The 144,179-nt window shown below is 37.7% G+C and overlaps 7 protein-coding genes across 15 annotated transcripts; 2 read left to right on the top strand and 5 right to left on the bottom strand.

Annotated features, from left to right (window-relative positions):
- Positions 1-10,807: 10,807 nt before the first annotated feature.
- csnk2a1 (casein kinase 2, alpha 1 polypeptide) lies at positions 10,808-19,390 on the bottom strand. Of its 2 annotated transcripts, none has more exons than XM_066683417.1 (15): positions 19,280-19,390; positions 17,506-17,603; positions 17,220-17,298; positions 16,784-16,912; positions 16,420-16,531; positions 16,156-16,257; positions 15,943-15,993; positions 15,667-15,726; positions 14,730-14,813; positions 14,396-14,506; positions 14,190-14,291; positions 13,899-13,999; positions 13,592-13,740; positions 12,609-12,698; positions 10,808-12,446 (listed from the first exon to the last, which is right to left on the bottom strand). In XM_066683417.1, the coding sequence occupies exons 4-15, from the start codon at positions 16,882-16,884 to the stop codon at positions 12,325-12,327; spliced, it is 1,185 nt and encodes a 394-aa protein (XP_066539514.1). In that variant the 5' UTR covers positions 16,885-16,912; positions 17,220-17,298; positions 17,506-17,603; positions 19,280-19,390; the 3' UTR covers positions 10,808-12,324. The 2 variants fall into 2 exon arrangements, with proteins under 2 accessions (XP_066539514.1, XP_066539515.1); XM_066683418.1 differs by lacking the exon at positions 19,280-19,390 and adding an exon at positions 18,889-19,155.
- Positions 19,391-21,803: 2,413 nt separating this feature from the next.
- On the bottom strand, positions 21,804-51,803 carry ptp4a3b (protein tyrosine phosphatase 4A3b). Of its 2 annotated transcripts, none has more exons than XM_066682403.1 (7): positions 51,701-51,803; positions 29,778-30,302; positions 29,129-29,221; positions 25,461-25,591; positions 23,538-23,612; positions 22,912-23,025; positions 21,804-21,994 (listed from the first exon to the last, which is right to left on the bottom strand). In XM_066682403.1, exons 2-7 carry the CDS (start codon positions 29,880-29,882, stop codon positions 21,844-21,846), a joined length of 669 nt encoding a protein of 222 aa, XP_066538500.1. In that variant the 5' UTR covers positions 29,883-30,302; positions 51,701-51,803; the 3' UTR covers positions 21,804-21,843. The 2 variants fall into 2 exon arrangements, with proteins under 2 accessions (XP_066538500.1, XP_066538501.1); XM_066682404.1 differs by having other exon boundaries at positions 21,859-22,796.
- Positions 51,804-55,815: 4,012 nt separating this feature from the next.
- ndrg1b (N-myc downstream regulated 1b) lies at positions 55,816-61,732 on the top strand. The gene is made up of 14 exons (XM_066682405.1): positions 55,816-55,875; positions 56,720-56,825; positions 57,008-57,128; positions 57,663-57,725; positions 57,834-57,894; positions 58,256-58,342; positions 58,730-58,786; positions 59,067-59,170; positions 59,996-60,058; positions 60,152-60,203; positions 60,311-60,358; positions 60,534-60,569; positions 60,683-60,734; positions 61,512-61,732. The coding sequence occupies exons 1-14, from the start codon at positions 55,825-55,827 to the stop codon at positions 61,730-61,732; spliced, it is 1,122 nt and encodes a 373-aa protein (XP_066538502.1). The 5' UTR covers positions 55,816-55,824.
- Positions 61,733-63,961: 2,229 nt separating this feature from the next.
- On the bottom strand, positions 63,962-68,900 carry ccn4b (cellular communication network factor 4b). 4 transcript variants are annotated; one of them, XM_066683281.1, is made up of 5 exons: positions 68,738-68,900; positions 67,897-68,173; positions 66,829-67,083; positions 65,640-65,833; positions 63,962-65,092 (listed from the first exon to the last, which is right to left on the bottom strand). In XM_066683281.1, exons 1-5 carry the CDS (start codon positions 68,786-68,788, stop codon positions 64,793-64,795), a joined length of 1,077 nt encoding a protein of 358 aa, XP_066539378.1. In that variant the 5' UTR covers positions 68,789-68,900; the 3' UTR covers positions 63,962-64,792. The 4 variants fall into 4 exon arrangements, with proteins under 4 accessions (XP_066539378.1, XP_066539379.1, XP_066539382.1 ...); XM_066683282.1 differs by having other exon boundaries at positions 67,897-68,130; XM_066683285.1 differs by having other exon boundaries at positions 67,920-68,130; positions 68,738-68,811.
- Positions 68,901-71,653: 2,753 nt separating this feature from the next.
- Positions 71,654-124,197, bottom strand: tg (thyroglobulin). Its single transcript, XM_066682281.1, has 49 exons — positions 124,182-124,197; positions 123,757-123,876; positions 123,496-123,604; positions 122,414-122,508; positions 121,958-122,146; positions 120,749-120,908; positions 117,071-117,177; positions 116,660-116,803; positions 115,235-115,417; positions 113,655-114,701; positions 112,610-113,197; positions 112,219-112,452; positions 111,602-111,739; positions 111,097-111,174; positions 110,522-110,622; positions 110,292-110,412; positions 108,934-109,137; positions 108,622-108,828; positions 107,674-107,819; positions 107,419-107,572; positions 106,193-106,357; positions 105,164-105,313; positions 104,464-104,628; positions 104,150-104,272; positions 103,632-103,747; positions 102,913-103,021; positions 102,257-102,454; positions 101,038-101,208; positions 100,659-100,745; positions 100,425-100,508; positions 99,420-99,557; positions 99,123-99,296; positions 94,463-94,574; positions 94,101-94,180; positions 93,366-93,503; positions 92,777-92,842; positions 92,412-92,546; positions 91,619-91,783; positions 91,064-91,268; positions 90,874-90,961; positions 89,841-89,979; positions 89,116-89,306; positions 79,495-79,659; positions 79,111-79,278; positions 78,195-78,382; positions 75,037-75,144; positions 74,181-74,321; positions 73,877-74,070; positions 71,654-71,837 (listed from the first exon to the last, which is right to left on the bottom strand). The coding sequence occupies exons 1-49, from the start codon at positions 124,195-124,197 to the stop codon at positions 71,695-71,697; spliced, it is 8,247 nt and encodes a 2,748-aa protein (XP_066538378.1). The 3' UTR covers positions 71,654-71,694.
- On the top strand, positions 80,875-89,091 carry LOC136708206 (src-like-adapter). The gene is made up of 7 exons (XM_066682572.1): positions 80,875-81,105; positions 82,678-82,777; positions 87,184-87,270; positions 87,354-87,451; positions 87,554-87,685; positions 87,974-88,103; positions 88,512-89,091. The coding sequence occupies exons 1-7, from the start codon at positions 81,027-81,029 to the stop codon at positions 88,735-88,737; spliced, it is 852 nt and encodes a 283-aa protein (XP_066538669.1). The 5' UTR covers positions 80,875-81,026; the 3' UTR covers positions 88,738-89,091.
- Positions 124,198-125,699: 1,502 nt separating the features above from the next.
- Positions 125,700-143,613, bottom strand: phf20l1 (PHD finger protein 20 like 1). Of its 4 annotated transcripts, none has more exons than XM_066683609.1 (24): positions 143,515-143,613; positions 142,208-142,341; positions 141,928-142,093; positions 141,564-141,659; positions 140,130-140,214; positions 139,919-140,007; positions 136,725-136,884; positions 136,404-136,526; positions 136,196-136,251; positions 135,869-136,100; positions 134,763-134,894; positions 133,450-133,641; positions 133,020-133,079; positions 132,541-132,831; positions 132,029-132,238; positions 131,746-131,802; positions 131,533-131,634; positions 130,707-130,847; positions 130,427-130,611; positions 129,527-129,626; positions 128,865-129,060; positions 128,445-128,694; positions 127,686-127,851; positions 125,700-127,400 (listed from the first exon to the last, which is right to left on the bottom strand). In XM_066683609.1, exons 2-24 carry the CDS (start codon positions 142,288-142,290, stop codon positions 127,258-127,260), a joined length of 3,315 nt encoding a protein of 1,104 aa, XP_066539706.1. In that variant the 5' UTR covers positions 142,291-142,341; positions 143,515-143,613; the 3' UTR covers positions 125,700-127,257. The 4 variants fall into 4 exon arrangements, with proteins under 4 accessions (XP_066539706.1, XP_066539708.1, XP_066539707.1 ...); XM_066683611.1 differs by having other exon boundaries at positions 136,725-136,881; XM_066683610.1 differs by lacking the exon at positions 143,515-143,613 and adding an exon at positions 143,280-143,360.
- Positions 143,614-144,179: the final 566 nt, after the last annotated feature.

Here is a 144,179-nt window from a genome sequence, read left to right as displayed (position 1 = left end):
GACTTGCAAAAACTAGTAGAGACAGCATTACAAGATAAAAGTGGAGTGGACAACTTTTTGGCACAGGAAGTCTGGGCCTCTGTTTTCTTTTGTGCATCTAATAAAATATAGGAAATCTGACCTATAATCTGTTTTCACTAAAAGGTTAACATGCAGAATATAGGAAATCTTGATGTATAATATATTTTCAGAAGTTTCTGAGGTTCAAATATTTAAATGCACATGTTTGAATGTCCTACACCCATGATTTTATTTTTAAAACCTAATAGACATACAGCATGAATGCATCTCGAAAAAACAAATAATCACAAATCTTGCATCGTCAAATTTTAAAGCTGTTGTGTGGAAGTACGTTCACAATATGAAGTAACTGTATTGAAAATCAATATTTTGGCTTGTACACATTTTATTTTTAAATAACCAAGACCTTCTTGCTCAAACGTCTGGTGTCGGAGTCTGGCTGCCTGTCCAGCTTAGGCTATATGAGCTAGATATCAGGGGTGTTGTGGAACACCTCTGGCCAGCACAACATGTGCCATAACCCAAGTCAGGCACAGCTCATGACAATTGGTCCAAGTCCACACACACAGCACTTGCCTGTGCCATACTTTAGCCAATTGCCTAAAGTGGCAGGTATCTGCTATCTGGGTTGTTACATTAGTGTAACTTTTTTGAAGATCTCAATTAGCTGGAATTAATTAACAGGCTAACTGTGTTTTGTTGAATTTTTTTCTTTTTTTTCCCTTTTTTTAGCATGTGGGCAAACATCTTAGCTGAGACACGGGTGTCATTTCGCAACCACTACAAGCACAAATCCACAATAAATCTCCACCAATACGGTGACATCTCTGTCATGATTACGAGACCGAGTGAGACCCTCTAAGGCCCATTGTAGCGGAAAGAGCAGCAGTGATTTACAGCTGTGGATGAGCAGCTGTAGCTGGAAACACTGCACCAACCAAACACAGCAAGATCTGAGCAGCCAAGACCAGAGTTATCTGACCAAAAGTTTAGCAGTGTGTCTGTTAAGACAGTATATAAAAACTCATTCACTCACACACACATATTTCTACCACATCACATACACAAATACAAAATATAAACATACGTATTGAGACATTTACACATTACACATACAAGAGCTTGTACAAAAGAATGTCCAATTCTAAATCCTAAGGCCTTAATATGGATTTGTCCCCTTTTTGCCGCTATTACAGCTTCCATTCTTCTGGGAAGTCTTTCACTAAGATTTTGGAGTGTCAGTGGGATTTTTTGCCCATTTATCCAAAGAACATTTGTGAATGTTGGATGAAAGGGCTCACAATCACCATTCTTGTTCATCCTAAAAGTGTTTTGGTTGAGGTGAGGGCTTTGTGTGGGTTAGTCAAGTTCTTCAACAGCAAACTCACCCAGCCAAACTCACTTTGCTTTATGCACTGGGGCACAATGGTGCTCAAAAAAGTCAGTCTCAGGAACAACTTCAACAAAAGCAGACAGTGAGATTCTTCAACTGTCAGCCTTGGAGCCAAGTTGACCTGTTCCACAGGACAGGTTTCATTGGACAATGTAACTACAATCAGATTCCTGATTGGAACTACAATATATTCCATATATAAAATATAGACATACATCTGTTGTCTAATGAAGAAACTCTCATGAATTTTCTTTTTTACAGATGACACTAGGCACCACTTGAAATCTGCCAGAACTGGCTCACCTAATGTTGAAGATGAAGCTGTTTAATGCATATTATACTACATCTATTTTCTATTCAAACCATTCAATAGACTTTGGTCACAAGTTTGACTGCCTTAATGTAAAGTGTCCATTAAAAATGCCATCTATGAACCTTGAAAAGGGCTAAGCTGAAGAATATCTGTAGCTTACAGGTCAGTTTTTATTACTGTGAAAATAGTCCAGATATATTCAGATATAGGGATTTTATTGTATTCCAAGAGTACAGTTTTCTCAGAAGTTTCTTAATATCAAAGAACACAGCACATATTTACATTTTGAATTCCACATGGAGGCAAGGACATTTTTCCCCCAGGTAGTGTATTCGACAGTTCCATTGCAATTTGTTAGTGGTCACCTTTGCTACTGTACTCACATAAACTTCACATAATTTTAGAAAATGATCTTATGTTAAAATTCTAATCCATGATACTGGAGTAAAAGAGCTGGGTATTAATTTTTAGGGAATCCACATCAGGTCCACTGAGATTCTAAGCTATGGGTACTGCATAACTCCATTGAATAGAAAAGAGACCATTTAAAAATATATATGCATACAGCAACTCACAGATGAAATGCTGAAATAAAATATTAAAACAGACAGATGTTAAAACAATGAGAAATGTGTAAAAAGCCTTACAGAGCAACAGCAGATATTTCAGAATCTGTCCTCTCATTGCTGTTATCTCTTTCTATAAACTCACTATTAACCCTCTCTTCACTGTCATTTTCCAGTTGTGCTCTGAGAATTCTGGCTGCTCTCACTCTCTTTCTCCCAGAAAACATTATCCTTAGATGGTTCTCATAGTCTGTGATCCCCCCATTGGTCTGTGGATCATATACATATTCACCACTAATTCTGGTGTAATTTCCATTAGCATTTTTCACTGTCTCACTGTACAACACAAGTGAACAGTCCAAGACACTGACTTGATTAACTGCCCCTTTTGCACCTTCTGTTTTGTTTCTCTTTTCTCTCTCATTGGTTTGTGACTGGTCAGGTAAGTAATTATGTGAAGCTGCAATCTCCTTGACTGCAGTAAGTCCATGTTCTTCACTTCCTTTGGCTGTGTTTCCTCTCTTGATAAGTCTCAAAATTCTGAGGTCTGTCCATCTCCTGGCTGCTTCTGTCCTGTGTGACTGGACCTTATATTAAAAAGCAAACAAACAATGCATCAATAACGAAAGCCTATCTATATTACATTTATCTCTGAATAAAATCATGATATGGACAGAAAATGCATTGTGCCTTCAATTTAACATTGTTTTAAAGGATTAATTAGTATGGTGTATAATAACGTTCTCCAAAAATTCTTCATCACATAGTAAATGGCCATTATATTGACATATAGTGGAGTGGATGTTTCAGAGATTCTGTACTAAATCTGCTGTATGAAGTATGATTTTAAACCATTTGTCATTTTCTGTTTATGAAAATGACAAATGATTTAAAATTTGTGGGGGGAAAATGCTATTTAGGAGAACTCTGCAAAATGTCAAATCTCCAGGGGCATGAACGTATCCTAAATCATATTACTCACATCCAAACTTACTTTGTGGTATTCCAGGTCTCTCTTTTGCAGACATGTCTGCATGTGTGTCTGGGTAGATCCTTTCTTCGCTGTTTCTTTCTTCACTGTCTGCACCCAGTAAAATGTTAGAAACATTTTTTACAATAATAAAAATTAGGTTTACCTGTTAACAAATCTGAATCAGAATATAAGTGCTGGCAGAGTTCAATGTGGAGTTGCCCATTACCAGCAGAATTGTTATCTGGTGATGGTCGGAGAGTTTCTGTTAGGAGACATAACGACGTAAATGACACATTGCTTATGCTTTACAAGCCTTAAATAAAAATTGAATAATGTGTTACACATTCCCCATTAAAGAAACAATCAGTCATTTGACCATAAAGTACATCACATGAGATGAAGAATCAAATTTCTTTGTAGCCCCTGAAAGAAGAAGTTTCTATTCTATATAATTTGTCCCCGGTTCATAAAAAAACTTTATACAGGCAACTAGGTGTCAATATAATAGCTGTTTCATAAAGTGAAGAAGATTTAAGAAAGTAAATGGCCAACTGCATATTTAATAGTTCCAAGAAAGTTCAATGTGACATACCAGGCAGTCTGTTCCTCTTCTTTGAGCTTCTGTCTTCAGAATTGTCTGAAACAATATCATGTTATGTAATGCCTAATCATACTCATGCTTAAAGTATATGTAATCGCAGAGGTCCATATGCAACATGCAACTCCCTAAAACCTGTAATGGTTCACTGAATATTCAGAGAGGCAAACCAGAGTTACCTGTGTGATCTGCAGAATTACTGTTCTCTCTAGATTTTACATCAGCAGTATCTGAGGAGGCAGTGAAGAGATGGTGATGCATATAAATCAATGTTTTATACAGCCTTAAATTGTATTTTATTGTGGCAGTACCTCCAAATATACAGTAAAATACAAATAAATAAGCATAATAAAGTATCTGTAGGTATGGAATATATTCTGTACCACATTATTTTAAAAGTATTTTGTAATTGTTTCTAATCAATTAGCTCTTTATACTCTGTCTACTAGACATCATTTTATTTTACTACTTAAACATTAAGGAGGTATAAATGGACCTTGCTGTGCCTCATTATTTATTTATTTATTTTATGTATTTATTTTTTTTGAGATATTTGCTCATTCTGAAACCACTTTCAACAACACAAATATCTTATTTAGTTGTGCAGCTGAAGACTTTTTTAATTGACGAATGGCAAACAACCCTATTTTCAAGACAGGATCAATTGGTTTGAAGTCATACAATAGTAAAAACTTTGCAAACATCTATTTCCAAAACAGTGAATGATATAAAATTAGACATCATCTGTGTATTTGTACACAGTTTCAGTTTAATACAATTTTAAAATAATATATTAATCAATGCTTCCATTTTTTAACTTGAATTTCACAACAATTTTTGAAATGGGTTTGTACAGAATGTAATAATCTACACAAACCTTCAGAGTTATCAACTGGAGCAGGGTCCATACACACTGGTGAAAAGCAAACACTCAGTAAGATGAAGAATGGTGTGTGTAAGCACAATAAGCGCAAATTAATCTTAAATTCAAGTCCATTTTTATTTCTTACCTGCTTGTGGATCTTGATTGAAAGAGTTTGATGTGTCTGCAAACATACAATAGAAACAGATCAAGCAACAGAAATCAGATCAGCACCACACACATTATATGCCAATTGAAAATTAATTTATAATTTAATGTTACAAACCAGGGAGGATTTCTGGAGCTGGGTTTTCAGAAGCAGCATTCACATTCAAGGCATCTATTAACACAAGTGTAGACAAAAAGTGCTAATATAAAGTGTCCAAAATGAGCAATAATTGAGCAATATTTTTTCATTCATATACAGACAGATGTGTGTAGGTATTCTGAGACAATACCCACCTGTAATAAAGTTTAGAAGTGCTTCATTTTTCTCTGGACACACAATGTTACATCAGTAAAAGAGAATACAATGATAGTCTCTTCACTTATAAAGTTGTAAAGGAAGACATAGTGAAAAACAAAATAGCATTCTGAATGTAGAACACAAACTGGATCATTACATATAAACAAGAACCTAAAGGCATGTCTGAAAAAGGGATATATGCGTTTTCAGAGCTGTACAAAAGCACTGATAACACACAGGTCTGTAATTATAATGTAATAATTACCTTTCACTGATGCTGAATTCAACACTGTTACAAGTAACATGAGTGACAGGATAGGCAGACAACTGGATCTAAACCAGGAGAGAAAACATGAAGCAAACACACACACACACAAATAAATAAATAAATATATATATATATATATATATTTTTTATATAAATCTCTAACTGCACAATATGCTAAACCATATAAATCTCCTTACTCACAGCGTCATGTTGAAGAGCGGACTCGAAAGCAGTTCATAATGAGGACCCCTTCAGCTGAAGGAGCTTTATACCTGAACACTGACCACTGATGTGTAAAAAGCCATAATGGAACAATAGAGCAGCTATTGCAGCAGAGCAGTTAAGGTTTAACTGAATGGGGGAGATGTGTGTGGGGCTGGGGGGGGGTGTCGCATTCAATTACTTCCCTAAGGGTTTTGCTCAAGAGAGGAAAAGAGGTTTGATCAGGTTTGAACTAATATCAATGAAAGAAAGAAAAAGAGTTAATGACGAGCCTGCTTCCCATGGACCCTCTTAAGAATGAGGCTCCTAGACAGCTGACTTGTTCACTTTAGCAAGGTTTTCTTTTCACACGTGCATATGTGCATGTATATACTCTCTCTCTCACACACACACTGCATGCATATTTATTAGTTAGTTCAATTGTTTGTTTCATTTTATTTTGCCCAATATTACCAAGTTGTGAGCATGAACGCTAACACAGGCTTCCATCAAGACTTGTGAAGGCAGGTACTTTGTCTTTTCCCAAACACAGGATATTCTTAGAATTGTTTTGTAGAACATTCCAAAATGTTTACACTGTTTAAGGACACTTGTAGCCCTAGAGATGCTGTGTGCCCAGATAAGGGACAAGCCTATATGGTGAAATCAATGACATGAGATTAAACTTAAAGTATTTAAGTTTTAAACCATTTCAGCACCTGGGTGAATAAACACTGCAGGGAAAAGATGAGATCATTTGATCTCTGGCCAGACTCCAGCACCTGAACAGGAACTAATCAATGACAAAGCCTGCATTGATTGCAGTGAGATCCTATGAGCTGAGGGAGCGATGCATAGAGCTTCTTGCCCTGTGGCGTTTCTTCCTGAGAGAGTCTGTGAAGAGCAGATTCATTAGAGAAAAGAAGAACAGAATATTCCCAGCAAAGAAACAAAGACCGATCACAAATACGAGGCAGAGTTTGTGCACCCACTAATGTCAAAACCTGAAGACAAACTGAGATGGAAAAAACGAGATAATGAAATTATATATTTTGAAAATGTATATATGTTTAGGCTTGTACAAGTAAGAGGGATCTACAAAGGGTATATATCTTCAATATGTATTTTTTGATAATCATAATCTACATATCAGGAGTGGCACCATATTTACAAAAATTGTCAAGTGAAATTTATGTTAGTGAAATTCTGGAGGCATGCTTCATTTGGAACAGCCTATACAAAAGCATTTAAAAATGAATTCATATACACAACACAGTTATAACTCAATATGTGTAGGGTCACTGTTTTACACAATATATATATATAATAGTTATATTTCTGTTGTAGACATGGTGACCCCTGGTCCTATAATTTCCACTATCAGAATCAGAAACTGTTTACATACAATGAATCATTTCATACTAAACCACTCTCAATGACTGTTTACTCTGTGACTGATTTTGGTAGAAATCTGAAAAATCTGTGGATTTTTGTGGATGTTATAAGCTTCCCATCCTGATTTCTAGCAGTAAAGTGTAAACTTCTACCTATAAGAAAAAAAAATTACTATCCAGTTACCATACTCATCACAGCTTTAGTTCACAGTTTGTAAACTCAACTAAGACATTGTTATTGTGAACTAGTTATATTTTAAGCCTTTTTTAAACTCAGCCAAGACATTTTAAACAATGTATATATTTTAGACTTATTGACTGCTGTTCAGTATTACTTAAATATTCTTAGAATTGTTTTTATAACACAGAATAATCATTTCCCAAAATGTCTACACTGTTTAAGGACACTTGTCTTGTTTTTATTTCAGTAAGTGAATAATCAGGCTCTAGTGTTTTTGAATGATTTCCTTTTTTTCAAGCCAGAGGCTGCATGACATTCAACACTTACAGTCAATTTCCAGTGAAAATTATCCTGAGGCTAGTCACACAGTCTAGTCTAGTGACAAAACATCAAGTGTTTTGTTTATATATGTATGTCTCTGTGTATCACTTCAGCCCACTGAATGCAGTTTTACTAAACTTTAGGAACATTGGACTTCTGCTAATTTCAGATTGTCCTGATAGTGGGTGGTCGTTATTACCAGTAATTAACGGAATCAGTGGTCCCTTTGTGACACAGACAGGACTTCTAAAAACTGGCTGTCTTTAAACACCCATGACATAGAACACACTGACCAGACAAAACATTAAAAGGACCTCCTTGTTTCTCCACTCATTGTTCATTCATTTTATCAGCTCCACTTACCATACAGGTAATTGTAGGTCTTCAGTTACAGACTGCAATCCCTTTGCAGCCTCTTTTTAAAAGGTCAGGACCACCAAAATGCAGGTATTATTTAAGTGGTGGAACATTCTCTGCCCTCAAATATAAAGCCAGAGTCCGTAGTTCATCTGTGTTAGCCATCTATTAGTTACTTATCAGTGGTCCACATGACACATGAAATGTCTGGTCAATGGCAATAATGAAGTGTTCAAAAACTTCAGCAGTACTGAATAGATTTCAGGGCAACACAAAAACATCCACTGCATCAGTATCATTGCAGTACTGAGAATGAGCCACTAGCCAAATAATACCAGTTCCGTGGTAGTCCTGGTACTAATTAAGTAGCAGCATATGGACAGAAGTGAAAAGAGTACTAAAATATTCTACTCAAATAAAAGTACTGTTAATTTGGTATAAAAATGTACTCAAATAAAAGTAAAAAGTAGTGCATTACATCCTATTCCTATTAAAGGGATATTTCAATTGTTATGATGTGAGTATGAATGAGGTACTTATGCCAAGTCAGTGTGTTACCCACAGTAGACAGCCTTCAGCTTTCTTCCAGTTCACAGTCTTCCTCCAGGATACACCTACCTATATGTTCTTAAACCATACCCACTTTAAAACAACAGAAACGTATAATTAACTACCACTTTATCGCTAGGATAGGTGATTTGTCTTAAAAACATTTTTGTTATATTTCTCTAAATACTCTTTACATCACCACCGTGTGCTGGTAAACTAAAGAAACAAAAGTCAGGGGCAGAAATGGTATTCAACAAAAAGAAGCTGGATTAAGCCTCATAGCAACAAATGTCTTTGACTAGGTACCGATTAAGCAAAGCCACAATGAGCTATGATAACATTAGTTCTATTTAAAGCAGAGGTGTGTTTCAGCTCTGACCTGCTGCGCTCAGCGCCGCCACAAAACAAGCCGCTGTAGGCGGGACTGTGACTCCATTGGCTACACACTGAATAATGGACAAATAACTCTGGCTGCTGATTGGCTAAATAAAGGTGACCAATGAAAAGCGTATTCTCTGTTTAGGAGCTGTGGAGAGTCCACGGAGCTCCTCATTCCTGCTGAGAGAGAGCTACGTGTTTCAGTATCAAAACGCGTCCCGTATCGGTTAAAAACAGAACACATCTTTTAGTGTCCGAATATGGCACCGTTGGCAACACTACGTGTGCGTATTCTGTCAAGAAAGCAATACAGACCGATTACCAACGGCTGTCGTTGAAACGAGAACCGTTGTTGAAAATGAAAGAATTCGGACGGCTAAAGAACATTTAGGGGGGACTATAGCCGTCTCCATATTTAGGGGGGACTTTTCCTTCTCCATATTTCTTGTGATTTTAGCACTAAATTTCTCTCCAGCCCATTATTCACTCCGGTAGTTTACGGTGCGCATTTTATTTCTTGCACTTCTCTTTACATTTTTACCCAGTAACGGATGTGTTTTCAAATGCAGTTAAGTACAATACTTAAAGCAAAATATACTTAAGTAACCTTACAAATAAGGTATACTTTATAAAGTAGAAGTACATAAACTACTCAGTTACAGTAATACGAGTAAATGTAATTCGTTACGTTCCACGTCTTCCTACAGACTGCAGACAGTAACTGTAAATCTACAAATGACACCTACACAGTAAAACGTACCGTGAGTGTAAAATATCAGGTGGTTTTAATGTTGTTCAGCCTATCGGTAAAAACAGTTGAGTTCTGAATGCTATGTATTGTGTATTCTACTTTAATGAGTAGTCCTGGTACTTCAAATACACATTCAAATATCTATTTCAACGCTCTATAAAAAAGGCACAGACAATAGATTATTTTGAATGGGCTGCAGAATGTGAGCTCATAAAAAAGATTAGCTTGGTATTTAGTAATAGAAAATTATACTGATATCCTAAAACAATATTTTGTACGCTATTTTTCTCTGGTGCTTGGTGAAGATTATTTAGTAATTTCTCAGGTAGATCGATTGACTCACATTCTGTTGGCTGGGTATTACATAACTGCACTTTTGTTTGTGTTTGTTAATCAGCCTCTCAAGCAAGGGTTCACGCTTTTAAACATTCCCAGTAATCTATTAAAAAAAGTTGAATCTATGCAGTATTACTGTCTGAAAACAGTACAATGAAGTGATCATAATCAAATTGGCTGAGATCTGGAAGGGTCTAGAAATCTGTTTTAAAACAAACAACAAAAAAGAACTTTATACAGCTGTGAACAAAGCTGCCATGGATATACCTTATGCAGTTTTAGCCACTAGGTGGCAGCCAAGCAGCACTTATTTGATCAGTTTGTGCTTTTCCTCAATAAAATTTTAGCAATCCAGATGCAGGTAAAAAATGTCCCTGAACAAGCAAGTTTCTTAAGACACAAGAACTGAAATATGAAATTCCACATGTAAATTTCAAATTTTACAGCATTTATATTTACTATATCATCAATTAAGCAACCATGTCCCTTTAGTGAGCTTTTGCCATTTGTTAATTAAGTCTGGAATCTGCATAATGCAGATATCTACCTGAGAGTTCAAAAGTGTCCCATTCAAACGTTCATTCTGTTGCAGTGTAATAAATTTCAATCTAATGAGCAGAAACCTCACTGAGCAGATCGATGAATAACGAAACGGACTGCTAGCCACAACAGACACTTACAACCTAAACTATGTGATGGATCTTTGGACCAATCTGACATGAGAACCAAATATAATGCATCTGCTGCAGCCCAACCTTATTAAAAAATGTATTGAAAATAAGATGTTTTGGTATAATTCAATTCTTTAACATATGAAAGAGTAAGACTGGCTCAACAAAGGAATAATTTACAAATACAGTCTATAGTTTAAGCCTCACCGACCAGTCGAGTCATTATTTTTATTGAGTATATTAAATGAGGTAGCCTTGTCTTTCACTTGGCTTAACATGCCATCTACTATCGTTAAAGAAAGAAAAAAAAGAAAACAAAACAAACAAAAAAAACGTTAAGACTTAATTTACAGCAAGTTCAACTAACATGTGCTCTTAAACATTTCCCCATTTAAAAAAATAAAAATAAAGAAAATAGCTGCAAAACATCTATTGCAAACTTTATATGATTTAATTTACAATACACAATTTTAATAGATTTTAACTATCCACACTTGATACAGGCAGTGGGTGTTTTCAGTCTCCTTACATACTACTCATCACACCAAGAATTTCACTGAGACACAACACCTAAAGAAAGAACCATTTGGAAACATTTAAATAAAAGATACTGAAAGATCTGCTCATCTAAGCAGAGATATTTGGGGAGTGAAAACAAAATAGTTATCTTCAATCAGTCATATCAGTAAAAACAACATGCAGTGCTAAAGAGATACTTTGCCTGTTTAATTTGTTTAATCTTGGAGTTTGAAACATTGTTCACTGAAGAATCTATCAAGAAGAAAAATGAGAAAAAAACCTTACAAAATTCTTCATGGTATTAAACAAATGTCAGAAGCATCATTAAAAAAAAATCAGTTCTGTGAGTAACACAAATTGGCATATTAATGGCCCTGTGGTACTCAGCATTGGCCATTAGTAACTATTGAATATCTAAGTCCATAGCCAAATCCAATCAATCTGCTTATAATTCTCAGTGTCATTAATAAAGCAACAAATGAACAACGGAACTTACTGATCAGCGAGTTTTGCTATACACACAAGGATTGAATACACACCTTCAGAAATGTTTTAGCAGTTTTGATTGTATTTGGCCCCCAGTCCAAGAACGTTAAAGTCCACACATACAGCTTACTGAAGCTCCAGCACGGTACCACGAAACGGGTACAGCCATTAATCCAGTGAACACTGAACACGAGTCTGCATCCCGATCAGGTTTTGTGAAGTCTGTAATCAAGTTTCACAGTGTAATAACACCCATAGGTGAAGCAATAAAATGCTGAGTCCCCTCCCCCCACAAAAACACAACCGAACAGGAACGAGAAAGTCGGAGAAGTGTTTTTCAAGCACAAGAATACTTGAGGGACATATAAAATAAACTTTATTTTCCTTCTTCATGTCTACATGTTTGTGTGTGTTTCTAGACAGTCACGGTGAGAAGAGCGCAGTTGCACCCGTATGCCTATTATAACGCCCAGGCGGGTGCTAAAATATAACGGGAGTCCATATCCCCATATAACAGAACTGAATAGAATAGGGGAAAAAAAATGTAACTTAGTATTAGTTCTCCGTTACTGTCAACATAATTATAACAAAAAATGAAGTCAGAGGCTCTGTCCAATTTGCAAATGGAAATCAAAATGAACAGGGGAGGGAGAGGGAGAGAGAGAGAGAGAGAGAGACAGAGAGAGAGAGAGAGAGAAAAAAAGAGAGAGAGTGAGACGTTCATGGTTGGGCTCCTGTGGCAGCAGGTACTTGTGTAGCCAGGGTGTTGGGGGCAGAAATGACAGGAGAGCCAGCTGCAATGTTTGCTATGGGTTGTGTGCTCGCTGCCATGGAAGTGATGCCTGGAGGAGAGCAACAAATAGTCAGACTCACATACTTACAGACAGAATCATATCATTATTATTTAATTTATCTGCCATTCATATTGATTAAGTTAGCCACAGACACACACTGACTAAATAAAAATTGCAGCCATTAAAAAAGCCTGAAAATGGAGCACATACCTGCCATCATGCTAGAGGAGCTGACAGGGGTGGAGCTAGCAGCCATTCCAGCAGGGGGGGCTCCTCTGCCCTGGTCCTTCACAATAGGGTCTGAGTATAAAAAAATATATATATATATATATTTAAAAAAAAAAAAAAAAATAAAGCAAGAATCAACAACACTAATTCCTCATTCAACATTCTCTTTTGTTTTAAAAAGGTATCAACTTTTGAGAATATATATTAAATGAGAATCTATTACATATTCATTGTGGCAAGTCATGCTACTAAAATATTAAACTTTATTTGAGAAGATTATGTAGATTGTAAAACCTACCTATAACAACTGGAATACGAACTATAGCACTGTGTTAATTTAGGCTACAACAAACAAATATTTCTCTACAGAAAATACTTGACTGATCCAAGAAAAAAATAAATAAATAAATTTTAAATGCGGTATGAATTCTAGACATAGAATTAACTCATTCTTATATGATATTTCTCCAGCAAAAAGGTAGTCTGAAGAAACCATAACGGACACATTTCAGAGGACATAATACAAGTAAATCACGCTCAAATTTTCCAGTGAACAGAAGTTTGTATTTCTCCTGCTCAGATTCTTGGGCATCATCTTTCACTCGTTACTAAGAAACATCACACTAGGCAGCAAGGAAAATTCTGTAAATCTAAAAGTAACACTGCATGTGTATGAGTTTAAGCATCCTACACAGAGTAGGATGCAGCATGAGACAACAATGGCATGATGTCTTTGAGCCCACAGGCACACTGGAAAACTGAGATTGTAAACAGGAAGCCATGTTTTAGCTGCACTACACGAACATTTAGAAATAACAACATCAGCAGCAATTCAGAAAAAGCAAAACGCCAAAATATAGATGAAACACTTTCACAAATCACAGCTCTACTGAGCACCATGCAACTGGCAGTGGCTACAGAAGCTGGAGACCAAGGTGTCTAAGGGTGAAAAGCTATATCCTTACAGAAGTAGGGGTGATCCATAGCCTCACGGGCAGTGAGACGAGCCTGGTGATCATAACGCAGCAGCTTGTCAAGAAAATCCAGAGCTTCTGTGCTCACCAGGTGTTGGTTCTCACTGTGCACAAAACGCTCCCATCTCTTACGCGAGTGCCTGGTCACAGAGCAAATACAATCAACATAAATGTGTACACACACACACGGTACCTAATCAACAGAAAATAACTGCATTGGCGTACAAAACAGGTACATATGTATAACCTGGATACTGAGAAACATGGCTGAAACATTTCAAGCTCACATAATCCTTACCTGCCCAGAATATCATTGAAACGTGGATCAAGCTCAATGTTGTATTTGTCAATATAGTCATACAGGTCTTCTGTGCCCAGGACTTTAGCAATCCGTACAAGCTGTGTGAGATCAGATGTGCAAATGTAATATGATCAGCAAAGTAGTAAACACTCAAAGAAACTAGACAGTAAAGCCCATTGTATCAGCAATTAAAACTACAATATTATGCGTATATTGCTGAATTAACATAAAGGACTAATAAACTTTGTCACCCTCCCCATAACTGGCTTTAATAAACAAATGTACCACCTGGTCGTAATTGTCATGTCCATGGAAAAACGGTTCCTTCCTGAAGATCATACTGGCCAGCATGCAACCCAAACTCCACATGTCCAAACTGTAGTCATACATCTACAAATGCATTGAACAGCAATAAAACAACACATTTAAACCACAATTATTATTTGGAAATGAGTTTACAATGCCCTCAATAAAAGATATAAAATGCTCCTCACCTGATAGTCTACCAGTAGTTCTGGGCCTTTGAAGTACCGGGAGGCAACTCGCACATTGTACTCCTGGTTTGGATGGTAGAATTCTGCCAAGCCCCAGTCGATTAATCGAAGCTTTGGGTGAGAGAATTTCATTCTCACTTAAAGCAAATGCTCAAGACTTATTTTAATTTTCACTTTACAGTAACAAACATGAAACACTGTTTTGACTGTATGACAAGTAAAAAAAAAAAGTTAAAAAAATTAACAGTGCAAAACCTTTTAAAAAGTTACCAGTTACCACATTTCATTCACAGATCATTCTAAACTTAAACATTAAAATGTCATCTTGGCTTACTTTTCTGTGCTCGTGATCAATCATGACATTGTGTGGTTTGACGTCCCTATGCATAATGCCCATACTATGACAGTAGTCTAGAGCCTATTGAAAACAAAAAGATGTTAGAAGGGGGCTTTAACAATACCACAGTATATTCACCCCACATTTAAAATGTAACAAAAACAGGAATCTGTAATATGATAACTGCCTTGACTTATTTAACTGACCAAAATACAATATGGTTCTCAAATAAATGGTCAATGGAAACCATTTTTTTTTTGTAAATTTAAGAAATTAAGACAATAATGACTGCAACACACTCAGGAGAAGTTAGGATACACATGTTTACCAGTGTTAAATTACATTCCCTTTTAATCATTTAAGAACTGAGGATACCAATTATTTCCACATTTGCAAGTGGAATTCTTACACATACTGGATACACGATTTTATCTACTCAAATGTTTGTGGAGACAGATCTGGACTCCATTCATGGTAGTTAAGCACATGCAGAAGAAAGGCCTAGCATTGTCTTGAATCGTCACTGTCTAAACCATGACAGATTTTGGCTATGGCACTTATCACAGATAATAATCAAGATGGTCCCTTTTGTCTTCTGTGTCTTCCCTTTTGTTTTCTTCAGTGAACAAAATGCAAACAAGTTGAAACTTTGAGCCATTAAATCATAGCAGGTTTCCATTGTATGAAATGAGCTTTGGCCCCAGAAAATTCTGTAGCGTTTCTGCACAGATCCGATACACAAGTTTCTCCTTGTGTAATAGTGTTTCAGCATGCATATTTGACGTGTCCACTGTCTTATGGTTCATTGCTTTACTGTAGGTTATATCACATATTAGCAAATATTGACAATCCTTATCCTATAAATTGATACTGAATTTAATATTGCTTAAAAATGTTTATGTAAATGGATTACAACATATTTCAAATAACCTACCTTAAGGATTTCATACATGTAGAAGCGGATATCATAATCTGACAATGTTTGATACAATTGCTAAGAAAGACAGGAAAAAAAAAAAAAAAAAAAAGATTTTACACACATACATACACATATACATATTTATTTAATTGCACATGGTTATGGTTCTATAATAACATTAATCCATTTGAACATAAAATCTGTATTTAAAAAAAAATTCATAACCTGTATCTAGGTCAATTACTAAATAGTATTAATGAAAAGTAACCAATGTGCCAACTGTCTTCTTACCTTAAAGTCTGTATTGTTTACATGTTCAAAAACCAGTGCAGGTGTTCGTGACTATATAGAAATACAAATGTTAATTATTTATTAAATTTACCCACAAATTTATAAACACAAGCATCAAACAGCAAATCAACTATATACTTGAGGTTTGACTTACAGCTAAAGAAATAAACCAAACAAAAGTTGAAATAAAACAAATGTGCACAAAACACTCACCACAGGATCCTTGACAATGTCTAAAAGTGTAATGATATTAGGACCACCCCTCAAGTTCTCAAGAATTTTGATTTCTCGCTTGATTTTTTTCTTTTTCACAGGCTATCAAAAAAAAAAAAAAAAAAAACAACAAAATGCAGGTTCAAGTGTGATGTCTAATGTCTACATGTTTAGTCCCAAAAACAATTTATTTGACATGTATTCAGCACACCTCTATTAGGCAAACTATTAAACATGAACCACAAACATAATACTACTAAGTACCTTTAGTATTTTGACGACAACTTTCTCATTGTTTGTGATGTTTATGGCTTCAAACACTTCACTGTACTTCCCTCGCCCCAGCTTTCGCACAAGCTGGTAATCATCTTGATTTCTGAAGCACAAGCAATATGACAAAGGCATACATTTAAAAAGGACAAACATTCTAAACGCTCAGTGGATACAATAGCTATTCATGCAGGACTGATATATACCCAAGACAGAGTTATATAGATAAAAATATTTTGTACAATCTCTAAAACAATGATGTTAGCAGACACATTTACCTACATGAGAAGAATACTTCAGTCCTCACAGGATTTCATTATAAGCCTGTTTTTATTCATGTTTATGTGTGGATACTTACCCCCACTCTACCACATGGGACTCATAATCCCAGTACTCTCTGGGTCTCTGTGTGTTTACATCAGGGTAAACTCGAGAGCGGCTTGAGACAGGACCAGACATATTCTACACAGGATATTCCCAGGAGCACCTAGAAAACAGGAAAAGAAACTGATTAAAAACAGCTGATGGTCAGTGAAATTTGTAACATATAGATACAGTAGATGATGCATTGAAAAGACTAGATACAGTACTACAAGTTATTCAACTGTACAATTTAAAAAAATGCTATTCAAGCCACAAATTCCGGCAAAATTTCCTTTACATAGCAAAGCATTGTTTGGTACTCTGATTTTTAATCAGGTAGCACATTATATGTGCATTTCACTTGTTCCAGTAGAGTGGAACCATGTTCAAAATGCATACAACAATAAAACTAAAATTTGTTCTATTATTACCTTGGAGGTTTCCTCCAAGCAGTAGATGAGAGGTGGCGCTGATGAAAGCAGATGTGATGGCTTTATGGAGAATCATAAGCTGCAAAGAAATCAAGCCTTTTAAACATTTTATATATATATATATAAAACAATAGCTGCCCATGAGCATACTTCTTGGCATTCTTAAAAAAAAATACTTTGAAACACAAGGTCAAAACAGACAGATAAACTGCATGGTCACGTTCTTAAAGCTGTACTACAACAAATATATTTAACAGAAATCAGCCATGGTGAGATGTGAGCCCACCTGATTGTAGCTGCTATGAGAGGACATCCAGCATTTTATTTAGGAAGTACAGCACTCAGAAATGTCATTCCGCAAGGCTTTCTGGATGCTAATAAGCCCTGAAAAAAATTAATTTCAAATATAGCTTAATTTTAACCCCAAGTTTTTACCAATAATGGGTTCATGTTTAAATGACTGATTGATTTTAAGAGGTGCCCTATGCAGGTTTTACAATCAAGCTGCAGCTATTGTAATAACATCTGAACTTTCACTTAACCATAAAATATAGCAATTAACATTCTGCGTTGAAGAAATTGTCCACTCTGACTTCCTGATCCAGAAAATCCCCCAAAAAATTAAATGACTCGTTGGTAAGGGTCATTTTCTCTCAATATGCTTTTCTCAGTAACATCTTTGACAGCTTCACATTCTTTCATACCCATGACCTCTCACGGTGGAAGTAGGGTCAGAAATACCTGTGGACGTTCTCTCTGATCTGAATCAAAACCGAAGCCTGATAGTCTCTCAGTGATCAGGCTATAATAGTTTTGATCTTCCGAGTCATGTATGGTTGTTTGAAATTCCATTTTCTCAATATTTGCCACCAATACTGGGAAATAAGGAGCCGCCCCCTCTTACTATTTTTTTCTTATGCATAAACTTCTCTCAGTAATAGCTAATGAATTCACTGAGAACATCTACTGATCGTGTAAATTTAACAGATGGAGTGCAAGCTCTGATTTCTGCACATTACTTCAGTTACTATACTAGAGTACAAGGATGGGATAGGTTCTAGTAAACAAAGAGGTTCATAAAACGCAGCCTTCACTGATGGTCAAACTAATTTATTTCCTCGTTAACATTCATTTAGTGGGCTGATTCAGGCCTAGCTGGGCAATGTAGCTGGCAGCTAACTGAGTTAGCTTTGGGCACACTGAAATTTCACGAGTCACAAACGGCTTCAGTTCGTTCCCGAGCTTTATCTGCTAAACTACATTTTCTTTGGTACAGATAAGAACCTTAACCATTAACAACCAACTTGAAGATATAGCCATTCATTTAAATTCGCAAGCACGCAATGTTTGCCACGCCTTAAGCTTAGGACAGCTCTCTCAGCCGTCTCAATGTGTTGGACTTACATTATAAACGGGCTATATATAATAATCTTTATACGAAGCCGATTTAACAAACTATATTTTACTAACGTGTTGCACCCGTTAATTTTCTATTAAGTCTGTGGGGTCTGGTTGATTGTTTAGACTGGTTTAATAATCTGTGGGGCCACATCAAAGCCGGGCGGGCGACTTAACTAGAGGAGAGCAGGGGCATAACTTACATCCCACATTATCACAGATAAAACACACAAACGTCTTGGAAACCATGAAGACAAGTTAAGATATTTACCTTATACAATCTAAAGGACGTACGAGCCGAAAACAATGCTGCTCAAGCAAATGAAGATTAGAGGCTCCAGTTAGCCTCTTATTCGCCAGCTTCTTCTTCTAGTTTTCCATTCCACCTTAAATGATGCAGCAGCTACATTGTGCGGTCAGAGTCTCCATACCGAAACTGCAACACTTTAAGGTGGAACGGAAAATTGAAAGAGGCTAGCTGTCAGCGTCGTTCGTAACGGCTGAAGCTAAGCTCGCTAGGGAACTGTGCCACCAGAAACGGAAAAATTACGAGCTCGTATCAACTCCACAATAACGAACTCGATGAGGCCGTGTATCTACGAGAAATGCGAAGGCGGGTTGGTTTTCGAGTCACTATGTTGACATTGTTGTATAAATATTACCTGAGGGTCTCCTGGTAGAGAATATGGCGGAGGCAGTGGAGTCCGACTAGCAGGAGCTACATACAGCGGGCTACATACAGAAAGAGGGGGGCTTTAGGGGCAAGTTTCCGGTACACAATCGTAGAATCCCACATTTTACTACACAGACATTTAAAATTTCTTCACACAAACTTAAGTGGAATACACATAATTAACTGTGTTTTTAATAATATATAGGAATTATACATACTGCAGTCATATTCCAAATTTCCCTTATATCAAAGTGGAAAGAGTGCAGTTTTAGAATCTATCAAATAATAATTCGTGCTTTCAATTTAATTATTTGTTCACAATCCAGTAAATCAATTCTTTAGTTTAACTAAAGTTTTTCATATTAGTGCCCCATTATTTTTAACTGTAGAAGGCTCAGTTTATCAAGGGGATATTTTAGCTAAATTGAAACAATTCATCAAACTGTTAAAATGTGTTTTATAGCTCAACATATTCTATTATGTTTTATATGAAATTCGGTTATGTTTTATATAAGCAAATTGGTTATAATACTGTGATGTAAACAAATGTTTAGATAATTCCTCCGATATATCACAGAGACATAGTGTGCGGGCAATTGTTGCAATGATTACTTGAGTGTGAAAAATTAAGGGCCATTTCCATCTAAACGATTGGCACACTTGACACCATCACATTTTTTTCTGGTCACCTCAATGTAACAATACCACCTGCAACTTGATTGCATTCACTACCCTTCTGAATTCCCTATAATTGTGTACTAGAGAGTAATGGCGAATAGAGGGCCATTTTGAATTCGCCTATGATTACTTATGAAATTGAGCTAGCACCATGGAACAGAGATTTCACTGCAGCCAAAGTATGATTCTATCACTGCAATCTGGTCAATTTTCAATCATAATTCATCCAACAAGGCAGTAATATACAAAACCAAACCTGACACTGAGTGGTCTATATTCAGAAGGAGAACAAAACATGTAGAATTATTTGTCATGGCCAATGTACAACAAACTGCATGTTCTGCATTTAACATGTGTGGTGAACACATGCACACACACAAACATACAGACAGTAGTGCACTAGGGGCAGTGAACAAACACCCAGAGCAGGGGGCTTTCATCCCTGGCACCTGGTGAGCAGCTGGAGGTTAGGTGACTTGCTCAAGGGAGGACAGTTCTGTTCTTTCACTCCCCCACCCTCAATTTTCCTGCTGGTTGTGGGATTTGTATTGGCAACATTCCATCCCCCAACTTGCATGTCTAACTATTAGGCATCACTAGTATAAGGGGGTAGCCTTGGCCTAATGGTTAGAAGACCAGAGGGTTGCCAGTTCGATCTCCAGGACCAACAGGAACATCCATGGCTAAAGTGTCCTTGTAAAACGCACAAACACTCCTCGGGTGCCAGAGGTGGCTGCCTGCCGCTCTGGGTGTGCGTTCACAGCCCCTAATGCACTAGAGTGTGTGTGTTCACTGCCACAAATGGGTTAAATGAAGAAGACACATTACGCTGTATGTTGTACAATGACAAATAATTGCAAATTATTATAACACTTTTCCTATTTGGAGGTGCATGACCCAATTGCCCTAATGAACAACACACCACCAAAGACAAAGGTTGGGTGTCATTTGCATCATAACTTATTTGCCTAAAGTAGAACAATATCACATATAGATTTGGTGCTTGGCATCACACCACTTTATCTAAGAGTTTGACTTCATTCAGGGAGAGGGAGAGCTATAACATGTTTCCTCAGGTACATTAATCTGAAATGGATGATTTCTGAATGCAGTTGGAGGAGAATGCCTAATGCCCAGATCTGCTATGACACTGGTTAATATTATGCTTAATTAGGGCTGCTAATTCCTGTTCCTGGGGATCTACAACCCTGGAAGTTTCAGATGCAACACACCACACTTTAATATTTAAGTGGGCCTGAAGGCCTTCATTACCTGGATCAGGAGTGCATCACAGAGGCATTACTGGTATTGAACAGATGAGTATAATTTTTTTAAATCAGTCTTATATAGGTTATATACAGTTGTAACAGATTGGAATAAAAATATTTGTCATAATATTGACTGATGGGGCACCAGCATCAAATGCAGATTTCCCCTGTGTCTTGAAGGAAAAATTGAGAAAACTTGTCATACTTGTGATTTCTTTGGCGGTAATTAAACAAAGTGAATGATTTAAGTGAGAGATTAATGTGTAAAAGAAGTGTGTGTATATATATATATATATATATATAAATATATATAAATATATATATAAATATATATGTGATATTCAGTAAATCAGTAAGCCAAAATGATAAGTACAAAATGTACTTACCCTACAATTTCTAAGTTGATTTTTTTTAAAATGTCAGTATCCTGCCTCATAGTCAAAGTCAGGTCTTAGTCAATCAGCTCGAATTGAAACAAAGACTGCATTTTATGTACAGAAAGGCAATCAGAGATTAAGAGTCAAAGACATGAGCACTGATCATATTTTATTTTAAAAATTCCTTTATTATTTTAAATTTATTGACTGTGAACAATTTGATATGATTTTTATTTAAAAGGCAGAAAAATGAAAATATATTCATGTTCAAAGTTCCAGGACTTGAGCCATGTGTCAGTACCTGGATCACAGCTTGGCAACCATTCACCCCAGTGAATGAGTGGCTTCATCCCATTCCAATTCTCCAGCTTTATTTCCTTCCTACAAACAAGAGAGCGCAGCCTATGGAGTGCTCAGGTTATGAGGGGCATAAAGTTTACAGCTTTCAAATTGAACAAAGTAAAAAATGCAATGCTTTTAAGCCTTAAGCAGGAAAGAAAAGTAGATTTGACATGATTTCCAACTTGTTGAATATATTTTATAATCTTAAGTGTATCAAAATGTGATGTGCAAACTATCCAGAGAGAAGGGCATATAACCAGCTTTCCAGCTCACTCTCATAAAGTCCACTGAGCAAGCAAGTGGCGCAGTGTTTGAATCCCAGAGAAGCTCATAACACTTATGTAGAAATACAGCTCTTGTAAAAATCAGCCACTAGCTATTACTATTACATTCTGTCAGAAACCATGTGTAGAGGAAAGGGGACTACAGTGACATGCCAGCGACAGACAAAGAAGAAAGAGAGCAAAACTCTGTTGTGGTTAAAACTGTACATGATCCTTTAGAATATACAAACATTAAAAAATAACCCCCCCCCCCCCCTCAAAAAAAAACAAAAAAAAAACAGTAATTTTCCATTCACTCATGTTAGCCTTGCCAAAAGGGGCTGAAAATAGTGGCTAGCTATCGTAAACAGTGTAATGGCATTGATAATCTTTGGAGTGAGTGCTGCTGGCATTGCCCATTGTGTTGGCTTGTGTGTGTGTTTACAGCACAGTCAATGAGAACACTTGGGATGTGTAGAGACAAAATTCAAGAGGCTCTTCGTTTACAGCCCTGAGGTCATAAGCCCTGCAGAAAAGGGTCTTCATGTGGATTTAGGGAGGGGTTAAGTGTCCTTTCACTTTAAAAAAAAAAAAAAAAAAAATATTAAATGCATTGAATTTGTGGCTTCAGTCCTGTTTAGCCAACAAAGTATGTATAACTTTCTTCAGTGGCAGACTGGCAGACTGGCTCACATGAGGCAGCACTTGTTCTTGTGGTTGTGTCGGTCTTTAAAGCACAGTCTCTGTTTAGGCCTGTATTTTTCTAGGTAGGTCAGCTGCTTGCTGTTGATGGCACCCCGGCGTTTCCTATTAAACCACAACACAGCCTCATCAGTCAAATAAGAAATCAATTATACAGTTTCTGGTGTTCTGTGACAAATGACATAGGATTCTATGGTACTTCCACACCTTAAACTTCAAGGGCTGATATTTCAGTACTATCTTTGGCAAAAAAGTATGGAATCATCAGACTTAGCCAATGTTAAGTTAGCATTTTTACTTTGTAGCAAAATAAACTAACACTATTGACACAATTCACTCATGTTGACATATTGACACAAAATCTATGTTTAACAGCTTCTGTTTACTTGACTTTGTGACAAATATAATTATTTGAATGAATAATTATACTCATTATATTATGATATGATAAATAATTAAATAATTATAGAGAATGAATTATGGAATCACTTAATGTTGATTGGAAAAAAAGTTTCAGGGATTGAATTGTCCAATGCAGTGGGTTTTTGTTGTTTGTTTTATGTTTTATTTATGTTTATTAAATGTATGGGTTCACACACTGCCTGATGTGTACTTACTGTCTGATGAACTGGATGGCATCTTCATACTTCATTCCACTCTCTATCAGTGCCAGAGCCACCAGCACTGGAGCACTACAACACAGAAAAGCAATCGACTTTAGAGGAAACAGAGCAGCACAAACAAGCCTGCGTGTGTGGCTAAAGAGGCACAAAACTGTTCCAGGGAATGGGTTTCTCCTCATTCCGCCCAGCTTTTTTAGAGCAAGGCTACCACCTAGTGCACAGGAAAAGTTTTTATATATTTTCTGCTCAGCACAGCAACCAGCGATGACGTAAATGGACATTTTGTAGCATGCCAACAGAGAATTAATTCTCAAAATGCTTCAGAAACTTATAGCAAACTGATAGCAAAGTAATAATAAGTTCATAAGAGTACTTGGGTGAAAAAAAATTGTGTTCACAGTGTTAAAATATTTTTCAGTCTTGGAAAATATAGCAAAAAGATTTTTAATATAATTTCACTTAAAGAAATGTACTTCTATAATTTTGTATAAACCTATGTAAGCTTTGAAGTCTCCAGTGAACCAACTGAAACCCTGCAGGCCTCCTACAGATTGATAGCAAAACAAACTTGCCCGAGTAAAGCAAACACTGGCTCATAGACAAAATCGGCAGAGGGCTCCCACAGGGCTAGCAAACTACGTCAGAGTAACTGGTGCCTCATCAGCCAAAGAGAAAGAGAGAAGACAGAGAGCGAATGACAAGTACAGCTGCCATCAACTTTCCAGCTCTGCAAAGACTCAGCTATAATTGTGTAGCCTTCTGCTTTGACAATTCAAGCACCATCACTCATTTACTGTTTGGGTGTGTTTTCACTAGCGGTTTACATGTGAGACCACCATGACCACAAAGTAGCACATATCTACACAAGTACACAGAGCACATATCCAGTGAAGGCAATTAAAAAGGCTGCTTATCAACCACTTCCTGTTTCGTCGTGAGACGTCAACCTTTGCGCCTCCAATAATAAACTGGGATTAATATCGGATGAGTGACCCCCAGCAAAAAGTTGATTTTGGCAAGGATTAGGGAAGCTCAATGAATGAAGCTGACCTGATCCATAGCAGGATGGGCACTGGACAAGACTGGGGTATTTGTGGTGAAACTGTAAAGTATATGATGAGAAAAATTCACATAAAAGGTATTATTCTAAACTAGAAGTGGAGCTCTGGATTCCCACAAGCTAGTTCTTTAAACAGACAGTGGCCATTAGCCTTTGCCCATTGTGGAGGAAAACCTTGAATGAATTTAATGAGTAAACACCATTTTAAACAATATATTATGAACTTCAACATCTAGAGTATGGACTTTTGGAATGTAGGAGACTGTATATAAAACAGGAACACTGCGCTAAACAAAAATTACCTTAACGGCATTTTATGACATTGAGTCTCACATTGGTCAGCAGTTAGCTAATATTAGCCAACTAAATTTAGCTTTGAGAGGGCATGTCCAAAACTACCATCCTAACTATTTAACATCTTTAGCTATACATATAATGCATCACTTTGCTTAATAAGAGAGTAACTAATGGACAAAGACTTCTAACGTACATTTTCCAGGGATCCTGGTGGCTCTTCATTCACTAGATATGTCAGACTATAGACAATATGTACATCTTGTTTCATTTACCAGTGTGAACAGGCTTTATGTATTTCAAATAACAGCATTTGATTTGAGACATAAGGAAGGAGTTATATTTTAAATTATACCAACGCAAATGTTTGTATAATGATCAAACAAACATAGTAAAACCTGTTTGCAATTGTGGGTTTGAAACATTCTCTATTCTCTATACTGAAACTAGGCCTTGACTTAGCTAGATATTTGACATTTCATGGTATTAAGACAGTATCAGATGGTAATGTTGTGTTGGGACAGTTATGGTACTCAGCAATTTTACATGGTATTTTCACTCACCGACCCAGTCCTGCCACACAGTGCACAGCTACACAGCTCCCTGGATCCTCATAGAACTTATTCTTCAAGAGAGAAAGCCAGTCATCCACAATCTTAGAGGGGGGAGGGGCTCCATCATCAAATGGCCAGTCCTGCATTAAGAGAAAACAATGTGTGATCATGTGTCATGTTCTGCCCTTGTCTCAACCCATTTCTCCGTCCATGCATGTTAGTTTTGGTTTTGTTTCTGGCTCCTCGCTGGTTCAGCTCAGTCATGTTTCACCTGAGAGTGGTCAGTTGTCACAGTGTCCTTTTACTCTGAGGTGTTCCTTGTCTCTAGTCATATATTTAAGCACTTTGTCTCAATTCTGTCTTCAGCCTAGAACTGAATGTTAAACATGAGTTTATTTGCATTTATATGACAGTTTGTCGTAAATTAACTTTGTGTTTCTGCCACTTTTGTGGTATTGCAGTAGTTTACTTAGTCATTATTCTTAGTTCTTAGTCACTTTTTTCTATAAGTGCCACTGTCATCATAGATTTAAATGAAACCAACTCACATGTATATCCTGCCTCCTCACCTACTTCCATATTACGATTGGTAAAAAAAAGAACCACAGCCACCATTAGCGTGTTATAATCTATTAAACTTTCTTCCATTCACTGCTTATTAAACTTGTCATATTTTGTTCTGAATAATACACCAAGACAGTAACCTGGTACATAGCTTAGACTACTAAATCATTAAATGTTTCAAAGTTAAATAAAGTTTTGAGAGTGTATCTTAAAGTGTATCTCTTCTTTTGTGATGCCAGTGATGTTATGTAATGAATACCTGAACTGTATTATTAGTAACCTATTAATAATATAGGCACCTAAAAAGTTTAGCCAATTATTTGATTGTCTGTTCACATATTTTAAGAGCATTATCGGTCCCAAAAAAAACCTAATGATTTCCATCATTATCTATGGTCACGGTTTGTTCTGTGGGAACACATTATCTGTAGAAGTGGGCGCTATCTGGGGCCTCTAACCGAACAGTCTCTCAACTGTATCTGAATCACACCCGCCAGTGAAAAGCCTTTGATGACAACAGTGTGATTCAAGCAAGCTCTGCCATGGCAAACACAGTATTTACTGAACTAGCTGCTCATGTACCAAACTCTCCCACTGTCTAATGCATTTCACTCAGCACCAGCAGGAACAAGGACACCAGGACACCACATCCTTCAGCACCAAACATAACATCTATCTCATCACATCAGAGCAATACATCACAGGTTAAGAAAAAAAGTAATAAAATCATTCTCAAATAGAGAGTTACCAAACAGCTGTTTGTACATGGATGAAGTTTAACTTGTTTGAATTACCACAAAAACATTTGTAATTTGAGTTGTTTAGTTTTGCAGCACTTTCTGTAATGTAGTTTGCCGTCTCCTGAATTTGGAGACATTTCCACCTTAAGTGTGACCTGAAAAAGCAAAAATATCTTTTGAAAAGTGTTTCCAATGTTTGGATTTCTCTCAGTCGTTTAAAAACATCTCCAGGTGCCTCTGCCATGAGCAGAGAGCGAGAGAGAGAAAGATTGAAAGCTTAGCATTAGACTGAGCCAGTTTTTTTTTTTTTACTCATTTACAGACACTGGGGATTTGTTAACACATTAGACTGGTTTTGAGCACACAAACAGACTGGAGAGCTAGCAAATGGTGATGAAATTTTTTTTTTGAATTGTTAAAGCTCTGATAATAACCTACGAACCTGAGCTCTTCTATAATAACACCCACAGTATTAAAGCAAGTAAATTTCTTCTATCATCCCATATGACTGATATACTCTAGCTTTTATGTATAATATTTCTGTTTCAAAACATTCTTGATTTTAATGTTACCTGGATACATGTTAAAGGGTAAATGTAACCAGTTAGTACTAGCTCTGCTCTGGAGTTAAATATAAGCTCAAATCCAGTTTAACATGCCCCTCCCATTCCTGGCTAGCATGTTCAGTGCAAGCTATTAATTCCAAGAGGCCAAGTTGTGAGGGCTGTATGCTCCAAGAAAACAGCTCTGTCTCCACTCCCAACCCTGGAGTCTAATTGTAGCAAATGCCTTGGCATTTTCCTCGAATTGCATACCTGCTATTTCTCCAGTAACTTGACTCTCCTGTTTCAAGAGTCAGTGAAATATTAGACACCTGTTTCCCATCAACAAACACTTTCATTTACAAACCCTCACAGCGTCACAGTCGTACCTCCCTTCTCATGTCCATTTTTTTTTAACTTGAACAGGAAGTAATCAGATAACAAGATGCTAATTTCAAGTTCCTTTCATAGCCATAGTAAAAATTAGAATACCACTTATTTAGAAAACCTAGTGTGTTGCCATGCCTACTACCCTTCCATCCTTCACTTATGGCTTATAAATATTTTTATCTTCACACACATACACACAAGTAAACTTAAATGCACTTCTCCTAGCGACTCTATTTAGTTAAGTCTGCTGTACTGTTTTCCAGACTCTGTACCTGTCTTCAAATAGAATTTGGCAGACAACCACACATAAAGCCACAGATCAGAGAGCTATTCTCAGAACACTATGTCTCTTTTTTGAGCCGACACAGCTAGAGTGAGAGGTGTTGGTATACTGACTAACACCAATTCAGGCACAACTACCAAAACACTGTAGCTCTGAAGTTCAGCAGTGTGCAAAGCAATACAGACAATGCATCTAAAGCCTGCTGAAATGAAGAGAAAATCCAAGGCACTTCTGCATAGCTGATAGGAGAAAGCTTTCAAAACACTGAATTAGTCTAGGGGTACATATCATAAGGCAAAGGAGACATAAGTAGAATCATTAGATGGTGTGAATGCTACAGATGATACAAAGTGACCCATATAACAGACAAACAAAGATTTATTACAAATTATTTAAATTTATCTGGGCAAATGTATTTAATTTATGTGTATAGGTTGGCAAACAAGCCTCCTTATTGAAAGAAAATTTAAATGCTGCATTTCAGCTCGTCTCAAAACATAAAAAGTCCTTAATAGGAAAAGTTCTAAAGCACTAAAATGCATTTCAGGGTCCCTATAAAGGGTTCTCTCTAGATTTAGTGTCCCCCTAATGGCTCTCAGAAGGAGGCTGTATTACATAACTGTCGGCTGTGTTTTGTGCCCCATATGTCCTTTTTTAAAAACAAGTATTACAATAAATGCTGGGATATGGCCAAACTAGAAAAATCCATCCATTTCTATTTAACATCAGTTTGTGAATTTTCAGTTAGAAACTAAGATAGAAATAGGAGAGAGAGGGGAAAGACAAGCAAGAGAAAAGAGAAAGACAGAAATAGGGAAGGAACCAGTGTAGATTAAAGAGAGAGAAAGATAGAAAATAAAGGGCAAGAGAAAGAATAGGAGTTCAAAGTAATTAACAACATGGTGTTTTAAATATTACGGACCAATACAGTCATGAATGTGTGTAGATTATGATAATTATGATTGCATTCTCTATACAAATGCATTAACTCTGAATCTCTACAGAGTTAACGGAAATTAATAATTGTTGAACAGTTTATTCTGACTACATATAGAAAGTTCATGCTTTTTCAGACTGATAAGTGGCACTGAAATGATAATAACTGACTATTACATTCTACCACTAGTGAGTTTGGATTGATAACAGCAGGACACTCACCATGACTGTGATTCCGTCCTTCTCCAGGAGTGTCTTGTCATAAGTGATTTCACAAACTCGAACCACTGTAGTTGCACCATATTTCTTTAAATCCTACAAGAACAACAGACTAGTGAGCTCATCGGCATCACAGACAGGGCAATTCCTAAAAAAAACATCAGACAAATATTCTGTTATTATAATTGTTGCTGCTGCTGCCCTGTTTCTCACTCAGACTTGCCAGTGAAAAACAGGGAAGACACAGTGGCTACTCTGCCAATTAAAGCTGGCTATCTACTCTTGTGTAAGCTCATTACATGAGTGTCTCTTGACAGCAATAGTAACACAGACCTTTATAGAAGAATGACTTGATAGTAGTAGGCCAAATAGCAGACTTTTCCAGAGAGTTCTTAAGGAGACCTTATCATATCTAAATGCTATTGCTTGGTGGGTGTAACATATAATGCATACCTCCCAAGCTACCTTCTGTTTATTTAATTTCTGTTCAAAACTAACATTAGGTTATTCATACTCATTAAGTTATGATTTTTTCTTTGTGAAGCCATTAAAAACAATTCACTTGCACAAGGAAGGGAAAATAAGTGTGACACTCATGACTTTTGCACAGGAATGTTTTTGTAAATGTGCTCATGTTTGGAGGATTTCTCACCTCTACAAAAGTGCTCAGAGTCGCATTTGTTGGGTTATGTGTGATGAGGAAGCGCATGTTTTTGTAGCAGACTTCAACGGGTGCTGGGCGATTCATCCTGGCCATGCCCTAAAGCCAGCCACTCTGTTGTCTGGGCCAGTGTCCTCTGGGTAAACACAGTACTACTGGAGCTACGTTATATGCCTCAGCGACAGGGCTATAGTAGCTTTGTCACAGTGCAAGCTCTCAAGTGGTTGCTGTTTCTTTTGCTGTCTCTCAGTAGGTTTGCAATTATCTGTCCAGTTCAAGCATGGGTGACCAGTTGGGTGGAGCACAGTCCGATAGCCCTGGGATTTGACACCAGCTAACCCATCTGGTGTGTGAAGAATACTTCAGTCAGTTTAACCAGAGTGAGGGTGTCACACAGGCAGGAGTCTCACACACAGGCATAACAACCTAAGCTCATATGTTACAATGTTGTGCGTGGCAGTAGTCTCCACTGCCCTGCAAGAACTCCATCAACGAACAAATGGCTGATGAACAGAGCTGGAGAGAGAGAGAGAGAGAGAGAGAGAGAGAGACACACACACGTGTTACTGACACATAAACATGCTGTGATAATACATGCTTCGGCATACCCACATACATATAATTGACGAACATCATATACAGATGCATAGGTCATTAAGAAAACTTGGGGCATTAACACTGGAGAAGGAAAGACAGGATGATTAGAAGATTTTTTCTGACCAGTATTGTCAGAGGTAAGTGATTATCCCATTATATTCCATGCACAGAAATCCAGTGATTTTGGACACGAATATCAACATTTTCTGGCTTGACCAGTTAATTGGAACAGTGTTGTCATGTACATATGGGTTTTTGGTTACATTTGAAGGCCAGCCCCATTCTTAATATCAATGTTGTAACAACAAATATCCCCACTTAAATACAATCCATAATTCTTTTCATAATATACTCAAAAAGTGAATTTCATCTCTTACACTTTGGAAATGGCAAATTTTCAAGTTGTGTTTGAGGTGTAAACAAACATTTCAGCTGTAAATTACAGAATTACTTATAATGTCCCACTATTACGGCAATGCTTGGATTAATAAGTGATGTATATATTTCTGTGCAATATTGATAATTTGAAGGGTGTAAACCACAAAATAAGTCTTTTCAAAATGTGAAAGAACCTGTGTTACACATGCCATCCTCCAAGCACTGACTCAACTACACAAAATGACAAAGTCAGGGAGCAAGAAAAAAACCAGCTACAAGGTCACCAAGAAGAGTGTTCATCTGTGCCCACTTCTGTAACACAAGGTGCTTCAAACAAAAACTAAGTCAACTAAAACAATTAGGCACCCAATAAATGTAAGAAAATACCATCCATGGACATTTCTATATAACTCAGCATGTTCCTCTGGTTAGGGTGGTGCTTACCTTGGCAACTGGCCGCACTCCCTGCAGGGTTCAGCCTGGGACTGTGTTCAGCGGACCTGAGAGTACGCTAATAACTGTCTCTGTTCTGAAGCTGCCCTGGCTGACCATATGACACTGACAGAGCACACTGCTAATGTCACAAACAAATGCACTCCTAATGCTCTTAGGAGGAGTGGAAACCTGCCCCCTGTGCCTCTCACTCTCACTCTCTCCCTCTCACTACAAAAATAGCATGGCCAATAAACCTAGGTAAGTGCACTGCAGCTTTAGTATATAGGCTACATGTGAGGGAGTGAACTAAGTGTACCTTAACAAATGTGTTTTTTCTTGCAATCGTGACTTAAGTCAATGTTGCTTCTAAGGTGGTAAAATACCACAAAAGTTTCCAAATACTCCTTGAACCCACAACCTCCAGGTCCCTGGAGTTGTGACTGTGACCTGTTACCTGGTGCGCCACCATTAAAGATAGCATTGCACAATTTTTAAATGTAAAGAGCCTTCCAGAAAAAAAAAAACATAAAATTTTTTACATATGTTTGACTGTTTTATTTTAAAAAACAATCGCACAAAATACTTTACACTGCACCAGTTGAAAATATCACCATTATTATTATTATTCAATAATAGCACATGTTCCACATGATTTAATTACTGCAATTAAAAGCCTCAGAGTACTGTTTATGATATGATATACTGAAAAACAATTTATTTGTGCATTTGGGAGCAAATTCCAATCTTAAAAGGACCCAAGAATAGGCAGAGAATCGATGAGTGACCTTTATGTTTCTGAATCAACTCAACCCCTGGAGAAAAAAAAAAAAAAAAAAAAAAAAAAGAGGACAAACTAATGGAAATAAATAAATGAGTTGAATGACTGAAGACTTTCAACCAGAAAGATGGAACTGATTGTTTTTATGAAGAAAGCACAGACAGAACTCAAGATGTTGTCGCACCTGTCCACTTAATTGTGTAAGGACAAATTGTCAGTTTTGCTGTTGCATGTAATATGCCATATTGTTTACCATGATAATTGCAAAATTTAAAGACATACTAGGCAAATTTAATACAGAAAATAAGTGGAATAAGTCTTTCTATTTCAGTGTTGCAAATACAAAGGGCAGCAACACCAATTCAACTGTAAGCTCTAATGGATTGGCATAAGAATTGTAATCTTTTCTTGTGTATGATTATACTTACAACAATAATGAGGCAGCAAAATAAAACAACCATATCATAATCAAACTGAAAAAAAAAATATTTGAAATAAATATACTTTAGATTTTAGTTTTCATATATTTAAATTGTATATTGTGCAGAAATAAAATCGATTTTTAAATCTACTCTACTTTTGATGTCACATTACAATTTACCTATACAACTGACAGCTCATTTAGCTCATTCCTTCAGCAAAAGGTTTATTAGAGCATGGAAATCACACTATGTAGGCCTGAGGTCCCCTTGCGGTAACACCGTCAGTAAAAGCAAAACAAGTTTTCGTAACCCTAACCCTAGTCTCAATTCCAGCTGGCTAAAGTTTCATAAGTATGTCTGTGTGAGCGCACTCTGGAAGTTAGCTAAGTGACTGAAGAGTTATATCTAATAAGAACACTGGAAAAATGTCTGATGAGCAGCCATAGATCCAGCTATGCCACAACCTGACAATTATTGAGTTTACTATTAACTTGTATTTAGAAGATTGTCCTGTATTGTGGGGGTTTATTGCAGTTAAGCTGTGCACTATTGCAACATATCCTGACCATATCTGCACCTGGGAATTTAAGGTAAACTAACTCTTACGCCAACCGTTCATTAGTCTCCTCAACAAGAGCTTAATGCGCCCTCAGTGTAATCCATTTACACAGTGCTGAGGAAGGAGGACAGCCAGCTCGGCTCAGACTTACCAGCTGTAGACATACACTCAACTTTGAGGGGACAATGAACTCTTTACTGATATATTTTGTAACTGATCAGTTCACTCGATAATTTTAATGTCACCATTTTAAACAATTCATTTACCTTTAAAGCATTTAGCTGTCACAATTATCCAAAGTGATTTACCAAAGTGCTTTGTAATCTCTTCAAACAAATCCATCTTGGTCTGTACAAATAATTGTGAGTCCAAATAAACTTGAACTAGATAATGCTAGATACAACAGTCAATTCTGATATCTAGAAATAGATAAATAAACAATAAACAAATTTTGAAATATCTAACATGAATCGAAACTATGACAATATGCCAGAAAGGCACTGATACATTAGAGTTTACAGACACCTTGGTTATGAATTTGTACTGAATGTAACAGGTGTGTTGATAAGCTTGACTAGTTTGTAAACAGGTGTACACAAAAAGCTTCTTACAAAGCTGTTCCCAGACATTCTGGCTGGGCTTCAAACTAAACCATTGATTGAAAGCTTACATACCGGTAACCTAATGAAGGGCAGGCAGTGTGAGTAGAAATAATGAAACAGTAAACATCTTTTCAAAGACAGCACCACAAATACACATAATGGGAAGATGCTTAGACTTATGGGCAACCACTTTCCTAAGAACAATAAAGAAAATTTCAGAAAGCATAAAAGAGTTGGGATAAGCACAGTGCTATTTTCTTTCCATATGAGATGGTGAGAGAGTACATGCTGTAAACTAACACTATTCAATGTTAAGATTAAGTAAAATACATTATTCAAAATGATCACAGCTCAGAAGACTCAGAATGTTACTACTCTTAACTTACTATAACTTCCCAGATTTAAATACATTGATAGGAAGATGTAAATAAATTTTAGATAATAAATTATTAAAGCTGCTTTCATAAATTTAATCATAAATTTAACATGCCTTACATTCTGCATTGAAAACAAACAAAAAAGAAACAAATATTCATCAGAATAATAAATCCAGCAACAAGAATATGCAATACATTAAAGCAGAGACAAAGACATTAAAAAAATATAACAATTCAATTGTCTTTTAGATTTTTAGTGCTAAAACATATACTGAACCTACTGAAGTATTTTCAAACTTAAATCAATGTTTAGTTCATCCAGTGCACACTGAAATGCCTCCTAAAAAAGAAGCTCAAAGAATATGTTGAATAAACAATTCCATACATTGACACAGTAGTTTATCAAGAAATATTGGCATAAAGGGGAATTTGTTTCTATTCTGTTAAAAACATGGTAAACATACAATACACACAGGCACACAAATTTTATTGAGATGAACTGACTTAAATATATCCTCTGAAAGCCAAAGTAAACACTGCCCATGGGAAGCAACAGTGAAAACAAACAAAAACAAGTTTGTTTACGCTGAGAGGTAAGCCATGTGGGAGCTGGCATGAAGAGGCTTTCAGAGAAAGTGGGTAAGGAGGACATGAGCATAGACCTGGTCTTAATCTGGGACTGGAGACAGATAAGAAGGTCAATGAACAATCTATACACCTCGCAACACTTCTTTGCACAATCAGCTGCTTAGTCCATAGACAGATCTCCGGACTATTCTGAAAAGGCTAAAAATTTCTCTCACTTGTCTATGCAACAGAGCCTGGTTGTGTTTAAACTCTGATCGATTTAGGGAATTTCATCATCTGTGTAAAAAATAAATTCATTAATTTAATACAAGGACAATTTCTATTTCCACATGACAAACCTCTCTGGGATGAACTAAAAACAGATCACGAATAGGCGGCCTGCGGTCCGAGTCCATCCTATCCTGACCTGGACCTGTACCTGTACCTGATGAACTATTAAGAGCGGTTTAATTTTTAACAGAGGGTTTGTTTTAAAATGTGTGACTCTTCTAGTCATTACGATTCAGGTTTAGCATTACCAAACTAATCACATGCATTTCTGCATATCACACATGAGGCTATTCATCTAATCAGATTTGTGCATTATGATGAGCACTGTGACTCAAATGAGTGACACACACACCTACGGACACTTTTGTGTCACCAACCCACCTACCGACATGTTTTTTTTGGACTGTGGGAGGAAACCGGAGCACCCGAAGGAAACCCACACAGACACGGGGAGAACACACCTTGTTCCTCACAAAAAGTCACCCAGAGCGGGACTTGAACCCTCAACCTCCAGGTTCCTGGAGCTGTGTGACTGCGACACTACCTGTGCTACCCACATTCAGTTGTTAATCACATAAAATGTTGCTATAACTACAAGGATACTTCTATATGCAAGATATGGCACTAATCATAATGCAGGTTATACATTAAGTTCCGGGACTTTGCTTGAAAAAATGTTCTCTAACTGGACCTTAACGAATTTTCATTACCCTTAACTAAAGCAGGTCTTCTCACCCAATACCAGAGCCTCACAATTGTCATTTTGATTGAATGGACAGAAATTCCAGAGACACTCAAAACTCTTGTTCCTTCCCAGATAGCCACTAAAGGAAAGGGCTATAGTATTCATGCCTGTGGTTTTGGAATAGGATGTCATGTCATTCTCCAATCCACTGCCGTGTAGCCTTACATTACACTAATGTTTGATGTGAACGTTAAGTGAAGCTCTTGACCCCTCTCCACAGCATGGCTAACTGTGCTGCTTTAACATGACATACATTAATATATCATTCAGCATGTAAAGCTTACCCTCAATTTCTTAAAATGGGCTGAATACCAAAGCTCAGCCTTTCACTTCTTATTAGGTATAAGCTCTAAACCAAAACTCTGAGGTCTCTATAGGACAGTGGCCAGTGCAGGCAAAATCACCCAATAATGAGCAGTTATTCAAGATGAGATGAGCAGCCGAGGAGTTCCCCTTTTCACATATCACATTACATGACCTCTGTACAACCGCTCCCTTGTGCTCTTCCAACTTCACTGCCAACGAATACCATGAAATCATTCTTACAAACAACACCAGCGTAAAACTGAAGGAGACCCCAGCTGTTCCAAAGATACCAGAAATGCATTCTTCATTCCATTGGATCATAGTTTCCAATGCAGCAGTGAAAACAACAAAAGAGCATGGTTTTCTTTACCCCCAGAACGGCTTAAGCATAAATCTAGCTATTATTCATTCTTTGGCAACTGAAATACAGTAAACAGTAAAGAGTTGGGGAGGTGCTGGACTTTCAGCAAGTCTGCATGAGTACTCATGCTTGTGAAGCTAAACTTCTGATCTGATCTGAGGCCTGTACCTGTATTGATCCATCACGTTTCCACCAGGCACTTGACTGTGTAGCTGAGCTGCAGGACACCACTACTATCAGGACCATCTGTGATCTAAATTTACCCTCCACCAGCTGCCACCTAATAAATTTAGCTAGGGCTGAAATCAAGAAAGCCTCTGAATTTTAGATCACCTGAGCTGTGTTGTGGTGATCCAAGAAGAGGTTTCTTCTGAAACATTAAAAAATTGCCTTAGAAAAATGCCCTCTGTGTTCTATAATATATGTTAATATGGTAATGTAGATGTAGTTGATGGCAGTGTTACATCTGTGTAAGGAGCCTCAAAATGCCCTGAAAGTACACAGGTCCAAAAAACACACATTGGTAGGTGGACTGTCAACTCAAAAGTGTCCATAGGTGCGTGAGGGTGTGTTCCTGCCTTGCGGCCAGTGATTCTGGGTAGGCTCCGAACCCACTGCGACCCTGAACTGGATAACCGGTCACAGACAATGAATAAATTAATTAATTTCTCTTAATCTAGTACAGTGTTTCATAATCTTTCTCCTGGATCTCTACTGCATTACACATTTTGCTGTTTCTTGCCTTAAACTCCTTTTAAGCCCATTAAGACTTATTTGATAGTAAATCAATTCAGGGGCCCTGGAGCAAATAAAATGCAAATGTGATCTTTGCAGTTACCAGAACATGGAAATAATAATGAATCCTTGAGTGCTTCCTGCACTCACATTTCACATCACTTACATTAAGGAAACTGCTGCAACTGACAAAGTCATTTTCAAAATTTAAGAAAACCGCATATATTGGAAACAGAATTAACATTTAATAAACATGGCTGTAACAAGGTTGTAATAATTGCTGCAAACTCAAGGTAACATTATGAGAACATTACAGCCATTTTTATATTTAACACATTTCCCCCCATAATGATCTCTGTTTACCTTTAAGGCAAAAGTTGCACAAAAAAGAAATTGAAAAAAAAAAAAAACTGAAAACATGCACTTCTAGTAACAGATTTCTTTACCTTTTCCCCCAAAATAGGCACATGAAAATAAACTAAACCTAAGCAGAGGAACACAGCATGTAATAAGAGAAGTGTTTAAATTTCTGTGCCAGTATGTAACCCCATGTCCCTATTCTAGACTCCCAAGATATTCAGCCAAATCTACAATCTGTCAGTGCTGACATTCACATTGCCACCTTTGAAAATGGAGACGGGCACACAGATATTCTGGCTTAATTAGCCTACTGATGGATAAGTCATTCCCCTGAACGAGGTGTCAAGCATTCTAAACTTTTTTTAAACTTGCTAGTAAAAACAAGCTATAGTGAAAAAATGTACAATTATGCAAGAAGCACTGCGTACAAGTTTACATTTACAAAACAAAATATGGACTCCAGCAGCATTAGAAGAAGAAGATATGATGGCTTTGAAAATGCTAGACCACTCAATATGTCTAACTCTATATTACCCTCAGGATAATATAGAGAAAGTTACTTCTAAACAAACACTACCATGGCTAATTTCTTAAAGTTCCTGGATGGTTTCCTATTGCTTTTCTGTGAATAGATGGAAATTTAAGGATCACATGAAAAGGCAACAGGTGATTTATACAGAATTTTGTATTCAAGTGCAATAAATTAGGGTTTGTGTTTATTGTCTGCGTTAAAATAGCTGCCTGAAAGAACCCTTTATCTTTATCCTGTTCGACCTGCAGCACCTGATGTCCCTCATTGCAGAATGGAAGTATGACTAATGTAATCCCTGCAAGAACAGTGAGATCATCCTGTCTCTACCATCATATGACAGAGCTAAGCACAAATCAGTTCAGCAGGGTTTGAAGAGGTCAGTCTTTTCAAGAACATTCTGGTAACAGCAGAAAATGCTTTATCAGATATCAGAAGAAAAAAAGAATGAACACAATTCAGTCCTGTAACAAATTTAGCCTGAAACAGCATATCCCTTGTTCTTATTCTTGATGTAATATTCTTATTTTTAGGTTTCTAGCTATTGAATATGAGTAGCCTAAATGTAGATCCTTGTCTTTTGTATAGCAGGGTTTTTCAAACTTTTAACATTTGGGTTTTTTTTTTCAGTTTTAAAATGAAATCTACTTAATATTGGCCTGTTTGTTTCTGAACATCACTACTGAAATATTCAGAATTATCCTCCTTATCCATACCACTAATCACATTTACATTTACATTTATGCATTTGGCAGACGCTTTTATCCAAAGCGACTTACAAAAGAGGATCTAACATTCGAACTACAGCACAAATTATACAAAATACCTTACATTAAGTGCAATATGCCAGGAAGTAATAAGTGCATTAAAGAAAGACATTCAGTGCAAAAGATACTCTCAGAAGAGCTGGGTTTTCAATGATTTCTTGAATGAAGAGAGGGTTTCTGTTGCTCTGATAGTGCTTGGAAGCTCGTTCCACCAGCGTGGTACCAGAGATGAGAATAGCCTCAACTGACCTGTACGGGGGGTTGGTCGTGTTAGTAGGCACTCCTTTGAGGAACGGAGAGGGCGGGCGCTAACGTATGGTTTTAAGAGTCTATTGAGGTAGATGGGAGCAGAACCAGTGGATACTCTGAAGGCCATCATTAGTGATTTGAATTTGATGCGAGCAGCTAAGGGTAGCCAATGCAGCTCAACTAATAGGGGCGTGACATGTGCTCTTTTTGGTTGGTTGAAGACCAGGCGTGCTGCCGCATTCTGGATCATCTGTAGTGGTCTCACAGCACAGGCCGGAAGACCTGTCAGGAGGGTGTTGCAATAGTCTAGACGGGAGATTACTAACGTCTGAACGAGGAGCTGTGTTGTATGTTGAGTTAGGTATGGCCTAATCTTCCTTATGTTGAATAGGGAGAAGCGGCACGATCGAGCTACAGCGGTAACGTGATCTGCGAAGGTCAGCTGGTCATCAACCATGACACCTAGGTTTCTTACAACCTTGGTGGGAGACACTGATAGGGACCCTAGCTTGATGCTGATGTTGTGGAGAATAGCTTGCTTGGCTGGGAGGACCAGTAGTTCAGTTTTGGATAAATTCAATTGGAGGTGATGTTCCTTCATCCATGTAGATATGTCAGAGAGACAGTCAGAGATTCGAGTTGCCACTGAGGTGTCTCCTGGAGGAAAGGATAAATAGAGCTGTGTGTCATCTGCATAGCAGTGATAGGAGAAGCCGTGCGAATGTATGATTGGGCCTAGAGAGGTAGTGTACAAGGCAAAGAGGAGGGGTCCCAGCACCGAGCCTTGGGGCACACCTGTGGTGAGGTGGTGTCGCGCTGATGTTTGTCCAAGCCATGACACACTGAAGGATCGTCCAGTGAGATAAGACTCAAACCAGGAGAGTGCATTGTTCTTGAAGCCCATGTCAGTGAGTTTGTTTAGTAAGATGTGGTGGTTGACCGTATCAAATGCTGCTGATAGGTCGAGCAGAATGAGAACTGAGGATTGACCTGTTACTTTTGCATCTTTAAGAGCTTCCATTACTGACAGAAGTGCAGTTTCCGTCGAGTGGCCGCTCTTGAAGCCGGATTGGTTCGAGTCAAGAAGGTTATGTTGGGAGAGGAATTTTGTTGCCTGCTTAAAGACAGCTCTTTCAATGATTTTAGACAGGAAGGGGAGGAGAGAGACTGGTCGGTAGTTCTCTACTATAGAAGGAGCAAGAGCAGGTTTTTTGAGTAGAGGTCTTACTTGAGCTTGCTTGAAGGTGTTTGGAAATGTTCCAGAGGTTAGTGAGGAATTGATTACATGAGTGGCTGCACAATGGACGGGGCTATGGTTTGCAGTAGGGTGGTAGGAATGGGATCCAGTGGACAGGATGTGGGACGGCCACCTCTAAGAAGATTTGATACCTCGTCTTCTGTGAGAGGAGTGAAAGAAGGGAAGGAAGCAGTAGGTTTAGGAGGATTCGAAGGGGGAGCCGGAGGCTGTGTAGAGGGGTCAGAAAACCGGCTGCTGATTGCAGCAACTTTGCTGGTGAAGAAGTCAGCAAATGCATCAGCGGTGAGGTTGGTTGCAGAGGGTGGAGGTGGAGGGTTCAGCAGAGACTTGAAGGTTGAAAACAGCTTCCGGGTGTCAGTAGCATTGTTGATTTTGTCTTGGTAGAATTTCTTTTTTGCAATGGTGACATTTGTTGAGAAGGCTGAGAGCAGGGATTGTAGTTGTGTCAGGTGTGATGGGTCTTTTTGTTTTTCGCCATCTCCTCTCAGCAGCTCTGAGGTTAGTGCGCATTGATCGAAGGGAGTCAGTGTAATCACTGTACATCTGTTTTACCAAGGGGTAGGGAGTCTCAGTCTCAGTCCTTGTTAGGAAATAAACCCCTCAGTGTCAGCATTTTCTCCTTTAAAATAAGTTATAACAGTTGCATTATCGTGCCTAATGCAGTTGATTACATTATGACCAATTTTCCTCATAACGGGTGTAAAATATCAATAGTAAAATATCACTAGACTTGATGTCTTGGTAGATAGCTAATTTCTGGTTGCACATTAAATAGTGGATCAAATAGGCTTGTAGCCTGAGGCTACTACAACATTTAAGGTTGAACTGGAATGTTTGAAAAAAGAAGGGGAAAAAAAACCTGTGGAATAATTTGCAACATTTTTATCGGTTTTATTTTACAGAAGAGTTAGAAGTGGGTGATAAAACATGATTTTCAAACAGTTCTGATATTACTGCAGATTGTTGCACAGCTGCTGATATGGTGTTCTGATGATGCATCAGCCTCTTGATGTGTCGAAGATTGTAACTAGGTATGGGCAGTATAAATGGTAATACTGTATACCGCAGTATTTAAAAATGTGGACAGTATATCAAAATGAGGGCAGTATGTATAACATGTGTGCGATTTGTCAAATTTCTGTTCTGTGTCTTTAAGTAAAAGCCAAAGTGTAAATTTTTATGCATTTAAGAGAGCTACAGGGAGGGTGTGCTGTGAGTGCTCACTGAATGGTGATGTCACATATTGAAAAACAGGTGGCGGAAAAACAAGTCCAGTAGCCCACCACAGTTGAGAGTTTAGTGCTGAGTTTGGGTTAAAAGAGAGAGAAAGGAAGCTGAAAAAAAAACAAAATAATCAGAAGACCCTTCACTTGACTTTATGCTCACAGTTACGAGGCTTAATCCTCTAAATATGCGTTTGCACAGCGCCAAAAACCCTTCACTCAACCCACACTCACAGATGATACTCACACTGCCCGACAGTGAACACCCACCATACAGTAATACCGTATACTGTGTTAACATTGAGACGTTATGACAAAATCAAGAGTCACAACAGGGTTTGAAAACCCCGTCTTACAGAACTATCAGAAGAGTTTCAAGATTGCTATCAGAAAATTAAAAGTGGTATAACGGCATCACGTAAATCTGAGAAAGCCAGATAAACGAATAAACGTTTTTTTCCATAGAGTAACTCCTGCTGATGTGGATTTCCTCCATCAAGCTCCAATGCCATTATTTTTATTATTATCATATTTTAAAGACTGGGGAGCCCCTTTAAAAATATACATTTCCAAAAATAGTGCTGCACAAACCATGTGTTTTTTCCAGCTGATCCCACTCCAAAGGCTAATGTCACAGACTGGGGCATGGTGGTTAACTAGTCTGAGCAGAGGGGAAGCCACAAGTGCTGCAAATTTTGCCTTGTAAAGCAATATGAGGCAGAAAGGCAAGGAAAGAGTCCTGATTTGCATGCCTCATGTCAAGCCTTTGAGAAAGCAGGAGTGGTCAAATATAAGTCACTGATACACTAATCAGCTATAGCATTAAAATAACATTTAAAAGTTTGTTATCTGTATCAGTGCAACACATACTTACACACCATCACATCTGTGTCTATGCAGTGTTGTGAATGTTCCACCCTTTAAATAATACCTGCAGTTGTTTGGTGGGCTTTCCCTTTAAATAAATAGGTGACATGGGGCTAACAAATTATGCTAAGCAGCAGACAGGCAACAGTGTGTAATTGTAGAACTACAAAGTGCACCAAAACTTCTATGGTTTAAAGGGCTGGGAAAAATCCCTTAACGGTTTGGTTTGAAGATGGGTGGAGACATAATTTGAAAATGAACAATTCATCACTGCACTTGAATTCAGTAACAGGAAGCTCGAAAGGTGTGGCTGCTTTGCATAACACCAAAGGTAATGTGGCAAAATGAAAAGTTAGATGTACCAAACCCTTACAGGGTCCCGAGATATCAAATGAGCGAGACAAATGAACAGATTTTTCAGCTCATTAGTCCTCAAATGAATATTTTTTCAATATTGAATTTGATTTCTAAGTGCAGGGGAATTCAGAAATGCCAAATCAGTTTTTGGTCATGATATTAGCCTACCTTTGCTGATTTGCTAAGCTGCTTTTGATGAGTACAAGTCAACAAACTAACTGCATGCTAAGTGATGTTATTGTTGTCATGGAAATTGCTTTACCAGCTCCATGACTGGACTGCAAGAAACAAAAAGAGTCACAAAATTGGGAAGGGTTGAGATGAGATTATTTTTTGTGTGCAAAAACACATGCTGGTAGGTGGATTAGCTATTCAAAGGTGTCCATAGGTGTGAGTGTGTCATGTCCTGTGATGTGTGTACAGGGTGTGTCCTTGCCTTGTGTGCAATCACCAATCAAATTAAATCATTGCATAGAAAGGACGTAATGAGCCCTTATGTATGTCTTTGAGAAAGAGTTCTATTTTTGCTAAGCCATGTCAGTTCCATCTGCTCTCTGCCACTCAACCTGTGTAAAGTCTGTACGCCTGTCCTTGCACGCAAGGTGTGTTAAAATATCGTCAACTCCTACACTAACTTCTTGGAATACATTATACAGCTATGATGTGCAATGCATCAAAACTATGAACGTGACTAAACATAATTTTACATGGCGAAATATTGGCGTTCATAGCAATAAATATTTATGTTATTTTTATGTGAATTATTTATGATTCCTTTGACATAGGAATGGTAACATACTCATTCCAGAAGTGCCTGGAGCGTAACAGTGTCATTCATGTGATGGGTCTACGTGCATCTGCACACACTGGCTGGACAAATATAAATAGCCTTTTTCAGGAGTCCCCCAATGATTCCTTTTTGGCCCCTGCATCTGGTGCATAATCAAAGCTATTTGTTTGGACTCCAAATTGATTCATAACAAACTACTTGAATGCAAATGCAGACACGCGCAACTGACTCTTCACACATGACCCCCACACACAAACACATCCTGTTCCATGAGGATCCACCTTCCAGTAAAATAAAATTAAACGGGAAATGTTGAATAAAGTGTTTCACTCATTCTCTTTAGCTATGGGACTTTTAATCTTAACTGGGGCTCTGGGGCTTCTCAATACCCATGTGAATCCCTGTGTTTATCTTATTCAGACAGAGCTTGGAGCTCTACTTTAAGATGGATTCAAATGATGCTTGGTGAAGTCAATTCCCACAATAGGAATGACCTCCGCTTGTGGCGGAACTTGGCGGGATCCCCACAGGAAGCATTTCCCTTCATTGTGTCTCTGCATACATTTTGCAGGGCGGGCTATTCCTCTCTTGATCATTTATTGGGCTTATACTACTCAGCATGTATCCATGGTCATCATCTTAGAATCTATCAGCAAAAACAGAAAACCTTACAGCAGTGTGTTGTGCTCATTCCTGAGGTTGTGATTCTCCCCCTTGGCACAGTGATTCATTAGTGTAAATCCAAATTCATTCATGATCTGTAACCACTTCTCCAATTCAGGGTCGCGGTGGGCCGGAGTCCACCCCCGAATTACTGGGCACAAGGCAGGAACACACCCAGAAGAAAGCGCCTGTCCTTCACGGGGCTTCACAGGGCTACACACACACACACACACACCTATGGACACTTTTGAGTCCATCTTTAATACAAATGTCCTTTGTTTATTTAAATGAATGTTTGTTGTACTACTTGAACAATAGTAACGTTTTTAAAAATGCACCTTCTTGCTCAGTTCTTACATTCATTCATTCATTATCTGTAACCGCTTATCTAATTGAGGGTCGCGGTGGGTTCAGAGCCTACCTGGAATCATTGGGCACAAGTCGGGAATACACCCTGGAGGGGGCGCCAGTCCTTCACAGGGCAATGTGTGTTTTTGGTTTTTGGACTGTGAGAAGAAACCGGAGCACTCGGAGGAAACCCACGCGGACACGGGGAGAACACTCCAACTCCTCACAAACAGTCACCTGGAGCGGGAATTGAACCCACAACCTCCAGGCCCCTGGAGCTGTGTGACTGTCCACATGTAATGCTGGAAAATACTTCATTGGAAACTGTGTGAAGAGTAAAGGGTGGCCCTGCGATTAACACAAAATGATCATTTTGATTACTTTTAGTGATTGTGACTCTGATCATCAGGCTGAGTGCAACTTAAAGAGATTGCGATTTAAAACCACACAGTTACAATGCTACAATGTTTGCAGCTACACTAGTCATCCAGCAGAACATTCACAGAGCATCAAGGGGATTATCAGGTTATTCTGCATGTCCACAGCAACTTTCTGTGATTCATTAGAATATCCATTTCCTCAGCCATACCAGCCAGAATAGATCATGCTGAGAAAAGGAAAGAAACAAATAAATAAAATAAAAAAAATACATTTAAAAAATGCTGTGAAAAAATAAACAAGTTACCCCAGAGCGCAGACTACATCATCACTAAACATGTTTTCGGATTACTATGGATTTATGAGAGGCAGGTGCAACCAACTTCTAAGACTTGAAGTTGAAAGAAAAGAAGTATTTCGTGCTTTTCATTAGGTACATTATATGACAATTTGAGATGCACCTATATCGGAATTCTAGCCTGATACTGATATCAAATATTCTGTGTGAATAAAAACGGCAGATGTCTATGCATAAACACTTATTAACTGGGACTGGATTGCAGGGCTGGGCGATATGACCAAAAAACTCATATCTCAGTATGCCTAAAAGTAATGGTGATATACGATACGATATTATGAGAACCATAATAAAATATAATGTTAAAGTATTAATGTTTATTTTTAACACTATCTAGCTGTAGTTATCAACTGTATGTCTATAAAATAGTGACGTCCCAATCAAGTTTTTTTTTTGCCCAGATCCTGATTTGAGTCTTAATATTGAGTATCTGATCCAGATTCTTGATCTGATACCTAGATTTTCCTAGATACTACTGTTGCATAGTGCACACTTCAAGTAAACTCAGTCCAGCGTACCTGCTTGACACAGAATATCTCATTAAGAAACAAACTGCCTGCATCAAAGCTACTGTTTAGTTTTTTTTTTATAACAAAATAAACAGATGGTGTCTTCACAAACAGTTCCTATAAATAATTTAATATTATTTTTAATGTTTTTATCTAATATGATTTTTATGTATAAAGAATTATTTTGATTCTAAATGTCAGTCAGTTTTATTGTCATCACAGATAAATTAAATGTAGTTTATAGGAGACACGGTGCAAAAATAAGATTTTTTTAAGCACTAATGTGTTTCTCAGTGCCACCACAAAATCAACAAACCCTTTTAGGCAGGACTGTGACTAAATTGGCTGCAACACAAAATGATGGACAGCTAATTCTGGCTGCTGATTGGCTACATAAAAGTGATGACCAATGAGAAGTGCATTCTCTGTTTAGGAGCCGTGGAGTATCTGCCCCTTCCTCAGGCTGAGGGAGAGCAGCCTGTTTCAAACAAATTATGGTCTTAACAGCGCTCTTTTGTCCATTGTTGTCTTACTTATCAGAGAGGTAGACCTAAGTGCACGCGATAAACGTGGTGAGAAGTGCTCCAGTGGCATACACGAACAATGGCAGGACAACGTGGTGTGTGTCTGTATGTGTGACCATGCCCATGCGTAGGTGGTGTGCACGCGCCCCCAACTAGTACTCCTCACTGCAGAAACAGAAATCCCCTGGGTGGAGTCGGATCACATCCAGCTCTGCCCACATCCAACTCCTTCATGGGAGGTTAGGGTTAGCGATAGGGTAAGGGTTAGGTTGTACTGGGAGGAGCCCATTTTAGTCTAATCCAATGAAAACACAATGAGGGAGAAGCTGGATCACATCCAACTCCTCCCTATGGATTTCTGGTTCTGCAGCGCTGGCCTTCTCCATGCGCGCAAGAGAAAAACAGAGAGCTGAATGGGACATTTGTGCACTGTTTTAATGTATATCCTCAGCATATTTGATATAACTAATATGGTCATTTTCAAAATAATATAAAAATACTATGGAATGTATATATATATATTTATGATATATCCCCCAGGTCTAGCTTGAGCTCAAGTCACGTTCAAGCGACTGCGTTAGAAGCTTGCGCTTACGTCACAATATCATGATATGGCAAAAGTCTTATTGCATTAAAAAACATACCAGTGTTATCGTGAACGACATTACATCGCCCACCCCGACTGGTTTGCCTTCTTATCTAAATGAAATAGCATTACAGAGAAGTACAAAATATTTGTGTGTGATACAAATGCCGTGTAATAAATAAAAGCAGCCAAATGTAAAGTATGTCCAGCAGGCTTCATTAAAGTATCGGTTTGAAAACTAAATTAACTGTAAACATCTCTGCAATGCTGGTAATTTTTATGCAACTGATACTGACCTGATTCTGATTTAAAAATCCATTAGCTAACTGATAATTCAAATACAATCCTTTAACCTCTTGGTATTAACAAAATAAAACCTTACCCTGTAGATGATACAGGAAGGAAGCTTTTTTTATTCATGAAGGCTGAGTAAGACATCAAAGGATATCAAACTGCAGACAAATACTGGGTTCAACAGATGCAAAGCTGGTTAAAAAGCTGAAGCATAGCAGAGCTCTAAATGAACTACCTATTCACGCCCAACAAAAAAAGTTCCCCCCAAAACAATGTGCTTCCTGTGCAAGTGTGTACAAGCCAGTGTATGTGTATACTGGAGAGTTCACTCTGTCATGTCTGCATTCAATTAGTGATTTTTAATAGCAGTTTATAGAAGTGTGAAAAACTGTTCCTCAGGGAAATCGCAGCAGGACTTAACCATTTCATTTACCACAGTAAAAAATCAAATGTTTAACTTCTTTTGCTTCCCTCCACCATTTTATTATTTGTTATACATGACATTCAAGTAGGACTTGACTGGCAAGTCAAAGAGAGGGACCTTGTGACTGGCAGGCTCAATTATATGAAGACCTGGGTAAAATGAACACTTGTTTGATTATGTAGCACTCAGTAGCTTCTTCATGACCTCCACAATAACTCTGAAGACCCTACAGTGCTTTAAGGGGCAGCCTCATTTAGAATGCATAATGTTGAATTAAGCGCAAGCTTCTAACGCAGGTGCTTGAACGTGACTTGAGTTCAAGCTAGAGCTGGGAGATATATCACAAATATCTATACATTCCATAGTATTTTTAATACAATTTTAAAAATGACCATATACATTATATCGAATATGCCAAGGGTACACATTAAAACAGTGCACAAATGTCCAATTCAGCTCTCTGTTTTTCTCTCGCGTGCTTGGAGAAGGCCGGCGCTGCAGAACCAGAAATCCATAGGGAGGAGTTGGATGTGATCTACCCAGGAAATTTGTTTCTGCAGTGAGGAGTACTTGTTGGGGGGTGCACACGTATGGCATGCATCATTTACAGATATGTAATGTTATTGATGATTTTCCTCAATAAATAAACTCCCATTTTGTGATTTTAAGAAATTTGCCCAGAATGCTGGTTATTTACCATTTAGTTACTGATAGTTGTTAGACTTAACATGATCTGTTCTAATGTTACAGTTATATCTTGAATATGGCAATAAAAATATAACTATTATTATTATTGTTTTCTTTCTGACATTTCAAAAGACTAAATATTTGCATGGCACACACAGTTCACCGGTAGATACAAAGTCATGTGATGACAGGTTTACACCATAAATCAGTTAAAAATCTTCACAGGTTGTCAAAATATATGATTTTATCTATGTAGCAGTGCTATCTAGGAAAATCTAGGTATCAGATACTCAATATTAAAAGAATCGAATCGGGATCCTCTAATCAGGATCTGGGCAAATAACCTTGATTGGGACATCACTCTTTTATAGATATATAGTTGATCATTACAGTTAGATAATGCAGCATGTTTTGGTGTTACAAATAAACATTAACACTTTGACATTACATTTTGTTAAGGTTCTCATAATATCATATCGTATCTCAACCTTTTCTTTTAGGCATATTGAGATTTTTTTGGTCATATCGTCCAGCTCTACTGTAGATGCATAAACATTTAGAAAAGATAGAAATATGGACCAAACACACCTTAATTTATTATTTTAACACCTGACATTTACATTTTGTGAATATTTAATAACAATGGACTGAAATTACCCCCCCCGTGATTGCCATTAAAATATCTTTTTGTTTCAGTGATTTTATAGGGTCTTATATCTCATTAGGCTTTCCTCCCTCCAGCCCTGTTCACAATGGAAAAAATTCACTAATAATATATTAGTGCCAACATTGCTGAGCTACTCTACCACCCCTTAATCCTCCATCAATATTCCACCTCTGTTTACATCCAAAGCTCCCACTACCCTGCTCACATTTTCCTAATAAAAGGGGAGTTAACTGCTGAACGGAGGAGGAAGCCACCCCTTGCCCCATGGTGGCAGCTAACGTCATTGGTTATACTTCATCATTTGGTGCCAAGAGCAATGCTTCCAACATTCCACGGCACATGCAACACAGGGGAATGAAGGCAGGGGCGGGGGTCTCTGGCGGTGTGGAGCGCAAGCAGCAGGTAGAAGGAAACCCGTCCCTGCCCGAGCCCTTCCTGCTCAGCCTGATTAGAGCATAACTGAACCACACACCTTCCTGAATCACAGCTGAGGCTTAATCAGCTGTGCCATTGCCTTTAAAACACATGCTGAGTGAATGCAACACAAAAGGTGAAGCAACTGTTCTATAACTGGGAAATCTAGGAGCTAATAACAGCATCAAAATCAACACATTAATGTTTGTGGGATGATATTAATCAGACTTGCATGACAGTGCATCAATTTTCATGCACCAGCCATATATAACTCAATAACTTGGAGCTCTGCACAGATTAGGGAAATAACAAGCTGCTGTTGTGAGTCTGATAAAAATAAATGTGAAAGCTGCTGTAACATCAGAGACTGACATGTCTCTCCTGCCAATCAGTGCTCTGTAGGGTTTTCACGTCACCATTTAGTACCTAGTCTGGATGGTTGGAAACCAGTGTGAGCAGGGACTGAAAAAGTAGCTGGTTCCAGGGACCAGAACTGAATAGAGTCATGTACATTAAAATGTGTTTGTCTCATTAGCATTTTTGCATAGTATCTAATGGAAAACTGTTAGCATTTTTGTGACTGAATCTGAGTGTGTTATTCAAGCTCCACTAATCCAACAGACAATCCAGCAGTCAGAATATATGATAAATACCACCAGGTAGAACATGGGTGAAGGAATATCCCATTCCAAATCCATAGGCATTAATATGGACTCGTCCCAGCACCCTTTGCTGCTGTAAGAGCTTCAATGTTTCTTTCTTTGTGCACTGGGGCACAGTCCCCAAACTGTTACCAAAATGTTGGAAGCATACAATTTCCGAAAGATTTTACTTCATTGAACTAAGGGGTCTATGCCAACCACTGAAAACCTGATAGCATTATCCCTCCTCCCCCAAACGTTACAGATGACAACATGCAGACAGGCAGGTAAAGTTTTTTGTCAAATTTAAACTCATCTGTCAGACAGAGAAGTTGTGATTAATCAATCCACAGAACATTTCTACTACTCTAGAGTCCAATGACAGTCTACTTTACACAGCTACATCCATCACTTTACATTGTACTTGGTAATGTACGGCTTGCATGCAACTACTCAGCCATGGAAATCCAAACCAAGCAGCTCCTAGCAGTATTTTTGTATCAATGTAATGCAAGAGGAGGACTGAAGTCTTTCAGTTAGTGTCAGCAGAGTGCTGATGACTTTTACGCACAGAGTACCTCAGCTCTGTAACTTTCTATTGCTTTCCATGTAGATTCTGAGCTCCTGTGGTTTCTAATTACTTCCACCTTCAAATAACACCAGTTTGAGTTGATTGAGGAATGTTTAGGAGGAAAGAAATGTTACAAACAGGGCCGAGTTTCCCAACAACATCTTAGTATTAAGATCCTCTTAACAGGGAGAAAGTGTGTAATTTTCACTCTCCAACTTAAGAATCTTCTTTGTTCTAAGATGTTTTTGGGAAACCCATACCTGATTTGTTGCAAAGGTGACGCTGTATTACAGTACCACACTCTAAGCCCCTGAGCTTTTTAAAAACCCATTCTTTCACAAATATATTTAAAACCGGACTGCATGTCTAAGTGGCAATGAAACTGAATGAAACGCCTTAATTCAATGTTTAGAAGGTGTGTCCCACTACTTGTGTCCATATTATGTTGGTGACTATGAGAAGAACCAATGAACTGATTTTAGAAAACAGAGATTATCCTTTTAGAACCGCTGAAGATAACGGACGAAAACGACAAGATGGGTGAAGACAAACGAGAGACTCGTAAACAAGCAAATCAAGTAGTCTAAAACCCAAACCAAAGTCGGAATTTCCTGAAGAAATATAACTCTCCTTATGGTCAATATGCGACGACTCGTAATGGTTATGATTTCAGATTTAAGAATGCCTCTCTCAAAATGTTAGGACCAGCTAAATGCCAGTTTCAGAGAAATTTCTCCCACTGGGCAGAGCTAAACTGAGCTAAGTTAGCTGAGGTTAAGCTAAACAATACTTTTTCATTAACTAGCAGACACCACTAGCCGGCTAACAGTCAAACTTAACTCTATTAGAACTGAAATGTACAAGAAATTGTAAAACATAATTACAAGAACTGAAATTCAACTACCATAGACTTTTAAACGCACTTCCAGTGGAATCATCGTGACAATAAAATCTGCACCGGTTTGAATTTTAGGTCCCTGTCACACGGAATCTCTGCGGAGACTCAAACTAAACTCATAAACTAAGTTAACATCCCGGCGCTGGACAAGCTTTCACAGAAAGCGTCTTAACGTCACTACAAACAGCGCACCACTGCTGAAACACGCGTCTCATTCTCCAGCGTCTTCCAACTTTCCGTTCCACCTTAAATTGTGCAGCAGTGAAATTACGAGAGAGAAACCGGACGACGCGAGGCTGAACTCGAGCTGTTGGTATTACAAGCCGGGTTCTGAAACACGGAGCCCCTGAAACTCATTACACTACACTGTGCACTACACTACACTCCCGGTTTACTCACCTGTGACCGCGGCTCCTTTACCTTTACCGAGCTCGGCGCATGTGACTGGAGTCCACGGTGTGATTTTCTCTCGCTGTCTCCATGGGGACGAGTCACCACCGGCTTCTCCCTCGACACAGAGGGGTGGGGGCAGGGGCGGAGCATACACAACCGCTGAAAACGTTTAGTATCAGCCAGTTATTTCTCTCCTTCAACCAGAAAGAGCCACTGTCTTTACAAATATAATTAATATGATTGTTTGTTTGTTTGTTAACATGATGTTGAACGGACATGAAACTGCTTTGTAGTCGCCACACAGAGTGGGTCCCCCTCATGATTTAGCACAGAATCTGTAGGGCAGCATAAATTCACTACGAATTCTCCGGACCATAACACCGGCCTTATTCACACATGGGCACTCAAGCCCTTTTCACTCAGGCATGATAACACAAAAAGTTTCCATATTTTGCCTGGAGAAATTGTATATGTGAACACAACTCTGTAACTGTTGCTCCGGACTTTATCCCACTAGCACTAACTCCGGGTAATGCCTGGAAAAGTTCTGAATTACCGTGAATGTGATAAGCTTGTGGCACATTCAAATCCAGCGTCAGTTTCATGCTGTTCCATAACGGGAAGAAAAATCATTATAGAGATCTGTAACTGAGACTTAAATATGCTATTGTTTATCTTTAAATCACCGATTTAACTACATCACTCAATACAGCTTATCATCACTAGATTAGAAAATGCGCGGGAACACTAGAGTAAACCTGCAAACCACACGATCCGATGTTGAACACGATATGTTACCTGTTTTGGTTTTATTTGGATTCATTAAGAAAAATTACGTGAAAGGAAAAATGCTTGTGAGAGAAAAAGGACGAGAAAAGTTGCTTTACTGCGCCATCTAGAGTTCCAACTGTGTAGTTGTACGACAGGCCAGTGAGACATTGCAGTCTATGTTAAACAAAACCTTTCTGAAATTTGCTTGAAATAATAGCTCTTGAATTGTTTCCATTTTCTAGATTAAAAATGTTATCTTAAAAGACAAGAAAGACTTTTTGGCTTTTACTGATGAGTAATGTACAGCGGGAGGTTAGTGCCCTATTTTTTTCCTTCAGGCTTTACGGGTTAAATCTGCTGTCTGGGTTTGGACCGACAACTGGAGGTCATCACCTGATTACCGCAGACAGTGGCATATGTCACAGAGCAGATGGGTTTGCGGTCAGTGACCCATGTGGCCTATCGAGGTTACGCACTTTCCAGCCAGGTCATGGAAAATGTATTTTGGGGAATGTCTTTTGGTAAATTATAAAGCAGTTTCCGAATGTGAATATCTCAAAGAGAGACAGCAATTAAAATATATTTTGAACTGTAAAACACATCAATTCTTCTTTCACTTGCTACATTTGTGAAGAACACTCCAGTAGAGGCTGTGAGCCAACTGTCATGACCAGAGAGCAGCAGCAAACACTTCACTGATTATTCTTGAACCTCTTATTTGTAAGCCCATTTGTTTTCTAGTTCCTATTCTGGAGTACTTCAGATTCAGTTTTTCCTAAGCACACCTATTTTAAAGTCATTAATGTATTAATGAGAAGCTGCAAATATAGTTAGAGTTAATATATTTAGATCTAAATAACAGGGCACTCCAAGACTAAGAAACAATGCTTTTTTTCTTAATTGGTATTGGAATATGACAATAGAGGTTACACATTGATAACAGATAACCAATTTTGGTGATACACACATGTGATCTTCAATCACATGTGGTTAATATCTATATCATAGCCACAGTCTTTGATTGATACCATGTTTAGGCCACATACTAAATTTCCACAAAATCTGCAAATATTTTTGCTGGTGGCCTTAGTATTTTTTATTTTAAATTTTTGGGGTCATTTTATCTTTCATGAAGGTAATTATTTGATTTTGGCTTAAACACTTACAGAGACCTGACTTAAAAATCAGGCATAATTAACTCATGTAGTGTCACTGGTTGCATGATATAATAATCACTGAATTTGTGGCACATTTTTATTCATCCTGATACATTACATATGAATAGAGCCAGTGGGTGCCAATGCCAAGTCCTGGATGTGAAGATTGAAGGAAATCTTATTTGTGTTGTCATTAAAGCAGCCAAAGTCACCTCAGTGAGACTCTACTACAGATAAACTGTAACTCTAGTTGAGTGGCACTGTGTGCTACAGGTAGTGTTGCTGTCACTCAGCTCCAGGAAGTTGGGGTTGTGGGTTTTTCCACAATCGAAAAAACAAGACACTATGTGGATTGGCTATTCAAAAGTGTTCAAATAAGGTTGTGAGTGAGTGTGTTTGTGATGTCCTACAATGGACTGGTGCCATGTCTAGGGTGTTTCTGCCTTGTGTCCATAGATTTTGGGTGAGGTCTGGACCCTGAACAAAATGAAGCAGTAACAGATAATGAGTGAACAATTGGACTGTGTTGCAGATCTGAGTGGAACTTTAACATGGGTCATAATGGGAGTTTATTATCAGATCAGAGATATAGACAATCCGATTCTGAGGGTCATTTTACAGCTTGTGATGTACAGCCTACACTTGTGCGTCACAACATTTCCACCCATCAATGCCCTTATCCAGACAGAATTGATTAACACCATCCTCTCCAGCACTGGCTTTTACAACAATGACAACAAGGGTATGTTATGTCTTCTGAATAGTTTTAGATAGATAGATAAATAGATAGATAAATTGGAGTGTATTTTTTGATGATTTGTTGATAACATTTCACATAGCAGGTCTTTTTATGTAATTTATTTTTTATTGATTACAACTAACAATGTTTCCTTCTTTTCAACTCCAGATTCATTCTTTGTTGGATGCTGATGAAATAAACTGTGCGAGAGATGTTTGTGTGGATCCACTGTCAGTAGTAAGATAACCTTGTTATAATCTCCAGCTTTCAAATACAATGAACAGAACTATCACTACAGCCACTGGGAGTTTGAATAAAGTCAAAATCAAAATGAGCAATTATTATACTGTAAATGTACATGAATATATCTTAAAGTTGGTCTGACTTATTTAGAGAGGCCTTATGGGGTTGATTATCGAGAAGGTCACATTGCTCTTTGTTTTTGAAGAGTAAAGGAAAAATTTAGCCTCCATTCTATGCTAGAATCTGGTGCTTTCAGTTTGTGCTTCCAAGCAATGTGTAGGTGAACCAAACTGTAATTGGTGCAGTGATACTGATTAAATACATCATGCACATTGTGAAATAAACTCTATACATTATTAAGTGTTATACAAATATATATGTTAGTACACTAAATATAAAAACAGATTGCTGCATTATACATAGGTACAGATTAGAGGACTACATTTTCCAGAACTGTTTCCACTGTTTGAGGTTGAGAGCAATCCAGCAGTCTGCACAGGGATGACATTTAAACTAAAGGATTGCCATCTGCCTTGATCAGCTTTACCACAGTTTACAAGCTTTACTGCTGGTCACTGCTGGAATGGTCAGGTCTAAAATGTTCAGTTTAAGTGAGTACTCAAAACTTGTGCTCTGTTTTATAAGTAAAATATGCCTGCTTTAGATATACAGTACGTTTACATATTCATGAATTTACAATTTAATTTTGCAGTTCAGTTTAGAATAGTGCTGCTGAAGTATATTCTCTATAATGTAATTTTGGAAGGCCATATATGATTTAGGTTTTTAATGTTTTATTTGTGAAAACATTAGGAAAATCCTGTTACATTAGGAAAAAAGCCATGTTACATCAAGCTGGAGTACTTTTTTGGTTAAATTAATATTTAAATGACATAATTTCTTCTGTATCATAATAAAATATGCCATGCTCAAGTGATCCCAAAACATAAACAATGGAGATGCCCCATTTTAAGATGCTCATGTTTGACAGACTGATCCAATTTGGAGAATTCTCCATAAGAATTAGGCTACCTTGCGCTGGCCAACATGCAAGGTATGCTGGGAGCAGGAGGCTTATGCCACACTGTAAACAGAGGGATATAAAACCCGGCTGAGTGCATGTTTGGCCATCAGGGGTTAGAGCCTGTAGAGGGACAGTCCAGCGGCCACTATTGCATACACATAGATTCTTCATCCAGCCTATCACATCGACAGCAAGCATGGTTCTGGAGGAATCTGAGTATGACTCTGTTTTTGAGGCTGAAGTGACTGTGAGTGCTGAGTATTCCTTGCTGATCACTGTTTATTTGACTGTGTTTAATTAATTGACTGCAGTAGGGGGTGAGTTGATTTGGACTGATTTGTCATTTTCATGCTGTGTTTAGTTTCTGGCAGTGATTTAATTTAGTAAATGGCTGTTGATTCTATTTGAATCGGGTTGCTTTGTCTTTCTGGTGCTTTATGTAATTTCTAACAATATTTCAGTGTTCTAAGAGGTGTTTGGAAATTGTAGGATTGGCTCAATAACAGAACAGCCAAGCTCTGGTATAAGACAAGTGAGATCCATCAGGAAAAGTGTTTGTACAATGGTGTGCTTGACAAAAGAACTCCCTCAAAGGGAGGAACTTTATAATTGTTACATCACATACATTTGTATACTGACTGAGAGCAAACTTTCCAGCTGGGTTGGTATATTTATTAATTTATTTAAAAACTCTTTACTGCCTGGTCTTTCAGACAGGACATAACACTAGTAATGAATGGAATGTGAATATAAGTGGTGTAAATGGTTGATTCAGTGCTTCACAAATTTGACTTCCATTGACTACTATTAGAAATAGATGACAAATTGAAAAATGCAGCTGTCAGGACTTTTAGTTTCTAGAATATTTTACTTGGTTGTGAATGGATTCCATCCATTGGGTGTTTGCAGATATTATATGTCAATATCCAGACCCAGAATCATTTAGGAAAGTTTTTTAAGAGTGGAAAAACCTGGATATATAGAACTACAGTGCTGTGGGAATTAGTTTTCTTCGTTGAGAGATTTTGAGGCCAGCCTCATCATAACTCTAGCTGTGACCTAGACATTTAACCCCAACTTTATTCTTGCAGGAGGATAATGTGGAGACACCCTTTGGCATTGTTCACTGCACCGTGACAGGTGTCCCAAAGGAGAACCGTCCTGTCATCCTTACATTCCATGACATCGGACTGAACCGTAAGAATATAACATGCAGTTATTTGTTGAGTGTTTGTGCCCTAAGAATCTGAGGTTTGCCACTTTGAGGTAGTTTATCACCTTCACTGATCATACATGTGGATAATTGTTCAAATTGTTTCAATTCTAAGATCATTAGTTTTATGTGTTGCCTTGTAATGATCATATGTGGCTCTTTGTAGATAAAACATGCTTCGGTGATTTCTTCAGCCATGAGGACATGCAGGAAATCACACGTCACTTTGCTGTGTGCCACGTAGATGCACCTGGGCAACAAGAAGGTGCTAGTACCCTTCCCTCTGGGTATGTGTGAGGCAGGAAGGCATTCTGGGGAATAAAATATATTTTAAGTTTATTTCTAATCTACAACCATAACTTAATTTTGTATTTGTCCATTAACTTTATGGTAGATCTATAGGCATCTCCTTGCCCACAAGCCACAACATAACTATCTAATCTCCAGCACTTCCTGGAAAGCAGAGAGAATGTAGGTCATGCTGTCAGTGCCAGGGTCTGAATGAGGCAGAGCTCAGCGAGGCACCAGTGTCTGATCTGCCATCTGTTCTAGGGCAAATGCAGCATTTTCTATACAAACACAGTTAGTCTGAGCACTATAGGGGCAGACTATACATTTTCAGAGTTATAGCAACATCTGGAGTCCTAGATGGTCAACATGTCTAGTGAGCTATAACTTGTCTTAGATTAACTTTGTCCTCCCTGATATGCACATGCTACATTCTAGCTGTAACTCATAGTGCTTCAGAGATTTCTAAAATAGATGTCATGGTGTTCCACTCTCAAAATTGGAAATTAACCACTGTAATTCTACTATTATAGATTCACATACCCCTCAATGGACCAGCTCTCAGAGACCATTCCTATTGTGCTTAAGCATTTTAAGTAAGTAGCCCCAATGAACTCCAAAGTTGAACATATTTTATTCTAATAAAACCAGAAACAACACATCTACCCATTATGTTCTTTAAAATGTAACTTTTCTCTACATAGTATCACAAGTATTATTGGAATGGCATTCGGGGCTGGAGCCTACATTCTTGCACGTTTTGCTGTGAGTTGAAACTCTGTCTTTATTTTTGATGCATTTTAATGCACCGGTGTGATTAAATCAGGATTATGGCTCAGTCGAAATCTTGCTATGTAGCAGTAGGTTGATACTTGATACTGGCAGAGTAATCCTTCTCATTATAATTGGCATGCTGGCCATTAATCCGCTGGAATGTTCTCCTAAGTACAAACAGCCACTCTTCAAAACACTAAAACTTAAAAATTGCTCATATATGTTTTTGATAAGTAATTCTAAGCATAACTTTGTAAAGGCATGCAACTTCAATTACCTCATATAAACTTTCTTTAACAAACTGAATGACAGTGATTTCATTAGATTGACTCCCTTTATGCATCTCTTCCAGTTGAATCATCCTGACCTGGTTGAAGGTCTAGTCCTGATTAATGTTAATGCTCAGGCTGAGGGCTGGATGGATTGGGCAACACACAAGGTACAAACAACTTTTTCTACTCTAATACCAGTTTTAAAAATCAGTACCTTTAAAATATGTCTTTAATATTGTAAATTAGGGCAGTCATAATTTATTTTGTAACCAAACCACAATTAGAGCTGTAATTAAACTTGTCTAGTTTAAAATATCAAGTTTAAATGATGTTGATAGACTGTCAAATCAACTGAACCATCAATGTCTGTTAGCGTTACTGTTTTCTTCCATTGTAACCAGGCAGGGGTTATTTTTTTCAAGGCTTATGGAGACTCATTGTTTTAATCCTAGATTTTCATTCTTAAGGGATTAGAAAAAGAGTGTAGCTTTAAACCTCTTTTAATAAACTCATAATTTTAAAGACTAAAGGCTACCGAATGACTCATTCCACAGCTCTCTGGCTGGGCCCATGCTGTCCCAGATATGGTCATCTCCCACCTGTTTGGAAAGGTATGAAATAACATGCATACACAAAATATATTAAGGTTTGTATTTTACAATTGACTGTATCCTTAATGTAGTGTGATTTTTTAGTTTTATGTGTGGAATCTGAAAACAACATAACAGTTTATTTATATGCAATTTTTAGCAATGCTTTTAGGTTTTTTTCTGAAAAATGTCTCAAGTGTGCACCTTGGGTATTCCAGACATTTTTAAAAATATATCAATTAATGATTGACTGTTTTATCTGTTGTTAAATTAAACTTATTACATTATGTTCTTTTGACAGGAAGAGATTCACAACAACCATGAACTAATTGCAACCTTTCGTCATCACATCACAACCAGCATTAACCAGACCAATCTTGAGCTGTTTGTCAAGTCTTATAACAGGTATCACTGAAATCTGATTTTGTTGTGTGTCCTTCCAAGAACCCCCCTTTTGCGTTCTCAATTCCTGATTTTTATAATCAAAGATACTCTGTGCCCTTTTTATGTTTAGGAGGACTTACATTGTATGCCCAAAAGTTTGTGGACATCTATTCATCAAACATGTCTTCTGAAATGAAGGGAATTTCCTTTCTGCGAAGGCTTGACATTAGATATTGTAATCTTTGGTATCATTTATTCATTGGATAAACCATTTGTTGGTGCTGGATTTTTAGTTTTGTGTCACAAACACTACTCTAAATCTTACATTTTGTTCCTTCAGTTCAGAGCTGCAGTTCCACTGAATTACAGTCAAATGCATTTTACCCCTCTACCCCAAGTTTATCGCAATAGGGATGGTTTTAACTGCATGTGCAGCTGCTCCAAAACATTCCATTTCATGTCATGCTTTTTCTGAGCAAAATAAACATGCTGTGTGCAGACAATTATATGTCTGTGTCCAGAGTAGATGAATTTGCATTATTAAATGGTCACTGTCCATTTAAAAACATGTATCTCCAAAAATAGTTATTTTACAGGGCTTTACAGGACAAAACCTTTTTAACTTTCAATGGAAGTGAATTTAAAAACATTAAATTCCAAGTTTATTTGGATCATTTCTATTGGTCCATTCATAGTGAGATTTCAACACAGTGCAGGACAGTGAAGGACAACTGCTGTGTTCAAGTGATGTAGTGAACTAAAAATCGACAAAATTGAAGATACATGTTTTTATTGGACAGCAACAAAATATAAACATTTGGACATGAGCATCTATATGTTTTTCAGCCGAAGGCATCTGGACATTGAGAGACCTTCTCCAGGTGGAAACGTTAACATGAAAACATTGAAGTAAGTTACAAGTGATGCAATACCATCAGCGTTTCCTTCCATATCATTGTTACACATCTATTAGTTTCTGAGCACTTATTTATGTTGCTGTAGGTGTCCAGCTCTTCTGGTGGTGGGTGATAGCTCTCCTGCTGTTGATGCTATGGTATGTTGTGTTTATTGAGAATCATCAGAAAGCACATCCATCAAATAAAAATTCCACAAATGCATTTATGCATGTATGCAGATGTTGTTGGAAATTTTCCCTCATAGGTTGACTGCAACTCTAAAATGAATCCAACAAAAACAACATTTCTGAAGGTTAGTGACCTTCACCTCTGACCAGTTCACTCGATCACTACCTACTGAAATAACAAATGAGTATTGAATATTTAGTTCTTGTCCTATTTAGTCTATTGGCTTATGAACCTGTGAGCACATGCTGATGATCCTGTTATGTGTAATGTATCATGTATACATACTCTTTGTCATCTAGATGGCTGACTGTGGAGGTCTTCCCCAGGTTGACCAGGTATTTATTCACCTATTAATATTATATAATGAATTATATATTTAATACTTTTCAGCTGACCATTAAACTGAGCCTGTGTGAGTATTTATTTCTCTGTCCTTTTTATGCTATAGCCTGCCAAGCTTGCAGAGGCCTTCAAGTACTTCATCCAGGGACTGGGATATAGTAAGTGAACACACTTAAAAATAGGCTGTTGAAATGAAATCATCTGTAATACACCATTCTATAAATTATGAACAGTTAAGTTTTATTTAAAGTAATGTGTTTTTTTTATCTGTAATACATTTTATTTAAAATAAAGTAATATGAGGCAAACTAATCTTAGCCTAACCAAACATAACCTATAATTTATATATTGTAGAATATATCTGTCCTGGGATTGCAGGTTTGGTCTGTTTATTCTGTGTCTGGGTGGGTTTCCTCCGGGCTCTCCGATTACCTCCTACAGTCCAAAAACAAATGCTGGCAGGTGGATTGGCTACTTAAAAAGTTTCCGTGTGTGTGAGTGTGTGATGCCTTCTGATGGACTGTGATCCAGCCTTGTTTATGTTTTTGTCCAGTGATTCCAGGTAGACTCTGGACCCACTGCTATCCAGAATAGGACGAAGTTGCTATGAATAAATTAATACAATGAATCATCGCTGTCCAAAAAAAAAAGACGCAAAATAGTAACTTTACATGAGAAGGAAAAAACCTTCTTAACGTTCAGTGGAAGTCAATGTAAAAAGATTATAAGTCAGTAAGAAAAGTAATTCTGGAGCATTTCTATTTGCCCATTCATAATGAAGTTTTCACACAACGTGAAGGACCGCTGCTGCATTCAAACAATGTAGTAAATACATTTTTTTTGAACAACGAAAAATATAATAATAATTAGAAAATGTATCATTAATTAAAATGTGACTTACATTGTCTCTGTTTTTGTTTTTGTACTTGTCTCAGTGCCTTCCGCAGGCATGACTCGTCTGTCCCGCTCTCGCACTGCCTCAGGCAACAGTGTTTCTTCTCTGGATGCCAGCCGGAGCCGCACACGCAGTCGCACACACACCAGCGAGGAGCAGAGAGGACGCTCTCACACTGATGTCTCCATGGACAGTGCATCCAACAGCTGTGCTGAACCAGGCCTGCCGACCACTGTCCATTCTGCTGAGGTGTCCTGCTAAAGCCTAACCACCCTAATCCAAGTGTATAATGCCTCGCATTAAGTGACAAATGCAGTTGTAGAGGTAGACAGTTTGTGTATCTCAATAAAGGTGTATTTCAATGAGCAGTTTTAGACATCAAAAAGCCCTTAGTTAAAATGTCCAGCTCAGCGTGATCAGCAGTTTTCCTTTTATATTACACATGTATTATACTTTGTATGATTAATAACATGTTATGAAAATATAAATTTACTATCATATGTAAAATATGCTTATGAAACACTGAAAGCACTTTTTTGTTTTGGTTATGTGATGTTGATATGCAGCTGAAGCTGAGTGGAGGAGCATCACATATGCATTCATAAAGAGATTTTCTTATAACTGAAGTAAAAGTGTTGGGGTCTCTGTGTAAATGCAGTTTGCACATAATAAGCTTTAGTGAAGAATCAACTGTTAATTTTAGTATCAATGCAATGTAGCTCACCAGTGACTTTTTACTGTATATTCCAGAGCTAAAGAGTGAACATCAAACTAATTTACAAAGGCTACCCAGGAATGGAATAAGAGCACCCAGCAGTGGTACCATCTGTGAGAGAAATTAAAGATCTGAAAATCATCACCAAATTTTGTTTGTATCTTTTTTTGTGAATTCAGTGTAATTCCAGGTTTGTAGTCACCTCTACTAATGAGTGGTATTAGCTATGTTAAGTTGCTCTCTCTGCTGTCAGGCATTGAAATGTGCACAGTTAGCATAAACTTAATGGGGTGGGGGGCTATGTCACTATGGTCAATGCCAAGTGTCAGCTATGTGTGTACAGCCGACAGCACTGGAATTGTGTTCTTTGTCTTGATGATGAACACTACAGCACCTTGGAAATGAACTGGAGTGACAATTGTGATCGAGAAAAAAATCATCAACATCAGCACCTGAACTTACTAATGTTTAGGTGGCTGCTTTCAATTAAATACTCAGCAATGTTCCAATATCTAGTGTACAGAGATTCTAGAACAATTGGGGCTGTTACCGCAACAGAGAGGAACAAACTCCCTAATAATATCTTTGATATCAGAAAAAAACATTAGCTCAGCATGTTTTATACAGAGTTTGGCTCTACAGTATATACATAAAAGCTAAATACAGAGGATGAGATTTTCCTTGTTGCATGGCAATAAACACCAATGTGCTATAACATTAAAATGACCTTGTGGTGTCTATGCTCACTGCCAATTTGATCAGCTCCACTGACCAAATAGGAGCATTTTGTATATCTACAATAACAGACTGTAGTCATCTGTTGATCTGCATATGTTTAGCCTCTTTACACTTTGTTCATCAAAAGATACAGAAGCCCACAGGACCACCACAGAGCAGGTATGATTTGTGTGGTGGATAATTCTCAACGTTGTAGTGACAGTGACATGGTCGTGGTGTGTTAATGTGTGTTTTGCTGGTAGGTATGGATCAGACACAACAGGGCTGCTGGACAGAGAATATTCCACCAACCATAAACATCCAGCCAAAAAAATCCTAAAGATGAGAGGAAGACCAACACAAACTGTGCAGCAACAGATGTGCTACTGTCTCAGACTTTACATCTAAAAGGTGGACCAACAAGGGAGGTGTGTCTAACAGAGTATACAGCACGTGGACACAGTGTTTAAAACCCCACCTGCACTGCTATGTCTGATGAAAGGGTCCTAAAAAAATGGATGACATATATCCTGCCATGTTCCATGTTTCCCTTGTCTGCCATGTACTAAAGGAGCACATGGCGCTGTTTTGTTTTGTTCCAGTCTCCTCCCTTGTCTTCTGCCTTAGCCCCACCTACTTATCAGTGTTCCCACCTGTGTCTCCTTGGTAATCCTGCCCCCTTGTTATGTTCCCAGGTATCCCCTGGTTCGCAGCGCTCCTTAAGTGTTAAGATGCCTGCTCCTGTGGTTGTCTTGTGTTCGCACTCATCTACATCAGTTCACAGACGTTTCTTGTTCAGTTCTGCTCAGTTTAGTCCAGCTTGTGTTTACTTTCATTGTTTGTTATGTTTAATAAGACTATTCTTACGTGTATGTCTGCCTCTTCATCCTCCCTTCAGCCGTGACAATAGACTACAGTCTACAATTCTAGGACTACAAAGTGTACCTGTAAGGTCAGTGGTGCTGATAAAATATCCCTCTATAAAGAAATTTAAAATGTCTTCAGAATATGCATTTGCAAGACTGCCTCTTTAATGAGCAGATATTCAAGCATGCTTTTTTAACAAGCCTCCTTATAACAGATTACAGTAAATAAGTTAGAGATCTATTGCATATTTAGCACTGTAGCATATAAAGGCAAATATACAATACACATTTCTAATAAATGGATTTGCTGTATTAAAAAATAGGTCTGACTAATATAACACGACCACTGTCACATATTTAAAAAAGGCCCTGCATGTACCTTCCTCCCTTAACAATCCATAACATGGACACTGTATTTGTAGACAGGCTAATTGTGAGAGGTTTCTCAAAGTGCTCTTTTTTCTCATTCTAAAGTAAAAGCCATGTACAAAAACAATATACACATTTAGACGTAAACTATAAACATAAAAACCAACTGCTGGAAATAGTTGTGCTTAATAATATTTAGCCATCCCAAAATACTATATTCCTATGTCAGTTATAAAAATACATTTCTTAAACCGTATTTCCATATTCTAACAAATTTAGAATTTCATTCCATAACACAATCAACACTTCTATATCCCTTGAACAAGCAAACATTACTCTTCGTCCAGTCAATGCGCTCATGAAATTTAAAAACGGAGGACAAAATATGTCAGTGGAAACTGTCCTCAGCAAATATATTCCAAATGACTGACCACAGCAAATTCCGAGTTGAATGTCTCATGGAGCAAAACCCAAACTCAAATACTGCACACAGCAAGTGGTTGTCAATCCAAACGTGTGGCAAATGTGTTCCTCTGAAAGTGTACAAATATATTATGTGACCCTATAAAACAGCAATTACAACTAATGTCATTACTGATCTAACTTTTACATCACACTGTAACTGAATCCATTGAGGTCTAACCTGTGGTCTTCTTAATTCATGATCTCCCCGTGCTCATAGTAAGGCTGCAGCTCAGAAAAAATGTCATTAGGATTTCTGCAGGAAAGGTTGCAGAAGCAGGCATTGATCCACATGTACTTCCATGTGAAGATAGATCCATTGGGACATTCAAACTCCACCTCGATTGTCTTGGACTTGTAAGGGATGCAGCAGCGCTCGTCAGAACACACTCCACAGTATTTGGGCCAGTACGCCTTCTTACTGACACAGCCAGAGATGGTGAAGTTCTGAAACTCCCGCTCACGGTAGATATTCAGGCACTTCTTTCCTGGCTGGATTAGAAATGGTCACAGTGAGCAGGTTTTGTTTAAGACAACAATTGTAATTTATCAAAGTATGTTCGATTCAGTACTTAACGGAGCAAGTCAATAAATGCAGCAAAATGTCACTGTAATAAGTAAAACTTTTTACTCCAGTTTGATTATTTATTGCAGCATTTGAATCTGATCACTCCTTTTGACCTTTTATGAACACAAGCATGTAACAAACAGATAAACAGTCATTCTGAATTAATTTAGGAACACTGATTTTAATGACACTGTATGTCATTTTCATGAGGCAATATAAGACTTTGCTGATAACTAACAAAATCACACATGACCTACATAAACACCTATACAGCCTTATTTCATAATAAAAAGTGTTATGACAGCCACCACATGTTGAAATAAGATTTATTGATGTTTATGCAGGTTGATCAGTTGTAATGGTAGGCTCATTTAGGTGTTATGTAGCAGTCTGAATGCTGAAATGCAGTGAAGTGTTACCTACTTTTTGTATATGATAGCATTAAAATGAACAAATTAGAAAGATCATCACCCGGAAATGTTTGGTGATGTCCACCTCGCAGGGTCGGAGGTTACACAGTCGAGACTCTTTCTCCATCTCACACTGGGCGTTGTCATTGGAGATTCGCATGGACACACCCCGTCCACATGTCTTTGAGCAAAGGCTCCAGGGGCTGGTCTGAGTGATGCAGTTTTTGTGCCAGATGTCATTGGTGGTTAGGGAAACTGAGTAAGACATAAACCAATCTGTTTATTTCTCTATTTCTTTTATCAGAAAAGACTATTCAAGTTTGTAGACCTTAACATAAGCCTGGATATGGACAAACCATTGTTTCATAATTACCATTCTCAATACTGTAAATGTGACTTGACATGCAATTAACAAAAAATGCATCAGTGAACCCTTGATGTAGGATAGTCAGTTCTTTAAATGGACCTTTAAAACAACTCAGGCAGTTTGCAATATAGCTTATGTAATAACTGAAAAATGATTCTTATTATAATAACTCTACGGGATTTTTAGAGGTAATTGATTTTGAATAAAATTGTTTACTTCAGTAATACATAAAAAAAAAACATGCCTCTTTTTTAAAAAAAAAATAAAAAATTATAATCCATTAAACTACTGTTGGGGGCGGCACGGTGGCGCAGCAGGTAGTGTCGCAGTCACACAGCTCCAGGGGCCTGGAGGTTGTGGGTTCGATTCCCGCTCTGGGTGACTGTCTGTGAGGAGTTGGTGTGTTCTCCCCGTGTCCGCGTGGGTTTCCTCCGGGTGCTCCGGTTTCCTCCCACAGTCCAAAAACACATGTTGCAGGTGGATTGGCGACTCAAAAATGTGTCCGTAGGTGTGAGTGTGTGAGTGAATGTGTGTGTGTCTGTGTTGCCCTGTGAAGGACTGGCGTCCCCTCCAGGGTGTATTCCCGCCTTGCGCCCGATAATTCCAGGTAGGCTCTGGACCCCCCAGGACCCTACATTGGATAAGCGGTTACAGATAATGGATGGATGGATGGATAAACTACTGTTTAGGATGCAGACTACACATAACAAAAAACAAACAAACAAACAGAAATGCATATACTATGGGTAGTTGTTCTCCATGGCAATGAAATTTAACAGAATCAACCAGGAAATTTATAAACATGAAGCTAGTATATTGCCTACATTTATAATGTAACAGAGTGAATCAGTTTCCCCCCACAGATCTTTCAGGTGGTCCTTACACTCTACAGCATGTCTAGGGCTTGTCTTGCGAGGTTTTCGAGGCTCGTCACAGATCCACCGCTCACAGCAGCGTCCTGGAATCTTCACCCTCTTTGGCGACTGGCACCACACCCGCGGAGGCAGCGAGTCAGTGCAGAGAGACACACACCCGATCGCCCCGTTCACACACAGACAGCGGTACTTACAGCTCGGCTGGAAGGTCTGCCCATTGCGATAGATCACACCATCATATTCACATCCTGAGCCCATCAAATCTGAAACAAACACAGAACAGCCTTTATTACTTCATCAGCATCAGGATCTGCTGCATAGAACAATACATTTAATCATTTCAAGCACATCTAGCAGTGAATAAATTCATCTGCCAACATAGTTATACAAATTTCTCACACAAATTATAATAAACAATTCTAAACATATATTACAAATCATATAATGCCTTTACAACAATCTCTGAATGTGAAATATTAGATATCTAATCAAGATTCATGACATCCCTTTGTTGTGGTGTACCAGTTTTCCAGTGTACGTTAATAATACACACATATGGCAATGTTTTATTATAACCTTTTCAAAGGAACTAGGAAAGGCTGTGCGTGCAGGCTACTGAGCCTCAGTTGGGCCCTGTTCCTTAGTTTATTTTTCACATTAACAAGAGAGATGCAAGACATTAAGATGAGAAAATGCAGCATAAGAACAATAATTATTAATGTTACACAAATAGCCATATGCTTTTTGTTGCAATTTATTAATTGTGCACAGTAAACTAAATGATATGGCTCTCATGTATGATCTACCAAGCACAACCCACCTAAACCTCATTGCTGACTGGAAAAAGTGATTTTACATTTACATTTAACTTATAGTGATATTTAAGGAAGTTTTTTTCACTTCTTTAACGTACCACTTGTCCTGACAGTGATGATATACTTCATAGAGCATATATTTATATTTTTCATGATGGTAGCTAAATAATTGTGCTGTGTCAGGGGCTATGTCAGAGTATGATCTGCAGGTATAAAAACAGAGTGTGAGGTATAAACATCTGATTAGTTTGAGTCACTTACATGCACACACTCCTTTTTCGTACCTAGGCTTGTCAGCGCTGTAATCGCAGTACAGTCCCTTATGGTAGTCACAGGTGTCCTTCTCATTGCAGGTTTCACCCACCTGCTTTGCACAGGCCTTACAGCAGTCACAACCATCCGTCAGCAGACTGACCCCAGGGGGACATGCTGGGGGGCTCTTGGGACATTTGCAGGGCCATTTACAATACTGCGTCCTGATGTTTGGGTCCAGGTCTGTGGTCACAAGAATAGTAGCGGTGGAGTTTTGGGACAGGGCCTTTGGAAATAAGAGTGGGGGGTGGGGAAGAAGGGGATAAAATACGCTATTCTATATACACTAGCCTTTTCCACAGGAGGGCAGCATTGAGTTAGTTTTTCTTACCGAAGTGCAGCAGTTATGGAAGAACATGACAAAGTTGTAAGATCATGATGTTTGCTTCGCATCTTGCATATTGATATAATAACTAAAACCACCGATGACACTAATAATAGCCATGTATTTCTAGCTAGATTTACACGTAAGTCTTGGCTCCGTCTCTGCATTTTCTCTGTATATAACGTAACATTCACAACAAACTATGTAACCTAATATGGTCAAGTTACATATCTGCATTACTCTTCTCGCTGCCTTTAAATCTTTAATTGCCTTTAATCTCCACTTTTACGTCCCATTACCTTAAGATTGCCTTCTGCCTATGTGTATTAGCTCAGAAAAAATGGGATACTCTCCCCTGGAAAAACGTATAAAGTGTCCCTGAGCATGGGAAAGATGCTATGTAAATTTAAGTGATGATGTATTCCAACATTAATGCTTCACATAAACAATGATAAAACCACTCACCTGATGGAGGCCACCGGTGACCAAAAGAATCCACGACACGAGCCACCTCATCACAGAAGTCCTGAGGGAGACACATTGAGACTGAACTTATTCTCCTTTAGAGCGGAACCCCATCGCTTTCTCTGCTCCGGTGTCTCCCGAGTTTCTCTGAAGAACCAGAGACTCTCACTGCCACATTTACAGCAGCTCTGCTCCCACTGCTGACGTCACAGAGAGAGAGAGAGAGAGAGAGAGAGAGAGAGAGAGAGAGAGAGAGAGAGAGAGAGAGAGAGTGTCTGAACCATGTTTCCACTGCTGCCTTTTGTTTTCCTCAGCAGCTGTGCGACGACTGGGCACGCGTCTTCACAATGGATCATTACAGGCCCATTTCAGGAAAAGCTGATTTTTGTTGTTGCTATTGTTTTTGTTTGTTTGATGTTACTTACAAATGGATCGAAAACGACATTCTTCGATTTGCATATATTTCTGAACCTTTATTTACTGACAAAATTACAAAGGAGAGTTTTTTTTTTATCTACAGGATTTTCTAAATATCAAAATTTCTGAATCTGACACCTCATACACTCTCCAAAAAAGTTGGGATGGGGCAAACTAGGCCATTTTGAAAGCTTGCACAATAAGCAGGTAAATGTAGGAACATCTACCATTGCAACATCTACCACCTGCCTTTGCAAGCAAAGATTTGTTTCATCATTTTGTGCCCAACTTTGTATGAGAACCCAAGAAGAAATTTTTTTTAATACAAGACTGCAAAGTAGTTAGGTCTTTCATCATCAGCTGTACATGTTTTATGTTAAATTGCATACTATTGCCATTGCTGACACGTGGTCCTTTCTTATTCTATTGTTAATAGAATAAGATGCTCTTATACAACTGCACATGAGCTGCACCTAAGGCCTCTATGCTCTATGCACCAGATACTGCAGTGTGTGGAATTGGAATTGGATTCTCTGGAGGTATGGAACACATTCATATCTTTGGAAGGAGTCGGAATGGCTTTTGCGATCCTGAAACACCAGCACCTGAATTTGCTAATGCTTTTATAGCTGAAGAAAACCAAATACTCACTCCAATGTTCAAACAACTAGGGTAAAGCCTTCTTGGAAAAGTAGAGGCTGTTGCTGCTGTAACAGGTGACAGAACACCAGTTAATATAATTGATTTCAGAAGAAATAACTGGTGATCTTTTTGTGTGATTAAAAAGGAAATGTGTGTATAATTCTGATTAGATATTTGAACTCCGCTTAGACCTGGACCATTTGGGAACTACTAAGGAAGTTAAGAAAGTAATGCAGTCTATGAGAAGATATGATCAATGTCTGGAAAACTTGCCTTAGGAGATTTTTGGCGTTGATTAAATAGACTAATTAGTGTTAGTCAGACACTCTAGTGCTGCTGAGTAGAGCATCCATCATACTGTTACACAGTACTGGCTGTCTTTCTGTCGAGTGGTTTCCAGAATGTACCAAAAGCCAAGCCAAGAATTAAAGATTACAGGGAGTTGTAGATCAGAGACATTATTATACCCTGAGGCTATTACACTACTTTAAGCACTGGTTTCCTTAGAGCAGACTGAATTACTGTGTTGTCATGGACCCAGCCTTTATCCAAGAGCATTAACAATTGGAATGCTTTTTATAGTGTTTTAGTCCCATTACTCTGTCACAGTGAACAGCTGAATGCATTTACTTGAATGCATTAAATATTTACAAAGACATCTGTTAAAATATTTTTCATAACAATATTTTTGTCAGAGCCAACATCTGATCTTGGATGGATTAAACTCTTTGAAAAGAGAACTGATTTTTGTCAGCCTTTCAAGGTCTTATAAAGAACAAATGAGAGAGAAAAGTGGAGTGAGGCTCAGCAGCAGGCTGTTAAGCAGTGGAACTGTTCTCTTAAGGATGGAACACTATCCAATGCCTTTGGGATTAAATGGATTTGTGTTTGTGATCCAGAACTAATCGTCCAATATCATCACCTGGTCTCTCTGAAAGTTCTCATAAATATATGCCATAATGTCCTCACAGCAATGTTCCAAAATGTAATGTAAAGTGTTCAGAAAAGGGGAGTCAAACTATCTCATGGTTTCATAAGAAACACCAGGCGAGCAAGTCTCTATCCATATAAGGTATATGCCTACTACATATATCAGGTTCAGTGGTGAATGTGTTTGTTTTTTGCAAACTACTGCATGTTGAAAATTCATTTGATGTTTGTAGAGAATTCCTAAAGCATTTACTTGGAATGTTAACAGCCCAAGCTAACAGGTCTTATGCATGCATTCCATGATTTGAAATATTGTTGAATACATTGTCTGACTTGTATAGGACAAAAGGCACCATCCAGTATTCCAGACAGCTAGACCACAACTGCCAAGACATAGCATGATGTCTAAGAATAGAGTGATAATGTGCATCTTGGAATACATTTGTTTCCACAGTGTCGGATCATTCTGAAACATCTGGAACCTTTCACCCCTACAGCAGTCCAGCTGTTTAATCAAAGCTTTCTTTTTCTTTTTAGCTTGGATCTTTTTAGTCATCAGGTTGAAATACTTTAAAACAACTACAGCAGTTTTAAACTCAATCACTGTCTAAACTCTACTATGAATTTGTTGATTATATTTATGTTTTACAGAACAACACTAAATCAGAAAAGTAATAATAAATAAATAAATAAATAAATAAATAAATAAACAACAAGCCCTGTGAAGGACTGGTGCCCCCTCCAGGGTGTGTTCCTGCCTTGCGGCCAATAATTCCGGGTAGGCACCGGACCCTGAACAGATAATGAATGAACGAATTAATTATGTCAACAACACATTTTGTTCATAAAATGCAGTTTTATTCATAGGTGCATGATTACAAAAATATAGCAACAGAAATTAATATTTTGTGTGGCAAAACTGAATCAGTCATAAGTTAACAGGCAAATGAAAATCTACACATTGTCGGTTAATTGTAAGCATCTTTTTCAGATTTGGGTTTGCTCTGTGCCACTGAAGAACTGAAATCAGACAAAGGAACTTGCTTTGGCTCGGTTGTTGGAGGTTCAGATGCTCTAGTCATTTCCACTGCATTTTCACACAGCAGTTTACCTACAAAGCAAGAGAAAATAAGCAGGGTTTTTTAAATATACTATTGATACAGTGTAATAGGATCAAATGTTACTTTCTGCTTTGTATCTGACACCCACTGTTATTGTTTGTGTAATTTTTGTATAACAAAAATAACCGTACTTCATTTTAATGTCAAAAATCCAACTTTCTAATTATTTAGATTTACAGGGGGATATTTGTTAGTTTTTTTTTTTTTTTCTTTTTTACTGTCTTCTGGCTGGCTGACCTATTGTGCTTCATTCAAATAACAGTCCAGGATGAACCTCTCTTTATAACTTTGAATGGGCAGGTCTAAACTGCCACTGACTGAATAGGCAGTGTCACTTTTCATTACGTCCCAAAAAAAAGATTTCAAAATTGATTTTGCAGCATCTCTGAATGTTTGGACAGACAGGGGAAATGAATTTTAGCACTTCTGACAAAATGTTTATTTATGGAACGTTTTTTGAAAGAGTAACTAACTCCACATTATACCGTTCTCATTAATACATGAGTTTTATTTATCTATTTTATTTAATATTTATATTTTATTTTGCTTAAATTTCTAAAATATATTTCCAAATTGTCTTGGTGATCCATCACTGCTGCCTCTGCACGTTCAACTCTGCTGTTAAAAATATGCAAATTTGTGACACACATTGTACGACACATTTAAATAGCAGAATATGAGAATAGGGTATTGGTGCTTGATTCAGGACTAGCCCCGCAAACTGGTCCCCTCCAGCCCACAGTAGCTACTCCCCTTGAAGCACACCCCCACCCACACCACACTTCTATAAACATTTTTTAAAGTTCAGCTAGAGGTAGAGTTAGATGAAACAGTGGGGTGTCGTTATCCATTAAGGAATAAAAGGCCCTCACCAGAGACCCATATTTAGTACATTTAGTTTTTTAAAGTGGATGATAAATATATTCATTCATTGTCTATAACCGCTTTTCCAGTTCACTGTCTCAATGGGTTGGATCCCACCGGGAATCACTGTGACCAAGGAAGGAACACACCCTGGTTGGGGCCCCAGTCCATTGCAGTGCACCACTTATTGCATGTGCTCTTACACATTCCCTCACACTCTCACTCCCTTATTAAACTCCTGTGTTTAAACAAATAGTTAGGAAACGTATTATTCAAAATGATTTTTTTAATATGAGGAGATGACAAACTATTTTATCATATTTCACTCGTACAATATTAAAACTCTTGCTTCACATACTACACAAAAACAGTCTTGGTTTTGAGACTGCTTTAAGAATATTAGTCAGCTGTAGGAAGAATTAGGGTTTTCAGACTTAATTTCTTGTTTTACATAAATTGCAGGTTATTTTGATGGTTTGAGAATACACCAGTCAGCCATAACATCACCACCAGCTCTTTGTTTCTACAGTCATTTGCCATTATATTATCTCCAGTGATCATATTGATCCACATCGTAGTTCAACAGTTGTGGATGGTAATACATCTGTTGTTCCACAGACTTTGTTAGCTTTTACTCTCTTTAACAATCAGACCCACACAAGACCACCACAGAGCAGGTATTATTTGGGTAGTGGATCACTCTCTGAATTCTCAAAACGTAGGTGTATGTTAATGTGTGTTATGCTGGTATGAGTACATTCTTTGAATACAACAGCAGTGCTCCTGGATTTTTTAGACCTCTCAGTGTCACTGCTGCACTGAGAATAATATCTGCTCTGTGGTGGTCTTGTGGGTTATGACCATTGAAGAACAGATGGGCTATACTCTTTTTGTAATTGTAGAGCTACGGAGTACACAAATACAGTCAGTGGTGAGTGAGTGTAGCGTCAAGGAGGTGGTAGTAATTTTAGGGCTGACTGGTCTTAATATTGTTACTATACTGTCTGTATAGTCAGAAAACTTTATTTGGTAAATATATTTAAAACAAGTAAATAATATCTAGAAAAGAAAATATAAAAAGTCTTATATTTTCACACAATTAGATATAAGGCAATTTTACTTTCCAAAACATGAATCTGTGGCAGTACAGAGTAGTGTTACTGACCAGTGGAAGCGCTAAGTGTCGGCACATATTGGGACCAGAAAGAACACTGCGCTGTCTGCAGGCTCTTGCGGTTGCTGAGCCTGGGGGACAGCTCCTTATAGTTCTGCCCATTTGGGTGTGGCAGGAACTGAGGCCAGGGAGGCAAAACCTCAGTGAAGGACGTTGTGGACACAGAGACGGGAAGATTGGGGTTTCTGTTCCGAGGAATACAGAGGGATGAGAGAGAAAGTATAGAATATGTGTAACATGGTTGTCACTCCATAATATTTTATTATAACACTTATATATCTGGCATGACTTGTACCCAGTCTTGATGAAGTTGGCCATATAGTTCATGATCTGCAGAGAGAGCTTTCTCTCAGTGGAGGTGAAGAGCTCTCGCTTTTCAAGACCGTGTGGCACTCCAAACACATACTGCACATCCAGAGGAACTGATAAATCAGCACTGGTGCAAGAGAAAATATATCAGTCCAGTAGAACTGGAGAGTTATACATGAAGAAAATGTCTGTCTATTACATTTAAGTTTAATTTGGTCATAATGATGCTAAAATATTTGTATACATTTATTAGAATACTATATATAGCTCTGGTGGTTATTGGTCATACTGATTACTGGTCATATATTCAGCATTCTGTTATGAATAAATAAAAACTATTCAATGCTTGTTCATGTGTATTAAAGTCCCTACAAATGCTAAATATATAAGTAAGTGTAAAATAAATAAATCCAGTGGAATTTTTTTATTATATATTTATGAATTACTATATATGCAGACATTTGCAAATAGAACCAAAGCATCAAGTCAATTGGACATCAAGATGAATAACAAGAACATCAAATTAAGAGAATTAGAGAATTACTCCAAGCTAGGGAAAGGACAGACAGAAAATAATATGATAATCATGCTATAAGAAATCCAGCAATGGACAATTTCTGCTACACTACACAAACCTGATGTGAACCAGCTGGTCAACTTTCAGTGAGACATGTATCAGTAAAGTGAGGTTTCTGCTTTAAGTCCATTTATCATTTATTTGTATTAATCTGCTTTGTGACCCATAAACCCCACATCTAACAGCTTTCCACTGACCCAGTATAAAACTTTCAAGTATGAAGCTTTATAAAAATAACGAGTCTGGCATTGAGTGAGTGCAGTACCTGGTGTATGCCATATCCTCAGGCAGGTGGTACATGTAAACACTAGAGCGAGTTTGAGATGCCCAAAAGCTGGCCATGTCCACTGAGGGGCAGGTGATGAAGAAGTCTCTGCAGTGAAAAAATATAGCCTGCAATGATGACTGTACTGACTACATAATTGCACTCAACAGTACCTGGCTAAATGAAAAAAACTCTAGCATTTATTTATATATTATTTTTAATGCCGTCCCCCCGTTACTCCAGTAGTCAATATACAAGTGACTCATTTTGCATGGACTATAGATTATGGCAATATTAAGGACCAAGTTATAGCAGAGGTTTTGTTTCCCAGCCGCTGATTGTCTGACTAAGCATGTTTACATTACTAGTGCTTTAAATCAGAAGTGCACATTTAAGCATGAAAAGTCAGGATTATGTAATTGTCTCCAAAGGTCTAATTATTTCAATAACATTCTCTAGCTCTTCACTGGTGATTTTTGACTGATTTTCTTTTAGACTCACACATGGATTCCTCTGTGTGGCTATGTGCCTGTCTAAAGAATGCCATATATTTACACTTAAAATGGAGGTTGCAATGACCACAGCCAAAACTTTTCATTCCGGCTTCTATTTAAGACTAAACATGGTTTTCAGTCTAGTTCGGTTAAAACAACATGTCTAAGAAGCTATAAATAAAAAGCTCTCTCTCAGCATCATGTTTAATGACACAAGTTTTAAAAAATGTTCAGAGGTCAGAAAGGACAAGGACAATTTTTCAGCTAATCTCACTTACACAGAGGACATGCAGACATCACACGAGTACATTTTCAGGACAGTTCCAGATTCTTGTTCAAATGCTGTGTCCACTATTAGACAAAGCACCCACTTCACTACTATTTTTAAACTATATTCTCACCACTCAAGAGGACTGTCACCAACATGTTCATGAAAATATTTATCCCATTTATAAACATGCAAAATCCAAAAATCCACACCTTTTAAAATGTTAGCAGTTTATTTTAAAAGTTCAAACTGCTTTTTATATGAAACGTCTGACTGGATAAAAAGAGTGGATTGGCTGATTTATGTTCAGCATAATATAGTACAGCAGTCTGAGAAAGCGGCATCACTGGTGATATGCAGGCACTAAACAGCAGTGTGGGACAATACATGGAAAGATTCTGTTGCTCTGTAGCTGCAGTGAGATCTCTCTACTGCAGAATGAATAATGACCTCATTACCCTCCCATTAAATTAATGAAAAATCAAAAATAGTTTTTTTTGAAAGAATTTGAAAACCCCAGCTGTATTTTAAAATCTGTTAAAATGTCATGATAAATAGACCAGTAGAAATAATCCAAACACACAGCAACCCTTATCAGGATGAGGCAGTTACAGAAGATGTATGAAATATCTAAGAAAACACAACAGTCTGTTGAGTACACCCTCTGCTGGTTGCTTAATTGCTGTGAAAGCTGAATTTGGCGAGTGTGCAGTATATCAGCTCCCTTTCTTTTTTGTGGGTCAGCTCTGGTCCATGCTATATCTAACACTAGTCATTATGTGGGTGGGAAACGGCACATGCGCATGCACACACACTCTCACACAAGCTTGCAAAGCTCTGTGTTTGGCTCCTGGTTTCCTGAAATAGCGCAGCTTCATCCATACAAACACTGATCTTTAATTTCATTTGATTCTATATTAAGCTACAATATTTATGCTTACAGTTTTTTCTTAAAGTATAAATAAGATGCATTTTTTCACATTGTCCATTTCAGTTTGACTCAGTTAATCTATTTCCTTCCTGTTGATTTTAAAAGAGACACCCTTCTGACTGTGTGTGTGCGCGTGTGTGGTGTGGCTCTCTTATGCAGGCAGTTTTAAAAGCTGCAGCCAACCATACACATATTTGACTGACACAAAATAATTTTTACTAAATTCTTTAGCATTTCTGCCACTAAACATGATTTAGACGTTTCTGGTAAAGTGAAAATGGCCATGTTTTTTCTTTGAAAGCCACTAAGAATGTTAGTACTGCTCAAAAAAGACAGACTGGAATTGTTTGCTGTTTATTTAACTGAATGTTGAACACTGATTGCAAGCTTTAAAATACTTGCTTAAGCAAAGAAGGTTCATGACCTGAAGATCCAGGCAGAACAACTCGGGATCATCCAAAGAAAACATCTCCAAGCTGCCAGATTGTTAAAATACCAAATAAATCACATCCAGTAGCTCTTAAATTGGCAAATATTTCTTATTTCCGCATGCAGTAAATAAAGGACAGTTTGGTTTTCTTGGTCGTGTATAATAATTCACTGCATCAGCAGAATGTCATGTGTCTGCTCCTTTCAGAAAGACAGCATGATACTTCAAAAACAGGACAGTAGTTCTGGCATTTCCCTATGTTCACCTGCTAGAGCAATGCAGTGAAATTTCAAATGTCACAGTGAAAGACAGGAGGCAGCTAAATTTCAGACCAGCTTTGAGGACACCCTATTTATTTATGATATCCCAAAACAAAGTTCAGTGCCTGTTTCTGTTGCCAGTTTTTACAGATCACATTAATTTGTATTTATTTATTTTTCTTTTTTTTTTTTTATGTACAAGAGACAGGATAGGTCAGGGCTTTTTAAAATATTTTGTAGAACGTATAATTTAGAGTAGTGGAATAAATGTCAGTGTCATTGCCTCATTTACATTAGCTACACACTTAAAAATGATGGTTCTACAAGGATTCTTTATTAAAGGAAATGTTTTATATAGAACCCTGAACATTTGAAGAAGCTTTTAAATGACTAAAGGGTTCTTTGCATCATTGAAAGCGTTTTTCAGATTGATGGACAATGTGTTACAGATGGTTCTATATAGCACTACTACAACTACTACAAAAGTGACATTGGTGAAAAGCACAACCTTGCAGAGCAATTTTAAACACGAGTGAGTTGTAAAAAATTGTTGAGATTTTTCAGGCTAGCCATACTTGAGTCAGTATATGAGTAAGTTACAATCCAATTACATGAGGTATTTACCAATAAACTGCAATTTGAACTACAAATACTATATTGATTGGGATTTTGTCAGTGTTTTGTAAAACTAGTCCAACCTTGTCTCAGCTGTTATTAAAAGATGCACTGCACTGCAGAGTGTGCATTGGTAAGTTAGGATTGTGTACTTTCTCACCTTGTGGCGTTTTCTAGAGCACGAGAGAAAACACTGTAGCCAGAGGGAGTTGGAGAGTGCTGCAGAGAGTAGAACCAAGTAGCTGCTTCCTTCACAAACACATTAGCCTCATCTCCACCCAGGGAGTTGGACAGAGCCTCGTAGAAAGCTGTTTTACTGTCTGCTCTCCCCTGGAGCTGCTCAAAGTTCTGTTTAAATAACAGCAAGTGCAAATCAACAAAGTATTACACTTGTTCAAATTCTCAGAATTTAAGGATAATAAATAGGAAATGCTACAAAAATGTCGTAAAACCTATTTAAAGGAACACCAGGTAAGATTTGGTTGTTTGTTCTTGGGTGCCCCCTACAGCTGCAGATTGTAATTCACTTTTACAGCACTATGTTGAAATCAAGGAGGAGGGGGAAGAAGTGTGGTTTCCTACCCTCCTACAGAAGTTACATAGTACAGTTAAGACAGTGCTACGCCCAATGGCAGAGGCTCTGTTCTTTTTAATATATGTCAGTAGAGCATCTCATTTATTTTAAAGCTGTAATTTTAATGTAAAATACTACATAGTGTTGTTTTAAGTATGCCAGTGGCTCTGTACACATTATGAGCATTTCAGAGTGACAGAAACAATTATTTTCATTATATGTCAAGAATTTTTTATTTTCCATTTTCCTATGTCGTTGCTTTATGGACATGTGGCAATATAAAACAATAGAAGATTTAAGAAAATGTAAGAAAATTTTATTTAAAAGATTATTTAATTTGTCAATAAGATGTTTTTATAAGTACCAACAAATACAAATAATACTAACTAATTACAGCCTGTTACTAATTAGACTTTTTTTTTAACTGGCAAACAAATTTACTGATGAGTTAAAATAGCTTAAATTATGCATTCCTATAGGCACATTTAATGCTAGATCTGACCTTGATGTTTTTAGCTCTGCTGATCAGTCCGTCCTCAGCTGAAGAGCCCAGCAGTAGTGATACATGATGGAAATGGCCAGACCTTAGAGCTGTCAGGGGCTCGTCCCCAACTACCACACCATCCACCACTGGAGACCAGGCCTGTAGAGGGCCACTCACTGCCAATAACTGCTCACAAACACAAACCATTGTTTTATTATTTGACAGGTTATTTACAGTGCATGGTGATGATAAAATTCCTAATGTGAAACAGACACAAACAGTGCTGTGATTTATGTCAAATAGGTGCTTTCTAACAGCCTCAAAAACACTCCACTGAATCAACTAATTAAAAAAATAACTGAAATCAAACTATGGAGTCAGAATTAGTTTTTGATGTACTACCTTGGTCTGTGCCCCATTGATGCTCTGAGCTGGCTGACTTCTCAGACAGGTTAGTAGCTGTGTAGGATCAGTGGATGAGCAGCCCAGTTCTCTGCCCAAAGACACTGCCTGCTCCTTGGCCTTCTGTCTACTCATTACGGCTGCTGGAGAAAACACTGAGCCACCCTACAAGAACACATGCATGAAATTAATCTTATGTGAAATGACTGAAATGACCGCTCCATCTCATCCCAAAGGTGTCGGATAGTACATTATCACTACACAGAACAGGTCCACTTCTCCGTGTTTGTAGGGTGAAGACTATAGGCATTAGGCATGGAGCCCTTAGTCTCATGTACAGCCACTCTAGAAGGTGCTATTCTTGACCATTCATGCCTACAGAGATAATACAAGCTGTGTATAAGCGGTAAAAACCTACACCAGCTATGAAGGTGCATATATTAGGGTGGCTGGATCATAGAGCGTAGATTTTCATTCAGATTAGGAGTTCAACATAATCAAGAATAGTAAGACGTCTATTTCCGTTTCCTGTATTAATGATAAAAATAACCTAGTTCACCACAAACTTATTCAGCCAACTGCATCTTGTGACCACAGATGATAAACTAGACAGTGACTAATATAAACTGTGCAGCAGCAAATTAACTATTGCCTTTGACTTTAAATCTACTAGGTCGACCAAATGTTTAGATGTGTCTAGGGTTAGATGGAGGTTAGATGTGTCAAGGTTAGATGGAGTGGACAGTGAGTGGAAAAAACTCAGACATCACTGCTGTGTCTGATCCACTCATAGCAACATAACACAAAATAACAGCACCACCATATCACATTCAAATCATACCTGCCCTGTGGGGGTCCTAGCATTGAAAAAAAGTGTGAAAATGGGCTAACAAAGCATGCAGAGCTATAGATGGACAACAAACCTAATTGTAGAACTACAAGTGAAGTGATATAGGCAGTGGAAGAATAAAAATGGACAATGAGCATACAAACAAGGTGGTCCTTTAAAATGTATGACCTATTGGTGTATATATATATATATATATATATGTATATATATATATATATATATATATATATATATATATATATATATATATATATATATATATATATCATATTTGCTTATACGTTAATATGAACTCAATTCAAAAAAAAAAACTGGTTCATTTTGTTTGCATATATATTAAATAACAGCTGTTGATGCACATGCTTATTCCCAGCAGTGAACAACATGAATTTGCATGTTTTAGACAGCTATATCAGCACTTCCTATTTTGCACATGCCTGGAGTGGAAAATGTGGTTAGAAACATAACTTCCCCATTCTGACAGCAACACTCACAATTCACTCTTCTCTTATCTATAGGAAGCTAAAAAAATATCAGAAACAGTGAACTTTAGAAACAGTAGGGTGTCCTGCAATGTAAAAGATTAGAGTACACTCAGCCTGACTGGACTTTCTATGACTGATACACTAAATATATGGACATATCGAGCATTAAGCTGGGACGTTAAGAGCAAATCCCAGTGATGGGTAACACACAGACAAGCCTAGGGTCGACAGAGTGCTTTACACAAACTGCTACTGAGACTGATCTACCCTCCAGAGGTAAGACTTTCACTGACAAACTGAATTAACTGTTCCTAAATAGCTGAACATGTTCATGATTAGGTTCACAATATAAGCCTCTGCATACTTTTACTAGACCATGCAGTAACTTTATAGAATGAGCCTATACTATTTAGCAAGCAACTAACATTTTCATGTGCCCTCAGAAAATAGGCTCAGTACACAATATTTGACCAAATGGTCACATATCATTTTTTAATTTCACTATTTAATTTCACTGTGAAACCAGGCATTCATGTGTGAATGCAAAGCTTGCATAATCTCCACAGCAAAGCATGAAGTTGGAGTCTGGAATAACTGCACATGAGCTTAAGATGACCACACCCATGGTCATTTTATAGGGGGGTGTATAGGAGTTTGGGAGGTTTTTGGGGATAATTTATGGGAACATCTAAGCAAAATTTGTCTGTTATTTATTTTAACTTTGTTTATTTTTTATGCTTATCCAATAAACAAAATTGTCAAAATAAATAAATAAATAATAAATGCTGCAATCACTGGGCTGTGGAGCAATGGACCTATACTCTCTAAAATGATGGAGCAACATCAGTACCCCTGAGGTGAAGTGGCATTTGTGATCCAGGACTAATCATCCGACATCAGTACCTGATCTCGCAAAAGTGCCACCAGACCCTCAGAGCAAACTTTCAGCCTGTAATGTAAAGACTACCCAGAAGCATAGAAATAGTTACCGTAGCAAAGGCGGACAAATATCACAGTAAAACCCTTACATTCAGTAGAAATGTTGAATAAGCATACATCTGCAATTTTCTGTCCATTTGGTAAAGGTTTATTGTAGATCAAGTGTATCAAATATAGACACTATTCTGTGTATATATTTAATATATTTTATAAAAATGACAAATTTAGAAAAGTAAAGGAAATGCACATTTACCACCTAATTTTACGAAAGACAACTATTGGAGGGTGCTTCCTGTTTTCTCTGCACTACTCTCATATAAATAACTTGAAATTATAAAGCAGTTATAATCTAGGTTAAGACGGCTTAAAATAAATTCTTCAATTCTTATTATATAGTTCTTATTAAGGAATAACAATGTATGGAAAGATATGGCACATGCATAAAGATTCATAGATAATTAAGCCATTTACATGAGTACATGCTTAAAAATGCATATGCATATTGTATCTACAATATAAAGTGAGTAATTTTTTTAAAGAATACTTGTTCAACCTGTAAAAATGACAAATTTGACCTCATGTAACCTTGACTGCTTACATAAAGACTTGATAAAATGTTATTCAATGCTAATTTATTAACACTTTTCTAAAATAAATGACCAAGTATTAATGTAAATGTCCTTAAATAAATGACAGACAATCGATGCATTTATACATGATAATTTACTCTTTACTACTGTTTATGAAGCATAATTTCCAACTAATTACGGGCTGTTATTGTAAATTTCCCTTTTTAAATGAAGTTCAGCCACTGGTACTGTGCTAAAATGCACTTCTACAAAGAACTACATGCCAAAAAAATTTGTTTTATCACATTTGTAAAAATTTAATATCTTCCCTGTATTACAGTGAGTGAGAGGGAGACAGCGGTAGTGTTGAGTGACTATCCTCCTCCTGAAGTGTGTGACCCTCTGTTCCGCAAAGGAGACCGGCTGAGACTCATATCAGAGTGAGCATCAACACTATTTCACATACAACTTTAGTACTATACTGGAAAAAAAAAACTCATACATACAACTCAAAATACCCATTCTGACAGGGCACTATTTAGCTGAACATTTTCCCAATACTGATAGGACAAATACTACAGAACACAGCTCTGTGAGAAAATCCACAGTTAATGATGATAAATATCAGTATGGCTATATTTCACAACTGTCACAACAGCAAGCTAAAGTTCTACACAGAGTCAACAGTTTGAGGATCTGCGCTTCATTTGTCAACTTTTACTTTTGCCCCTGTGCATTTAAATATGGAATGCCACGTTTTTCTCTACACAGTTTCATTAATAAACACTGAAAAACATTTAAGCTGCCTAATTTACTGAGTGAATTCATTCTATAATTGTGAGAACTCATCCAAAAAATGAGTTTTATGATTCTCAGGCAGACTGCCAAGTTTGTGTTTCACTTTAGTTCCTCAATCTGTTAACTTACAGCTTCATAGTAGTTACTGAGCAGGAAATCCTATGAATAATATGTGAATATTAGTTTCATTTTATAAATATACTCAGTATTAAATAAGCAAGGAATGGCAGATAGATGTTAACCTACATACATGCAGATATACAATATCTATGAGAGGGTTCACTCTAGAATCAACGTTTGCTGTATAGTCAAAAGTTTGCTGACACTCCTAATTACTGAATTCAGCCATTTTAAGGAGCACTCACTGGTGCATGTGTTCCTCTGCAAACACACACCAATAATCTCCATGGGATGGTCTGTAGAAGCTGCACATGAGCCAAAGTTCAACATTTTTGATGCTCAATGCTTGATCCAGTACTGACGCCACATCAATTCCTGACCTCACCAATGCTTTATTAAACACAATGAAATCCTCATAGCAATATTTCAACATCTAGAGTAAAGTCTTTCCTTGAGAGTAGAGACTGTTAGTAAATTCAGGACAAAATTCCTATTCTTGTCACTGTCTTGAAAAGAAAAACTGGTTGAGCCGGTGTCTCTCTACAAACATTTAGTGAAGAGAACAAGAAGTTAAAATTAAATTCCACTTCACTGGAAGCCTGGAATTTCTTAATTGTTGTCAAACAATATGGAATTATTATGGGTCATAATCCTACAAACATACTGGTAGATTTCTCTATAATACTGCATTACATATCTATATCAGTATACAAACACAGTGTAGTTATGATATAACAATATATGGGAAATGGACCATGCCCAGTCTTGTCCCTTTCAGCCTATATATTCCTACAACTTCTGCTTTCCACAGTAATGAACAAACTTGCACCCACCTCTTATTCTCCTCTATCCGGCTTTGGCTTCACACATGCTCTTTAAGCTAAATGAACTCCTGCCCCAATGACTACTGAACTCTCCTCAACGTTCTGCCATTATCTGGTGTGGTCCATACTAGCAAAATAATATTAATCACATCTGTCCAGAAAGTACTACAGTATTTTAGGGCCACAGCATTGTGGGCAAAAAAAAATTTTTTTTTCAAAGAATAAAGTCAGAATTCTGAGAATAATGTCGGAAAAATTCTTAGAATAATGTCAGAATAATTCTGAGATTAAAGGCAGAATAAGATTTTCTTTAGTGTGATAGCACGGAGACTTGCTGCTTATTTGAAAGCAAACAAATTAATTGATACATTAGTACAAAAGGCAGGGGTTTCTGGCTTTGAAAGATGTTTGGAACATAGCAGCATGATCTGGCATCAGATTCAGACAGCAAAAAAAGAGGGTGGAGGCCTACATGTTGTTTTCCTAGACTTAGATTTAATGCATTTGGCTCAGTGCCACATAAACTCATGTGGAAAGCCTTTAAATTTTTCTAGGTGCCAGATAAAGTTACTAGGCTTGTTAAAGCATATTTTGAGGACTTTCAGTTTTGCTTTAGTACAGGAAACTTTTTTTTACATTATGGCAGTGGTTAGACCTAGATATAATGGCTGGATGTACAATTTCTCCACTAGCATTTACAATGGCGATGGAGGGAGTAATCAGGGCCTGTAAGTGGGTTGTAGGTGGGGAAAGGTTGCATGATGGTACTTGTTCCCACAATCAGGGCTTACATGGATGACATGACGGCCCTGATGACTACTGTGCCTTGCACACGGTGGTTGCTGGGGAAGTTAAATGATAATCTAAGGTTGGCTAGGCTAAAAGTTAAACCGAGCAAGTCTAGAAGTCTGTCAATTGTCAAAGGGAAACTTGTACAGGAAAATTTTGTGATGGAAATAGAAATGATTACTACAGTACTGGAGAGACCAGTGAAGAGTTTATGTAGACGGTATAGTGCAGCACTAAATGATACCAACCAAGTTGTGGGAATAAAGGCTGATTTGGTGAAGGCTATTAATAGCATAGATAGATCATGTCTTCCAGGGAAGTTGAAATTGTGGTGTCTGCAGTGTGGCTTACTGCCTCGTATTAGATGGTCGTTGACAGTTTATGATGTTTCAATCACATCATAAATGATGGAAAGGGTTATGAATAAGGCCATAAGGAAGTGGCTAGGAGTGCCACAGTGTTTAAGTAGCATGGCATGGTATGGGAGAGGGGTACTGGAGCTACCACTCCCAAGTTTAGTTGAAGAATTTTAATGCACAAGTCATGAGATGATTTTGTCAGTATCGAAGGATGCAGTGGTTAAAGCAGCAGAGCCAGTTACAAAAGCAGGAAGGAAGTGGAATCCACGAGTGGCTGTGCAGGTAGCCAGGAGCTTATTTGAGCTAAGGGATGTGACTGGCCAAGTGTCATGTGGAAGAGCTGGCCTTGGGTCAGGTGATACATGGAAAACCTTTATTAAGGCCACATCACCAGAGAGAAGGCAAATGATGACTAGATTTATTTGCGATCAGGAAAAGGAGGCACAGTGCACAACAGCAGCATCACAGGCAAAACAAGGCCAATGGCTTCACTGGGAGACTTTAGAGAAGTGAAAGATCACTTGGCAAGAAATGTGGACAATGGAGGCAAGTCGTATTAAATTTTTGCTTAGAGCAACTTATGACATCCTCCCAACTCCACAAAATCTTGGACAGTGGGTAGGTGAATACCCTAATTATAGATTACGTACAGGGGTTGGCATTCTGAAGCATGTTCTATCAGCTTGTAAGGTAAGTTTGCCGCTGTGGAGGTATACATGGAGACATAATCAGGTGCTAAGGCTTTTAGCATGTTTGCTGGCTTAGAGGTAAATGCATTGACGAGTGGTAGTAGTTATAACATGATTAGTTTTGTGCATGAGGGGGAACGTGTTTGAGAGCATGCACAGGCTTTAAATATTGGTAAATGGGGTTAAACATGAGATTGGAAATTACTGGTGGACGTAGGTAAAAAAAAATTGCAGGTCCCAAAGTGTATTGCCTTATCTACACTGAGGCCAGATATGGTGCTGTACTCAAAGTAAACAGATCATTTCTTTCATAGAGTTGCGGACTTGGCAGCTGAGGTGAGGGAACATGGGTACAAGGCATATGTAAGACCGGTGGAGATAGGTGTTAGGGGATTTTTAGTCAAGTCTGTCACATCCCTGCTTGTGCAGTTTGGCATCAGGGGCCGTAAACTAAGGGCATCTGTGAAGGAGTTATCAGAAACAGCTGAAAGGTCTAGTCAGTGGTTGTTGATAAGTAGAACACAGACTAGTTGGGGAAATGCACTGTAGAGGTGCTGTTGTGATGGTTGGTAATGTAGCATGTAAAGATCTGGTGGCAATGAGCATGCATTAACGGTGCCAGCAGGGCTAGGTACAGCCTTAGTCACCAGGTAGGCCAGTGTGAATTTACGTTTGTTGAAGGGTAAGGAATGACTGTAAAGCTGGCTTAGAGGGGGGTGGGTCTGGGATGCCAGACTTCACTGTTGAGCCTTCTAGAGGTCTTGTGGGCTTAATTCATTGAAACACTGAAACACTGCCTACCCGATGACCCCTGTGAAGAGCTAGTGATGCAGTGGTACTCATGTGTTAAGGTACTCATGTGACGGGCTCAATGATTAACCATAGATGTTAAGGGTAGTTGGTTGCTGATAGGTCATAAATGGCCACAGGAACCATAGGGTGTAGCTATAGGATTGGAAGAATGGAAATTGTGTGGCTGCTGGTAGGAAGAGTGTGGTACTGATGTGGCAGAGCATTATTTATTCCTGAAATCTGTACCATAGTATGATTTCAGCAATACACTGCATTCCTCAACTACACTGTGGTTGTGTCTGCCCCATTATACGTGCAGTGAAATATTTTTCGACTTTATTCTCAGAATCATTCTGACATTATTCTCGGAATCTTATACATTTTTTTTCAGTGCCGTGGCCCTAATACTCAGTCGTAAGAAAGCCATGAGCTATGATTTTAATTAGTTTTCTGTCTTTCTTTCTCTATCTCTTAGTGAAGGGTACTGGCTAAAGGCATACTCTATTCAAACAAGAGAGGAAAACTATATCCCACGTTCCAATGTAGCCAAGGTTTACCATGGGTGAGTGACAAGCAAATATCAAACATCTCAGTTATGATCTAGTGTAATATAATATGGGTTAAAATGTTCCCCTATTGTTTCAGGTGGTTGTATGAAGGGGTTGACAGGGAAAAAGCTGAGGAGCTGCTTTTTTTGCCAGGGAACAGAGTTGGATCTTTCATGATCAGAGTAAGCACAAGAGGTGAGAATACAAATGGTGATGTTTATATTTCACAAATATAACTGTAAAGTATGTATCGTGATCCTTGACATGAGAAGTTTGCTTTGGATGTTGAACCTGCAGGCATGTACGCCTTATCCGTGCGCCACAGGGCCATCATGCATTACCGGATATTTCGCATGCCAAACAAATGGTACTTCATCTCGCCACGCCTCACTTTCCAGTGCCTAGAGGACCTGGTCAGCCACTACTCAGGTAACACTGACCAAACGATGTTGTCAGCAATAAGTAATGTAAAGTGGGTAACACTGTTGCTCATTAAAAATGCAGAGGCTCAGGCAGAAACAAAATCATAATACCCATAATCGTCCTCTGCCAAGAAACCTAACATTGCATTAGGCTTCATCCAAAACACAACTGTAAGTAAATATTAAGGTTATTAGCCCTTCAGTCTATATTCTAGTAGTAGTTATTCTTCACATCTTCTGCACAGACACTAATGCACTTTGATCTGGACAATGAAATTCTTTTTCACTCCCACAGATGCAGCAGATGGTCTGTGCTGTGTTCTTACTGGCCCCTGCCTGGTGGCCTCTGATTCATTCCAGAGCCTACCCTCTCAGCCTGTTCGAGTAGTGAGGCCACACAGCTTCAACTGGACAGCAGGAGACAGGTAAAGAAGGCATTCCTATCTTCAGCTAAGAAGTGATTGGGGCATTGACAGAAAAATACAATTCATATTCTTTAGCCCTCAATGATATTGCCTTGCTATAGGTACCTCCTGAAGGGAAATTCCAGGACGCTTTCGAAATTTACTATTGAAAACCACCAGTGAAAGTTAATGTATTTTTATTATTAGGTGTACAATACTTTTAATAAATCTTTAAAATTTAATAATTTTAACATTCGCCTGCTCTTTTGTCATTTTGTTGCATAGCATTATATATGACAGTTGTCATTTTCAATTGTCAAAACCACATGTATTAAATCACTGGGATGATGTTATATGGGCTTTAAAAATAAATAAATAAATAAACTTCAAGTACAGGGTTTTCTAACTGTGCTCTGTGCTGACCCACAGGGCTGAGCTCATGGAGCAGAATGCCAGCAGCTTCTCTACACTCAGGGACTCTGGCATCAGTTTTGGAGTCCAAGACAGTGTGTCTTCCTATCTCTCCTTGGCCGGAGTGCAAGATAAAAGGAAGCAGAGCTGGAAGAGGAAGAAATGGCGATCCATCTACATGCCTTTTAGCCAACAAGCCCACAGCATGCCAACAGAGGAAGAGAGATATGAGGAAGTTGCATAATACACCACTGATAAATGTAACTGAAAGGCTGGGCCCAAGCTCGAGTCATAAATGGCTTAAACATACAAACAAGCTTTGTTCTTGGGTCTAATTCAAAATACTACATTGTGTTTTAGAAAAATAACCTGCAAAACCGATCTTAAGGAATGAAATTTTGGAGCTTGCACAAGACGATCAGAGGTCAAACTACTACGGAGATGAAGATGTTTCTGAGAGATTTCATGTGTTGACTTTCATTGCTTATATATTAGTACTGCATATGGAATTCACTATGGATTTATTATGTTCTCTCCAACCATGGAAATGCACAGACATTCTTTCGCTTCAATCCTGGCACACCATCTCCTGATTCAGATGGATTCATTTTTCAGTTCTTACCATGAGAAGAGCCTGGTGAAAGAGAGATGAGGATGAGGATAGATGAAGGCTGGCAATGTCAGCTCCATTTCTGTCAGCTCCCACTGTGACCCTGGTGGGATCTCCTCCAAAAAAAGCAATGTTCTCTTGTATCCAGCTAAGCACTGCTGCCTGGTCCTGCAGCCCATAGTTCTCTGGAAGAGCACCTGATCCTACATTTATATAACCATGTACACTGAGTTAACTTGATCTATAATACAGTAATGTGTATACTGCAATAACTATATACCATAAAATAATACAGTAGTGATTACAGTTAGAAGACTATCTTCATTACTAATATTTTAACTCATAATACAAACACAACAGAAACAGGAAGAAAAAATTTGCAACTAAAGCATAGCATATATCATTTATTTATGTTTTAGAGAAGAAGTCTTCCAGTTCTCTGCTGCTAATATACATATTATATATTCCAAATATAATACACTGTATATTACACAGGAAAATCTCTCTCTTTCGTATAATCTGGTTTTGGAAATTTATAGGGAAATAGTCTTGAAATAGTACTAGGAAGTGGTCTTGGTATAGTACAAGGTAAAAGCTATTGGGCACACATAACCATTTCTGTTGTATGTGTTTGATTGGTGTTTTCTGACACTGTGATGAGAAATCTTTTTGATATTATTTAATGTAATAAATTAGTATGACAGTAGAGTATGTGTGATGGGGTGTGTGTGGAGTACCTGTGCTAAGGAATCCAAAAGCAGCCACTCTGAAATTAGCTGTCACCACAATGATGTTTCCTACAGCAGCGAGATAAGAGCCATCTAGCAGACCAGAGCCAGCATTATGGAAAAACACGAGAACTGGTGCAGCCTGAATCTGTTACACAGACAAAAAAAAAACAACAAAAAAAACAAATATGGAAAAAATAAATGCATGTTGATGGAATGTGTGGCTCCTAGATAAGTGCTTCCCAGTGCTGCACACTGGGTACTTAATTTTGCAAATGCCAGAAACATACAGCATCATATTTAATACCACCAACCTATAAATGAAAGACTTCTAATCCTCCTACAACTACTACATCAATAATTGTCATAGAGAAAAGGTGCTCATGTTACATTTTCAAATCATTACAAGTGGCTTTTATTATGGTCAGGTAAATTTTTTAAAGTATTTCTTTTATTCATTAATTGTCTGTAACCACTTATCCAGGTCCACAGCCTACACGGAATCATTGGGTGCAAGGTGGGAACACACCCTGGAGGGGGTGCTTGTCCTTCGCAGGGCGACACACATGTACACAATTACTCACACACACACCCCTATGGACACTTTTGAGTAGCCAATCCACCTACCAATGTGTGTTTTTTGACCTTGGGAGGAAACTGGAGCACCTGGAGAAAACCCATGTGGACACGGGGAGAACACACCAAACTCCTCACAGACAGTCACCCGGAGTGAGACTTGAACCCACAACCCCAGGATCCTGGAGCTATGGGACAGCGACACTACATGTTGCGCCACTGTGCAGCCATTTTGTTTATTTAGAGTTTATTTAATAGTGTCATGAATATGCAAAATTAATCAACATTTAATATTTACTGATTGAACCTGTGCTATGTTTGGCTTAATTTAAAATGTATTCTATGAAAAATGAGTGTATCATTTTTTTCAGTTTAAAAAAACAAAATAAAACAAAACAAACAAACAAAAAATAAATATGCAGATATGAATTATGTGAGGTTGAGATGGGAAAACCTAAGGACATACCACACTATCTGGCACAAAAATATTAAGGTACAGACAGTCTTCATTAGAGCGTGCGTCAGCTGTGTCACCAGGTTGAAGACAACTGGGTCTGAAACATTTCAAACATATAAATACCATTATCCAAAAGATCAGACACTAAAAAAAGACCCGTGCAAAAACACAGACATACCAAAACAAATGTAAAACACACCGAGCAAAAGTGGCGTTCCACGTGCCTGTCCAGTCAGCTGGCTTTGGGGGGCTGAAACGGAGCTGACCAAGTGGAGGACGAGCATATGGCACACCAAGGAAATAAGTAACACCCTTGCTGTCTGCACCAATCAGCTTCACCTCATTTTCACCAAGAAGTGTGCCATGGTCTGGGATGGACACTGAGGTCAGCACTGGCTTGAAAACTTCAGAAAACACACAAATGTACAATGAGAATAATCTCCTAAATGGTAAAGGCTTTCCTTCTAATGTGACAAAATGGAAAGGGGTTTCATTTGAATTCAATTTCATTCTGGAGATATGTAAATTAATTTAATTAATGGCTAAGATTGAAGATAAATTACATTTACAAAGCTACATGACACCAGTATAAGCTTTTAAAATTACATTAACCAGTAGAAAAATATGCTATTTTTATTAAATCAGCAACAGCTTAAAGTGAACTGAAACAGATATCAATGTTGCAATCAAATGGACTGCATACTGCCATGAATACCTGTATTACATTCATATTAGTTCCTTGTAACTCTCTCACCTGTTTTAAGGTAAACATATTGAGCAGGTTCCTTAATGAGGAAGAGGCAGTGCTGTCCGCTAGATGAAGGGAGACAGATATGTGTGTCTGGATACATCACACACCTCACTGCAGACTCTCTACTTGCCACTGACACAGCAGAACACGACTCTTTCTCCTTACAGGCTGGGGAGTACAAAACAGATGCTTGGTCAGAAAAACATGTCGTCACACATATTTCCTATTTGGCACCCACTGTGCACATAGATATTCAACCACTACACCCACTGTGCACACAGCTTTACAATTTCCATAGAAAAGCATTAAATCACAGTGGATTCTGGGAAAGTCACAATGTCCAATGCCAAGTGTCGGCATTATGGCACGATGGAGCTCCACCATGTGTTTTTGGGATGAGCTAGCATTGTCCAGAACTAAATGGGTGAAAGTTATCAGATCATGGGAAAAGTGTTCCATAATAGGTTAAATCTTCCTAGAGGTATGGAGAAACACTTAGACTTGAATTCAAAGAAAATGTATTGAGCGGTAAAGTGAGTTATGTAATATGAGCCTAAAACTATACCCTACACTGACCCCCAGTATCTAATGTTAATGTATCATGCTCTGCTTTTGTAAAATTTCACTTCACTAGGTCATATTATTTGGCTGTTCTGAGAACAAACACACACAAGAAAATGTCTCTTCACTACACCATATTTAGACATAGATGCACCATACTTACATTATTTTTCACAGCTAAGTGGAGACTATTGCATTTGCATGGCAAGATGTAAAAGAAAAGTAGAAAACTTACAAGCCAGGCACCAGTCCCGTGCTCTCTCCAGTTCTTCAGCAATGTCTTTGCTTATGTGTACTACATCAAACATGGAGACAGATGAGTCCACCAGGACAGAGGCTGCACCCAACAGAGTCCACTCATTCATATCAACTGTAAAGAAACAGCACCATACATTTTTGTTAAATTTAATAGGAATATGTTACAAGGTATGATTCTGTACGAGCTATATGTCATGTCAGGGTGATAATGCAAGTTGTGCATTAAATGGTTAACATCAGAAAAGGGGGCTCAAGAGGAACATATTAACAACATACTAGATAATCACACAATGCAACTGCATTTACTCATATAACGTAAATAAATAATAATATTCTTCCTACCAGCATTCGAAGGAGAGCGAAGGCTGAATGGAGGACAAATACCAGTGCTTTTTGTCCACTGATTCACTAGAAACATAGAAAAATATTTTTCAGAGTAATGGATATGGCTTAACAGACTATATGCTTTCCTGTAATACAGGAAGGCAGGGATATAGGACCATATTAGCTGTGCTTGATTATTTGAATGCATCAGGTTGCTAAATTAAGTAGAAAATGTTACTGAGATCAGCCCAATTTAACATGTGTTTCAAATAATTTGGTGGAATCTGTTGGCAAAGCAAGACAAGGCAATGCATGTCTATTTAAACAGAATGCAGAATACACAGACTACTTTCAAAGATGCCTTGCAGAAAAAAAGGACTGCACAAAGCAGATCAAGAACCTGAATTTACATTCACAATGGATAAGTTAATGTGGAAAAAAACAACAGTTGGGAGAAATGACACAAGATGTAATACTTTTGAATGGTGGTGTATGTTTACATTGGAAAAAAAGTAGTCTCTTCACCCAACAGCTAATATTTAAGGAACAAGACATAAGTGCATCCGTCTGACCGCTGTCATTCCTTGAGTAAATAACACACACATACCTGGTTTCTCATACCAGCCAAACGGATAGAGCCCAGTCTGGACCTTAGAGGGAGTGCAGTCCTGCACTCTCCACTCACTGACCTCATCTTCACCACATGTTTGAATCCCCAGGCTGTTCAGATTCAGACATAATACATCTGACCAGAGATAGAAAGTGGAGAGAGAGAGAGAGAGAGAGAGAGAGAAGTATGTAGAACCTATAGTAATTGCGGTTAATAAATGAATGATCTATAGGCTAATAGAGTATAATAGATGGCTAAAAGTTTCTGGAGACCTAATCATTCAACATTTCTTCTGACATGAAGGGTGTTGTTAATAAGCTCTCCATTCCACTCTGCCCTTTACAGCATTTTACAGCTTTTGCTATTTCACTGTCATCCTCTAATGATGTTCAGCAAGAACAACATTAGTGAAATCTGGTATTGTCATTACATGATGTTTTGGATCACAAGCCCCACTTCAGCTCATCACACAAGTTATTGGATGGTGTTCCATCACTCCAGAGAACAGTTCCATAACCTACTGGCATTACACACCATTAACTAATGCATTGAAATGAGAATGGTGGCCTTAGGCTCATGTGGAGCCGATACAGAGTATCATAATTCATTTCATGCTTTTCTATGGGGAAAAATTCATGCTTTTCTATTATACACGCGGTGCAAGCACAAAAAGGTACCGAATTCACTCATTTTATGGGATGTGTTCAAACACATCATAACACATACTCATACCATCAGCTTCTGTATCTCTGACATATCCGATTCCTCTACAGCAAGGGTCCTCATCACAGCGTCTCTCACACTCAAAAAATCTGCTCAGAGACAGAAACAGACAGCAGAGGAAATTATCATCAAACACTTCCCTTAAACAACCACAAGAGAGGATATGTGGTCAGGGTACAGAAGGCCTTTAAGACTGCTGGTTGAGATTCTGACAGATTAAATGATTAAGAAATGTTTTCAAGTGCAAGCCCATGACATACTGCACTGTTAAGCACGTCAGAAAAAAGAAAGGTTATCACTGTAATTTTCAAAAGCACAATAACCCACAGTGCAAGTTTCCAACCCTCAGGTGATACTGGATACTCACTCACCCTTCAGTAATGGGTTTGCTGGACACACTGACTCTGCTTCGGACAGAATAGGACACCATCTTCTTAAATGGTACACGGCTATAGAAGCTCTTCACACTGCCACTTAGATCAACTGCAGAGAGAAAGTGCAAATAATAGAGCTTCTTTTCCTACCGCCAATAATAATTCATTACATGATATATACTACATGCCAAGGACTTTAAAATCTGTTCCAACAAATATTTCTAGATAATAATCATTGAGGCTTTTCTGTCATACCATATTAATAAAAATGAAGAGTTTAGAATACTTGGTTACTGCAGGCATTGATTTAAACTATCAATTTCCTACAGAAAAAAAAAGTAAGGGTGGAAAATGGCAGCTGGTGAGCTGGGTATGAATACATGTTTTTAAATATGGCTGCATACAGTGATACTAAACCACAGAGCTTTCCATGAGGTCTTGTACATTAGACCATTGAAATGGCATAATGTAACAGAGCTCATGGCTATATTAGCATTGCCAAGCCTAGACTGGAAACTATTCTGAAGCACATTCTCTATAAAGAGAACAATTTAGAGATATGCTATGTTTTATCTGCATCAGGAGGAAAGCCTTTAATGACTGTAAGTTAAGACTTACAAATACAGAAACAAAAAACAGAGGATTGTAACAGAAAAGCTCAGCAGAGATTGTTGCCAAATCACAACTTAAGAACTGTTTTAACTGCAAAGATGGAAATAAGACCCAAATACAACCTCTATAAACAGTCCTTGAATGAAGTCCCTATCCCAGCACTTTGGTAACAAAGCCTTCCAACATTTGGCTCCTGACCTGACAACAGAATGTGCTTTCCAACAGGGATAAATCTCTCAGTAAACCTATGAGGGAGCAAAAGTGTTCACAAAATTGTGAAAAGAGTCTTTGATTTTCTGTGAGGAAAAAGGCATAACACTGGCTCAGCAATTCGCCAAAAGGCCCCTGTGGTGACTCTGCTCACAGGAAGCATCATTTTCCACCTATCAAAGTAAACAGCAGACAGACCACATGTGAAGAGTTTATGCTAGCTGCTTTCTGTTGTGGATTATTTAACAGGCCAGTAAAACATATAATGCCTGCACTGGAAAAGACAGAAAAATGGCTGAGTATTATTTTTTTATTTTTTATTATTATTATTTTGTATAATCTTGATATAAAGGTGGGATATTCTTCGTGCTCAGATTTACATACAGCTCCAAGGAATTATGCCTAACCAACACAAAATTATTCTAAGAATCTACTAAAAGAAGGTTGATCTTAATGCCTGTCTAAGTTCAAAAGGGAATCTGCTCCTAATTACCTTCACTGTTACTAGATTTGTAGATTGGCACAGGGCTGAAGTCAGATGGAGAACCAGACAGTAACCTGAGGGAGCTTAACAGTTTAGTGCAGACACTATAAATCAGGTGCACACCAGTCCATCAGCACAGGTCTTCAAAACACCAGGTGTGCAGAACTACAGCAGATGGGCAGAAATATTCTCTGCTGTCCAAGAGCTGTCCAGTTGCCTGTACACCATTACATAATACTGACTACTTCCCAAGCAGACAAACTTAAAATATCACAGAAACAGAAGGGAACAGCTACTGGAGGGATCAGGAATATCCATGCTGATACGACCAAATCAATTAAATTAACTCTGTTATTTTACTAAAAGCGTTTCTTCACAAACATAAAATTGTTCTTTATGTGGAAAATGATTCTAATGTGATATTTTGCTTTCTTTAAAAATCTACAACAGACAAAAATTTAAATATATTTTAAATATAATTCAAGGATTAATGTCAAATAAAATAAATACAAACAAAAACTATTGCTCAAACATCAAAATCTGTTATAGTGCAACAGTAGCATGCTTAAAATCTATGTTCAAATAACTAATTGCTGACATCTGAATAATTTTATTTATATAATAAATTGTTAAACTGCTTACAATGGTATGACCTTCTTGACAGGCCTTTTAAATGACAACAGATGCCCAGGCATTTATGAAACGTGACAATTCCAAAATTCTAAGTGGAAAATGGCTAGAAGTTCTACTTGAGACTGAAGAGAGCAGCAGATGTTGGAATTAAATGGCTTAACTCTAAAGCAAATACATTACACATTTATGAGTCATACCTGACTGAACAGAATTACAGTTAAAATTGTATGCATTCACCTCTCTTTATATCAAACACATCAACAAAAAGAGAGAAGTTAAACTGAGCAAGAGCAGTGACACTGGAAGTTACATTAGATGTGGTCATCTGACGTAGACAGAGAAACACTAATGATTTATATTAAGGGATATATATGGTGTTTATTACATGAAAGGGCAGGAAATACCCATTTATAACTATATATTAATTACATTATTGTATCTAATAAATTTATATTAATTATTAATTTTTTGAGGGATGTAAACTATAACGTACTGTACTTTTTCAGGTTTAACAAAAAATAAAATATTACCAATTTTACTTTAATTATTTTTTCATATATTTTAATAAATGCATCTTAACATTTTTCATTTAAAGAACAGAGTAAAATGCTCAAAGACAGGAGGACTGTTGAGGAGGATTTATGTGGTTACTGCTGGTAACCACATTAAATGCCTTTCAAAAAGACTATGTTTCTGCATTTAAACATATTCAAAATATGAAATTAAATAGTATGTTTAAATAAAAAGTATGAGTATGTATGAGTCAAATATTTAGAGTGTATATTTTTGATATAGTCCATAATTTCAATTCAGTACAGTTTTTTTGTGTGTGTTTATATTATCTACAGTGTACTTAACATTTTTGTTGTCTTTTTCATTATTTTAAGAAATTAAAACAGGGACTATCCTTATTAAAGCTGTTGATATTGAACATGCACATGATTTGTTATGTTTGCCAAAACAAACACTCACTCACATAACAGCAGAATCACTGATCAGGCCTTCACATTAATCCGAGCTTGCTCATACAGGCCATGAATAAATAAGTAAAGCTTACATCATCTCATCAAACCACATCCTAACCCCATTCTGACTGTTTAAACATAAAGCAATACACAGACAGCTGTATAAACTTTAGAATCATCTAAACTCTGGGATTGTTGCTAAGATCAACATGCCCCAAAACAAGCTAATCAAAATACAGGAAACTGACTGATCATCTGCAAGCATCTATGACTATACAGCTCTTCACAAAGACCAAGCAGCAGAGATCCTGAATATAACACTGAATGGCATAAAATGCCATCATATTAATGGTGATTTAGAATTCAATGTAAAAAATGTTATTACTGGAAGGGGTTTTGTATTGAGAGTTCATGGTAATTGAGTTTTTAATGGAAGGTATAAATATTGCCAGAAACAGAGTTCGAGAGGTAAAGGAGCAGACAGCTGTTATAACACAAAATAATTCTAATCTAAAGTTCCAGAATTAGAGGAGAGCATTCATTGTATTCGTCTGGTTTAGATGGTAGAGTTTCGGTATTATAACAGAGATATCATTAGCACTACCATATTCTATATTTAAGCTAGGATTTACGTGGGTGGGGCTACCTCATTTTTAATGCAGTCAAGAGTCAGAGGGGAAAAAGAAGCAACAAAATAAACATAACTAGATAGTAATATTAAATCATCAAAATAGTCTGAAAACAAAATTTATAAAACAGAAACAACACAATTAAGTAATTTAAGACAACATTACATCTAATAACACAAAATTAGCTGAAATATTTATATAAAAACAGAAGAAAAAAAAATGAAGTAAAACAATGAAAACCCTAGGAAGAATAAAGGAATCAAGCTTCTGTTTATCTTCTGTATTTTATTCCAGCAAATTCACCTATCTCAGGAAAAACTTGGATTGTAATTAATCCCTTGAGATGGTTTGATGGTATGGTATGATTGGATGAAATACATGATTCCATTTGGCCAATAAGAGATTTATAAAGAAGCTTCCCACTGATAAAGAAGTCCAATACTGCCATATAATTAATACACAGTGTTAGCTATTACATGGGTCTCTCTTTTTTTTTATACAAATTAAATCAATTTAGTAGTTTGAAGCACATAAAATGTACACTGCAATTTCTCAAGGGCTGCCTTTGCAGAAGAGTATAAAATAATATCTTCAGTTCTCATGTATGTATGTAGCAATCTACTATGGATGCAGTATCATTAATATAATTTGAGAATAAATCAGTGCCTAAAATGTAACCTTATGAGACACCTTTAATTATTTGAAAACATTTTTTATTCACTACCACCTGGGCCATACACTGCTATCTGTCATTGAGGTGGTTCTGAATTTTATTGGGGCCAATGTGTCTAAAACAGTATTTAGGATTATTTGGTTTACTTGAGAAAACAAGTCATAACCAACATCTAAGAATGAACTTCAGCTGCTTTGTAATAAACTGTGTAATAAATATATGTTTAATGCATTTTCTTGATGCTGAATAATGGCTAGGGCTTAGTGGATGTTCGGACTAGAAATTAAGTAGAATCAAGGAGGTTTCTGATTTTTGCACAGTGCTGTATATATGCTGTATATGTTGTTTATATATATATATATATATATATATATATATATATATAGCTGTATACATGTTGTAGCTTTAGCACATTTCAGCAACAGGAAGTAAAAATGTATGCTGAACTCACCCTTTTTCTGGTGAGCAGTGTGTGTGTCCTGGGGCAGCACCAGACTGCAGGCCTGTCTCAGAGGCTTATCATAGGCTCCACACACTCGTGTGTCAGGATACAGCACACAGGCAAAATACACAGAGCTTTCATCTCGAATGTCAACCACATGACATAACTCCTCCTCCATACAGCCTGCAGTGGATACACATAGAATACATGTCCGCCCACATATATGTACATGCTCACACACACACTCACAATTATATTCTGCACAAGAGCATACTTTATTCATTTAGAGTTAAAATTAACTCTTACGCTTTAGACACCAGAGCTGTGCCTTTTCTGCGGTGAACTGGTGTTTGAAGACCCAGTACAGCTGACTGGGTATCTTCTTGTCTGGGTCTGTTTTTACGTCACTGCCCACTAGGACATCAAAGGTTTCCCTGATGGAATCTGCAATGTCAATACCAAATATGTTAAAAATGTCATCATTAAAACTTTGAACTAACCCAAATGCAGATTTGACCTCTAACACTTTGGTATTAAGATTTTCAGCAGTCTGAACTGTAAAAAACCCAAATGAAATTGATTCTTTTTCAATCAGATATAAATGCTCAGACATAAATGTTATTAATTTTGGGCATAAGATTAAATATCTTGGCATGAGTTTAGTGGCCAGTGCCAGTAAAGTTTTATTAGTCTCTGCCAGTTTACATACCAGGGAATGTACTGTATAATACAAAACAACATTTCATTTGGGCAGTCCACTCTAGGGGATTTAGTGCTCTTTAAATATTCAAAATAAGTCAATCACACTGATACATAACATTACCATAATTCTTCCTCAAAAACCCCATGCAGTGAAAATGCAAGAAATAAGCAGTCACCGTAATGGATGAGCATTTCAGCTTTGAAACTGCACTGTTCTAAAGACAATCTCAAGCAGGTGGGCTCAGACAGCCAGGGTTTCTAACATTACTAACTTACTAATTAATACTACCATCAACTTGCATGTTGGGACTATGCTGGGAAGCCCAAACTATAGACGAGAGGTGAGGAATGGGTTGATTTAATATTGATTCCACCCATTCAATGAATGAAGGCACACATGTGGAGTTACATAAAAGCCACTTTCAAAGTATTGGGAGATTTTTTTCTTGGTAATAATAATAATAATAGTAATAATAATAATAATAATTAGAGCTATTCAAATAAAGTGTGATCTAATAGAATAACAATATCTCCCCACAGTCTCAGGGTTGGTTCAGTGGCAAATATTGACACTGATGCACTTCAAACATGAGACGAAGGGGAAAATACCAGAGAGGGCCAGTGTGGGAGCTTCCAGAAGAGCTGATCCTCCACAGGCTACATCAGACTTCTGCCGAGTGTTCATATCCGACTCTACAGAAAAGAATGTGGCTGTTACTAATAAAACACCCATGAATACAAGATGTTTTTCTTCCAGTTGTCAATTATTTAGTCTCTCCAGTGTTTCCAGTTATTACAGCACTGTTTGGCACATATAGAAATTCTCATATTTTGTGACATTACCTTTCCAGATATAGACACGTTGGAAGCCAATAATAGTTGCTTGGTAATCAGTTTTATTTTTGCTTGATGTTGGCAAAGCTGCATCAGCTAGAAGAATGAGAGTGATGAATGGATTTAATTAAACTGGGCATGTGACACTGACTTGTATCCAGTTTCATCAAAGAGTTTATGATTAAACAAGGATATATAGTGTAAACACCAAAAAGCCCACTTAGTGGAGTATTTGAGTATTATAGTGAGTGAATGAGTGTGTCACTTACATAAGGGGCTTTAAATAAACAAGTCCAGGCTTGAAAAACACAGAACATTAACAACCACCACAAATATTTCCAGTTGTTCATATTAATATTCTGTGTGCAGTGTATGTCTGGTGTCTTACTGATAGTGAAGCTCTGTCCACCAAACTCAAAAGTGAAGCGTTTTTGCTGTTTGTTGTATTTGAGTCCAGCTCCACATATCCGGTTAGAGGAGGCCACAGCACTCACATCCCAGTCTTCTTCACTGCACTGCATCACAGTAGGGAAACTCAGCAGACCACACATGATAGAACCTGCCATTCAGCACACAGAGCCACTGATTTAGTCCATCTACAATATCAGTCAAAAGTTTGATACAGAAAAGTTACATTTTTTCTTCTTTTTCCATACAATGAAAGACAGCAAACCTATGAAGTAGGACATGTGGAATTATGCTGTATCTAAAATAAACACATTAATAAATTAATTATTAAATTAAAAAGAACATTAAATCAAAGTTATCTCATATTTGACATAAAAAGATTTGTTCCAGTTGGCTTCTACAAAGGGGCCTCCTTTTACACTTATACAGCTTTACATACTGTTTTTTATTCTCTCCAGGAGACACCAGAGAAGTTTTTTCCTACAGATAGCCAGAAGCTGCATTTATGGTGAGCACTTGTCTAATGAAAAGGACTTGTTCATGTGTATAAAGTCGCCCTCTTAAATATTTATTATATAAATAAGAAGAGTGCACCCTTTGCTATATTACCATCCACTACTCTCCTGCGAAAGCTTTGCACTTCATGATGGAGCATTTTTGTGAAGATTTGATTATGACAAATAACAAGACCAGTAGTGAGGTCATGTAATAATGTTGAAAAGATAAAATACAGCACTTACACTCGGTTCAGAGGCATGGGATAATGCTCCATTACTCAAGAAAACACATGTCCACTGTTACACAGCCATGTGCTAGGGTAATTTATTCCACTAGCCAACACTTGGAAGTTGGCTTTGGTGACTTTAGACTCATGTAACATTTTATTAGTAATGCTTTTCTATGAAGATTAAACAAATTGTCTGAACACATTTCCAAAATTTCCAATCTACAACAAGTGTGCAGCTGAAGGTATTGCAACTTGAATATAACTAAATACGCTATTAGAATACTCCTGGATATAGTATCAGTTTGAACTTCACTACTTGTCTTTTTCCAAGCATTCAAGTGTAAATTTTTAGATCTGTTATATTTGTTAAAATTTTTTTTATCAGTACTGTTGTGTCACAGGATGTTCAAAAGAAAAGTATGGACTCAAATAATGCATGTCACAATTGCTGTAGCTTAAGGTAAAACCTGACCTCCATTGAGGATGTTCTGGTTGAGAATGAAGCCATCACAGCAGCTCTTCTGGCTGCAGGCATCCACACAGTAGCGGTGCACATCAGTCAGAGATGCCTCTTGTGCCTCAAACACCAGGGTCCTGTAGACTCCAGAACTTGCCTTGTGAAAACTCAGCTGCTCAAAACTCTTCTGGCCTGCCATGCTGAACTTATGACCTTTTAATGAGAAAAATACATGAAAGAAGAGAGAAAGACATTTGTCTTACCCAACAATTTTTTGGTCAGTGTGTAATGCTTCTTAGACTGGGCCAAAAAAACAGCTTAATGTTTTTTTTTTTAAAAGTTAGATTCCAGACAACAGTAATCTGCTGAGAAGAGAACTTGTTGATGATACCAATCTCTAGTCTGTGGGGTCAAGTCTAATCTGTTCTTACGATTTGAATACAAATTAAAACATATATAATTAATTAAAACAATCATAATTAAATGTTAGCTAAATAATTTCACAGGTATAAAAAGGGCTGCTTTAATTTCATGCTATATATTTTCTTGATACTTACACATACTTTGGTCCTGTCTCCTCTATTATGTGTTGCTTACATTAATGACTTCTTCACTAAATAAGTTAAATATAAATAAATATCTTACACAAACGGCCAGGTCTCATACTGTACCTTTCTTTCTGAGCACTGTGAGATTAGGTTTGTCTCCAACTTTCACTTTAAGCACGCAGCTCAGATTCTGAAAAGTTTCAGCTCCTTCATTTCCCAGAAATCCTATGTTCTACAATAACAAAATTCCCAGTTAATTAATGTTCAAGTCAATAAACAGTTTATTCTCTATCAGATCTTTAGTGCACTCCAAGCCTCACAGTCGGTGAGTCACCCGGGCCCTCATGAGTTAAATGTGCATCGTAATATTCTGAATGTCCAGCAGTTGCTTAGAGAAATCAGTATAAATATTCAACCCAAAGTCAGTGTCCAAATGTTTCATTAACTCTAAATGCTTCCAAAATCACTCTCATACTTGGACGATTCTAGCCTCTATTCATCAAACATTTTTTCTTGTGTTTAAACAATGCACAAGTTCAAAATAAGTCCAATGGTAACATAAGAGCTTATTATATGTTTGTGTTTAAAAAAACATGACAATTTGCTGCAGTATTACACAGAACATTTGTAGCCATGGGCTGTTTGAAGATGAAATATATGCAATGCTTTTTCAGATTCAGATTCATCTTCTCGATTGTTTTCTTCCCCTATTTTTTCCAGTGCTTACAGTTTAAATAATAGATCAAGTGGGCTGCAAATGTTTCGACAATGTGTCTCTCAATATTATGCAGAAAAGTGCATCACAATTAGTACACTAGTACAGTGTAGTGCCCCCTTCTTACTTGCTGAGAGGTTCTGCATTCTGTGTTAGCTGCACTCGTACTGTAAAATTCACAGAGAGTTTGCTCTCCTTCATTGTAAACAGCAAGATGTTGGCACGAGTCATCTTTTGAACATTCTAGAAAAGAGAAATAGATAAATAAACATGAGAAAATGTCATTTTTATATTTTTTGCTGAAATATTGAAAGAAATCCTACAGCCCCAGAAAGGCGAATTATGCTCTTTTGCAATCTTCTGATAGGTCCAATGCTTAGACATTTGCAACATTCAGGAGTTGGCACAAATATAGCTTTCACAATAATTAATGTAGTCATGGTTGAGCTTAGTGAGTGCAGCCAATGACTGAGCAGTCTGGAACCAATTTTAATGGTTATAGCTACAATATATGTTTACTTATTTCTGTCATTCATGAAAAAATAATCACTGCTCAAACAGTAATTAGTGGACCATAAGAGATAGAAAAATAATATATTTTAAAGATTAGTCTCTGAATTTTCTTTTGAAAAGAAACACACTCACCAAAGACACACTTTCTGAGCTCAGTATCTAGTGGCTGTGGCGAGGATTCAGAGCGCAATACCTCAGCTTCCACAGAACCCAACAGCAAGAATGAAACTGGAACAACTTCAAATGTCTCTAGTACTGCTCGTACATGAGCGCACACACACACACACACACACACACACACACACACACACACACACACACACACACACATCAGAGGAGATGTCATTAATATGAATGTACTACTTTAAAAGAAGTGAATATACTGCTTAGCTAGAAATCACACTGAGCAAAATGATCAGTCTTTAAATCCACATTGAACTTCATACCTTTGCATTGCTCCACACTGATTGGCTCATCTGCTGATGTCCAAGACACTTCCTCTCCTTGTGAACTGATGCAGAGATACTTGCCGGAGAGCAAGTGCTTCTGAGCTGACAGAAAGTCTCCTCTCTCTGTACAGCTCAACTTACTTTGTTGACACTCTGAAACACCTTCACAACACAAAGATAATATCCAGGTCATATGTGTACCATGTGAATAGTTAATCAACATTTCTATATATCAAAATGTAATTTCAGAGAAAACATTTCAGAGATCAAAAAACTTCATATTAACTGGAAACATTTTGCATGAACTCTAGTCCCAATCCATTTCACAAAGGTCCAAATGAATAAGATAGGCCTACAAAATTATCATTTCACTATAATTTCATATAGATTGTGAAGTATGGTCTTAAATGTGTATGGAAAGAAAGGTGCTTTTGATTAATTAGGACCATTTTTACATGTCTATTCATCATTTAAAATTCACACAACCTAAAATAGGACTTGGTGGGGTTTTTTTTTAATGTTTTAAATGGCCTCTTCAGTGTTTTTTACATAACTAGTTTATATTTATTTGGACATCTATCCATTGTGATACACATTACAGAAAAAAAGAATGTGCTCTCTGGGGAGCAAATGCATTTTGCAATATTGCAGGTATCACCCTCTACTATTTTATTAGCACGATTTATTAATCACTCACAATGTGAATGGCTGGAGGCTCCTGGCACTAAGGTGGACATTCCTGAAGGACATGGAGAACAGAACTCTCTCCCAGTCTCAGCCTGATACCAACCACGAGGACAAACAACACACTTACCACCAGCATAAAACGATCCTACTGGACAGACCACTGTGAGAGACAGAAAGATAGAGAGAAACATTGTGTGTGTGTTATATGCATATATATATATATATATATATATATATATATATATATATATATATATATATATATATATATATAATAAGTACTTATTATATATAAGTATATACAATACTGCACAGAGGTCTTAGGCAGACTTCTGCCTAAATATATATATTCTCTGTAAGTGTGGTGCTTATATAAAGTTATATATAATCACAATAAATGTAAAAAATTAATAATATAAAACAATTAAGAAATATAAGATTTATTTATTTTTTTGAAGATTTGAAGAACAATGTTTTGTTCATATTCTCCTTGGTTGCATGAATTTGTTAAATCAACAGCACACATTATTTAAAATCATTATTTATTAACCAGTAAAACTAGGTATAGTATGATAAGCTCAAATAATACGGACTGCCACAAGGAGAAATCGTTATTTATTTGTTTGTTTTTAGCAAATAAACACTACTCAGATAAATAGCTTTTTAAATCTCAATCTCTGGTGCCTAAAGATTAGAACCGTCCTGTATTTACAACATGTATTAATGTATGTATATAAAATAAATACATTTATTGAATCATTTTAATTCTCTTAAGTGAAACTGAATATACACACTTCATGTCCTGCTTTCACTGATATATGCAGAGTGGGAAGTTACCAAAAAAAAAACAAAAAAACAAAACAAAAACCCCTAATTCTACTTGCCCTGTTTTTTTTTCTGTCAGTAGACTAAACTAAAGTTCCCGGAGGGCATTTATGCAAATAGAATACTGGCAAAACCAAGCCAAATCACTCCTGTCCCATTCATTACACAGCGCAGGGCTATGATTAGAGAGAACTGGGCAGTGGGGGAAGCGTACCACACCCAGAGGAGTTTGGAAGCATCAGATATCCGGCCGAGCAGCCGAAAGAGGCCGGAGAGGAGATGGCCACAGCACTCTCTGCGAAAAAGATGAACTGATACAATTTACTTCTGATCATCTCCATCACACCGTCCACAATCTTCTCATTACTGAATGCAGTATCTGAACACAACACACACACACACACACACACAACCATTCTGGTCAAGCATTACATTGACCTCATGACGGGAACAGCATTAGAAACATCAACAGTGAAGAACAGAGGATCTTAACCTTTTATTTCCTAGGGTTAAAAATATTTTGCAACACAATTACCCACAAGGAAAAGACATGTATGATTTGGGGCAATGTAACTGTAAAATATATTAAGGCATGTATTTTCCTCTGTACAGCCTTTTAAGTGCATGTAGGTGCTATCAGCTGAAGAAAAATTTAAGTGAACAAGAGAAAGAAGTCTAAAATTAATAAACTGATCATATTAAACACACTGGACGCAAAAACCAAGAAAAAGATATGATGAATACACAAAACTTATGAACTCTCTCAGCTCTACTTACCACACCAGAGCACTTTTTAGTTCTATAATTACACACTATAGTCCATCTGTTGCTGTTCATACTTTGTTTGCCTCCTTTCGCCCTGTTCTTTGATGGTCAGGACCGTCACAGGACATCCAGAGAGCCAATGTGATTTTGACTGTGAATCATTCTTAGCACTGATGTGGTGGTGGTGTGGGAATGTGTGTTGTGCTAGTACAAGTGGATCAGACACTACAGTGCTGTTGGAGTTTTGTCCAGCAGTGAAACTGAGGGGTTTAAAAACTCCAGCAGCATTGCTGTATCAGATGCACTCGTATCAGCACCACACACACTGAGACACTGCCACCATGTCGGTGTCACTGCAGCACTGAAAAGGATCCACTGCCCAAATCATACCTGTTATGTGGAAGGCCTGACCATTGAACAGCAGAGTAAAAGATGACCAAGAATGCAGAGCAACAGATAGATTAAAGTGCTCTTGTGCATTCAGTGGACCTGAGAGAATGGACAATGATTGTAGAAACAAGAAAATTGTCATAATGTTATGACTGATCGGTGTTAATATATGTTGTTATAGGACAAATAGGTTAAGAACCCATGTGGTATAGTAAAATTGTTTAGTCCAACTATTGTGTGTAATATTCACATTTTTCCTGTCTTTACAGATGATGATGCTTTTACCAATGTCATGAAGATCTGGCAGGACACTGACTGGCAAATCAGAGAGACGAGCCTTGAGACGAATGGTCACTTTAAGGTCCTTTTCACTCACACACTCCAGAGCGACCGCTGACTCATCACACATTGACACAGGACCATACTGACCCGAAGGCAGCTACAAAAAACATTAAACCAAAAAACACATTAAGATGACTGAGAAAATTATGCAGACTATAACAGACTAGCCAAATGTTTAATAACTTTAGGGGACAGTACCAGTAAACTGCAGAGACCTGCTGCTCTCATGTCATAGAGGAGAGTGTCCTGAAGAGCAGAGCGCTGACCACTGCAGGCCTGCTGACCTTCTGCCATAGACAGCTGCAGAACTGAGGCCACCTGTACTGTTTGCAGTGGCTGGACTCCTAACAAATAAACACAAACTTTCAGGCTACTACATCTTCAATAATTTTTTAGATGTCTTAATATAATCAAGAAATACTGATGTTTACATATTACATATTCATTGCCATAAAAAAAGAGGTCACATTTTATTTACTTAAATTCCAGCAGCTATTATTCATTAATTTATTGCATCATTGGGCACAAGGCAGGAACACTCCCTAGAGTGGGCGCCAGTCCTTCACAGGGCGACACACACACACACACACACACATATATATATATATATTCACTCACACCCATGGACACTTTTGAGTCGTCAATCCACATACCAACGTGTGTACCACGTGGACACAGGGAGAACACACCAAACTCTTCACAGACAGTCACCCGGAGAGGGAATCGAACCCACAAACTTTAGGTCCCTGGAGCTGTGTGACTGCGACATTAGCTGCTGTGCAACTGTGCCACCCAGCAGCTATTATGTTCAATGCATTATTCAGAAAATATTTCTGAGAAAAAAGGCTATAAAATATCTACATGTATAAAGAAAACTGAAAATGAATATACGTGAAAAATATATCCAATGACAATTATTTTTAATTACTTTCTATAAACACAGTGTCGTTGATATGTAGCACTGGCTGACTACTGTGAGGCATTTATTAAAATATGTTTAAGTTTGTTTGCGTGAGTGACTGTGTGAATGAGTGGGTGAAATAGTGAGTGATTGCGTATTTGTGTATGTGAGTTACAAGTCAGCTGCATGAGGTATTTTGCATTATAACCCCCCTTATGTTCCCTGAGTTTGAGTATGGTAATTACTTTGGCAGGAGTAAGACAGAGGAGCATCGCTCAGCCAGGTTTTGGACACAGGATCACATAGGAAGCTTTCCACAGGTAGAGCATTAATATAACCCTGCTGACAGTAAACCCGACAGCTCTGCCTCTGTTCACCTGCCAAACTTTCATTGCCACAGATAACGGCTCCATGAAACAGGGAATCGCCATAGGTGAGAGGACACTGAGGAGCTAAGCAGAGACAAGTAAGAAAGGGCACTAATAACTTTACGGAAATCACTACTTAGAAAATACTCATTCTGAGTAAATCAATATGTTCAACTGCACTGTGCTTACTGTCGCAAGATGGGTTTTTTCCTGAGCTTCGGGCAACACGTGTAGATGGGAGCTCCTGGCCACTTTTAGAAACACACCAGCAGTAAGATTCATCACACTGCCGAGGAATAAACAGCTCTCCATTGTTCGCACACACTGGTTCATAGCCAATACCAGCCTCACGTTCAGCTACAAGTTTCTGCTGAAGAGTGCACCAACCAGGACCTTCACAAAACCACAAACAACACCCACTCAGTCATGAAATTGCATACAGAAAAGGGCATAAAAAAAGCATATCTACTGCTTAAAAGTAAAATTTACTGCAATAAATGCACAGTGGCTTTAACATAAAAAAATTTGGATTCTGACAATGTAAGGAATGTTTATTTTTATAGTAAGATTGAAATTGCATTATGCAGTATTATCCAAATAAAATTTTGAAAGCCAAGCTACAAAAGAAAAATTCAGTGTGAAATCAGAGAATGCTTAAGCTTTTCCCACTGTAGGCAGAAATAAGGTTTTAAGAATTGGCCGTACAGGGGTGGCACGGTCGCGCAGCAGGTAGTGTCACAGTCACACAGCTCCAGGGACCTGGAGGTTGTGGGTTCGATTCCCGCTCTGGGTGACTGTGAGAAGTTAGTGTGTTCTCCCCGTGTCCGCATGGGTTTCCTCTGGGTGCTCCCGAAAAGTTGGTAGGTGGATTGGTGACTCAAAAGTGTCCGTAGATGTATGTGTGTGTGTGTCTGTGTTGCCCTGTGAAGGACCGGCGCCCCCTCCAGGGTGTATTCCCGCCTTGCACCCAATAAGTCCAGAGCTCTGGACCCACCGCGACCCTGAACTGGATAAGCGGTTACAGATAATGAATGAATGAATGAATGAATTGGCCGTACAAATTGGTAGAAACATTTAAATATTCATTCATTCATTCATTGTCTGCAACCGCTGGGTCTGTAGCCCACCCAGAATAACCAGGCGCAAGGCAGGAACACATGCCAGTCCTTCACAGGGTAACACACACATGTACACTCATACACACGCCTATTGACACTTATTTATTTGTTTGGTTTTTTAAACATTTAAATATATTTAATTTCATTTTACATTACATACTGTATCAGTAGTACTGTATGGGGTTTAATCATTCAGAATAATTTAATTATTTGGCTTATCTACAATATTTCAGGAAACCAGTTACATGAGTAATTACTGTGAATTCTGTAAGCCCTTTAAACTCCATGAAAACTAAACCTATGAATGGCAGGATAGATAGATAGGTGGATGCATGGACAGCCAGATGGAGGCATGGACAGCCAGATGGAGGCATGGACAGATATCTGGACAGAAAGAAGGATGAATGAATGGAAGAACAAACAGTTTACATTGTAGGCCTCCACTGGGGTTAAGGGTGGCTGGTTGGATCATCTTTCCAGTAACAGGACTGACACATGAGGCCCCAGAGCTAATCACACCATTCTTCTGGAGAACAGAAAAGTCACCATCCTGCAAACACACAAATACACAGTGATCACTCTCTTAACACAGGCCTGTAATAACAAATCAATGTATTATACACATTTTAAAACATCCACCTAGATGAAAACAAACACACCTGCTCACATGATGGACTGTTGGAGAAAGACATGTCAGAGGCTGACTTTGTCCAATCAGACATAATGAAAAGAGCTTGCAATCTTTGGCAAGTAGTTTGGCCTGGAAAATACAATACCACAATAAGAGAGTTATTATATTTATAATTATATTTATATATTATATTTCTTTGTTACTTATGTGTAACATAGCAATTGTATGTAATGTAATCATAAATAAAACAAAATCAAACTAAAGCAAAAACACAGTTAAAATGTCAGTTACCCCAGTGACGTACACTATTCATCAATATTTTGAAGGCTTCATAGGAGGAAAAAACCTAGTTATCCCAAGCACAAAACATCACTGAGAAAAAAATACTCATAACTCATCTAAGACTTTATAGACAAGTAATTTTGGAGAACTATTCTATTCTTGATATATTCTATTTTTCACAAGTTTTATTTAATGCAAAATACCTTACCGGTGTACAAATGATGTAGAACAGTAAAATAAATAAATAAATGTGTGTGTGTGTGTGTGTGTGTGTGTGTGTGTCTTTTAAATGTTTAAAGGTTGATAGTAATAGACTTTTACAGTGAGGAGGTTGAAGAGAGCGAGCAGTCAGTGATCCAGAAATGTATCCTCCTTCTTCATCCACACACCAACAGTGACCTACAGGGAACAGTTGAAAAGATCTCTTAATGAAATGGATGTCTTCATCTGATGAAACAAACATTTCAACCAATAGTATTATGTCGAATAAAATAACTATTAAAGAGGAATTCATCTTTGTCTTCTGCAAATGTGTTATTTCCTCAAATATTGGAAAAGTTATGTGGTCTTAAAAGAATATAATACAAGCAAAGTGTTGGTACAATTGTAAAGGCTAAATGTAAGAATGTAAATAAGATGCTGATCCCTAAATGTTCATGCCCCAAGGCTAAGCAAAATGCTAAATCACTAAAATATTGTAAATTATAGGCATGATGAACAGAACTTTATGGCATTAAATGTTTCAATTGGTTATGAATGACATCCAAGTAATACAGTCAAGTCCATGGAGTAACATCCAACTGTAAGCCCACAGGTTGTATTTTACCTGTGCTGTAATGACACTGAGTGGGCTGCCATTGGCCATAGGCATCACACTGTGGACTATAGGGTTGGTAGCCAAGAATTAGGCTCTGCTGGTCTCTCTCAGTGGCCATTAGTTTTCTCTGCCAGTAGAAATGAAGGGCTGCAGGAGATTGAAAGCATTCATCACTCGTAATCACAGTATATCATTACTTACTTCACATGTAGCTATAGAAGCATACATCTACAGTCCTCTAGTGATGACTCTTATTTGATTAAGTGATGAAGATTTAAGACTAAATGTATTTATGAATATGATTTAGCCATATTTCTCTATTATTATCACTGACCAGTAAACCCATAAACAGTATTGAACATCAAAGTCCAGAGGCTTCTGTGTTATTGTTGGTTAAATATGTTTCCCGGTTTTCTGACACATAAAACATACTTGTACATAATAAAGGAATCAATAAGAACATAAAACTGACTATGTTAAGCTAAAGAGTTCATGTGTATAAACAATGAGTGGCCAACCAATGAATCACATTGTTACTAGAATACTGTTAGCATTAAGAATTATCAAGGAATAAGAACTGTAATAGAGTAAGATGGAAGAGGGTTAAAAAAACAAATGTTTCATACTGGAGTGTGCTGCGAGGCGCAATGCAGAGTTGGTATTGCTCAGAAAGTCCTCAGAAATCTGAAACCCAGAGCTGAAAATCTGTGGCATGGCTTCATGGCTCAGATTCACACTTTGAGCCAGGAGAAAACTATAACCTACGGGTATGTGAGAGCTGTTTGAGAAAGACATCAGTCTCTTTGTTTCTGTTATAAAATTATCAACCTGATCTTTTACCAGGGAACAAGGTCCTGGACCTGCAAAACATTAGAGACGACATATAACTAACATCCCACTGTACACAACACAGTGCTACAAACAAGTGGACAAGCAAATCAATGATAACTGCCAACTCATTGTGGGGAAGAACTCACAAAAATAGTACAGATGAAAAACAACAAGATTGTCACTCACATTTTGGGACTTGGTTGACTGGAGCTTTGGAGTCAGCTATCATTTCTCCATTCTGGTCAACACACCAGCACTGCCGAAGGTTAAAGTGACCCAAAGGAGCACTAAAGTCAGAGAGGGAGCCTGGATACTGAGCAATGTCCCCTCTGAGCAGACTCCATAGGGATAGAGGATTCAGCAAAACAGATGGTCCATACACAGCTTGAACATCCCCATCTAGGATTTTTGGTGGAATTTCTGTGAAAGATTCAAATTTAGCTAGAACTGGAAAAACCTTTTGTTGTCTTGCTTGGAATAAGGCAGAAAGGAAGCCCCTGAACGTTGCCATTGCCTCTGTATTTTTTGAATATTCTTGCAGAATTCCAAGAAGATCTGATACAGACAGCTCTTTTCCACCATGGTTGACTTCCTTCCACTCACGGTAGAAATCAAAAGCTTGTTCTGGAGGCCCGTCACATTGGATATGGTGCCAGCTGCCATCCAAACCACAGCGGGGGATATAAACATTAGAAAGCTGTGAAGGACCAGCCAGTATGGAATTGACTGTGTTAAGGAAATACTGGGCTGCAGAAATCTGGCAATGTGTTGGACCTGCAACGTAATCAGAATCATACCATAAGCTATAGTTACTGGCAATAATATAACAGTATACTAGGAAGTATTTATTTTTGTCTTTGATGGTAAAGTAACTGTATCTAGACTTTAGGAAAAATAATACATTATCATTTGTATTAAGTTTTTAAATATATTAAGCATTATGGTTGTAAAACATATTTCTATTATTTAAAACAGCCTTGTGTGTAAGTTCATGCTTAGGTAAAATTTCATATACAGCTTATATTGTGGATTAGTGCCTTGGGATTAAAAAAAGAAACAATGAAATCACATCAGTCCAAATGAGGGTACAGGAAAAATAGCTCTCTTCCAACACTTACTGTCTCTAAGTACATTATATTTACTTATAATAGCATTATTACTGGACATCATTATCAGAATATTAGGCCAAACCACAACATTTTTTATGCCTATATGTAGAGTTCCTACTCACATTGCACAGTGGCTCCAGAACCTAATGTGCTGTGTCTAGCTCCAGTGAGATCCATGCAAAAGCAGCCCTTTCCAAGACACTGCAAAGGCACATACTCTCCATCTTCCTTACATTTAGGGATGAATATCTCAGAACCTGCTGAGCTGCTGGCTTTAACTGCTATGGCCATCATTCGTTCCTTCTCACACTGAGAAGGGCATCTTGGTCTATAGCCACTGGTGCGATAACCTATAACCTCCAGGCCCTGGGAATTGACACACCAGCACTCAGAGCCCTGGCATTGGATTGCTTGATACTGGCCATCTTCAGTGCACTGGGGTATATATAGAGAGGAAGAGGAAGAAGATGTCTTGCAAACCTCATCAACATTTTGAAACACTGCCTGGAAAAGCAGGCCTAACTGGGTGCTGTCTTCGACCTTTAGCAAAGTGATGGCCTCTCGTATTGTGGTGAAAAACTGCTCGCTTTCTAGCGTACTTGCTATAAGTCTGATCAAGTCTCTGTTGTGCTGTAGGTTCACTGGGCGGCCATATGCATCTGAGGTCTCCTGGTCCAGATTTAGACTAACAGAGTCAGCTGAAAATATCTTGGCCAGCTCCAGTAAGTCACCACTGCTCAGGTTCAAACCAATCTGACCAAATGCTTGACTGAAACTCAAAGTGCCTCTGGTCCCAACAGTGCCAGTGAAGTTGAAATTTCCTGCATTCTTTAAGAACTTGCCTCCAAAGAGATTCTCTTGGAGTCTCTTTGGGTTTGTGGTCAGGGACAGTGCTTTTAGAGCAAGAGCCCCAGTGGTGAACATTCCCTGAAGAAGCTCAGCCATTATTTCACCAATGTCTGAGCGCTCTGGCAATGACCTGGCCAGACCAGACTTGGACAAGAGCTCTTGGAATTGTGGGCTGCATGGAGCAAGAGAAGAGGCGTCTCTTTGTGTGTTGGACTGAGAGGCTGAGAACACGTTGTTCTGGCTGAAGTGTCCAACTGGGCCATAAAAAAGTCTGGACAGTGCTTTCCTTCTCTCAGAGCCACAGTGTTTTCCTATTGTGCCTGCAAAAATGAGCAGTTAAGATACACAGCAATTCATAACAATAAAGCTTGAAACGTCCAAAAAAAAACACTTGAAATGTCCAATAAGTTTTCTTGGTTTATTTGAATTTGGCCAGTAATAAAACTGGTGTTTGTCAGATTTGTGTTAGTCCAAATAAAAATGAGTAGCACATTTGGTCAATTTCAAGTAGACGTGTGCTGTGTTTTGGAAGTTAATTTGACTTCAGGGTTTAGTTTAGCTAAAGGTTTTTGTTTAGATTCTGGTCAGAGTTTGTTTGCTGATATGTTAAATTCACTTAAGCCAACTTTTGCAACTCTGTAAATAGGTTATATAATTTATAATTCCTAACACATTATTTTGTTTATCTTTGATAGAAGGGCTCCAATAAACAGTGTGAACACTGACAAACAGTGAGCAGTGTGTTAACAATCAAATGTTCCTTTTATGGCTGTTCAGATTTCAACAGACATTGCACTACATAAGAATTCAACACACTCAGGATAAATCAAAATTCTGTTTCCGTCCAACTCACCACAGACTGGAGCTCCATTCTGACGAGTCCCAAAGATTTCCTTGCCATCAGAGTCCACACACCAGCACTGCCCACCAGTCTGGCATTGGGTTGCCAGGTATTGTCCATGAGAATCACATGAAGGCACAAACAAGTTACCAGCCTGGGAGCTTGCAGATCTCTCACTTTCGCATGGGGTTGGACCTATAGCATCACACACAAGTATTTTCAATAGGGGTGGCTGATATGGCAAAATACGCATAAAAATTTTTCAAGACAACTTGATACATGATATGTATCATCTATCATCACATATTTTAGAACAATTGCACATGAAAACAATTATTTTAACAACAGCTTACTGACTGCACTATATTAAAATACAATTGCTAATTATTTTGGGCGGCACGTTGGCACAGCAGGTAGTGTCGCAGTCACAAAGCTCCAGGGACCTGGAAGTTGTGTGTTCAAGTCCCGCTCCGGGTGACTGTCTGCGAGGAGTTTGGTGTGTTCTCCCCGTGTCTGCATGGGTTTCCTCCCATGGTCCAAAAACACACATTGGTAGGTTGACTGGCGACTCAAGTGTCCTGTGTGAGTCAATGTGTGTGTGTTGCCCTGTGAATGACTGGCACCCCCTACAGGGTGTGTTCCTGCCTTGAGCCCAGTGATTCTGGGTAGGCTCTGGACCCACTGCGGCCCTGAACTGGATAAGCTTTTACAGATAATGAATGAATGATAATTGATTTCTGAGCATATTGTCTGTCTTGATAACTTTTTTATAAATAATTACACTATGGTCAAAAAGGCATATTGTTCAATTTTGTAATTTATTGTGTAAATGAAGTAACGCTGTCCACACTTAATCTGTCATATAAGAAAATTAATAGCAACTTTAATTAACTTAAATCTTGCTGGATTCTACTAATGCAGATTTATAAGGCACTCTTTGAGATACATATACTAATTGTCATGCTGAGTGATGGATACACAGCATCCCCAACAATAGTACATATCTACTAATTAGTGGAGTCAGCTACTTTAGGGTGCATTCTTTGCTAACAAAGGTGTTTTGCTGTACAACTACACCTCTGGAACTACATTTGAAAATAATTTGCAATTGGACACTTTGGAACCACGTGTGATGTCCCACAGCACTGAGCTTGAAAGCAGTGAAATGGTGATCTCTACAATGATGGAACGTCAACCGATACCTATGGTATTATTTTGAGTAGCATTGGTGACAGAGAACTAATCATCCACCAGTAAAATCTGACCTCTTTAATGACTATGTTGCTGAGTGTAATCAAATCCTCACAGTTCCATTATCTAGTGTAAAGTCTTTTCAAAAGAGTGACTTTCTAAATGACTGTATTGCAACTACTTCAGAAATGTTGCATGAGCAGATGTGTATAAACATGACACAGTATATAACGCACATAAACTCACATCTAAAATGTCCAGTCAAAGCCAGCTGGACAGCAAGGTATCTCCTTTGCAAGATGCGATACATGTTCGTCCCAGAAAAAGAGCGTCCAATGTCCTGGTCTGAGAAAGCTGTGTCATACACTTCATCCAGCAGCAGATCCAGTCCTGAACAACAGAGACATTTCAGATTCAGTGCAATCATATACACTTCTTTCTGCAAGAGTATATCATCACTGTCAAAAGCCATTATTTCCATTTTTACATAATCTAAAAATGTCACCTGGCAATAACACTATATAAAAATGTTAACAAGGTCTGGCTTAAAGAAATGGTTTTAAATTTAGCTGAATAGATACATTCTGGCACAAATGAATGACATAAAAACTTAAGAATATTATTAGAGCCCCACCACTAAATGAACAAAGCCCTCACCAGTGCTGGGGAGCTCTCTGCCTCGAGTGTCAGCACAGTAGCAGTAGCTGGAGACTTCAGGAAAGGCCTTTCTAAATGCACTGAATGTCTGGAACACCTTTGGAAGTCTACAATGAACAGACGCTACATTAAATTTTCGATCATACAGTAAATAATTTGGTAACAAAACCTAAAATATTTCATGCAGTTTATTTGTAAATAAAGGATAACAAATGAGAATACTAACAGAAAGTACAGTTTAAACACAAAAACCTGAGACTGCATAGACTACTCAATGAAAAAAAGTCTCAAAGTACCATTTTGTATACATGACAATATCACAGATGGTCTACAAAACAAAACAAAATTTTATTATTTCAGTGGATCATTCTCAGTACTGCAATGATACTGATATAGTAGTGGTGTATTAGTGTGTGGTGTGTTGGTATGAGTGGTTCAGACAATGCAGTGCAGCTGAATTTTTTAACACTTATGAGAATCGTCCACCAAGCAAAAAAATATCCAGCCAACAACATCCTTGGTCCTGTGACAATTGATGATGGACTAGACACTGATTAACACAAACTGTGGAGTAACAGAAAAGCTACTGTCTCTGACTTTACATCTAAAAGGTGACAAATAAAAGGTGTGTCTAATAGCATGGGCAGTGTGTGGACAGTGTTTAAAATCTCCACTGGATTGTTAAATTATTTGATTGGAAAATTTTAATAATGCTTCCACTAATCTCCAACAAGATATAAAATATTTGTCTTTAATGATATGTGCCTTAATGAGTGAATGGTAATTATAATAACGTGAATAATATATGCTTAATTCATGATTTTTAAACATATAAAACTCTAAATATACATTAATTAACGCTAATTTATGGCCTCAGTGTGGGAAGTGCTCTTCACGGTTTGTGTCTATTGTGTGTTCCTCTAAAGTGTATGATAGGGCCAGATTAAAGACGTAAAGAGCAGAGGATTGGAACAGAAAATGAGAGAGAACGAAATTGAGTTGAAGAGGTACACAGAGAAAATGGAAATGCTCAAATGAAAGGTGGAGAGAACCAAGGATAATGTGTCATTAGCCTGAGAGAGGTGGAGAGGTGAAACTGAAAGAGAAGAGGCTTTGAAACGAGTGTGAAAGTGAAGGATCATACAGCCTTCAGAGAGAGAGAGAGAGAGAAGCCTGCAAATTTGAATCAATGGTGAGAAAGAGAGTCTGAGAGCTAGAGGAATGAGAACCAGAGGAGAGTAACCGATGAAAAGAAGAAAGCAGTGGGAGGTAAACATGAGAAAGAGAAGAGAAACATGGATGTAGACAAAAGAGAGAAGGAATTAAAAAGGGAATAAAAAAGTTTGAACAGTAGCAGCAAATCAAAAACTGATTTAAGCTGTTTCTGAAGTTGGAGAACCATTGGTCATCTTTGTAACACCCTGCAACTTGTTTCCTGAGAAGTATAAATAACATATACCCTCAACTGACCACAACACTTACCAGTGACAAGTGAAAGTGTCAGTTCTTGAAAGTGAATAGATTACTAAAAAAATACTTTTTGACGGCATTAGAACAAATCATTTTAGGGAATCTGAAGCTCCTGCCAACCCCCTAACTATAAAATACAACAACCCATACAACCCAAACAAATGAGTCGTTCGTCACAGTTGTCCTGTCTCCTTGTCCAAGTCTCTCCAAGTCACTGTTTATGTGAGAGTGCCAAGACAAGGTTAAAACAGAATAAACAAAAAAAAAAACACATCAAGTGCAAAGAGATAGATGTATTGATTAAATAAGGCGAAAAAATAAGAATGGAGAAGAAAGAAAGCAAAGCTTAAGTAATGAGTACCTCACATCTGGTTTAAAAAGAGACTCGTTTTCAACAGTGTGCTAAAACAAGTCGCTCTGAACAATGCTGTTTATACAGGATAAGAAATAATGTACTGTTTGATCCTTGTGGTATTTTGACCAAAGTATGACACAGACATTTTATTAAGACTTGTAAAAAATAGGGGTATAATACGTCCCCTTTGATGTTAATGTTGGAAGCAGATAAAATAGCAGAGTGTAAGAACCTGAGTAACTTGGAATCAGGCTTGGGAGGGTCAAATGGAGGGTGTGGATTGAGAGAAGGGTAGAGAAGAAAACAACATGAAGAATTGAAGAAGCATAGGGAAGAGCTGAGATAGAACTCATCAGTTCCCGGTTTGCATATTCAGTGTACATTTGCCAGGGTTCTCCTCTCTGACTAGTGTCTTACAGACTCTAAACTCTTTAGCATCTCAGTAACGATGATGAACTTGATAAGAATCAAATGTTTTGGAGAGACTCTCTCAGTGCATCCATTCAATATAAACTCACTAAAATAAAATAATTGTAGCTCATTCGTATTTACAATATATTATATTAAAATGTTATATTATATTAAAATCTACTTTTCACAGGTCAACAAGCATGATCCTCCTGGGTGACCAGCTTAACGAGTTGGAAACAGCAAAAAGCAATAGAGACTAACAAAAACTAACATACCAACAGCAAACACCAGCACAGTGCTTCTTATATAGCTGTAAACAAGGTTAGCATGACTGTAATCATAAGCCTAAATAACAGATATATCGGCAGCCAGGATATCTGCATTACATGGAAGTATATATAATAAATATGTATGTGCTATAATGTATAAGAGAGAGCACTGATTAAAAACAAAATATAAATATAAATAATTCATACAACAAAATTAAATGCCATCATAAATCATGTTTAAACTTACATCTAACATTAACTTTCACTTGAATCCTAGCTTCCCTCTCTGCCTGTATTCCCTAATAATCAGACCATTTTAATGTCCTCACCATGCTATGTCTGACTTCCTTACGCTACAGAGAGATACATTTTGCTATAATGTTTTTATGTTCTTTGACAAAAAAGTTGATTGAGCAATGAGTAAAACGTTGTTCGTGCAACTGTCAGGACACACTGATAGCTGATAGAGTCTTTTTAATGTGATACTCTGCTGCTGTCTAGTGGGAAAGTAATGTATCTGAAAAAAACATCCCCTTCATGTCTAGGGAGTTTAAGTGGAAAATCCCCTATATGAAAGGACACACTGTTCTCAAAAACTGCTAATCTCTGGTTTCTTATGTTTAGGAATTTAACATTTATAGGTATTTTGAATTGGAAAACAATATCCATACACAATATCTGTTTAAATCTAGACAGGCAAATGCAGAGTTGCTGTTAATATCATGTATGATCCAAAAATGGTCCAATGTGATTTAAATCTCTTAGGTTTAATTTTTACAGATTTGAAGATTCTTAGCTCTTTTCCAAGCAAAGATTTGTTACACATGAGCTAGGTATTAGTTCTCCTGTAAAGTAATGTTACAGGATACAAATTCTTCACATTAACAACTGAATCTGCAGTTAAAGGCTTAAAGGAAAACTATGAATTGTGTGCTTCAAACAGAAACACTGTGTGCTAATATGATTGCTATATACCATGTGGAACTCCACTGAAGTTTCAAGTGTTTAATCATAATCAAATATTTAAGATGTTAACAAAGTTATTGTAAATGGTTATGACTGAAAAGATCATAACTTTCACAGAACAACACAATGGCTCTGAATGGCTTGGTTTAACCCTGAGTAATCCTATTACAGGTAAAGTTACATTTGCGGCTGCAGGGGGCATCTCACCTGTTGAAGCCATGTAACAGATCAAAGGTCATCATGTTGGTGGTGTTGATGAACTTGCACTGTACAAGAAGGAAAGTGCCATCGTCTGAGCACTGAGGAGGAGATGCCTGTCCCACACCATGAAGTATTCGACGCTGTCTCACCTCACACACACCAGGACCTGAGGATTAAAAATAATCATAAATAGATATACATGTGTGTATCATTTCCTCATTAAAACAGCAATGTCACTGATAAAAGTTAATAACAAGAAAACTTGCTTTGGTTTATATTATTATTATTAATACTATTAAGCTTTCAGTTGTCTCCCCAATTTAATTTTCACCAGCTTCACCCAGTAGTTTTATCTGCCCCAATCATACACAAAGACACCTGTCTGGTAGGGTGAGGGTGAGCCATTGCTTCCTTCAAGGCCCATGAAGGCAAGTACTGTTCGAACTTTTGCTAATGCAACACCAAGGGAAAGCTTGGCATGCTTTGAGGAGAACTCTAAATTCCTCTGTTAAGCTAATGGATGCCCTCACTGGGGTAGCATGGTGCTTGTGATGACGGGAGAAGGTGAGAAGGTGATTCACTAACAGTGAATGGCTGAGGCAATAGCAGTAATTGATTCTGCAATGTTGGATGTTTATTTTATTATTTTGAAAATTTAGTTTATTATACATCTTAACATACCCAGGATCTACTGATGAATTGAACAACACAAAATAATGTAAACTGAATGTAACAAAAAATGTAACAGATTTAATTCTAAAAAAAAAACTAGATCTGAAATTGCTGAACAGAGGAAATATTATTATGGCTTGTAAACACTGAAGAACATAAATGTATTTTCCTCCCACATCTGAGTAAGATCTGGCCAGGTTAAAAACAATAGAGTTGTGACTACTGCAAACAGACACGGCGGCATACACACGAAAATATTAAAAGAAGCAATCAGTTATTTTGCCAATAATTTAATGAAGCAATAATTGTATAGTTGCCTAATGGCCTGAGGTATCAGAGATTCTGTAGAAAATACATTTTAAACAAGTCTGATCCATTTGGAGGTCCCACTCTATGGAGTACAAGCTAGTTCATAGTTTCACTGGGAAAACAAAGTAATTTCTTTTTTACTTTTAGTAAACAGCAATTTATAGGAAAAATGTACTTCCATGTATATTTTGTACTAGCTTTTTTCTCTCCTTAGAAGAAAAAAAAAACACTCACATTGGGACGGTCTTCCATTCTGTCGTGTGCCATAGATCTCCATGCCCTCCAGGTCCACACACCAGCACTGACCTACAGTCACATCACACTGCACACGCTCAAACTCTCCTGAGTCTAAGCAACGAGGAACCAGAGCATCATCCCGTCTTATCAGTGTCCTCTGTCTCTGCAGCTGACAGGGTGTCAGGCCTGGGGACAGCAGAGTGCATCTTAGAGATCACACCAATATACAGTGGAAAACAGGGAAAATAAGGGCCACATAAGGGCCAAATAAAATATGTCTAACAAGGTATTATCTTACAAGTGTAAACAAGATTAACCAAGCAGACTGCCCTGCTGCTGGAGGCATCTTGTTTTTAGAAAACCATATTAATATTTTCCCTCAGTGTAAGGCTGTTGACACCAAATAGTTACTCAGAAATGTCACAACAGTAAATTAAACATTTAACTACTTACAATGAACCACAGAACCATTCTGTCGGCTTCCGGGGATTTCAGTTCCATCAGCGTTCACACACCAGCATTCCCTTCCACTATTACATTGAACATGTCTACACAAACAAACACACACACACACACAAACATACACATTCAGATTGATTAGACAGATTAGGGACAGAGATTAGACCAATCAGATAAGCAGAGTGATTAAATACATAAAAATAAATGTTATTTTCTGAAATAATGTGATAAAGACATGAAGAGATTAATATAACAAGCACTTTACAGGTGTGTTGTTCTGAGCGGTGAAATGAAAACCTTTATTATCTCTTAACTATGGCAACTGTCAAAGATATATAAAGCAACAAGTGAACAGTCAGTTCCTGATGTTTGTGTTGGAAATTTGAAAAATATCTGAAACATTTTGATAAGGGCCTTGTTAAAGTGGCTTAGATCCTTTTCCTTACCAATTTTTCCTGCTTTCAACACATCCTCAAAAAATGACTGATCACTTCATTCATTCATTCATTATCTGTAAGGCGGGATTACACCCTGGAGGGGGCACCAGTCCTTCACAGGACAACACACACATTCATTCACACCTATGGACACTTTTGAGTTGCCAATCTACCTACCAATGTGTGCTTTTGGACCATGGGAAGAAACCGGAGCACCCGGAGGAAACCCACGCAGACAACACACCAACTCCTCACAGACAGTCACCCGGAGCGGGAATCAAACCCACAACCTCCAGGTCCCTGGAGCTGTGCGACTGCAACACTACCTGCTGCACCTGCTGATCACTTAATGAACATATCAATGGTTTTAATCTTGCGGCTGATAGGTGGACCAATGGGTCTTGTTTTTGTAATTGGGATTAAATGGTTTCAGAGAAGCAGAAAATACAAACAGCCACTAGGACTAAAGTTCAGTGAAAAGGTATTTTTAACTTTCCTTTTTTTTTTTTTGGTAAATAAATGAAGAAAGAAAGCAAAAAAAAAAATGCTGAGGGAGAGAGAGTGAAAAACAGAGCATATGACAAAATACAAATACAGTTAAAGAACAGGAATGAGATCCATTAGCTCAGTTTATAAAACCTGTATCGGCCATCCTCTGAGCACTGGGGAATGTGGTCATTCTGCTGTGCTGACCCAACACTTCTCAGCAGTTCACATGAACTGCGGATCTCGGACTCCAACTGATACTCTAGAGGAAAGATGGTAATAAAACCCCTGAGATGCACACTTCAGGATCACTAATAGTCTCTGAGCAAACTGACACACACAGCAAGCAACAGTTGTTCTGGAGTGAATTACCACAGAGGAAAACCGCATGGAACTTCAAGCAGAAAGTCTTACCTGAAATCTTGCACTGAGTGATACAGCAGCTGCTGAGCAGTAAAGCCAAAGCACAAAAGAGATTCATCTTCGCTTCACTTGTGTCCTGCACTCTCTCTTCAATGCAAGAACACCCAGCCCCTGCAGCAAGAGCAAAGTCTTAAATACAGTGTAGTTCTGCATTGTCATACTGCTATAGCACTTCTGGAGTGTCTGGCCCCTTCAAAACATCAGGTTCTTGAGTCAGCATTCATGTGAATGTAAAAGATTGCAGAGCATTAATATGTGAGCAGCCAAGCTCGGAGCTTTGAGTACATTGAACAAGGTGGCCACTCACACCTGAAGAGCTTTTAGTAAGACTTACATCATGGGAAAGTCAGAGACGGACAATAGATGACTACGAGCAGCTCCAAGACTGCACATTTTGAACATTTGTAATACTGCACCTTGTGGTATATCCATGGTCTTTTACTTGGTAAATAGGTAAGTACTTTTTATCAAAGGAAAAAAGAACTTCACAAACAACTTCTAGAGTTGAACATAACATCACCTTAAACCCGACACAATGATTTCAGATTGTTCATAGGTGCCAGCATGGAATAAAACATTTTTAAGCTATATATCCTTAATTAGTTTTTGGAAAAGTACCATTTTTTCTACTGCCTAATCAGCCTCGTAAAACAAGTCTTTTTTTTTTTTTTTCCTTTTGGTTGTCAGAAAAAGGCACAACATGATCCATTCTGATTTTGCTCAGTTTCTTACTGAGTGCTGAGACTTTAAAACTGTACCACCCAAGATGAGATCACTGAGCAAAAAACAACTAGAACACTTATCGTTTAAAAGAACTGGCCTGTGTAGACAGGAAAAAAGTGGTGGTGTGATCCTTGTGCTATTTTGACCAAAGCAAGGCACAGATGTTTTAATAAGGCACCAGAGAATTGTGCTAATTTGTAAAAAAAATAAATAAATAAAATTTATTTATATATATATATATATATATATATATATATATATATATATATATATATATATATACACACACACACACACATATACGCAATTTGTACCATTTATGTAACATGGGATCAAATGTAACTTTTTGATTCTGAGAGATCTTTCAAACAGAACCTTTCACTACATCTGAAATGTCATAAGCAATGATTTTCTTCTTTTGTAGTTAAGACCCCCACAGGGCAGGTATTACTTGGGTAGTGAATTATTCCCAGCACTGCAGTTACACTGAAGTACTTTTGGCTTGGTAGTGTGTGTTGCACTGGTATGAGAGGATCACACAGCAAAGCTACTGTTCACTGTCAGACACATTTCTTGGTCCACCTTTTAGATATAAAGACAGAGGCAGTAGCTCATCTGTTGCTGCAGTATTGGTTAGCCATCCTCATGTCTATTATTGGTTAAAGGACTTGTTGGGTGTTTGTTTCTGTTTGGTGGATTGTCTTCAGTCCAGCAGGGATACTGCTGAAAGGTTTATTATTTAAAAAAAAACCTCCAGCTGCACTGCTGTGTCTGATCCACTTGTACAAGCACAACACACCAGTGATCAATCATTCACATAGTGTCTACTGTGATGGTCTTGCAGGTGTCCACATCTTTGTAAAACAGAGTGAAAAAGCACTACAAACATATGCAGAGCAACAGACAGAATAGTCTGCAATTTCAGAACTACAAAATGCACCTCTATGTTAAGTGGAGCTGATAAAAGGGACAATGAGCATATAAAAAGGTCATTTTGATGTTTTTTGGCAGCCGTAAGAAAGAATAAACTAAACAGTGATATTTCACAAGGGTGATAAAATCTTGAACAATATGCTTAAAAAATCAATTTCACTTAATGAACAAATAAACCAAAGATATGTAAAAATAATGTTTTAGAAGACATTGATTCAGAAATACAGATAATTCAAAGCTGATGGGCAATGATGAAGGCTTTACAGTTATTAGTCAGAATATCCTTTATTGAAGTACATAAAGTTAATTGCATTACGTTTTTTTTTAAATAAACTCTTTAGTGTACAGCTGGTATCATCAAAATCAACTTCAGTTCTAAACACTTTTATACAGATTAATAGAAATGTTGAATGAGCAGTCATTTCAAGTATGTTGTCCTGCTATACCTTAGTTTTCTCTTTACTCTTCTTTACAGTACATACAAACAGTATATACAGCCCACCCTACCCCTAAAAAAAAACAACAAAAAAAAAACAGCACTAACAAGCTTATAAAATGCATTTACATCCAGCTACAGACTAGCTAAGATGATGTGAAGTCCACCCATCTTGGACAAGCTGCCTGGGCTTCTTGTTATTCACTGTTAAAATGAAATGATCTGCAGCACATCACAGGGTCAGTGAGTTCTGCAGACAGCCAATCTGACAGCGACAACATCAGATGCCCCCTATTTAAAATTATTTGGGTAACGCTCAGATGAATTGCAAATCAACTGGCATTGAGGACCTTAGCAAACAAGACTAAGAGAAAGGAGTCAACACCTAGACTAGAGCACTGTAGCTTTTCCAGAAGCAACAAACCTCAGCCCCAGCTTAGGGGATGGCTTGCTGGCACAGACTGAGCCTAGCCTTAAAATTTAAGGGATGTAATGTATATAGGGATGAAACCTAGTCCTACACTACATTTTATTTTAAATGGTGTAACTGCTTTCAGAATTCTATATAGTCCAGAACAAGGCTTAATCCACATGTGGGAAAAGATCCTATTTTTTTTTTCTCCAATCAAGAATAATCTTGTCCCAGGAATATCAAAATGCCTGTGTACCTTTTAGAAATTATCCTTCTTTTAAGGAATTTGTTCTGTCTTACTATTCTAATGAAACATGTGAATGGAGCTATTTAAGTTCCATGTTTTTCCACCCGATCACAATTTTTATTCCCACGACTGCATGCAATGCAGTCAAATCAGCATTGATAGGATGTTTTCTAAAATACAACCACTGACAGGACAGTTGAAAATGCGTCTTCCAATAACACTAAACTAATTTTAATTAAAAAAAAAAAATATATAAGCTTTCATTAATTTCTTCAACAGGACAACAATTTTTAGAGTGATGTTTCTCTTCTGATTCAGCAAATTTTCTGTGCTCTGCAGTGTAATTAACTATATGATAAGCATTTCTAACAAGAGATGAGAAAGGGAACACCAGCTACCGCTATGGTATACTTGTTTAGGCTCTGCTAATTGCAAAGAGTGCAAGTGGACTCACTGTGTTCAACTGGACAGAATTTCATCTACTTCATGCTTTGTTGAAACTGTAACAGAGCACACTTTTAAGGTGCCAATGGTTTAGAAGTTCACAGAGCACAGCTCTTTCTCTTCTGATACTGCTACTGCTTAGTGAAGACAAAGGAACATGCCATAGACTCCATAGAGTCATTGTCCCTTCAACAGTACGATGCATGTTTGAAGTTCAGCGCATATGTGCCGTGGTGTCCAAAGGACCAGACAAACACATATAGCCCTTACGTGATTGCCTCGCTTCTGTGAGCATGCTTAGACTGAACACAGCGTGCTCATCTGTTGCACTTTTCCCAAGTCTGTCAGTAGCTGTTTGATTCGGCACTTGAGCTGAGGCAGTCTGGCCAGAGGATCTGGAGGCTCCAACTCTCCAGTAAAATCGAACCAGCTTTCCAACACTGAAGCCAGAAAAGGAGCAGAAATAAAGAGGAAAATATATACATATACACACACACACAGATATAAATTGACTTTAAGGAAAAAAAATATCGTAAAGTATTTGGAAGTCATAAGCAATGGTAAACCGATGACTAACACATTCACAATGGTCTGTAGCAAAATGGCACAAAGTAAAGTTTCAAAAGTAAAATATGAATAGGTGCAAATGAATAATAAAATCTATTTAATGATGAAATTATATTTACTACATTGAACATATACTGAAAATGAGTACAAAACCTCACCGTCAAGCTCTTTTTCAATGAGATCCATGCGGCCAGCCAGCTGGTTCTGAACATCCTCTATGTGTGTGAGCAGGTTCATCTGCCACTGCAGACAATTTCTGCCCTGCTCCATCTGCCCCAAACTGCTGTCTCTCATGCAGCCAGACAGTGAAATAGCACTACTCACCTGTGTCCACACACAAAATGACCACAATAAGCATCAGACATCACAATCAGAACTCTTAGCACCAAAAATAGCTGACAAGTTTATAAACCAATCATATAGTGTGGACCATAGACCATAAAGAAATAGGGTAAATAAATAAATAAATAAATAGACCATATGGGAATTATGTCCCACCCGTTGTCTCCTGCTGTACATTTTATTTGCCCCGTTTCACACTTTTCTTCAAATAGTCAGGACCCCTACAGGACCACCCTCTTACCTACACCGTGAGGGCCCTGACCATTGAAGAAATGAAAGGGTGAAAGGGGCAAATAATGTATGTAGAGCAAGAGATCGACTACCATCTAGAATTGTAGAATTACAAAGTGCCCCTGTAGGGTCAGTGGAGTTGAGAGAATGGACAGTGAGTGTAGAAACAAGGAGATGGTTATGGCTGGTTTATGTATATTGATCCTTAAAACTAAAATATATATCTGAATTACTGAGGTTACATTCGGAATAACTGCCTGCCCAAACAATCCTACTCTATCTGCAATATGGCACATCAGTTTTAAATATCAGTTTTAAAATCTAACAAAGCAGAAACCAGGTACCTCTTCCTCCTTTGGTACAAATAACAGTGCTTGAGAGGTAGTCTGGGACCCCTGCTCATGTGTTTGTTGGTGGCCTGTGCTAGAAGGCTTCTGGTAGCTGTGCTCGCTGGTAATATAAGTGTCAGGGTTCGAGTTCTGATTGAAGTGTTCCTGAAACAGGATGCAGTCAGGAACTCCACCCATAGGCTGGTCCTCATCCGAGTTTACCCAGGAACGAGCCCACAAGTGCAAACTGGGATTGTGTTTGTTCCTTGGAAGAAATAAATATTTTAAAAATCATGCCCACATCTCAAATCATACACAAAAGAAAAGACTTAGTATGATATTTAGAAAATATGTAGTACTAAAGGAGTACAAAAAGCAGTTATTTTTTCTGTTTCCCTCTACCACAAACACACAATCAAGCAGGAATGTTCTTACTGTAAAATGTCCATCTTCAGCTGTAGGCCATGAAGCACCTTTTTAACACTGTAAACATCAGCCAATAACTGATGGGTAGAGACAATCTTCTTGGCATTTTGATGAGAGTAGTTTTCTGCCAGGAAGGATAAGCCATACATATGGCCTTTATATAGCCAATCTTTATCATGTCGATATTTCGCACTCCATCTCTGCCCTGGTGAATTAAACAGTTCATGTATTAGATTAGAAATTAATATAAAAGTTATGCAGATAACTGCTAGCTTTATTCACAACTTCTATCTTGCTAATGTCTTAAAAAGTAAAAAAAAATTGTCAGAACACATGGTGGTAGGACATACAGACTAATATTCAACACTTAAAATGTCTCTCACAAAAAGATATTAAAGTATATATTTATTTTTTATTCCCAAGACATACAGTTTTAGGCATTGTTTGTAATTTACATGAGAGCATCTGATTGTAAAATAATATTGTATACATCTCCAGATTTAAACCCATTGTTTTATTTTGACTGTTAAATACTAAACTCTAAAGACACATGATAATAAATGGACCATTTCAAACCAATTTTAATGACTTTTTTTACAAGTTGGTACATTATGAAGATGTAGGCAAAATGCACTGGAAAATTTCTGATGTGATTTGTGGATATTAATGACCTGGAGGATCTCTGCAGATATAACAGATATAATGTTCAGGGATGCTGTCCTCAAGGAGACCCATACATACACTGTGCTGCCAACACATGCACTCCTCACACTGTAAGAGAAAAACACAATCACAGAAAGGGAGAATTAAAAAACACACAACTGTTTACTACATGCAGCACCAGGAAAACAACTTTCAGCTCCCTCTGATCCTGAATACTAGAGGTCTGTTGTCCTCTGTAGTTTAGCGACTAGATAATTTTTTAATGCTGGGCTAATGCTAATTTTGATTGCTGATATCAAGGAGGTTTAACTAAAATTGGATCCAAACTAGCACAAGTGTGCACTCTGTAAATATGTACGAGTTACCTTCTAACCCAATTTTTTTTTTTAAGGTAACCAAGTTTTTGACTAGATAATGACTTATTTATTGAAGTGTGTGGCTGCTTCATTACCTCATGCATAAGAATACTACCAACAGGTGAAAAGTTGTTTCTATTCCATTTGCCTTTGGAGTATGCTCTGGTCTTAGAATATTCTAGCAATTTCCGGTAAAACTCTAGCCCTTACTGACAAATGTAATTGCTGGCGGCAGAAGCAGAAATCTAATCAAACATGACTGGACAGCTCTTCCTTAGAGTATTACATCCAATACAGAAGTACAGCTGAAGCCACTTCAGGTTTTTTTCAGATCCAAAAACAACAAACAAATGATCCAATCCATTAAAACATTGGAGCTGCCAAATAATGTTGTATTCTGCATTAGACACACTAACTTAAAAGAATAAACAGTCTGAATTCTGAGGCCACTTGAACTTCTGGTTCCTGGATATGAATCACCACTATGGCAACTGTAATTCACTTTACAGAAACAGGAACTTGACATCATGTTCAGTGATTCTAGTCTCCTACCTGAATCATGAAGCCATTTTCTTCATCCATTTCACAGATGCATCGGACAATCTCATTAGTAGATTCATCCTCCTCATCCTGGAAGTCTTCCATGGTGAGAGAGTCAAGATCCTGGTTGTACTCATCTCCACTGAACAACAAGGATTCTGTGGTAGAATCTTCCAAGAAGTCTATATCTGACAAGTCTGGTTTAAAAAAGATTCAACGTAACAGAGCATGGGATGAAGAGAGTTCTACAATAACAAGGGATAAAAAATAACTTTCAGAACTAAATACTTACTCTCTCCAGTGAGATCAACCGACAGTATGGCACGGGGGTATTGGAAGGCTGAGTGTTTGGAGAAAGAGTTTGAGGAAGAGCGATGAAGAGGGTATGATCTCTCCAAGTAAGAGAGAGACATCTCTTCCAAGTCAGAATAACCTGATGGAGCACATATTGGCAATAAGTTAATGAATCCCTTATGGAATTACCAAGTGAAGAATTGAGGGAACCCCTTAATTAATCATTTAAGGAACGAGTAAATTAATCATTCAGGGAATCCCCTAGTGAATCATTTAGAAAATTAGCAATTATTTTGGAAATCTTAGAGAATCTTTTAGAGAAAGGGAAGATAAATCATTTAGGCAAGGAGTAAATTAATAATTGTGGGCACCCCTTAATCATTTAGGAACCCCTTTTGATATATTTAACACTTTGTATGGTTTTCTTAAACAAGAGCAGCATGAACCAAAACAAACTGAATTTAAAAGTAATTAAACATTTGGACAACATTTAATGACTTCTGGCACTGCTGTGTGTGGCAGCCTTTCAAGAAGCTCTGATTTGCATTTATAGATTCCCTTATATTTTTATAGTCTATAAAATTTTTCCTCATGCGAATTGTTTTTCTTGCTACTTTCTGTTAAATTTACTTTGGGATCAATAAAGTATCTGCCTAAATATCTAGTGCAGTCAACTTCATCTTTATCTCTGTTCAGCCAAAATTATTTAAAGTTTGACAAGTAAAATGGTCTTTTTAGAATAACTGAGCACCACATACACTTTTCTAATACTAAAAAAGACAAGTTTGAATTTATATATTTATATTACAAAAATAAAATCTCACAGTGCTGTTTAGATTTCTTCTTCTTCTTTTTCTTTTTCTTCTGTTTTAATTTGAAAGGGTCCTTTTCTTTTCTGTCTCTGCGTTCTTTATCCCTCTTTTTCCCTGATAAAAAAAAATGACAAATCGTTACATAGCAATAATACATTCTATGTATTCTAAAAATGGAAAAAAAAACAATATCAATCTACAAATTTATCAATATATAAATGATACCTATGAGCTGGCATTTTTCTTCAATTTTGAACTTCCTTTCAGGTTTGACACACAGTCCTGAAAAAAAAATTGATTTACACATTTATAGGGTAACTTTATAGACTTCTATCTATGGCTAGCACTTCTTGATAACCAAGTAATGACAGAAAGTGATGTGCGTGAAGTTTTCCATAGTGTGATATTGCTGTCTAAGAAATACAAATAAAACTCACTAACTTTCATGTAAAAATATGGATATGAAGTTCTTTCAAACCATCCAGCTTAGTAACTTTGGGTCACGTACCTGTATCTAGATGTTTGTCCTTATCAACAACCTTCTTAATCTTATCATGGAAGTTCTCGAATGTCTTCTCTTTAGGAGGTGGAGGCAGTGAGACTTCTGTGCTGTCTGAACTGACAGAGGCAGAGGATCGCTTCTTTTTACAGAACTTAGGAGGTTTTGGCCAAGATCCAGCAAAGTCCAGCTGTAACATATGGCCTTGTGGAGACACAGCTGTAAAAGGAAAGCAGCACTGTCAACCTACTGGGCAACTTAGCTGTAAGGTCTGTTCTTGTAAGTAGTGTAAAGTTTATTTTACATATTTATTTTTAATTGAGAAATAACTCAAAATTTACTCATCCATTAAAAATGAGACAAAACCAGATGAGAGGAAAAGACAATGGCTAAGAGCGTATTTATAAAACTGAACAAATCAAATTTTGCTTATAAAAAAGTAACAATAACATCCAACTACAAAAACCAACATTAATTCATCTCATGCATATATCCCTAAATTTCACTACAAGTACACATACAGGAAGAAGTGGAGACTGTCCTACGCCTCTTGCTGTCAGGTATCTCCACTAGGGTGCTGGTGGGTACAGAAGCAGATGTAGCTCTAGTGCGACCCCCTCTCTCAGGCGAGCACACTTCACTTTCCAGTTCCTTATCAGTATTGTGGTAATACTTCAGATGGTAGTCCAGAAGTTTGGCTTTCCGGAAGGCTTTAGAACAGCCAGGAATTTGACACTTGAACTTATTGTGGTCCAGGTCAACCAGAGGCTCACTGGATGATGTGGGGTCATCAGATCTTTTGGTGTTTATGACTGAAAAAGAAGCAGATGTGGCCTATGTTTACTGTTCTTTCTCTTTCTTAAAATTTCAGCAAACATTCATATGAAAAGTCAAACATGTTTATAAGTTTTTTGTACAAATAAGCTTTTAAACTCTGTATTTCACATAATATTGTCTCATTGAGCTGAACAGTTCTACTTTAAAAAAAAAATGTACATACTAGGTTCCCTGGCATGCTTGTTGGCTTTAGGGGTCCTGGAGGCAGACTTCAGACCTGCAGCTAGGTAGAGAATGAGACAGAAAGAGGCAGTGGGAAGGAGAAAGAGGCGAAAAAAAGACAAAAATGTGTTAAATTTGAAATTTGTAATAAAATACATCTGATTAACACTGACAAATCTGACAATCTCCATGGCTGAACTGCCCTTAAGCAAGTCACCTAACCCCAACTGCTCCCTGGGGGCTATGGCTGGCTACCTGCTTCTCCAGTTGTGCATGTATGTGTGCGTGTTTGTCCACTACAATGGATGAGTTAAAAATAGAGACCCCCCCAGAGGATTAAAAATTAACACATTTATGCTTCCACTAAACCATTAAACAAATAACAGCCACCAAATTTAGATTATAGTTATTGACCTGTTTTAACACCCTACCTGTTACAACAGGTGATTTCTCAGCCACTGCTGAATGAATGGTTGGCAACAAGTCAGCTGTCCTTTCCTTCTCAGTGGATGGAGACTGAGCAGTTTGAGGGAGAGGAACTGAAGAGGTATGCATGGTAGGAGTTACAGTACTTGGCTTGTTTGATGCGGACTCAATCTTTGCCACAGAGCTGCAATCACTATCTGAAATTTTTTAAAAAATGTTTCATATAAGTGTTTAAATACAGTGACACGAAAAGACTCACCATGGCCTAGCCATAACTCCCATCCATGTTTTTAACTACAAAAAACGTGTAAAGTTGTATCCCTCCATGTAGAAAACAAGGTTAACTAATCAAGCATGCATAACCAGGTCTTAACAGTAATCATTGTCTTCTGCATTAAGTGTTTTATTTGTGCCCCTGGGACTCTACCTTAAAACTAAATCTGTAATTTTCCTCCAGCTGTGTGAAACCTTGAAATAAAGTACATTTCTGAATATCTCAAATATTTTTACACTATAACATACAATTGTATACATTTCCTATTCTTTGCATTAATATACAGAGTAAATCTCTAAATTCACCCTGTACTGCTTTAGACTGCAGTGCCCAAATCAATATTATTTTAGAGAGCATTAGCAACTGCAGTTGTTGTGATGGCTACTGCAGTTGGCTAGTCAGCCAAAGGCCACCTTGAGGGGTTCATTCATTATCTGTAACTGCTTATCCTGTTCAGGACGCCAGTCCTTCGCAGGGCAACACACACTCACACATTCACTCACACCTACAGATACTTTTGAGTTTCCAATCAACCTACCAATGTGTGTTTTGGACTGTGGGAGAAAACCGGAGCAACCCCACAGCGACACAGGGAGAACACACCAAACTCTTCACATACAGTCGCCTGGAGCGGGACTTGAACCCACAACCTCCAGGTCCCTGGATCTGTGTTGAGGGGTTCAACATTCAAATTCTAAACCAGGAAAGTACAAGCTGGTAACAACTGTAAAATAGGTGGGTCACTAATGTTATGATGCAAAGTATGTGCAATTTTATTTTTATTATAGGAAATTTTAGTCTTATATAATGAAAGCATGTTTCTTCTAGTAATTTGACTGGATTTTTGTAGTCAAGTGTTATGAATATTCATGACAAAGTTTTTAAAAGAAAGTTGTTCCATGTAATATTACTGCATAACCGTCTTAAAAGAACAAACACCACATCCTGCTGATCACAATCTTCAGAGACAGCCTTAAGAAATCTATGTAAAAATGAGAAGTACAGCATATAGCAGGTATGTGTACTGCAAAGTGTTTGTCCTACCTCTCTGAGTGTTGTCTGTTTGAGGTGGGTTGTGTATGGAATCCCGGTTATGTGGTGAAGTGGGGCAGGTGGAGTCAAAGGTTGTTGCCAGGCGTTGAGATCTTCTCCGCCTTTGAGGAGAGCCTGGAGGTGCTAAAAAGACATGATTACTGAGATAAAACAATATACTTTATTTAATTAATTTAAAAAAAAATTATATGGTGCTTTTCCACTGCATGGATTCTACACAACTCTAGTAGACTCTTTTTAGGCTCTTTTGCTTTTCCACTGGCCAAATCTGGAACCGGGTACTCTTTTAGTCCCTGCTCATGCCGGGGTCCAACTGTGCTGAGTAGGTACTACATTGTGACATGTTAACACTGCAGTCTACTGACTGACCAGAGAGACATGTCAATCACCATGAAATTCAGAGCTCCAGCACAAACATGCTACTTGTAAAATCTCTTCAGTTACAGTAGCTTTCACATTTGTTTTTAAATTGGACACACAATGGTACCTCATAACACTACCTCAAGGTGTTTTGAAGAGGTTCAAATGCCCATTGGGCCTATGGCAGACGAAAATCTCCAGCTAAAGCCGAACATGCAGCAAGGAAAACCGATCTGTGAGAACTGGGGCACAGAGCCATATTCAGTCCAAAAAACAAAAACAACATGCAAATACACAATGGGTAAACAGTGCTTATACGCTGTTGTTGTGGTCTTCCATGCCTGCAATTTCTGTTAGAGAATGGGTTTTGCAGCATCTCTGGCTCCATTTCACAGGGCAGCTGTGCTAGTGGAAAAGCAACAAGCTTTAAGTGAGCTGAGCCAAGTCAAGTAGAGTAGAGTGCAGAGAGTGGCTGCCTACTGCTTTGTGCCTCTGTTCACTACCCCTAATCACTAGTGAATGTGTGTGTTCACTACAACGATCACTAGTGTGGGTGTTTGTTCACTGCCCATAGTCACTACAGTGAGTGTGTGTGAAGAGTGTTCGCTGCTCCTAATCATTATTTTATGTTTGTGTGTGTGTGTGTGTGTGTGTGTGTGTGGAGGTTACAAATTTCATTGTACTTCAAATTCTGAACCAAGCTTTGACAATAAATGTTAATATACAAACACACCTACCTGTGTGCATATCTGAGATTGTGTGAATGGAGCTAGGAGAGGGGTTAGGCTCTGCTGCTGTGCTTGCACTACTGACACTGGACTCTCCAGAATCATGTTTTAGTCTTCTCGAGCGAGAAGAGCCTGGGGAAGCATTGGTGAGAGGCACAGGGTGCTTCTGTGCAATGAAAGACTGTGCTCCTTCCTCCCCTGGGCTGGTACTGGCTGCCGGAGCAATCTGTGAGGAGGAAATCTGCCACACAATGAAAAGAAATACAGAAAATTACACTGCTGTCAAGAATGCACAAAAGGAACATTTAATATAATGTTAAATATAGGCCAATTCACCATTTGCGAAGACATGAGAAGATCTTCTTTGCAATCACTCTCATTCTTTAAACATCCTAAACCCAGAAAACGAATATAAATAAATAAATAATATTTTTAATATATCAACTAGCATAAACAATGTACTGGCAAAACCATGCAGAAAAAACACATTCAAGGTCAATATTGACTGACTGGGTAAAATATATTTTAACAATTTAAAGTTTACCTGCAACTTTGTTGAGGCGAGCTCTTTTCGCATTACAAAAGTTGCCTTGTCTGCTTCTTCTTTTTGTTTTAGCCATTTCAAGCTCCTCAGAGGACGGCTTACAGTCTTCCTCATCAGAAGAGGCTTAATAGGGCAAGGAGACAGACACATGATTAGAACGAAGATCTTATGATGCCATAATCCTCTGCAATAGGAAGGAATTTTTTTTAGATCCCATTCCCCCTTTACAATAATATTACATATAATCAAAAACAGTCTACCATAAATCACCAATAAGAGAGCATTGATTAAGCAGTGATTAGACTAGGAAACTCTTAGTACCAAGTCTGTCCGAATCATCGTTATCATCCTCATGTTCAAGTTCATCAAGCTCTGTTCTGTCCTCTCTGTCTTTGTTGCTGTTGGCACTAGTGCGAGGCCTACACCCTCCCTTATACTTGGCAGCAGCTGTCGCAGCCTTCACAAGGGAAATCCAGTCCTGCTTCAACACACAGAACAGGTCACTTGTCATGGCCAACAAGAATAACAGATACAGCAAAGAAGACTTATCTAGGAATATATAACACTTAAGGTTATAACAAATACTACATTTGAAAAACACATACATACATATACACACACACTTTGAGAGTTAAGAAAATAGCATGCTTTAATAGTTACTAAAATACTGCCAGAGAACAACTAAAGCTAGGCAAAACAAATCGAATTTAATTCATACAAACAAATATACTCGTAATACATTTTAAAGCAACATTCATAGATTATACATTTATATTTAACAACAAAGAGAGAGAAAAAAAGAAAACAAGACAACATAACAGGATGCAATGTCTCTCAGCATTCTGAAGTTGTCACTAGCAATTCTTTGGTTCCTGATCAAAATGATTTTATTTGTTGTATTATTGTATTGAAGTTTGTTATATTACACGTTTAAAAAAATGGTAAGATGGGAAGAAAATGCTCAAATGCCCAGTTACCACTAAGAATTAGATTATACACCAATCACAAATCACATTGTGTAGGTACCCCTCATGCAATTATAACAGCATTAAACAACTGAGGCACAAATTCCACAAGACCTCAGAAGGTGTCTTGTGATATTTGGCACCAAGACATTAGCAGAAGATTATTTAAGTCCTGTAAGTTTCAAGATGGGGCATCCATGTATCTGACTTGTACATCCTACAGATGATCAATCACACCAAAATCTGGGGAAAATGAAGTTCAAGTCAACAGCTTAAACTATTTTTTTCCAACGTGGCAGGGTACATTATCCTGACAAAAGGGGCCACTATTATTAGGGAATAGTGATGCCAAGATGAGGTAGACTTGGTCTGCATTTTAGTTTAGGTATGACTTACAGGTGCATCTCCATAAATTAGAATATCATCACAATGTCAGTTAAAAAAGTGAAACTACATCCTATAGATGCATTACAGAGTGATCTATTTTTAAGTGTTTTTTTTTTTATGTTGATAATTATGGCTTAGAGCCTTCAAAAACACCTGCAAACGTTTCCTAAGCCTTTGAAATGGTCCCTTAGTCTGGTTCAGTAGGCTACACAATCATGGGGAACACTGCTGACTTGACAGATGTCCAGAAGACAGGCACCGACACCCTCCTGTTGTATCCAAGCATATTAATGTAAAGTTGAGTGGAAGGAAAAAGTGTGGTAGAAAAGGGTGCACAAGCAACAGGGCTAAACTCAGCCTTGAAAGGATTGTCAAGAAAAGGACATTCAAAAATTTGTGGGAGATTCACAAGTTGTGGACTGCTGCTGGAGTCAGTGCTTCAAGAGCCACCACACAGACGTATCCAGGACATGGGCAACAACTGTCACAATCTTTTGTGTCAAACCACTCATGACCCAGAGATAATGCCAGAAGCATCTTACCTGGGCCAAGGAGAAAAAAGACTGTGATGCTTAGTGGCCCAAATTTCTCATTTTTCAGAGGAAAGTGAATTTTGCATTTCATTTGGAAATTAAGGTCCTAGAGTCTGGAAGAAGAGTGACGAGGCACACCATCCAAGCTGTTTGAGTCGTGTGATGTTTCCACAATCAGTGAAGGTTTGGGGAGCCATGTCATCTGCTGGAATTGGTCCACTGTGTTAGGTCAAGTCCAAAGTCAGCCAGGGAATTTATTCAAGCTTCCCTCTGATGACAAGCTTAATGCGATACGGATTTCATTTTGTAGCAGGACTTAGCGCACCTGTCCACACTGCAAAAAGTACCAATACCTGGTTTAATAACCAGAGTATCACTGTGCTTGGTTGGCCAGAAAATTTGTTTGACTTAAATTCCATAGAGAATCTATGGGCCACAATCAAGAGAAAGATGAGAGACACCAGACCCAACAATGCAGATGAGCTGAAGGCCATTACCAAAGAAACCTGGGCTTCCATAACACCTCACCAGTGCCTCCATGCCACGCCATATTGATGCAGTAATTCATACAAAAGGAGCCCCAAGGAAGTATTGAGTGCATATAGTGTACACAGTTTTAAAGTTGGCCAACACTTCTGTATTAAAAATCATTTTTTAAATTGGTCATATATAATATTCTTCTTTTCTGTGACAAAAACAATTGGATTTTGATTGGCTGCAAGCCATCAACATTAAAAGAAACAAACATCTGAAATAGATAATTCTGTTATAATAAATCTATGAGTTTCACTTTTTGAATTGGATTACTGAAATAAATTAAATTTCTGATGATATTCTAATTTATTTAGATGCACCTGTATTTGGCAAAGGTATTGCCAGGACTGAAGGTTTTACAGCAGAACATTACTCAGACAGCATCACACTTGCCTTCTTCCTGTAGTGCATCTTGGTGCCATCACTTTTCCAGGTAAGTGAAGCACACACACTGCCATGTGACATACAAGAAAACTTATTCCATTGCTCCATGGTCCAGGTCTGATACTCAAATGCCCAAAAAAAAGCATGCTCAGTGGGTCAGAATGGACACATTGACCAGTCCTATTTGCAGTAAACTGTGATGTATCCTTCTAATACAGCCAGCACCGATATGATTTCATTAGTCTTCCTTGAACCATCTTTGCTAGCTAAAACCTACATACCAGGAACATACCAAAAGGCCTGATATTTTGTAGGTACTTTAGCATATGTTTGATGTGTCTAATATTTTGGTTACTGTCAAAAATGCTTGCCCATGTTTCCTGTTTTAAATGCCTCAACTTTGAGAACTGACTGTTCATTTGCTGCTTAAATTCACGAGTGGTTATTGACTGCAGGTTTACACAAAGCAAGAAATGTTAATATGGCAAATGAATCAAAGCTTTTAAATGTTAGTATACGTTGTATGTAAATAAGGTGCATACTAGGTACACTTCCACTAAACTCAACAATCACTGGACACAAGATTAAAAAAAAAAAAAAAGATGCTTTTTGAGTTCTTTCAATTAAAAGTAAAGCTGTAAAAGGGACTCTGAAAGCACTGGAAAGCATCCCCTTGCAATTATGAGAGGGACTGATAGAGTGGTTAACTTACTTGTCCTTTGGCATCTTCTGGCATGGATTTTATATGAATTCTTTTTACACATCGGACAACCCCATCATAAAACAGGACTGTGTAGGTTCCTAAGAATAAAGAGATATTGTAGAACAAACCACTATAATTACTATTTATTTCCAATTGGACAGGTTTTTGATAACCTAAGTCAGATAAAGTTTATATGACACAGACAAGAGATTTCACTTGCCCTCTTTGTTGACACTTTCGATCTTTGCAGGGTAGTAACGACAATCTGTCCAACGAGCAAGGACCTCCTCACCATCCCTTAATTCCTACAAAGAAAAAATATATATTATTTATTATTGAGCTGACAATGCATTACCTAGCATAAATAAAGTAACAAGTTCTATTTTAACATTACATTAATCAGTGAAATGCTTTAAATATGTAAACAGAACAACAAAGAAGTTAATATAAAATATAATACAAAACATTACTATTATAATTATTATAATATTTCTCACTACCTTAAACAATTCTGTGAAAAACATTTATCCCCTTCTTAATCTCTGCTTTTGTCACACTTTTGTCATTGAAATTGTACAAAAGGACAAGGAGAACTTGAGCAAACTAACACATTTATCATCTCAGTTACTGAAGAAAAAAAACAAAAAAAAAAACAACAACAACTGCATCACAAACAAATAAATTAAATTATTGCCTCCTAAAAAATTATCTGGTTGTACGTAAATAAACTATAAAACTTACAATAATGGGAACAGTTTACAGTCCAATATCACAGCCCACTCCATTTCCCGAACTGTTTTTATTCAGCTAATCACAGTGCTACCAGCTTCTGGAAGCCATTGGTAAAAACGAACAAGGTAGATGCAGTTCCAAGAAACAAGGCCAACCCACAGTATCTTTTCAAAATGCAGCAGATGAAATTACACTAATCATATTAACAAATCAGATAAGAACACCAACTGTCCAGATGTGTCACATCAGTTTAAAAAATGCCTGTGTTAACTAGATCCTAGCCACAGATTGTGCTCTCTAGGACTTCCAAGAAGCACCAACTGGAGTCGAATCTGCAGGGTCTGAGCATAGGTCAATTTACCTGGATTCAAACCTGTAATCTCCAGTGATCAGGTCAAATACTGTGAAAGTCATTTACATATCAAGTAAAGCAATTCCATTTTGATCCATTTATTTTATTTGGGAATCTGTAAAATCATTTAAAACTATTTTGTGCTTACTCATGTGGACTTTGTCTTATAATAAACTGTTTTTAAAAATCTATAAATTACTTCTGGCACAAATGCTAACAAATGAAAAATCATGACTGCACTGCCTTTTAGAAATTATGGGAAATTAATTTAATCAGCTTTCATATCTCCTTACACCATAATTAAGGGATTTGACATTTCAAAACACAGAGTAGCACTCTAAATAAAAGAGAATGAATATGAAATACTGTGAAAATAACCCTACAGACTCATTTACTTCTACAAATAAGCTGAGGCAAGTTTACCATGTACATTCTTCAGAAATGGATGAGAGCTTAGATAAATCTTAACGCATTTTGCAGTAATCAATGCAAGAAAAAAAAACAAGTAATTATGAGACAAGCAGTTAACAGAGAGCCAGATCAGGGCAGATAGACGGATGGTTTATGTACTTGTCTCTGTTGCTGCAAGTCTGTTTGGTCCTCAGTGTTCTCTGTACATCCAGGAAGCTCACGCAAGCGAGATGCTCTCATCTCGCCGAGTCTCTCCTGGTAAAGATGTTTGCAAGAAAAAAATATTTTAATTAACCATCTCATTAACATTTGGTTAATGAGAGTAATGAACAAATTCTCTCATCTACATAGTGTTATTATTTTCACTAGAAGATTTTTGTGATGCTGGTAACTAAGTATTTACACTAAAAGAAAAAAATGCAGAAATAATCTCTGGATCAAATTCTGTCTAACCTTTGGAAAATTACTTCTAACAAAAAGACGTTTGCGTACATAATTTACAGTATTAAAAATACACAAAAACCTCTTCCTCTTCTTTGAGTCCCTCTTTACGGAGTGCTGGTCTATCTAGTGGACGGAGTCTATTGCTGTCCCATAGAATCCACTCATCATATCGATGGCTCCAGCGGTCAAAGTGGACAAGCATCTTCCCTTCATCATAATCAATCTTCTCAATGCGTGAAGGATACCTATATGGTTGAAGTTTTTTCAAACAGGGAAAATAAGTTACTGAAATAATAAGATAAAGAAATAATAGGAAAATGTGCTTGAAAGGGATTTTAAAAAGTGAAAATAAAAGTTACCATTTTTTTAAATAGTCTTGAGCTTCCACTCTGGCTCCAACCTCAAACGTAATCCCAGGCCGATTAGGGGGTTTCTTACTCATCTTCAAGGCTATATGTTCAGGTCTTTCTCAAGACACGGATGTTCTTTTAGCCTGTGAATTATCACATGTATTATTATTCACGTAAAAGATGCAGTGGTTTGGAGAACAGAGAGCTGAACCCAGCATGACATTTACATTTTACTCATACACCAAACCAATTGATCTAGATTTTGACCAAGTTTATTGGTCAAAACCGGGGAGGCAAAACAACAACAACAACAACAACAACACACGCAGGCAGGCAGGCTGCAGTTCTATGTTTGATCTCTGCATGATCATTTTCTTCGCTCAAAGTTCAGTTTTAGCTTTTGATTCTTTGCGGGTGATATTAGAGATTACGTTAACAGTCTGTTATGGTGTGGTCTTATACCAGAACGGAAAAGAACCCTGAGGGAAACGACCAAAAAGCGATAAGAACCCTGAACTCTGATTGGCCTATCTTTAAAAAGTAAAGAGAAAAACTCATATTTTACTCAGAAACAAGATTTTACATTGAGACAATCGTTTTTCAATATATTAGATGGAAGACTAGATTTAAAGAGCACATGGGACAGACCTAAACTTTATCGAACGAGTGTTTTTACTTAATATTAGAAGCCAATTGCAGGAAAGTTAGCGAGCTGCTGAGCTAGATAAAAGGGTTAGCATAAGCTGCTAACGATACACAGCAGTAATAACACTGACTACAGCATTTTTATTTCATTTACTGCTACTGCAAAGGAGCCTAGCATATTTCACTTTATCGGGGGTGCTTGAGTGCGTTTTTGATTTCCTCCTGATCACCGAGACAAAATAAATGCGTTTGACCCAGTTTGTGTCAGTGTTAGCTGGCTGGCCAGTCGTATTTTCATTGAACTTGCAGCTAGGCAGCTAACAGGAGCTAACGGTAGCGGTTCAGGCAATTTCTTCTGTTTTGGGAGAACTGAATATGTACAGACACTTCGCTTTTGATAACAAGTGCTATTTTAATAACCCTTTAAAATCATTACAATTCATGCTGAAACGCGCAGCTGTTCTTCTGGGCCGTTCTTCGTTTACAGTAAGCTGCAACTGTAGCAGCTGATCGGACCTCTGCTCGTCAGTTCTTCTACGAGGAAATAAAAGTAATGTTTCCAAACAATAACGCGACAGTTCAGCTCGATCTGTTAAACGGCTACAGCTATGAACTCTGTCTGAGTGTGAAATTCTCCCTACACTGTCCAGACCCAGAGCCCAGGGGTTTACCTTTGCGAATTCATTGAGCGCTGTATCGGTTCAGTTCCCACTGAGCTCCTCTCTCTTCACTCTTCAGTTCACAGACATCTTTAACAGGCGCACGCCGCAGCCGCCGCGTCACACGCACGGCTCACGTGACCCACACACGAATTCTGACGCTCGCTTAAAACCTGACTACACTGTAACTTAATTAATGTAATATTAAGGGTTGAATTGTGGACCTACAACGTGCTTTCTACAAGGTTTTACATTTGTAAAAAATCTTATTAAACTAAAATCATGAAGCCAATTCCAAACAAACAGACAGGTTTGTTTTCATACAGTGTGGGGCCATTAAATAGTCCTCCATTCCTTTTGAAGACTACTTTAAACATTACACTAACCTAACCTTAAAAACAACTTTAATTTTAATCATTTTATATATATATATATATATATATATATATATATATATATATATATATATATATATATATATGCGCAAAAAACAAGATATATCTTGCCCACAGTGTCCTGAGTCCACTGATAAAGGAACCATGTGGCAACAGATCAGCTATTGTCACTGAATTTACATCTGAGAGATATAACAATGAGGAAGTGTGTCTAATAGAGTGGACACTGTTTAAAACCTCAAGCAGCACTGCTGTGTCTGATCCACTCGTACCAGCACCAAA

This window comes from Hoplias malabaricus, chromosome 10 (genome assembly GCF_029633855.1).
Source record: "Hoplias malabaricus isolate fHopMal1 chromosome 10, fHopMal1.hap1, whole genome shotgun sequence".
In the NCBI taxonomy this organism is placed as follows: Eukaryota; Metazoa; Chordata; class Actinopteri; order Characiformes; family Erythrinidae; genus Hoplias; species Hoplias malabaricus.
This window is presented reverse-complemented; position numbering and strand designations above follow the sequence as displayed.

Excerpts from the sequence above, each read along its gene's own strand:
- csnk2a1 (XM_066683417.1), bottom strand. The coding sequence starts at position 16,884 with ATGTCTGGTCCTGTCTCAAGCCGCTCTCGAGTTTACCCTGATGTAAAC. Across the intron at positions 15,727-15,942 it reads TAAACAATACAGACTTTAAG|CAATTGTATCAAACATTGTC; the intron begins GTAAGAAGACAG and ends TGTCTTTCTTAG. Across the intron at positions 12,699-13,591 it reads TATGGATCACCCCTACTTCT|ACCCTATTGTGAAGGACCAG; the intron begins GTAAGGATATAG and ends TTTTATACTCAG.
- ptp4a3b (XM_066682403.1), bottom strand. The coding sequence starts at position 29,882 with ATGGCCAGGATGAATCGCCCAGCACCCGTTGAAGTCTGCTACAAAAAC. Across the intron at positions 25,592-29,128 it reads AGGACGGAATCACAGTCATG|GACTGGCCATTTGATGATGG; the intron begins GTGAGTGTCCTG and ends CTCTTAATGCAG. Across the intron at positions 23,026-23,537 it reads GCCATCCAGTTCATCAGACA|GAAACGCCGGGGTGCCATCA; the intron begins GTAAGTACACAT and ends GTGGTTTAATAG.
- ndrg1b (XM_066682405.1), top strand. The coding sequence starts at position 55,825 with ATGGTTCTGGAGGAATCTGAGTATGACTCTGTTTTTGAGGCTGAAGTG. Across the intron at positions 60,204-60,310 it reads CTCCTGCTGTTGATGCTATG|GTTGACTGCAACTCTAAAAT; the intron begins GTATGTTGTGTT and ends TTTCCCTCATAG. Across the intron at positions 60,570-60,682 it reads GTCTTCCCCAGGTTGACCAG|CCTGCCAAGCTTGCAGAGGC; the intron begins GTATTTATTCAC and ends TTTATGCTATAG.
- ccn4b (XM_066683281.1), bottom strand. The coding sequence starts at position 68,788 with ATGAGGTGGCTCGTGTCGTGGATTCTTTTGGTCACCGGTGGCCTCCAT. Across the intron at positions 68,174-68,737 it reads TCACCGGTGGCCTCCATCAG|GCCCTGTCCCAAAACTCCAC; the intron begins GTGAGTGGTTTT and ends TTATTTCCAAAG. Across the intron at positions 65,093-65,639 it reads ACATCACCAAACATTTCCGG|CCAGGAAAGAAGTGCCTGAA; the intron begins GTGATGATCTTT and ends TTTCTAATCCAG.
- LOC136708206 (XM_066682572.1), top strand. The coding sequence starts at position 81,027 with ATGGGTAACACACAGACAAGCCTAGGGTCGACAGAGTGCTTTACACAA. Across the intron at positions 82,778-87,183 it reads CGGCTGAGACTCATATCAGA|TGAAGGGTACTGGCTAAAGG; the intron begins GTGAGCATCAAC and ends TCTATCTCTTAG. Across the intron at positions 87,452-87,553 it reads GATCAGAGTAAGCACAAGAG|GCATGTACGCCTTATCCGTG; the intron begins GTGAGAATACAA and ends TTGAACCTGCAG.
- tg (XM_066682281.1), bottom strand. Across the intron at positions 110,413-110,521 it reads ACAGTCCATCATGTGAGCAG|GATGGTGACTTTTCTGTTCT; the intron begins GTGTGTTTGTTT and ends GTGTGTTTGCAG. Across the intron at positions 102,455-102,912 it reads CACAGTGCTCAGAAAGAAAG|GTCATAAGTTCAGCATGGCA; the intron begins GTACAGTATGAG and ends TCTCATTAAAAG.
- phf20l1 (XM_066683609.1), bottom strand. The coding sequence starts at position 142,290 with ATGAGTAAGAAACCCCCTAATCGGCCTGGGATTACGTTTGAGGTTGGA. Across the intron at positions 141,660-141,927 it reads GACTCAAAGAAGAGGAAGAG|GAGAGACTCGGCGAGATGAG; the intron begins GTTTTTGTGTAT and ends CATCTTTACCAG. Across the intron at positions 129,061-129,526 it reads TATCTGCAGAGATCCTCCAG|GGCAGAGATGGAGTGCGAAA; the intron begins GTCATTAATATC and ends TTAATTCACCAG.